Source organism: Physeter macrocephalus, chromosome 2 (assembly GCF_002837175.3).
Source record: "Physeter macrocephalus isolate SW-GA chromosome 2, ASM283717v5, whole genome shotgun sequence".
Classification (NCBI taxonomy): Eukaryota; Metazoa; Chordata; class Mammalia; order Artiodactyla; family Physeteridae; genus Physeter; species Physeter macrocephalus.
Genome location: NC_041215.1, coordinates 77,125,800 through 77,231,975, shown reverse-complemented (window position 1 = coordinate 77,231,975; position 106,176 = coordinate 77,125,800). Strand labels below are relative to the sequence as shown.

Genomic DNA, 106,176 nt, shown 5'->3' with positions numbered 1-106,176 from the left:
ACCTAAGTGTCCATCGACAGATGAATGGATAAAGAAGATGTGGCACATATATACAATGGAATATTACTCAGCCATAAAAAGAAACGAAATTGAGTTAGCTGTAGTGAGGTGGATGGACCTAGAGTCTGTCATACAGAGTGAAGTCAGAAAGAGAAAAATACCGTATGCTAACACATATACATGGAATCTAAAAAAAAAAAAAAGGTATGAAGAACCTAGGGGCAGGACAGGAATAATGACACCGATGTAGAGAATGGACTTGAGGACACAGGGAGGGGAAAGGGTAAGCTGGTACAAAGTAAGAGAGTGGCATGGACATATATACACTACCAAATGTAAAACAGATAGCTAGTGGGAAGCAGCCACATAGCACAGGGCGATCAGCTCGGTGCTTTTGTGACCACCAAGAGGGGTGAGATAGGGAGGGTGGGAGATGCAAGAGGGAGGCGATATGGGGATGTATGTATATGTATAGCTGATTCATTTTGTTATAAAGCAGAAGCTAACACACCATTGCAAAGCAAGTATATTCCAATAAAGATGTTTAAAAAAAAAAGCTGCCACAAGAGGGAGCAAGAAGAGTGCAGCAGGTATTCCTATACAAAGGCAAAGAAATCTCCAGATATAACAGCTCCAAATAACAGTATACCCCCCATCTGAAGCCAAACAGTAAAGATTTAACTAAGATGTCAGCTACTTCAAATGTGAAAGCAGCAATACCAAACTATAAGGAACATGAAAAATCAAGGAAACATGTCATCACCAAAAGAATAATTTTCCAATAACTAAGCTCAAAGGTATGGAATTTTGTGATCTAGCTGATAAAGAATTCAAAGAAATTCAATTTGAAGAAATTCAATTACAAGAAAACTCAATTCAATGAAATCAGGGAAAGAGGTACATGAACAAGATGAGATATTTACCCAAGGGATATATATTATAAAAAAGAACTAAATTCTGGAGCTGGAGGAATTCAATGAAAGAAATGAAAAATGCAACAGAGAGCATCTGCAGCAGAGTGAAGCAAATGGAAGACAGGATACGTGACCTAGAGGACAGGAATTTTGAAATAATAGAGCAGAATAAAGATAAATGAGTCAAAAGAGTAAAGAAAGCCACTGTTATCTATAGGATTCCATCAAAAGAACAAATATATGAATAATCAATGTACCAGAAGTAGAGAGGGAGAAGGGGAGAGAAAATTTATTTAAAGAAATAATATTTGAGCAGAAACCTGGGGAGAGATTTGGATATCCAAGTTCATGAAGCTCACAGGTCACCCTATGATCTCAATGGAAAAAGATCTTCTTTAGGACATTATAATGAATCTGTCAAAAAATCAGAGAATTCTAAAAGCAGCCAGGAAAAAAAGATTGTAACCTACAAAGAAACCCCCATTAGGCTGTCAGTGGAAATACAAAACAATCAGAAAACAAGGAATAAGATGGCATTAGTAAGCCTTTACATAACAACAACTCTAAATATAAATGGATTGAATTCACCAAACAAGAGATACAAAGTAGCTAGATGGATTGAAAAAGAAAAAAAGATCCCACTATATGCTGCCTACAAGAGACTCAGTTCAGCTTGAAGAACACACAGGCTCAAAGTTGCAGGATATACGGATATAAAATCAACATACAGAATCAGTTGCATTTATACATACCAGTAAGAAAACACCTGAAAAGAAATAAAATTAAACCCATTTACGATAGCATCAAATAAAACATTTAGGAATAAATTTAACAAAGGAAGTGAAAGATCTGTACAATGAAAACTACAGGACTTTGATGAAAGAAATTGAAGAAGTCACAAACAAATGGAAAGATATCCTGTGCTCACAAATTGGAAGAATTAATACTGTTAAAATGTCCATATTACCCAAAGCCATGCAATCCCTATCAAAATTCCCATGGCATTTTTCACAGAAATAGAAGAAACAATCCTAATATTCATATGGGATCAAAAAAGACCCCAAAGAGCCAAAGCAATCCTGAGAAAGAAAAAAGCCAGAGGCATTACACTTCCTGATTTCAAACTATATTACAAAGCTATAGTAATTAAAACAGTATGGTACTGGCATAAAAACAGACACATAGACCAATGGAACAGACTAGACAGCCCAGAAATAACCCCCTGCATAAACAGTCAACAAATATTTGACAAGGGAGCCAAGGACACCGAGTGGGGAAAGAACAGTCTCTTCAACAAATGGTGTTGGGAAAACTGGATAACCACATGCAGAAAAATGAAATTGGACCCCTATCTTACACCACTCACAAAAATTAACTCAAAATAGATGAAAGACTTAAAAAGAAGACCTGATCCCATAAAACTCCTAGAAAAACATACAGAAGAAGCTCCTTGATAATGATCTGTGCAATATTTTGGACATGACACCAAAAGCACAAGCAACAAAAGAAAAATCAACAAGTGGGACTGCATCAAACTAAAAAGCTTCTGCACAGCAAAATATCAAAAAAAAAAAAAAAACAACATATGGAATGGGAGACAGTGTTTACAAACCATATATCAAATAAGAGATTAATATCCAAAATATATGAAGAAATCATACAACTTAATAACAAAAACTCAAATAATCTGACTAAAAGATGGATGTAGGAACCAAATACACATTTTTTCAAAGAAGACATCCAGCTGGCCAACAGGTACATGACAAAGTGCTCAACATCACTAATCATCAGGGAAATGCAAATCAAAACCTCATACCTGTTAGAATGGATGTCATCAAGAAGACAGAAGAGGGACTTCCCTGGTGGCACAGTGATTAGGAGTCTGCCTGCCAATGCAGGGGACACGAGTTTGAGCCCTGGTCCAGGAAGATCCCACATGCCACGGAGCAACTAAGCCCATGTGCCACAACTACTGAGCCTGCACTCTAGAGCCCACAAGCCACAACTACCGAAGCCCGCATGCGACAACTACTGAAGCCCACGTGCCTAGAGCCCGTGCTCTGCAACAAGAAGCCACCGCAATGAGAAGTCCACACACTGCAACAAAGAGTAGCCCCCGCTCGCCACAACTAGAAAAAGCCTGCGTGCAGCAACAAAGACCCAATGCAGCCAAAAATAAATAAATTTATGAAAAAAAAAAAGGTAAGTATTGTGAGCATGTGAGGATAAGGGAACCCTTGTACACTGTTGGTGGGAACGTAAATTGGTACAGCTACTATAGAAAACACTACAACAATTCCTCAAAATATTAAAAATAGAACTACCATATGACCCAGCAATTCCACCTCTGGGTATATATACAGAGAAATGAAAACAGGACATTGAAGAGACATATACACTCCTATGTTTATTGCTGCATTACTCACAACAGCCAAGAGATGGAAACAACCTAAATGTCCATCAACAGATGAATGGATAACATATATATTATCTTATATAATATATATATATAGTTTTATATATATATAGCTTTATACACACACACACACATATTATTCAGCCATGAGAAAGGAGGAAATTCTGCCATTTGTGACAACATGTAGCTAATGCTACACCTCTATCATGCTACACCTATTTATGTATTGCAACATATAAACATATCAAATCAACACATTGTACACCTCAAACTTACACAATGTTATATGTTAATTATACCTCAATAAAAATAAATTTTTAAAAACCTACTCTGTTGACTTTAGGAAAAGGCCCAGCACTGCCCTTAGTTGCCTCATTTGAGAGGGCCTCTTAAATCAAGAATTCTAAGTCTAGGCCCTCCTGTAGCTGTGTCCCCATCTGCAGGGCCAATAGGATATGACCATATGGAGCCCATTTCGTTCCATTCTAGGTCATGTTCAAGGCACCCGGGACTCAAATTTCCTGCCTACACAGCTCAGCTTCCATGGCCTGCATGTGCCTCTTCAGTCAGGCCCATTTTCCCCAAAACACACCCTAATATCTAAGGGTGGCCAAGAGGTGGCTATTTGCAGGGGGATAAAACTTAAGCATGTAGGCTGAAGAATCCACAAATGTTCCTTAGTGGCTGGTAAGAGATGGAGCGGTGGAAGAGGAGACGAATGGGCTGTGGGCTGGCTCTCTCCTGGCTGCCACCTTCTGACATGGAATTCTGAGAAGTCTGAAAATTCTGAAATCCAAGCTGTCTGTGCATGTTCTTGTGAACATAATTTAATATCTTGTTAGCTTGATTTTATTACGTAAAAATATTTTCACCTATTGCCTCAGGCCCTGAAAATGTTAGGGGAGGACCTAGGAAGGAGAAAGGTAGTGATTGCTAAGTGGATTTCAGGCAGAGTCCTTGTTAATAGAGATGCCACAAGGGAGTCCTGATCAGTTGCAGGTTAAGTCACTTACAGCTACCGCCATCTTCTTTAGCCAGTGGACACTTACATTCCATATCTAATCTGTTTCTTCCTGAAGTTTGAGTCAACCAGAAGGACAACAGAAAGTTCTAGAATCACTTTGTAGGTTCCTAGAAGCCAGAAGACTAATCCTAATTCCTCTCTTTCTTACAGTTACAACACCCTATGGTCTTCTATGCCTGTGGCACTGTATGTAGGCTTATCTGAGTAAAAAACTGACTTGTTGACTAAGATCATAAAGGCAGTGTAGTATAGTGTTTAAGAACACAACTCTGTCATCAGACTGCTTAGGTGTAGTTCCTAGATTGTGAGTCAATTAATGTCCCTAAGCACAGTGACAATATGCTAGACCTGGTTTGCACCAGCTCAATGAGAGCCCATTATATATCTTCCCAACTCCATGTTCAGTGACACCACATTGGTAGTCTGCTATTGGCCATGGTGGAAGCATTTACACCACAGAAATTGGTTCAAATTAGTTTCTGGTTTTTAACTTAGTAAATCACAATAGTTCCCACGTTATAGGGGAGCTAGGATGAGAATGTTTGTGTGCAAGTGTGTGTGTATGTGTATGTATATGTGTGTGTATAATCATGGAGCAAATGCTCAATAAGTGCTACCAGTTATTAATACATGGTCAGAATGTACTAAGGCCAGAGTTTATAAGGCAGAGGAAACAAACTTTGGAAACAAGAGACATACACTTCCATTACGTATAAATTGTTGGTACAAGACCTTTGAGTAGATCTTTCCAATCCTATTCCTTTGAAACTTATTTCATACTGGTTTTGTGGTCTTTCTCAGTAGAGGAAGCAGAAGAAAAAAAAAAAAGCTAAGATAAGATTAGACTGGAATCCTAACTGGTCAAGCCTTTTGTGGTAAAGCAGAAGTGTCAGCAGAGATCTCTGAATTTGTAAAAGCTTGTTTTTAACTTCTAACAGCCAAGAGATAGAGCCTATAAACTTGTAGGAGCTACTGAAGAGCAGCAGTAAGTGAGCCTGTTGAAAGTTATCACCTCTCATTACAGCAATGCCTCGTATTTGTACAGTGCTTCATTTTCACATATATTCTGGGTTATTTCCATAACAGCCCTGTGAAGTGGTAGATGTGGAAATAAGCTTACAGAGATGAAGCCATTTGCTCAAAGGTATGGTTAACTGAGTTTCAACACAAGTTGACTCTAAGTCTAAGATGCTTTGAACTAGAACTACAACCTCAGCACCCCCATGTTTTGAAGGGGTTTATCTACAAACCAAACATTAGGATTTAGTAGTCAGTTGTTTCCTCCCAGTTGATGTAATTCCAACTAAAGCACAATATCTCGATATTCAATTAGCCTTTTAGGGCTTCTGATCTATGTGGATGTAGTATTCTAGTTATTATCACGTAACACTGATATGATAGCAGCATCCATTTTACAACAGTTGATGAAGGCCTAGAGAAATGAAGGACTTGCCTCAAATAAGGAGCAGGAAAACCCAGGGGTAATCTTCCACAAATCACACTGCACTCCTTATCTGATTTTCAGCACAAAATACAAAAGTCCTTTTTCTCACCTGATACAAATTCTCCTTAAGCTCCTGAGTTTCCAAAGGGCTAAGGCCATTTCTTTTGCCTTGGAAGATGAAGGGTCTTCCAAATCCATCTAATGACCCTCAATGTACTGACAAATTCAGGAGTGTATCAAACATTACTAGAAATGAGGCCCATTAAGAAGGGCCTCGTTGGGACTTCCCTAGTGGCGCAATGGTTAAGAATCCACCTGCTAATGCAGGGGACACGGGTTCGAGCCCTGGTCCGGGAAGATCCCACATGCCGCGGAGCAACTAAGCCTGTGCGCCACAACTACTGAGCCTGCACTCTTGATCCCGAGCCACAACTACTGAAGCCCGCACGCCTAGAACCTGTGCTCTGCAACGAGAAGTCCCCACAATGAGAAGCCCGCGCACCGCAACAGAGAGTAGCTCCTGCTCGGCACAACTAGAGAAAGCCCATGCACAGCAACGGGCCCAACACAGCCAAAAATAAATAAATAAAATATAAATAAATTTATTTTTTTTAAAAAGGGCCTAGTCATTTTACCAAGTTTCTTGCTCAATTAGTATTCATTAACAAGTCAGGTTTTGACTTATTTCTGGAAATCATATTTTGGATACAATGGGACAGCAGAGATCTGCTAATCTAGATATGAATTAGATAAAGCTATTCCTGCAGGACTAATTTTAGGGCTTCCTCTACACCTGGCAACCAAACAGAGGTCCTCAAGGACTGAAGCTCCTTTTTCTAGTGACCATCTTCCTAAAATAAGCCTGTCTTATTTCCAAGGGGACTGACCCTAGGGAAGATGGATGGGTACTTCATAAGTTGTAACAGTTGAGTAACTACTGTTCCCCAGATTTTTGTGGAAGTGACTGATTCCAGTTCTACTACTATGTAGATGGATCAAGTTTGTTTTCTCATTGATTTGAAAAAGGGGTTCCACCTCCCCTTTTCTAAGGCTCCAGATATTGCAATCCACATATGTAACTAACATTAAGAGCAAGAGCTGAGTATCAGCTGGAAACTGAGTGGGTCATTTTTTTCTACTAGCATGATTTGTAGTTCTACCATAGAGTACAGTAAGAGGAAGTACTCCTAGGAAAAGTATTATTAAGGACAATTAATATTTCTCCCTCAGTTCACTGCTACTCCTAAACATGAGAGTTCAAGTTGTGATGTGATTTCTTAAAATTAAAAAAAATTTTTTCTTGAACACCAAGCCACCTAATCCTTAGAAGATTAGCTCTTGTTACATTGCACAGATGGCTACATAAAATGGTCTCACTCCATTCTTATATTCTTAAAAAAAAAAAAAAAAAAAAAAAGAACCCCTTATTTGTGTGGTACTTCATACTATACAAGTCTTCACGTATATAAATATCTCATGTAACCTTCACAGAAAGCAAATATTTTCATCACTTGAGAGTACTGATCCTTGTCCCAGGTGATATTACTGGTAATGGGGAGTTTCAGAAATAGAACTTGGGACCTTTGAGCCCAGTATTCTTTTTTTTCATATACCAAGCCACCCTTAAGTATAAACGATTTTGATCCAAAGCATTTCTATTTGTTCAGAAAAAAAATTTTTTTTTAATCTACTACAAAAATTCACAAAACATAAAATTACTCGCCATCAAAGCCTTACTGGTGGTACACTGATTTCCGGAGTCACAGAGTCGGGTCTCAGCATGTTCAGCACGACGTGGGTGTGTTCCACACCTACACAATCACTGCCCCACAGCTTTCCAACCAAATCAAGTGCATTACAAGAGAGGCAGGATAATACATTACCACAGACCTGAATAAACGACCTCACAAGGTGAAACAGACTTTTCTGAAAGCTTACCTGAGTGCAAGCTGATTCCATCCTCTGACTGGGAACTGGTAATGGAATATTAAGAAGCCAAAACTGAGATTCCTGCTATGAAACTAACAACACAAAATACTATAATTTTAGAAAAGTTTGTAAAAGATTGCTGATTGGCTATGTTCAAACTATCAGTGGCTGGAAGCTACATACTGAAAACTTAAATACCAGAAATCCATTTGAACTTTAAGAAGTTTGGGGACTGTGAACATGGCAGGCAGAAAGAGAATCTGTACATCTAAATTCCAAGAAAAGGTCTGAGAGCACTGGCCTATTGAGAAAAGCATTCCAATGTGATGACTATTCAAAGTCTTCCAGTTGGCAGTCTGGTTAGGATTGTAAGATCTTTCTCTACAACGTGTTTCTTATATGTGAAAACGATTTAAAAATTATATTAAGTGCAAGCAAATTATTACCTTCTTAGGGCATTAAAATTGATTAGTTAAAAGAATGTTCATTGTAATCCTCTACTTCAAAAGAAATAATGAACATGGCTGTTCTTTCCTTCTTGCCTTTGGGGCAATTTTCCTATTCTTTGGTAGCACTAGAGGCCCCCAGAACCTGTAAACCAGATCTCTAAGTAAATAATTTCCTAGCATTTTTTAATGAATCAAAAATAAGATTCCCACTGGGACTTCCCTGGCCGTCCAGTGGTTAAGACTCCGTGCCTCCAATGCACAGGGCGCGTGTTCGATCCCTGGTCAGGGAACTAAGATCCCAAATGCCTCGTAACCAAAAAAAAAAAGAGAGATTCCCAGGTATTTTTCCCAAACTTGTAAGGTCTCCAGTTGCCTAGCAATCAGCAAGATAATAGCAGGAAAGCAAGAACTCGTTTCTTGCCTCTATCTTGGGGTGGGGGTGGGGGAGGGATCTCAATGGGAATCCCATCACTAAACCATCAAATGAGGCAAAGCCGATGGCTTTTTACCTAGACTTATGCCCAAGATTCAGGCATAATACCACCACCTCGGGCGCTATGTCATGTTTGAAACAACTTGGTTCTCACAGCCACTGGGCAGCTGGAGCTATAATCAGAGCTCCATTCTCTCCAATGTACTTAATTGTACACCATTTTCTAATTATAAAATATCACAATGCCAATGTTGAAATACCAGGATTGTGGGAAAGACATTTAAAAAGCATTGCCCGACAAAATGGAAAGATGAAAAATTGTACACTTCACAGTAGATTTTCATTCGCTCATTCAAGCCCCTTCCTTTCCATGTAGTTCAAGTGGTAGAGGTTACAGTCTATCAGTACTCGCACAGAACAGAATGAATCAACACTCTTACAATATTGAAAGACTAGGACCATCCCTAACACTACTTTCCTTTAGTTCCTCCTCCTAAATTTTAAGTCACCCACTCCTTCAATATGCAATGTCTCAGCATCATTGCAACAATATTTTATATCTAGAGATTTTCTAAACTTTGTAGGGAACTGGATCAATAAACCGGAAGATGGCTTCTACCAATGAATTTTTATTTTTTTGGCCTAAATGATACCAAAAAATGGTTATTTCTGAGGCTTACTGCAAGTTAATTATTGTCTGCAAAACTGAGTATTCTTCCTCTACACAAACGAGGGTAACCAATAATCTTTAACTTCTCATTCAAAAAGAAAACCACCAAACAATACGCAAAACAAGAAATTAGCCAGAAAGCTATGGCTTGTTTCCCACTCAGAAAAAAACTATAACCGGTAACAAATAAGGTACAATTTCCGTAAGTGGATATTTTTTTAAATTATAAGGTTTTCATTTCTAAAAGAGTAAAGAGCTGCAACACTTTTCTAGTCAGAAGATTTCATATCAACATTGACAGCCTCAGTACTTTCTTTTTTGCTATTACATAGTCAACTTTTAAAAGGCAATTCCTCACATTAAATTCCTGTGTTCTTAAAAATGGAGACAAAATTTAAATGGGCAAAGATAAAGGTCCACACTGCATTTTTGGGGAGGGGAGGGAAAGTTGTTTCCAAAAAGCAAAAACTCTTTGTTGAGAAGTTTTACAAACACTTACCAATTTTATTCTTTCACAATTGGATACATCAACTTGAATCCAATGAGCAGCTGGATTTGCCACATCTCCTGATTTCCAACCTTAATCATAATTATGTTTTCTCTTTTTCTAGTCATTTATATAAATGGTGGGCAAGAATGCAATAACTATTTTAGTGATTACATGAATTCTATACTAAGACAGTGTGACCCTGATAAATTGAATTTTTGACTCACAGACATTACTACCATGAGATAACTTATTTGCCTGCTGATATTAAAAAAAAATCTTTGGTATATAATAGGCAATTATGGGGTGTCAACTTATGAAAACTGAATATATAAAAATAGAGAACTGCCTGAAGTAATTACAATCAATAATTTTAGAGCTGGAAGGAAATTTAGAAATCATCTAATCCTAACTTAATTCCTAGATAATAAAAAAGTCAGATGGAAAGACTCTATTGGCTAAAATCACACTTCCCATTGAGTGCCAGAGCTAGAATTAGAGTTTGGGTCTAATATTCCAGGTCTATTATTCCTCACACTATACAATACTCATAGTTAAGAATAAATTACTTAAAAATTCATTTCCCAACAGATATTTGTTAGATTAAGAAAATCAAACCAAACAAAAATGTTCAAAATCTGGCATCTACTCTTCCTTCCTAGTTCATGTTGTTGATTAAATGACAGTTAAACTTTGGAAAGAAAAAAGGTCAGGATCAAGGAAATGGACAATTTAAAGTGGATAAATTCAGTATCTGAGCATAATCCTTTTCTCTAGTCCTGAAACAGGTTGACTGCAACACAGATTCTTAGGTATCTGCCACTTACCTTTCAGGCTTATAGATAAGGTTGTAGTAACAGATCTCAAGATGTGGAGTTGATTCAATGACAAAATTCATTTGAGCACTTTCCTTCATGGCTACTGCAACCACAAAGTCAATTTCTCTCAAAGGAGGTTTCAGTCTCAGAGGGCTCACATATAAGCTCAATCAGTGAAAATAACAGGCAGCTTTCTGTTTATTCTTTAAATTAAATATATCTTAGATGGAAAGAAAAAAGGGATTAAAACAAAAATTAACCTAGGAAAAATTTTGTCACTGACATAGATTATCTAGACATCAGCTCATAATGCACTGGGAGATCTACAGTATACTATATGGTATATTTAAGGCACAAAGCTTTATGAGGTTTGAGGTGGCTGCTTACAACAGGAGCTTAAAGAAAGAGATGAAAAAAAGATACTTTGTAAAAGTGGCAGAATTTAATAAAATTTTAATTGCAAGGAGTAAATCAAAATGAAAATTTGAAAAGTTAAAGCATATTTGTGTTTATTTATAGATTGTTATCACATGAATTATAAAGAAAAAAAGAATATCAGAATGGAACTGGATAGATGTATTCATGCTATGGCTAAGAATAAACAATGTTCCTACATATTATGGTTAGTGAGAACATTATCAGTATAACAGGGAATTGTGATTATTTAAAAATATGTAGAACTTACTTAATCTGTGCTTTAGAAATAACTGTATATAGAGTTATACGCTGAAAAGACTTCAAAAGAATACCAAACATACACCTGTGTATAAGAATTCAGAAAAGGCTGCATTCTGTAAAGTCAATCAGCTGCATTAAAAATGACACAAATCCAAAACAAGATGCATGTTATATAAAAAAGGACTTTGTAAGATTTGCTTGCTGCATTAAATCCACAGTTTAATCCACGAAATTTCCTTTTAATTATCATTTAGACAGAAGCATGCAAATAGTTCTAGGATCTACTTAAGAGTCTTCCCCAAATCCACTACGGCTACATATTCCCTTTTCAGGAGCTAAGCAGGTATTCGGGCAGCTGCTTCCTCCTCTGCATCCGCGCGGTTTGCATTAATTTCTGCAAGTGTTCGGCCGAACCGTGCCCATTCATCATTTCGGGGGACAGCAATCTGCTGTTAAAAGAAATACAATGTTTTATGTACACTGAAATAAAAGATCATCTTACCTACTATTATTCAGTGCTTTCAAATACTTTTTCCATTAAAAAGTAATAATTGACCTGAATGGCCTTTCCATAATTACAGAGACTATACCAATGATTTATAACATTTGAAAACAAAAGATAGTGTTTGGGAAGTGTGTTGTGACAGCCTCAGAAATGATTTTGCTATTATCATCATCCGTGCAAGAGAGAATGACAACGATGCTCTGTAGATATAACTCCTATGCACTATCTCATGGATTTTGCTGGTGGGCAGGAATTCCTGAAACGTTTTTACTTCTTGCACCATTCCTAGCATGAAATAATTTGTGAAGCATGGTTCATAAGATCTGGTTTCTTGTTAAGAGTTTATTTTTGTTTAGAACCTAAGATAACCTTTCCTGATATCTTAATCCATCTTCATCAATAGGTATGCTACTTCTTACCACTTTAGTGATGTACCAATAGCAAAAGGGGAAAGGAGGCTTGAGATGCTTTTGCCTCACTAAAGCAGAGTCCAATAACCAAAAATTTTTGACAGCTGTCATAATATTTGAGGAATCTGGCATGCCACATTAGGGCACAAAACATTCAGTGTGGCAAATGGACGTGCCTGCTTCTAAATCTACCGTATGACTTTAGACTAGATTGGACAGTGATACCCAATATGGTAGCTACCAGACAAATGTGACTATTTACATTTAAATTACTTTAAGTAAAATAAAAAAATTCAGTTCTTCAGTTGTTCTAGCCACATTTTAAGTGTTCAATAGCCAAATGTGGCCAGTGGCTACCATGTTGGATAGTGCAGATACAGAGTAGTTCCATCTGTGCAGACAGTTCAACTGGCTGTTCTAAATGATTCACTCTACCTCCCTCCAGATCTAATTGCTAGAGGCTGTGGGGTTTCCAGAGAGAATGGGGAATCATAAGGCATAGCAAAAGAAAGAGTGACTAAGGCGTTAGCCAGGGCTAAAACATGAGGAAATCACTCCTGAGCATCGTGTACGGTCAACCCACACAGTAAAGATGAGAGAGCTGCAAGTCATCCTGTTGGGTTCAATAATAATGGCTTTGCAACGAGGCTCAAGGAGTCAAGATTGACATTTCACATAGTCATCAGATAACTCTTAAAAGATATTACTTTTGATTTCCACTACCTGGCCCAAAGAAATCTATGAATACAGAAAAATAAAATCTTATCTCAATAACAATTCTGTAAAGCCCCAAAGTCCAACTATAACTCTGAATTTCTTCTGCCTGAAGAATTTCTAATTTCCAGCAATGCATGCTTGAAGGTTACTTCCAACATATGATACTACCCTCAAAATCTGCTGCATGGGGACACAGGACATTCAGTTTAGAAAGAAAATTAATCTCAAGAGTTGCTTCTATAGTGAAAAGTAAGTTCTATCAATTCATGAACTTCAAAGACTAGTTTTAGCCACACAGATACTGCCACTGCAATGCTGTGAAAGCTAAATAGATGTGTCAAAATTATAGGCAGTGAGCCTCATACCTCTCCCACATCATATATAACAATCTGTCCTTCAGAATCACCCACGGCAATCTCTCTTCCAGAATGGGTCCATCTTACACGATTAAGAGCAGGATTACCCTCCACAGAAATGCTGGCAGTTGGCACCTAAAGTCATTTAAAATATAGTGCAGTGTTAAAAGTTTCATCAGGATTTCTATAAACATGTAAAACTAATTCTTCTTTCTTCCAATCTGGCTACATTTTTAAAAACAAAGATGAAAATAGATAAAGAATTATCCCAACTTTCTTCCTGTTCAGTGATATATTCTGAATGACATTATAGGCAATCCTTGAAAACGGTTTGGGAAAATAACTTAAGTCCTTATATAAGAAATTTTCACATGACTGGATACATCATTTTGAAAGATCTTCTCTTTAATAAAGGATTCTTTGCTGTTTTAACTTCTTTAAGAAGTCAAGCCATTTGAAAACAGACGGCCAAAACCTCACTTAAAGAAACATCTCAAAAGCCCTCATAAACAGATTGTGGTTCAATTTTAGAGGACAGGAATACTTTTGTAGCTTGCATCTCTGTTAGCTAAAACCTGTGATTTGATCCACAGTTGCTAGAAACGGTTCATACTGAAGATGCAGTATGGGTCTTTCCAAAGCCCCTGTTCCCATGAACTGTCTGGAGCAGGGCAGGATGATGTCACCAACACAATGGCACCATCCCCTGGAATCTGACTGTACCCTCTGTTGTGCTAAGGAAAAAGAAATTATTTGCCACGCATGGAGCAAACCTTCAATGTTTGACTCAACAGTATCACAATAATTTTTAAATTTTTGAAATCTGATTAAAAATAATCCTACTACTTGACACGAGTCATCCTCAAATGATTAATTTAACCTTCTAGAGTGCCAAAATTGTTCTAAGAGAAAAATTATAACTTAGATATTTTCTCTGAGTTAGCAAATTATAGAAAAGATCCAAATTTTACTGAAACCACAAATGTCTAATACCAAAATCCAAATTAAGAAAAAAAATTGGTCTCATTCTAGGTAACTAGAAATGTATAATCAAGTCCAGTCATCTAGCCAGTCAATACCTTTCCCTAACAGTATCTGAATGTTCCTCTTCAAACTACTAAAGCACGAGTTAGCACAGTGTTAAAATTCTTACATTTCCAGTATATAATTTCCTTGTCCTGTATAACCAACTAATTTACTTCAAACTTTCCCTAGCAGTATATGAATGTTCCTCTTCAAACTACTAAAGCACGAGTTAGCACAGTGTTAAAATTCTTACATTTCCAGTATATAATTTCCTTGTCCTGTATAACCAACTAATTTACTTCAAGGGATTTTGGCCACTTGCCACTAGAAATATGAAGAGATGTGGGAAAGAGTGGGCTGTGGGGGAAGGCACCAAGAGACTTTCTCCTCAAAAACTTTTATTGGCAGAACTGCTAACATTACTTCTTACCACCACACAGCAATAGAGAACTCTAAGAACACTTCAAGCCTCTCCATATTGGTAAAAATAAACCTGGTTAAACATAAATAATAGCTGCAGTTAAATTTCATTCCTAATAACTCATTTTAGTATAGCAGTTAGGAAATTTGATGATTTCTATATTAATTTTATAGTAACAGTAACACTCTGTTTTCAGTGTTTCATGGAACAAGACATCAAAATACGTTTTGCTTCATTCAAATAAGTCAGCCTAAGACTAATATTTATGGATAATATACAATTCTATCAAGGCTAAGAGATAATTTAGAAATTCAGAATTAAGGTTAACATATGTCAACAATCTGAAACTATCTGCTGTCTAGCCTATGAATCAAAGATATCCCAGTTGCCTTATGAATGAGACTTTGTCAGGACATTAGAGACAGGATAGTGCTTTTTAGAAGTAAAAGGAAATGCCCCAGTCCTCTTGGCAACAATATTTCTCCCTTCAGTCCTGCACAGCATGGTGTTTATTATTTAGGGTACAAAGCTTATTTGGTTTCCTTGTGATGAAGCTACAATCACAGAGTCCTTTTACATTTCTTGGGATAAAAGGAATTTCACAAATTATTCAATAAATCTCCAATTTTCTATTTTTCAGTGCAGTTTTTGTTATTTTCCTGCTCACCTCTGTGTCATTATTGAGATTCCACAAATCCAGCCTACCCATGCCATCCACACAGGCAAACAGGGCTGGGTGGGTGGGTGACCACATAACATCATAAACATAGTCTGAATTATCTTCAAATGAGTACAAAGGCTTGTTATTCTGAAAGGGAAAAGTTGATTTTTAGCACAGTCAAAATATGACATACATTCAACAGGTATGATAACATTTTATGATACTTAACTCAGCCTAGAAAAAGTTCCAATAATTTGTTTCACTAAAGAATTACCTGGAGTTATGAACTAAGAATCAATGACTGGGGCTTCCCTGGTGGCGCGGTGGTTAAAAATCTGCCTGCCAATGCAAGGGACATGGGTTCGATCACTGGCCGGGAAGATCCCACATGCCGCAAAGCAGCTAAGCCTGTGTGCCACAACTACTAAGCCTGCGCTCTAGAGCCTGCGAGCCACAACTACTGAAGCCCATGCGCCTAGAGTCCGTGCTCCGTAACAAGAGAAGACCCCGCAATGAGAAGCCCACACACCGCAACGAAGAGGAGCCCCCACTCGCCACAACTAGAGAAAGCCTGCGCGCAGCGACAAAGACCCAACACAGCCAAAAATAAATAAATAAAATTAATTAATTTTTTAAAAAAATCAATGACTGGATTGCATTTTCTGTTTACTCTATAGACACCATACTGTTTAAAAAAAGGAATAGAATGTGCTTTAAAAACATTTCAATGAGAGGATTCTGGAAAGATGGGAGCAATGGCAGTGTACTTTTTGAATCTCCTCTAAATCTCCCATAAACCCAGACAAAGCAATGAGGATAGCAAAACCAAAGATTCACAGACAACATCTACAACAAAATCAGGAGACAAAAGCTCCAAATGTAAGCAGGTGGAAACAAACCTTGGACTACTATGAGATCTGCACAGTACACCTGTGTGGGAAGAAGTATGGGAAGGCACGAGGGCTTCTGACAGCTGGAGAATAGAACAGAAGAGCCTCACAGTCCACAGCGGGTGCTCTCTGGACAGTGTGGGGGTCAGTCTGAGAGCAGGAGCAGAGACTGGGAGGGAGTTCAACAGAATTCGATTTATAAATAATTGCAGGCAGACTCCAGTGTGATATAAGTAAGGTCTAATGATGCAGTCTGAGCCCAATAAACTTTCAAAATTAACAAATCAAAGCTCCCTTTTCAAGACAGTCTCACCAAAAAGAAACTGCTGGGAATGGAATCCAAGTTGTGGAATACAGCACAATAGGGACAAAGGAAAGAGAAGGTTCAGATAAAGGTGGTGGAGAGGAACGGAAAAAGGTACATTTCAGAAAGTACAAGATAGAGGGATATATACCCACTTTGCAAAAAACCCAGAAGAGCTTTAACCTAGACTACAAAACCAGAAAAGCTAACCTTGCCATTCCCTTCCTCTTAAACGTAGAGAAAAACTCATTTCGCTACTAGACAATAACCAACAAAAAAAGGATCTCACTCAAATCTTACACAAAGTTACTGTGGCAGATCTTTAATAAGTGTATCATGACAACTAATGGGAAAAGAATAGCCTTTCAACAAATGATGCTGGGACAACTGGATATGCACATGCAAAAGAACGAAGTTGGACCCCTCCTTCCTCACATCATATACAGAAATTAACTCAAATATATCTTAGATCTAAATATAAGAGGTAAAACTATAAAACTTAGGAGAAAGCATAGGAGTAAATCATTGTGACTTTGGACTTGACAATGATTTATTTCTTAGATGAGATAACAAAAGCACAAATGACAAAAAAAAAAAGAATAAATTGGGCTAAATCAAAATTAAATACCATTATGCTTCAAATAATACCCTCAAGAAAGTGAAAAGACAACCTATACAATAGGCAAAAATATTTGGAAAGAATATACCTGATAAGTGGGACTTGTATCTAGAACTCTTACAACATTTTAATAAAAAGGCAAATAACCCAATTAAAACTTGGGCAAAGTTTTAACAGACATTCCTCCAAAGAAGATCTACAAATACAAATAAGCACTTGAAAAGATGCCCAACATCATTCTCCATCAGGGGAATGCAAATCAAAACCACAATGATATATCATTTCATACTGCCAGGATGGCTCTAATAAAACCCCAAAACCACTGAATTGTACACTATAAAATGGTGAATCTTGTTGTATATGAACTGTATCTCAATAACACTGTTATTTTTAAAAAGAAAGAAGAGATAAAGTGAATTTTTTAAAAAATTGATAGACAAAGAAGATTAACAAAGATATACTTATAATGGCAGGCCCTAAAAAAACCCAAAGCAATACTATAGAATACAAAAATCTTAATTTAAGAGAACTCTCCTAAAAGAAAAGACAGCTTGAAACTTCATATTAAAGAAAATCCTGTGTATGTAGAACATTCAACCCAAAAAAAGATTTGATCATCCAGATTTTTAAAGACCAAGTCTTGAGTAAAGAAAGAAAAAAAAATCAGATTGTCATCATACTTTTTGACAATGCTTTTTGCCAGAAAACAACAGAGTAACATATTTAAGGTAATCAAAAAAAAAATGTAAACTGTGGATTTTACATACAGCCAAACTGACCTTCATAAACAGACAGACTCTTCAGAATATGGGAATAATGCACCCACGAGCACCTCCTGAGGAATCTACTGCAGAATAAGCTTCAAATGACCAAAAAGAATGAAGAGATGTCAACATAAGGACTGGGGGACACCAAGTGATTCACGAGGGTAAGCTTCTCTTTACAGAATTATAAACATCTACAACTATACACGACAATATGAACAGTACCATAAGAATGCAAAACCCAGACTGTGAGAAACTAATAGGACAACCAACCTGGTTTCTTCAACAACAGCAGTAGCAAGAAAACAAGACAGGGAAGGAAACCCTATTTTAAGAGAGCGGCTCAAAAGATATGTCAATCGCAAATAAACGCACCTCATTTGGATCCTGCTTCAAACAAGTAAACAATAAAAAAAATTTTTTAATGGAACGCTGGCTATTTGATGAAATTAAGGAATCACTATTCATTTTGGGGGGATGTGACAATGATATGGTAGTATTACAGTTTTTTTTAAAAAATGATTGTTTTAGAGATACATACTGCATATTTATAGATTAAATGATACGTCTGCATTTAAAATAATCCAGGACTGGGGAGGGAATGTAAACGGGAATAGATCAAACAAGACTGGTCACGTGTTGATAATTTTAGAAGCTAGGTAATGAGTACAATGGTTTCATTATACTCCTCTTTCTGCTTTTGAATCTACTGGGAATTTTCCATAATAAAAAGTTTAAAATTATAAATTTAAAATTTTCAGATATCACAGTAAATGTCAACTGCATGATTATCTTAATAGCCAAAAATGTCTGTTTGTAATTAAGAAAACAAAAATTTTAACAAAACTTATAAGTAAGCTAAAAGCAGAAACTAAGAGGTTTTTTTTCCTTCTTAAGATCATTATTTTCCTATAACTCTCCTTGGCAACAATGCCAAGTGAAGTCTACCTCTGAGGTAGTTTTCAACTTGGGATGAGTATCACAATCATCTGCAGTTTTTAAAAAATCCAGATGCAGGGCCCCACCTTCAATGTACTTCATCAGTCTTTTTGGTGTTGCTACACTAGAGATTCTGATGCACAACAACGATGAACAAACACTGGGCTAAGACCTGTAAATCCTCAGGCAATTGTATACTTCTTCAAGAAAATCCCAATTTTAGGCAATTTTATGGTCTCTCATCAAAGACTTAAAAGAGAAGTTGTTCACAGTCATGTGCACATGCTCGACTCTATAAGAATCTGTATTGGTCTAGAAGATTTTTTAAATTAATGCTTAATTTTTATTTTTAAAGAAGGGGTTATCAGAAAAATGGGCAGACTTAATCAGGCACTTCACGAAATGGCCAATAAACACATGGAAAGGAGCTTAAGATAACCTCTTTAGTCTCAAGGTAATACAAATGAAAACCAAACTGCAATACAACTATACCCATCAGAGTAATTAAAATGAAAAAAAGGGCAGAAAATACAAAGTGTCAGCAAGGTTGTAGAGCAAGGAAAACTTTCATATGCCACTGGTGAATTATAAACTGGTAAAACTATTTTAGAAATTTGCTTAGCAGTATCAACTAAAGCAGAATGCATGCGTACCTTATGGCCAAGTATTTCCCTCCTAAGTATATGCCCAACAGAAATGAGTGCCTGTGTCCATCAAAAGACACCTACAACTATGCTCATAGCAGCATTATCCATAACAACCCCAAATTACAATCAAGCCAAATACCATCAGCAACAGAATGGATAAATTATGGTATATTTACAAAAGGGAATAGTATATATCTGAGAGAATAAACAATCTACAACTACCTTCAACAATATGGAATGACTCTCACAAACATAATGCTGAACAAAAGAAGCCAGATACAAATAAGTACATATCATATGATTCCATTTTTTATAAAATATGAAAAATGTTATATACAAATTAGATTAAAACTTACATAAAAATTATATCTCAAGTGAAAAAGAAGATTGCTGAATATCTCAGGAAATTCTTAAATAAAATGTTTAATCTATTCAGTGGACTGTGATGCAGCCAGAGGCAAAAAGCAGGATGCATTAAAACTGGGTAAAAGATTATATTAAAAATAAAAATACAATAAATGGTAACATGTTCCCAAATTTTAGATGTAATTAGGAACCTTTGTAATTCTTTTCAAGTTTAATTTAAAAAACACAGTCATCCAAGGATTAACAATTCTTCCCCCTCAAAGAGAAAGAAAGCACACATACAACACCAAAATTGTTTCATAATATATTAATTTTATATACGATACTGCAAATTAAAATCCCAAATGGATCATTTGAAGTACTTTTTAATAGTAATACTTTTTCTTAACTTGAAGAGAACTTCTGCCTAAATGGAAGAGAGGCAGCAGGAAAGAGCTGAAGAGGGGCGTAAGATATAAACTCTTATTCTCAGGGCTACCAATAACTAGCTTTAAGGCTTTGGAAAAGTCACTTCATCATTCCAGGCCCCTATTTCCTTATTTAGAAAACAAAGGTTCTGTATCAGTGGTTCTGAAACTTGACTATACACTGTAATCCCGCTAACCCTGGAGGGATTTTCAAAATTATGCTGTTGCCTGAGTCTCTTTAGATATTATGATTTAATCAGTCTGGGGTGCCAGGTGAGCACTAGAATTTTTAAAAATTGCCAAGGTGATTCTAATGTGACCAAAACTGAGAATTACTGAACTACATGATGTCTAAAGGTCACTGCAGCTCTAAAATTCTTATAAACAAAAGGTTTGCAAACATATTTTTCAGAAGAATGAATCAAAAGAATGTATCATTCTTTGAACAATAGATAGCATTTGAATAATCAAAGGTAACTCATTCTAGTACAGTGGTGAATAAATAAATAAATAAACAAACACTGTATGGTCAAGGGACAAACCATATTTTTTTCTGAGCTCTTTACAGTAATGGGTTAAATAGTGTCCCCCCACTCCCAGCCCCCTGCCAAATTCAAGTCTATCTGGAACCTGTAAATGTGTCGATATTGGAAAAAGGGTCTTTGCAGATATAATTAAGCTGAGGTTATACTGCTTAGAGTAGGCCCTAAATCTAGCACTACTGTTGTCTTAAAAGAAGAGAAAAATTTGGACAGAGACAAGTAGGAAAAGCTCCATGCGATGACAGAGGCAGAAACTGGAGTGATGCAGCTGGAAGCCAAAAAGCACAAGATTGCTGGCAACCACCAAAAACTAGAAAAGAGGCATGGAAAGAGGAACAGATTATTCCGTACAGCCTCCAAAAGTAACCAACCTTGCTAACACCTTGATTTCAGACTTCTAGCCTCCTGTGAGAGAATAAATTTCTGTTAAGTTACCCAGTTTGTGGCAATTTGTTACGGCAGCCCCAGGAAACTAATACAGTAATTCTGTATTTTTCTGGGGGTAACTGGGGAGTTCTAGACTTATAACCAAAAGAGTCCCTATAGTAAATCCATGAACATGACAGTGAGGTGCTCTCCAGAGAAATGGGAAGTAAGTCCTCACTTGGATCAGGACAGAAATAAACAGATTCTCATTAAAAAGAAACAATTCCAAGGGCAGAAATAACTTCCTATATGACCTGATGGAAGATACTTTTTCAGAAGGAATGTGTCTCTTAAAAGCAATGGAAATATACAGAAGCAGTCTTACAAGAAAAATGAAGACAGTGCCCAATTCAAGCACTGCTCAAGAGACAGCATCTCAGTCAACGGATCCTGAGGATTACCACCCATGGCAAGGTTATCTCTATGTGAAGATGAATGAATCACGCTGTCTTTGCTTGATGCTACTAAACACTCAAATCAGACAACTTCTTTTGTTCCAATTCCTTGCTCACCAAGCAACCTTCTGATTATAATTTGGCTTCCCATGTGGGTTGTCTACAGGGAAACAATGAGCTGGTCAGGCGAGCATGAGTATTTAGGCCTTCTGGCAGTTGTTTCTCTTTGTAAATTAATAAATTGACCTTCTCCAATGCATCAGTGTCTTAGAAGCCTGTGAGTTCTAGTCAGCACTCCATAGCTAATCAAATCTAGTAGACTGACATAATTGAGTTTCTGACTATGCAAAGGACAGGCTGGACACTGGCCAACAAGTTACTATGGTATTTTCCAATAGTTAAAAAGGTTAAAGCTTTTCAAATAAGTGTTGAGCCTGGAATATACTGTGTATACATTAAAACATTTTGCCCTCCAAATAAATAATTCCTATATTTTGAGAGTAATCTGTAACAAGTATGGTTAAATGTGGTCGAAATATTAAGCTCATTTATCAGGTCTCCCCCTAATCAAGTGCTTATGGAATCCTCAGGTTACCTTCAAGAAGCTTCTACTCCTCACATATTCTTGCTACCATTTTTCAGGACTGACAAAGTGTTTCTGTTGTGAATTTTCAAATTTGGTATTTTAAAAAGTTAACAGTGTCCTTCAAATATATTAGAAGCAATGTCCTGGCTGGTTTAAATTAACCTTCACCAAAATGTGGAAAACGATCTATCTTCATCTTCTTTACTAAAAATAACCGAGTTCAAAAAAGTAAACAATTTGATGATCCAGAACTCTGTCACTACATTAAAATTCCTGACTCTGCAAAAATTAGAAGCAGACGACAGAAGTAGATTACTTGAAACTAAATTTGAGGCAGTAACAAATTGAGATTTCTAGGGATTTTTTTAGAGGACTTATAGAAAGGGAGAAAAAGAAAGAATCTTGTTTTGCTATTGGGGCAGAGACAGATCTTAAAGGATACAAAGACAGAGCAATATCTAACGATTCATTCTCCCAGTTTATGGGGGCTCAATTCCTAGAGTCAGAAAACACTTAAAAAGTAAAGGCAAAGAAAAACATTTAAAGTCTGTTAAATTCATGAATGTGAAGATACTGGTGTAAAAAGCTTAAAACGGAACTGGAACAATGTCTTTAAGAAGAGATTATTTTAAAACCTTGCTCATTATTCATTATCATTGTGTTGGAGAGCACAGAGGCTCTACCAAGTTTTCAGGGAAAAAATGAATACCAGCAACACAATTAACTATGAAGTATAAATCCAAGATCAAAACAATGACCTTGGGAGCCATAATATGGCCAAATAAAAAAAATACTCAGCAAACTGTTGCTGCTCCACCGTTCATAGAGTAGAACTATTTGTGTGAAGTCAGAATAAAAGGTAATTCTTCTGATAAAGTTCTAGAGGGTACTTGCTATTCTATAAAAACACCCTGCTCTGTGTTGTCCTATCCTTTGGCCACTAACATTGGAGAGGTATGTGTGCATGGGGGGGCGGGGAGTGGAGAGCCATGTATCACAGTTGAATGAATAAATGAGTTTTCTATATGAAGCTCACAGAAGGAAGCAATGCCTAGCCCAATTAGCAAAGAAAGAGATATGCCTGGCTGTCATTCTTATTCAGTAGGCAGTTCTATGTTGAAATACAGCAAAATACAGGAACAAAAAATATCAACCACCAATCAACCAGCTGTGTAGTACCACAAAAGCAAGCATCAATCAGTCTGCTATCATAAATATAAGTTCTGTTCTTGCTTAGGCAAGATGAAGTCTTCATTTTCCAGTCCTATTTGGTAATATATGTAAGAATGGAAGCCTCAAATTTAAAGATAAAAGAAGGATGGCAAACTGAAGCCCTGAGATATTAAAAATAATAAATCTACAAATAGATAAAAGATTCTTTTCAGTTACTGAAAAAGGAAGCTGGCCAACAATCTAAGAAAGATGTAATGTTTCCTGTGTCTCTATAAAGGACTACTAAGGTGAAAGCATAACCAGAAATCTAGCCACTTACGTGGCTGCCTACAGCCTAGAGAGAGAGAGTTGGCTTCATCTTTCCAATTCTGCATCTTGCTTTGGTTTTACTAGCTGGATTATAACGTTTCTTTGCTGGTGGTTGTGAGAATCTTCTACCTCTACCTTTTCCCACTGTATAAATCTCATTCAAAAAAAAAATTCAAGAACAATCCAGGAAAGAAAACAGATGATTGACACTATATGCATTCAGACAGAGCGTCTGATCTCCATAAAGAGGAAAAGGAGGAACTGAATGAATATTGTTAAGTGCCTATCATGCTAGACACTGTGTTAAGCGCTATTTAATATGTTTTCCTTCATTAGACTTAAATGCTATTTTTATGCCTGCTAATTAATCCCAAACCTGAAAACATTCAATTTTAAGAGACAAAGTTTTCTAACTCACTAAGAAAGCATCAAGAAAGGACAAGAGTGAATAGTGAGTTCATCCCTGATTTCTGAGGCCAGCATTTGATAAATAAATGAGTTCCACTGTAATAGTGAAGAATATCTCTTAAGACCACTAGGTTTTCTCAAAGAAATTAAGAATCAAATAAAGTTGGGATAAGGCAGACGGAAACATGAAAAAACACAGCTTAAAATTTAACTTAAATAGAATCTGATATTTCAATTATGCAGCTTTGCCAGCAGCAATGTAATACTGCAGAAAAGCCAGACAGAAAAGTCAAGGCACTTTAATTTTTAAATGGGGTCAAATGAAACTAAAAGGCCTATCACAGGAAGAAATGTTCCCTACCTGGATTTGCCTTGAGACTTTCAATGAGGCAGGGCAATGTCACATCTATCTGGAATTGCTGTAGGATCAGGAAGCACTTTATAACATAAACGGTTTTTCAAAGCTTATTAAAACCCAAACAAACTATTTATGTATTGCAGAAAACAAAAATATATATGCATCCATATATATTTACACAGAAGTATTTACACAATACTTTCTTAATGATTCCAGTTTATGATGTATAGTCTCACCGCATACGACTTACTGTACCTCAGGTTTTAACTATCTTTTCTCCGGTTTCCATCAGCTCTGTGAGCCAATGCAGTTCTGAACAGCCTCTAAAAGCTCTTCAAAGAGCAAATGCACAGCTTTTGTGTTGGGCTATAGGGCAGTTACGTGAGTGCCATGTGAGATCCTCAGGGGCTTTTCCTCCAACTCAGTTCAGGGTAAGCAGTTCTGTGCTTGAAAAGCCTGAAGTGGTGGGAAGATTGGTCTTGGTCATGTGTGGGATTACCACACTTGTCAGCATACTTTTAAGAAAACTTCAACATCTAGTTGTTCACTCATGTTCTGTGTAACTTATTAGGTTTGATCTATCAGTAAATCACTCTAAGCTATTAGGAGGCTTTTTGTCTTTCCCATGCAGTAACAGAGCACCACCTTGTGTCAGAAACCTGAGCACTTGACTAGACATCTGTTTTTAGATACCTTAGTTGTCCAAAGTTTTACTGTCCAGTCAAATGATGAAGTGACAAAAAGATGTGAGAAGTCCACTGCTCCAACAGCTGCATGACAATGAATGCCAGTAATTGGTCCTTGATGTCCCTCGAACATCTCACTGATTCCAGCTTTGCTGTTTCATAAGAGTGAAAATAGGGAAATCTCTTGTAAGTAGACCACTTATAAATATATGTTATCATGAATTTATTTATTATGCTTTGACATAATTTCAACAAACTTAACTCTGTGCTCGTAACACATAAGAATAATTATGTTGAGAGTTACCTATCCAGATTTGATAAGGCTACTAAAGTGGTTAAGTACATTTTGGAACCATAAACATCAGGCTATTGATGAGAGAAATCAAAAGTCCAATATCTGAGGTTCTGAGGTGGTGGAATAGAGACAAATGAATGCTACATGTAAGAGAGAGAATCTGGGCTACTTTTAAATCAAAAGCTTTGAAGTGAAGGTGATCTGTACTTGAGATGAAATCTGGACACTCAATTTTTTTTTTTAAAGGAAGCAATTGATAAGGTACAGCTAGACAATTTCAAAACAGGTTGAACAGCAGGAGAAATACTAGTCAATTTAAAACGTGTATGTGACATTACTGTGCGATTATCAGGAGGACTGAACTAAGGCTCAAAGTCCAAATAAATCAAGATGGAAAAACAGCTAAAAATCTTATTTACAACTTTAAAGATCAGTATGTGGCATGTGCATTTTGTATTTGTAATTGCTGAATGCTACTTCCTACCACTAACTTTTGTGACCACGTCCACATGTACAAAAATCACAACACACCACAACCCTCAAAATCCACAACACATCATGATAACAAAATAACCATTTATTTTTAAAAAGTACTTAAGTTTTAACTTTATATACCTGAATTTAAATAATTTGTCACAAATAACAAGTGGCTCTAGGACAGATTTCTACTTGAATAAGAGGCAATTTGTTTTAATACAATTATTCAAGAGAGAATTTTAAATAATTGTAAATTCCAGTTTAGATTTACCTGCCATGGCGGCATGCTGTGTACACAGAACCCTCTTCACTCCCAACAACGAAGTTGTTGACATCTCCAACAGGGAAGGACATAGATGTCACAGCGACTGCCTTTGACTGTTTATGAACCAATTCCATGCTATCCTACACAGAAAAAATTGAGTAAATTATTTTGTAAACTTATCATTTTTAATTTTTTAAAGAAAATTTTCTAGTCTTAATTAGTTTGTAAACAATTATTTTACTATACTACTTACATAAATTTAGTTTGATTAAATGAAGCAGGTTTGAAAATGAAGTATATACACCACAAATTACATTTATACATGTTTAGATTTATAAACTCTTACTATAATACTATTATAAAACATTTATGAAAAACATAAGCTAGGGTTTATATAGACTTTAAAAAATTACCAATATTTGCCTCAAAATTTCAGAGCTTTCCAAGTTTAACCTACCTGTGGATGGGAAAGCATGTCCAGACTCCATGAACAAATTTTTCCATCAGTAGAGATACTAATCAGATTGTGAGCATTCTGTGTTCCAACAACATTTACACAATATACAGGATGCTAAAGAAAGAGATATTAAAGAAAGTTTTCTGGGATTATTTTACAAAAAAAAAAAAAGAAAAGAAATAATTTTTACTGTATAATCACAGGTATTCTGTTTCATATCCAGTCTCATATCTTGATGGCATTTTTAATGTGAAGTTCGATGCTATTCCGTAGATTATCAAAACATTATCTCAGAAGAGAGATGAGTTTCTAATAAAATAGATTTCCAAAAATACAAAGGAAAAAAAAAAAGCCTTCAGTTTTGGTTGCTAAATGATGAGAAATTCACACATCAAAGGAAACACATTTTGAGACTACTCTGATGGACACTACTAAGTATTTAATGGTGAAAGAAGACAGAAATCTAATGGAAATAACCCTTTTACTTACTGTGTGTGCTGCAGCTGACAGTGGAGTTCTTTGCACTGGAGTTCTTTTATTGCTACGGTTATCCCACAGCACAATCTGGCCTGAATATGTACCACCAACAACCAGATTTGGATGAAATTTTGCAAATGTAGCAGACATAACGGCTGACTGCAAATAAGCAAGATTTTTATATTTATGGTTCAAATGGAAGAAGCATGACAAGTTATAAAAATAAATCTATATCCAAAACACTTTCCCCTTTACTGTAAAGTATCAGAGATTATAGAAACCAGTAAATAAATATACTTAAAAATTTCATTTTGCTTTAGAACCTAAGATACAGCTTTAGAATAGTTTTGCTCAAAAGTCAAATGTAATGATTGTTTACAGAAATGTTTAAGCAATTTATCGAAGAAAGCAAAAATTATTTAATTTGATTACATCATTAAATCAGAAGAAAATTGGCTCTACTTTAGCTTCTGACAGTAATCTGACAAGAGTATATGCTAGTTTTGATTCAGTTAAGTGTTTTTGCAGAATTATGATATTATTAAAAGATTATAACTTATGCATCCAGAAAGGCTTGCAAATTCTAACCTCCCACTAAATCCACTTTAAAAATCTGCATCTGTTTCCTACTTCAAACATATGTTTCTACTTAAAACTATCTAGTTCCAACTCCTCAGGCCATGTATAAGTAATTCAGTGGGCCAACCATCTAATTGTATATTCAGCAAATAAGTTCCTGAGAAACTCCCTGTAGAAAAGACATTTTATAAAAGATTCCTTTTATACAATCAATCACAATAACAGAAAATCAAACTGCAAAGGACTTTAGGTGTGATTAAACATAAGAGATGTCAGAAAAGCTAGAAAACGCAGATCATGTTGAACTGAGAAGTCTTCAATTTTTCGTTAACATCTGTTTGCAAATATGGGGTGGTTTAGTAAATGCCAATCCAATGAAATCATTATGTTGACAAGAAAAGAAGAAAGGCACTTGTCTAAATTCATTAGTGAATTCTTAAACTTGGGAAAGACTGCTAAAAGACCATCTTACCTGGCAGTGAAACACATACTCTGGAGTAGTTTTTTTGTATTTCATATTCCATACAAGGGCCACACCATCAGGCTCATGAGGAGCATCTTCGTTGTTATTATAGGAAGCCACAAGTAACTCTGGATACTGCTCACAAGAATCAAGTGGGAAAAAAACGCTATGCATAATGAGAACTGTTTTACATTCCTAGTTACTCAACTGTTATTATTAAATTATTCTGAAAATACAAATTCCTAACACTTCACCAAGAAATATATCTCTAGAGTTATGCTTGCTGGAACATTAGTAAAACTTTAAATTAGTTTAGTTATTTTAAATGTTTTAATGTTAAAATATTTTATGAAAATATGTGTTGCAATTCTATCCAAAGGATTTGGTGAGCAATTAAAATTAGTAAAACTGGGCTGTGGCATAAATAAACTCTTGATTTTTAAATATAGTGTTTCCAATCCTTTCTTCCTAAGTACATAAGACAACCATAACCTTAGAACTACCATCCATTGTAATTTTCAATAATATACATTGATTTAATTAAACAAAGTTTCCACAATTAAAACTACCTGCTTACTGGAATTCAAAAATGAGTTAATAGCAACCAGTTATGTTATAATTTACCTGAGATGACCAATCCAAACAACTAACAACCCGATGCTTTGACCAACGTTCGTCAAAAAATTGTCGATTTAATGACAGTTTAGCGCCCGCTTGAATCTCTCTACAGAAAAAGACGAAAAAAAAACCCAAAACAACTGTGTTATAACTTCCCACTCTTAATCTTAAAGTAATTTAACATTGCTGAACCCATAATTTTAGCAATTAAACATTACCCTTCTTTGTCTTCCAAATCTCTTCCACTGTAGTCAAAGAAGATGTTAATCTGCTCAGAAAGAGCTCTTTCTACAATTCTTGTAGAATGGTCAAAGAAACTTAAAAATTCCTCAGAGTGCAAGATTTGCTGCTTTTCTTCTTCAGTCAGCTCGTGCGGGGGGGCTGTGAGGCAAACATTTTTCTGAAGTCGGATTTATGCCACTCAAATCATGTCACCTCACTATCACAATTTGCATCAATGAATGCCACTCATTTTTTTCCAAGCAGATTCACCTCTTTGATTTAGAGCATTTTATTCTACTTTAATATATAAATAATAAAAGCAGTCTTAACAGGAATCAACAAAATTTAAATTCTTTTTTTTTAAACTTGAATTCTTTAAGATACCTTTACTATCACTTTCTTCATCTTTCTTTAAAGTTTTCTCTTCCTCGGGTTCAATAGGTGGTTTAGGAGTCACTACGTCATCTTCTTCCTCTTCATCTGAAAAAACAGAACAATAGCACAAAAATTATTTTCATGAAAATAACTGGTAACTCGTGAGTTAATTATTTCAGAAAGTATCACAACTCTTTAGATAAAAGCAAAAGTGAACTACTGATAAGACAGAACAAGTACAAATAATATAAATTTTATCAATACAATTTTAAAAAAAGAATTAAGTGGAACGTCTTGGTTTTTATACATACATATGTGGTAACTCAGCAATAGTCATATCAAATTCTGTAGCAACATAAACTGAAATAAGATATATAAGCAACTAGGATGAGTCCCTCATGGAAATCTCTAAAAGCTTGCAAGCATTTATCATTCCAGACAGAACAACATGCAACTCCTACATAGTTTTATGTAGCATGCTGACACATTAATGCTGTAAACTGAAGAAAATCAAATGTCTAAAATAGCCTACAGAGCTGGCTGCTTACTTGCGATCTGAAACCATCAGTGTCTAATGGGTCTTCATATGGCATAAAGACGGCTTACATTAACTCTCAGGTTGCTATTTGAGAGGCAGATTTTAAAGATAATAGCTATGAGACCACATTTTCTATTCTGTCATTTTAAATGCAAGTCTCATTATCTACCGTTACATGATGTGGCAATAAGCACTTAACATAATGTTTTCTTAACTTGAATAAAAATACATATTGAGATAATATACAATGTTTATAAGACTTTTAAAAATTATTAAATCTCCCCTTATACCCCCAAACCAGGAAATAACTTTAAATTACTTATTTTAAAATGTTCTAGAACATACAACTCTGCCTACCTTCTCTTTCACTACATACTGAGATGGATTTTTTAAGCAAATGCTTATTTTTATTGCCTAAACAGATGTGTCATTTGTCTATGAGGGAATGGCAGCAGGCGTCTGCAGCAAAGTGCATCTCAAGTAATAAGAGCCCATTTAGTAAGGGGACTTTACTTGTTAGTTATAGTCATTTCCCCGACCTATGTTCAAAATTATCTAAAACACGCATACATACGACATACACAAAAGAATGGTCAAGGATGGGAACCAGCTGCCAAGTCATAGTCCCAGCAGCCAGGCCAGCTGACTAGATAGCAACAACCAGATGGCACTGCTGGGATTGTGTCTTTCTGCTACAAGGTGGCAATGGGATGGCATAACATTCTTCCGCTTGACTGCTTCCAATCCTGTCTCTCCCCAATGGCGAGCCTGTGCAATTACCCGCACTCCAGGAGGCCTACAGATAAGCCTTTACCCTGCAAACAAAATGCAGCTTGTAGGCCACACCAGCTGCCAAACCACACACATAGTGTTAGGTTTGGAGAGCTATGAAAATCTTTCTAACTCTATAGTATAAGCAATAAAAATGTAACTGTACCTGTAGGAAAGAAAGCTTTAAATGACACTGTATACTGCACACAATGATACAACCTCCAACTTAATCAAAATGATAATGACGTATGCCAATCCTACATTACTTGAAATTGAGCGATTTTTACGTTCTGACAAGTTTACAGAACTAGGATAAATGGCACGAATGATTTCAATATATGCTCATACTTTTGAACCAAATGGTGAAGGTTAAAATTTTTCCTTTCAAGGGCCTCAATCAGCCACAAAGGAAAACAGTAATCACTGTCTTTTCAGCCAGCCCAACCGCATTTGTCAGCCCTTTCTCCGTCAATGCAGCCAGAGCAATCAACCTGCCAAACATTCAGAATGGAAAAACAATCTGAAAATACAGGGTATAATGCACCTGCCAGTGAAAATGGCCATTTCAAGAAAAGCTAGTGATCTCAGTGACCCCGCTGAGGAGGCGGTGGTGCAAAGGGGAAAGAACACGTAAAAGAATTCTTAGTGATCGCCACTCTCTTGCACACTGACACTTCCTTACAAAGCATGCCAATTACAGCTTTTGTGCTACTTAAAAAAATGAAAGCTTTTTTTTGGGCAAAATAATCACACAGAAAAACAGAAAGACAGTACTCCTTTTTAGATGAATTCTCATATACAACGGATTATTAATCTGAAAACAGTGTAACTGGTAACAATTCTATACTGTACTGCTCCAACATTACAATGAAATTCTACCATAAAGTCACCTGCCAGTGTAATGTAATAAAATAATTTAATTGTACTTAAATTGACTTTTAGAATAACAGGATATTTACTTCAATTAAAAACTATGTCTGGGGACTTCCCTGATGGTGCAGTGGTTAAGAATCCGCCTGCCAAGGCAGGGGACACGGGTTCGAGCCCTGGTCCAGGAAGATCCCACATGCCGTGGAGCAACTAAGCCTGTGCACCACAACTACTGAGCCTGTGCGCCTAGAGCCCATACTCCGCAGCAAGAGAAGCCACCGCAATGAGAAGCCCATGCACCATAACGAAGAGCAGCCCCGCTCACTGCAACTAGAGGAAGCCCGCGCGCAGTAACGAAGACCCAACGCAGCCAAAAATAAGTAAATAAATAAATTTATAAATTATCTATAAAAAAATTAAGTCTGAAAATATGTATTTTTCCATTTTCTGCTAATATTGTCAGTTGTCTTAATCAATTTTGTCGACTAGTAGGGTTCACTGTATGTAAATCCTAAAATCAAAGATAGGGAATCTGAGTCACCCTGGACAAGTCATTCTTAAGCACTGTGAATTATAAATTACAGCTTCCTATCCACATCATATTTCCCTCCCTCAACTTTGTTGCATTATACGGTTTCTAAATACCATTTCCAATGACAGGTGTCAAATTCCTGTCATAATGCATATGGTCAGTGCTAAGTGACCTCATAATCTATATATTTAACAGAAAAGATCATGCTTATAGACACTCTTTTCCTTTTAAAATTTAAAATGTAGATGAAGTATGGTAAACAGTGATCTGTATCTGCCTACTTTATGGCATTTGCCATGCTAACTTGCCCATATAGATTACTTTAGTTGTATCTGAATGATGAGTATAATCTATTTAAATACTTGTTTTCAGGATTTTATTTTAGAATGAATGTACATAGCTCTCTTTCTAGATGAATTAAAAACTGATTTAAAAACTATGATAGACACTTAAACCCAAGCTTCATAAAAATGACTAAGCTAAATAAAAATTCCAGGAACATTACAAAAATGATCTGTTCTTTAAAAGTACAAAACAGTATTTTTATTATAAAGCTGATTATCTATATATACCAAATATTTGGCAAAAAATGCCTAACATCAGTAACATCAGATTAGAGACTGTTCCTCTGAAACAAATACACTTCTCTTATTAAAAACTAAAATTAGCTACTAAAATACTATTAACATGACCAAAAATATAGTATTACAATTCTAAAGATTTTCTAGGCTACTCCCTATTACATGATTATCTGTAATATATTTAAAACTAAAAAAGACTGCAACAGAGCAGGAAGACTGAAAAATGGGACTGCCATGTCACATCAATTTATTGATGAATATTCATCGCAATATGCTAAGTGGTTAACTCCATGCTTTCTCTGACAGGGAATCTAAGGTTATAAACTGAGCAGTAAAGAATGCATAAAAGTAGCAGTTACTTTTAAAATGACAAATCTCTTGTCAATGAATGCTAAGACTAGGTTTAATGAACCACTGAATTTTTACTGAGTTAACATCAAAATTGTGATGTATTTTGGTGAGATGGAAAGAAAAGCAGTTTTGTAAATTAAGCTGCACCTAGAAATAACACCAAAGAATGAAATTCCAGTTGTTGCAATAATCTGTTACAGTGGAGTAGGTTAATCAAAGTTAAATCATCTGTGAAATGGGTGGCTTTTGTTAAGCTGAAGGAAGGAGTCTTCAGAGCAAGTTTTCTCATCTGTATGTCATGCTACATTTAAGAGACATCTAAGAATAAGCCACAAAGCACGCTTTGAATTATTTTAAAATATTACAACATATTTAACAGGTAATATGAAAGATCCTAGAAAATCCTCACTAAACACTGATACTCTTTATTCTATCACTTATCACAATTAATGCTCACTATGAGGTCAAAAATAAATCTCATCATCAGGGCATTAATGCTGTTTAGGAAATACATTTGCTGTCTATAAATTTATTAACTAGTTTCATCATACTGGTATACTGTATTTTAAGATAGTTTAATATCTTATAAAGAATTTCTAATTTACAAAGTAGTCTGATTTGTCATGACACAACGGAAGTTGCCACTGACTTCCAAAAATCAGGAAATGTGTTGCATATAAAAACATTATTTACAAAAATTCAACTCATAAATAACTTCACAAACAAAACGAGAATATTAGAGGGAAATGCTTCAATCATAAGTTGAAAAATACATGTTAGATATGAATGATTTTCCTTTAATACTTTCAAAATAATCCTTTCTTTTCTGGATCAACATCCTTTTGAATCACTTCATTTCGATCCATTTGTCCATAATTTCATCTTCTTATACCTTACTCTTTAAAATCAACATTAAGAAAACCTTATATTAGGAAAAAACTTCATGAATGTATCAATGGAATTCATTCCTTTTATTTTTTTAAACACCCAGAATCAGATGCAAGGTCATTTGGATTTCCTTAATAATTTAGATTTTCAACAAGGGAAAATTTTAATTGGGAAATATTTTGAATATAGATCTAATGCTAATTTGGAAGATAACTAAAAAGGGAGTAATACTTTAATTATACCATTTACTTTAACACAGAATTTGTCTCTCTACATTGTCTCTTTTTATGTAAAACTCAGATTTTATTTAGGCAGTATTGGCATCATTAACACAGATCCTGTTATCTGCGATCTCATAAATATTACATTTTTCTGAGGCCACAATTTCAGATATGCTGATTAAAGTCTTTCAATCAAGGTTACGAATAAATGCTTCAATTTTCAATTATTTTTGTATTCTCACAGATTCTCTGAGGATTAAAACTAATTTATTACATGTTATTTATCCCAGGATTTTTTTAAAAAATCCATTTTAGACAAGGGTACTATTAAACCAGAAGGCCCACAGATTTAGTCTACCTGGGAAGTGTGGATTCCAGATATTAAGATCATGCAATAAAAAATTAAGAGCTATTTTACATATAACATTTTTCTACACATTATAAATGCTGATCAACACGTACCTGAGGAAAAATATCTGACTACTAAATCAATACCAAAAATAATTACAAAACTCCACAAAGATAAGAAAGTGGAATGATATGAGAAACATAGCACTTCACTGGAAATCAAAAACCAGGTCCTGGTTGTAGTCTGATATTCTCTTATATTGTGACCATAGGGTCATCAATGAACTTCCTGGGGTCTCAGTTTCCTCAGGTGTAAACAAGCTGATTAAACTTTGGAATTTCTTCCTCTTTAAAAAATCTGTGTCTGGGCTTCCCTGGTGGCGCAGTGGTTGAGAGTCCGCCTGCCGATGCAGGGGACACTGGTTCGTGCCCCGGTCTGGGAGGACCCTGCATGCTGCAGAGCGGCTGGGCCCGTGAGCCGTGGCCGCTGGGCCTGCGCGTCCGGAGCCTGTGCTCCGCAACGGGAGAGGCCACAGCAGGGAGAGGCCCACGTACCGCAAAAAAAAAAAACAAAAAACAAAACTGTGTCTAAAAATTACAACAACAAAAAACTCCATACTGACGAGGTGAATAAGAAAAAAAAAACGCCATTTTCAAAAGAGTTAAAAACTTTTAAAAGAGAAGAAAGTAACTTTTCCAGGAGTGTATCTGTGAGCACCACACTCCTGCCATGAGAAGTTTTTTTACCTGCCGAGAACAAAATTGACTGAGGTCACATGTTCCTAGTCAATTTCATTCACAGTAGGTGCTTTAAGACAGCAAAGCACCTCAGTTCAGAAATGGTACTACCAACTTACAGAGTAAACGTGAAAGCAAGAAGATGACTAGAACGGGGAAAAAGGAAAAAAAGCAGAATAAAACTTGCTTTTTAAAAGAATAGATTCAGCCATTTTTAAAAAATGAAAAAAAAGAGTTAAACCTAAAACCAATTTTTATCTTCAATTTGGTAACTCACGTTACTTCTGCACTAATTACACTGCCTACCCAAGTTCAATTTACTGTTACACTCAAACTGTGATTTCAGCAATTTTGTCTCATGGTGAGTTTTGGAATTTGTTACATAATTCTTAAATGTGAGCCAACCAGGCTAAGTTTGAGAGGCACTGTATTAAACCAATGGATAAGCAGAAGTACAGTTATGCACAAAGTGTTTTCATTATAAAACCTTAAGTTCATGTTATTTTTTCTTTCCCTCTTTCTAGAACCTCTACAAATTAGGAAAAGAAACAATGTAAGAGCCCTGGACATGAAAAAAATTGTAATGATATAGAGAGGAAATGATTTCATTTTTATAAATAGTTCCAAAGGCTAAGGATGGCTCCATGGTATTGGGGTACATTTCGCATTCTCCTTCACTTACATACCTCAACTGGAAACTAAAAAAAACAAAGAAATAATCAAGTATATAGCATATACTCAATAAACTTGCAGAATCCGGGAATTCTTGTTAGGTTGCAAATGAATAAATGTGGACCTTTATAAAAATAACATCTAAGTCTAGTCCACACAGGAAAATTTTAAAGATAGTGGTGCTAATACAGACATACCCATTAGAAACTGGGTTCAGTTCACCTATCTTGCCACTTTCACCTTCTATCAGTGAAGATAAGAAAAATTCTATTTAACACCATAAAAGATCAAAGCTGTTTATTCATTACTCTTAGCCAATCACTATAAAATACTATCCTGATGCAAATTTATCAATAAATAAGTTAACTAAGCCATGTTATCTTTTAATGAAGTAATTTTCAAACTACAGGTCTCAGCTAATAAATTTAGTGTATTATGGTCAACACTGAAAAAAATGAAATATAGCAAGAGCAGAGGAGGTGTTATTTCATAAAACTTTTGTATCAGTTACAAGTTTCCCCCACTATTCAAAAGTAGAGCAATCCTACGAAACCTTTCTTTCTTAAGCTGAAGTGGTGTAAAGTGAAGAGGTAATTACTTTAGACACATCTTGTTAACGGATGCACAAAATAAATACAGCACAGATGCTCAGAGACACAGTTCAAAGCTATGGCAGCTTTCTGCCGAGATGCTGAGTGTAGTTCCCAGGGAAGGAGCTCTCTGCTCTGGTGGACACCACCTCCCAATGTGGTGTAAAGTGAACTTGTGAAATTCAAGGGACAGCTGTACACATCTGTATCTATGTTTGTACTAGATTGTAATATAAACTGAATTTCTTACCATAGGTGACTATCATAAAAGCATGAAAGTGCTGCTTCAGTGGCAGCATGAGAGAGAAAGCACACCTTGGAATCAGACAGACTTGGTTTAGAGTCTTAGCTACTAGCTATGTGACCCTTGATAAGCTATCTCTTTCAGCTTCAGCTTCTTCATATGTAAACAGAACCAATATTTAACTCTCAAGGTTTTGGTAAGAGGATTAGAGATAATGTAAAGTGCCTTACACTATACCTGATATGTAATAGGCACTCTTTGCTGTTAAAATTTTCAGTCATCAATTTGAACGTGAGGTTTGAAGAACCATTACAACAAGTAGCTAAGATAATATATTTGAAACATGCTAAAAGGTCCAATTTTGTTCATAGCATTCAGAGGGATACATAAAACATAAAATAACAGCACATGTTTATATCTACATACTATGTCATCATGGAATTCAAGAAGGCTATAAAGGAGAATGTATGTTTCATATATGGATCTAAGAGCAAATAATGATTAGAATATGATATGTTCATATTAAAACCAAGAACTGAGACTAAGTGCCTTTTCACCCAATTTCATCAATAATTATGTTGTAGCATTAACACTTGAAAATAACCTATTTTCCCAGCAGTTACTTCCAGAGTAAAGGCATGAAAAAAAAAAACAAAAACCAAGTAAGTAAATCATTCTCCTGAGTAGGTAAAAGCAATTAATTCCTTCACCAAATATTTACTGAGTTTGTACTCACTACATGCCATACACTATTCAGACCAGGCATTACAGCAATGAAGAAGAAACAATCCCTATACTCATGCGAAATTTGGCAAAGAAGCTGAAGTACGATAGCGCTAAAAGCCTTGCCCTAAATAATTTCAAAGTGAAAAAAATAGTTTATCTTGAACTTCCGGGTCATCAGCTTACTTTACAAATCACAATCTTTTAAATTTTCCAATTACTTGCAAAATAAAAATGGGAAAAAAAATTTTTTGAAAACTGCCAGGCATATACTATGTAGCTATACATTCAAATTAGTTCAAAGACATTGTTCCACATTCACACTTTAAGATTTATATGCATGTCAAAAATAAGCAATTAAAAATGCAAATTTCAAGTAGGATATAAAACCATATGTGTGTATATATGTATGTTTGTGTGTATGTATACATATATAATTTTTGAAAAAATATATCATGGAAAACAGACTAGAAACAAATGGCTATTACATAGTGATATAAAAGACACTTCCTACCCTTTCTGTCTTCTCTAAATTCTCTATGATACACTACTATAATTATTTTTAAAAAAGAAAAAAAATTTTTTAAATGGAAGTCTTCACTTAAACTAATTATAGGTATATTATAATAGGCATTAACCAAAATAGCTTCAGAATGCTTTACATTTCAAACAATCCAAAAGGCATCTCAAAGTAAAGCTAAATCTCCAAATTACTATTAGAAGGAAAAAAAGCCTAACTTATTTTTTAAATGAGACACTATACCCTCATTTTGGCTATTTTACTCACTTTCTGAGTTAACATATCTAACAATGTAGCTCCCAAAAGACAGACACTATAACACTTGAATATACTAGTTAATAAAATAATATTTTCTGGAAATTATAGAATCCTACAGTATTAGTTTTTTCCATACTAATGGTTCAACACTTTATCTTTCCTGTTTTCTTTTTTTAAAGCGGCTTATGTCTCAAACAAGTTTACCATCAGGGTTTTTTTTTTTTCTGGTAAGATGAGGAGTTTGCACCTGTGAAAGCTATCTTACCAAACGACAGAGCAGCAGGAATGAAAAAAAATGTATCCATAGAGATGAACATTCACATGGTCAAGTAAAAAAAAAAAAAAAAACTCTTGGATAAAAATGTTATCCTCGGGCTTCCCTGGCGGCACAGTGGTTGAGAATCTGCCTGCCAATGCAGGGGACACGGGTTCGAGCCCTGGTCTGGGAAGATCCCACATGCCGCGGAGCAACTGGGCCCGTGAGCCACAACTACTGAGCCTGCGTGTCTGAAGCCTGTGCTCCGCAACAAGAGAGGCCGTGACAGTGAGAAGCCTGCGCAGCACGATGAAAAGTGGCCCCCGCTCGCCGCAACTAAAGAAAGCCCTCACACAGCAAAGAAGACCCAACACAGCCAAAAATAAATGAATAAATAAATAAAATTTTTTTAAAAATGTTATCCTGATTTCCTCAAAATTTTCAAGTTTAATTGTGTGTATGATAATGTCAACTCCTTTCGGGAATAAGATGAAAGTGAAAGGAAAAGTTTAAAATATTTCTTTCATGTCCATCCTTAGTGGGCAGGGAAAGGAGAGTTGTTAAAAATGCATGTGATGATTTACCATTAAGTTAAAAAAGGTTGTAAATAGTTATAATCCTAATTTTCTTTTGAGGTATATATAAATATGAAAATTTGAAGATTTTCATTGCTAATAGCTAGAGATTTCAAGGATTTTTCCCCCTTTTGCTTACTTGTATTTTCTGGGCTTTCTGCAATGAATATTACTTTAGTTTCTCCTTAATGGAGAAATGTGGTAATTTAACTGAAATTTTAATGATAAATTAATTTATACATTTGATAAAGTGCTTAGGTTTGATATTCTATAATTAAACAGAAATAAATCTTCCTGGCTAAGGAGAAAAAAATGTTCTTTATGCACAGACTGCTAAAAGGATTATTTATTACAGGCCCACAATTCCAAAATATCATCAACTCTAAAATCCATAACTCATTTGGTGGTAAACCCTGACATGACCAGAGGTAAAGCTATCTTTAATCATTATCTCACTCAGTTTGAATATTCATATCTTTTGCTGCTGAAATATTAATGCCCAAGATGCTGCTGGAGTGTTTTCATATGGTACATATACTTTATGAAATGTGAAAAATTTTCTGAACTGTGAAAAATTCTGAATTCCTATATATATACTTTCAAAGGTTTCAGATAAGAAACTGTGTATCTGTATTAAGGATATTAAGTAAACCTCTTTTATGCCTAACATAAATTTATTAGCTTCCCTTGGAAAAGTAAGAACTATCATATTAACTTTATGCTTAAATCATTAGCTATCTGATGAGAATTTAAAAATTAGTCCCCACTGTAAAAATGGTAACTCCTTCTCGTTTAAGATTCAAAGGACTCCACATTCAATATAATGTCTATGTATACTCCCTCTGTTTCACAGAGATTAAAAACTGCTATATAATCAACACAGAGCCCTTAGATCACAAAAGAGGAAGTTTATGAATTAGGTCTAGATTTGTTCATTAATATGGATTAACAATGACAGTATATCAGAATACAGTATACTCCACAGAAAATACTGAATAATTTACATGATTTCATTCACTATGGGATATATTGATACTCTCATTTTGGGAAGAATTATGTTCATGACACAGAAATAGAACATGCTTAAGTTTTTCTGCTTCTAAAGCAGCACATAGCAACGACAATATGAAAATGGAAATATTTACATTTACATCAACAAAATTAAAAACATACATCAATAAAAATTAAAAACATACATTAAAAACATACAAAATTAAAAACTTATATTTCTATTAACTTTTAAAAGAAAAAGTTTTAAAACTCTAAAGAACAATTACATAAATACAGAAATCCAAAGCATTACTTTTATAATATTCCCCTAAGAAAATATGCCAAAAAACAAAAAAGGAAGAAGAAAAAAAAAAAGGAAAGAATCCACTTGTTTACTATGGTGGCTTAATGACAAGCATATTAAGGACAGATATTCACCTTCTTTGGGTTGAGCCATAACTGGAGTCTGAGTTTCCTTCGTATATGTGACGATTTCACGAGGAGGAAAGTCAACTTGCGTAATTTTAGCCATTCCAAGTTTAATAGGTCCTCGTCTAAATAAAGTGAACACAAATGTTTTTAAATATTACAAATGATACATTTTAACTACATCAAATGATGTTATTTTAGAAAAGTAATAATTAAACACTGTAAATCCAACAGTGTAATTTAAATCCCTGTTTTATTCAAGAAATTTAAAATGAACAATTGGCTTTATTTTAACAAAAGAATCAGAAGGTAGCAAAAACAAAAGATATTTTCCGAATCATTCAAGATGTTTATTTTTCACTTTAAAAAGGCAAATAATTTAGTTTCTTAGAACAAATGTGTGGGTAATAACAGAGTAAGAGTAGAGGAATTTGAGCAGACTGCTGAATATGGTTGGTTATGAGAACTGTTTTTAGCAGGGATACGATTCTGGACATTTTTTCAAGAGTCAAATATGTGGATCTCACTCAGACCACATTTAGTTCCCTTCACCATCAGAAGACTTCAGCTTTAAGAGTGAGAAAGAAGTTTCTGTTGAAAACCATTTTTTCTACTTATATTCTGCATAAATTGAGAATCATACAGTCAATTTAGATTTTAAAATAAAATATTTAAACTTTAAATCTCTAATCTCTGCATGGTCAACATGGTCCTTGATTCACATATGGACAAACTATTGTGCAAACATTTTAGACCTAAACTAAAGCCACATATATTCTGAATATCATGAAATTACTAAAGTCACTTCTGTTTAAATAGGGGGGAATACATTCTTTTCTGACAAACAGAAGAAGAGACTTGTGGCTATTATAGTAGATGTCTAAATTCTAAACCAAATATAGCATGCTTCCAAACTCCCGAAGTTCTCAATGATGAATCTGTCTTAAAAGAATATCTAGTAAAAACAGTGGTGGAACTTCCAGAATATAAAGGAGGATATCTGAAATATATATATATACACACACATATATATATATATCATTGGTAATATAACAACTTTTTTCTTATATAAACATCCTTTTCAAAATCCTGTACAAAAAAGTTTAATAAAATTAGTACATTTAAAGAATTTATTTTCTCTAAGGTCCCAAATGTGGGCCATAAGAAATTTTTAATGTGTTTTCTACCTTGGGAATATCTAGCCTTAAAGAAAAAAAAAAAAAGCATAATCAAAGACTTAAGTGGGAAAATTTAAGTACATTTGAAGTAATCTAGTATTCTAAGAACAAAATCTGAAATAAGAAACTTTATATTCTGATATTTAAGATGTAAACCACATGAAAAGTAAGTCACTCACATATCTGATAAAAAACAGTCAAGCCAACATTAGGAACAAGTTACTAACTTAAGTACATATAGATAGGGTTTAATAGGTAAAAATCACAATACTAGAACAAACAAAATATTCTAAGATTTAGGGATAGATTTAGGGAGGTAATACCTCAGTTATCCAAAGCCACTTTTACTGAGAACAAGCAAGCAACTGGGGGTGGGGAAGCCTCAGGGCAGCCAAGAGAGAGGCCTACCAGCTAATGTACAAGAAGCTCATGTACTTTTCTTATATGGCCTAATTCAAGGCTTATTAACTCTTAAATTTAGACATAATTCCTAAAGGTGTTGGTCACATGTTTTAGAAGCTGCAAAATATCAAGGGAAAACAGCTATCTGAGTCAGGCACAATGGCAGAAGCAAACATTTATAGTTTGCATTGGAGACTAGAATAAATAAACGAATGAATAAATGAATTAATGAGTAAATCAATAGCAATATGGAGCCACGGTGTAGAAACCAACAGCTCTGTTCCTCTCAAAACCTTAGAAATCATCAGAGAATTTTAATATAGGAAAATAAATTAATATTCATGTTGAGTAACCTAGAAAAGGTTCAATTATATATAGCGTATTTATTAGAAAAAGTATGGGAAGTTTGTAATACATTGTAGAAAAACTTCAAAAATATAGAAATAATAAAAGTAATTTGGACATTTAAATGGGTAGACTTAGGGTACCTCTAAAATCAGATACATAAAATATGTCTTTCACAAATGATAGAGGATAAATGAGGTGTCACAATAAAATATCACTCTTCAAACTATTACCTGAATATTAGAAATTTAAGCAAAATAAAATTAGGACAATTTCACAAAGAATCAAATTAATTATAAAGAGGGAAGGTAATAAATCTATTCAATACCCCAAATCGGAATCTGAGTGAAGCTGAAGAACTGATGGATCTGTATCCCAATGCAGCGTCCTAAATGGTTGTAGGACAACCATGAAGCATTAGCAAAAAAGGCCATAAGTTAGTCAAGCAAATACATTCTACGAATAGCTAAAGTACGGTTCACAGTTAAAACCCACATGTTCTGGTTAGTACAAAAAAACACCAGGTATCACTCAATGCTCTAGTGCATGCAATAAGCATAATATGGTTAAAGATGCAAACATATAACCTAGAATAGTTAAAAGACAGTATTTTCAGATTTTGGGAAACTAATATTGCATAATAATGGCTAAGAACAGCCAAAACATCCAACATCGCAAATAACACATTATTTTTGGATGATAACAAGCTAAGCTATAAAAAAAACAGTTGAAATTTTAAGTTTCCTAATGAAAAAAACATTAGTAAAAACATCTTAGTTAACATATTATAATCTTGCCCAAAGCATTAAATGTGTGCAGGAAATTGTCATATTGGTAAAGGAAATGAGTCAACACATAAGCCTTTCGGTAAGAAAACCAAAGACTATTCCACTGGGATACAAAATAGCTAAAGTTTCCAAAATGTGACCCTTATGTAATTTATGGGTTAAGCACTGCCTTGGGCTTACATGTCATCTGCTTTAGAAAGCAGCTAAAGATTTCTGTCTCTAGGAAAAAGTAGATTTTTTTCCCCCAGGAAAAATATTTTATGTTCAAAGGATTTACCTAAACTAACTAAACTTATGGAGAATATCAATCCTAAATAAATATTCGGTTGTGTTTTAGCCTTGCCTATTGGGTAAACAGCTTACATGGGATCTTTTCCAAAAGATTTAAGGAAAATTTAGTTATTACTAGAATAAAAGCTACTTTATGACATTGGTACTGTTGTAAGGTTAGCGAGATACAAGATAATTATGTTCAGTACTGTAAGATGCTCACAGTCCCTATTAAAAAGTTAAGCACAATACATTCGGGGCTACCATCTTTGTCAAATATATTTGTTTCTCACATATATAACAAATTATAATATACAACTAAAACTGCTATAATATTTAAATACAAGAAATGATTTCTATACTTGCCTCTACAATTTATCAGTAAAAGCAATCAGATGAACTGAACTAGAGAAATCCTTCATTTTAAAAATATAAAGAAAGATCTTGGGATTTAACTGGTATTGTGTGTACACAAAGAAGGAAGAGGACACAGTGAAGATTTACTTTATACTAAGCACTGAACAGAAACAAACTTAGGCTTTGTTAAACCAGAAGGGGTTTTATGAGATGCTCTCCAAGGAATGTTCTGTACATAGCCCTTACATTCTCTAAGAGCTCTAGCTGTTACCAATGACATAGAGCTCCTTGTTGAGGATGTCATTTTAGTCTAAAATCAAGTAAAACTCTACCTCAAAATAGAACCAGTACTGAAACACATGGCACAACATATGGGATTATACTTATTAAAGGCATCTGCAGACATATAAAGTAAAATTTCAATATAATCCTGAGACATATAATCAAAAGCCTAAGAGATAAACTGATCAAGAATGGAAAAAAGGAACAAGAGGCATGGATTACTCAATTGAATAACTGTCACCTAAATTTTAGTGATAACAGAAATGACTGAGAAAGTGAACTAAAATCTTAATGAAATGCAACTTCCCAATCTGCAAAGTTAGAGAAATATCATTTTTATGGCCTCATATATTTATTCATAAATTACCACCAGGCCCAACAGAAATTTTGGCATTTAGAAAGAGTGATTCAGATGTTTTGATATCATACTTGGTAATGTCTAACATGTTTTTTCCTACTCCCTAAGTGTAGTAATCTTAGACTGTCTTGGCCAGCTAATGTAAGTGTATAGGTTCATACATCTCACACATCTTCATGCATTTTCCTGTTTATTCTTTATCATCATGCCAGCTCAATGGAAGTTCATTCTGTTTGTTCTCAGACTCCACCATTCTTTTTAAAAGCCACATATTTTAAAATGCTATTGTTTCACTGCCAATAGCACCAATTAATCAACAATATTAATTATCTAGTATAGAATCTGGAGATGATTTAATGGAATTCATAGTTTTCTACTGTGTATACATATATATTAAGAAGTGAACATACTCAGCCCTCTTGAAAATTAACAATTAAAAATGGGTCTGTGCTCTCTAAAAAGATATCAAGTTACCTCATTTAAAAAGAGAATTTATTTCCTCTCCTGTTAAACTTAAAAGAAACTAATTTTCTACTCATTCTCTAATAAAAACAAATACCCTTAAAGATATTTAAATACCTGTTTTCTTGTTTTACATCTTATCATTACAAATCTACACTATAAACACAAGTTAGCACACTATTCTTAGGATTTTTCAATACAGTGAATAGCATTTAAATTAATGATGTAAATTAATGAACACTAGAATGCAAGTTTCCCGAAGGCAAGGACCAGGAACATTATTTTCTGTGGTAACCTATAGCATTTAACATTAAATTGGCAATTCAATTAATAGGTATTCTAACACAATAAATATTCTTCTTAACAGTTACTTACTTCCTATACCAATTTACAATATTCCAATGCGTCTCTCTAATAATCTCTAGGTTTTCCAATGAAACTCAGGAGGACATATTTTAATTCATACAGATGTTACATAGTATTTTTTAAAGCAAACTTGCTGATGTTGCATTAAAATAATCTTTCTACTCCTATTCAAAATCAAGAACAATGAGTTCAGAATTAACACAGTAGAGTATCTGCATTAAAGTAATATATAATATCAAATAAAGAAATTTTTATACCACCTTTTTTTTTTTAACCTTGGGAAATGTTTTTATTATGGTAATGTATAAGGGGAAACTAAAACCCTTCTCTTGAAAATGCCATCTGTTTACCAGCAAAGGAATACTAACATATTTGCATAATACAGAAGAACGAAAGTATGAAACAAATTTAGCCTTTGAAAATGAATTTAGACTAAATATAGTCTTTAATCTGTAATACATACTATTTTATGAGGTAATATTATTCTTAAACAGAAAGTTTTGACTTTTCTTAAATGATAGAGTTATGTCATTTACCTCCAACAACAGTATTGCTTAGATTTGCAATTTCAGTTCTATAAACACAACAGGTTTGGAAAGCACATCTCAAATTCAGACTGGTGAGCCCTTTGTGCCTTCTAATTATTAATGACAACCTGATTATTCAGAAAGTGATTAAAGTATTGAGTTTATGGATTAGTTAGCCCCTTTGCTTCTTTTTTTCTTGCCTTGTCTTTTAGATGCTCATTACTTGTTTGTAACTTCAATCAGAGGTGCTTGGGCACAATGAAGATAAAACTTCCTAGTTTATTTCTCATTAAAAGATGTCTTGAAGTTTTCCTGAGGAGGACATTTAACTTCCTAGACCAAAATAAGGATTCTGAATAAAGATTCTAAACTAGCTAGGTTTAATCTCACTTCAGCTGCCGTAAGAAGTCAAAATGTAAGATGCTGTTAAAGAAAGACTTGGTATTGTGTGTGTGACAAAGAGAAGTAAGTAATGATACTTTTCTCAGTATGATCTTTGGAAAGAAGCTGAAATCTTACTGAACTTTTGAAAATCAAGTCCCAACATGTGTGCAGCATCCTAACACAAACATGAAATACTGTTTTATAAGGAAGACCCAAGTTCAGGGTAACTTGGCAGTAAACTTTTTTTTTAAATTGAAGTATAACTGACATATAACATTATATTAGTTTCAGGTATATAACATAATGATTTAATATTTTTATATATGGTGAAATGATCACCACAATAAGTCTGGTTAACATCCGTCATACACAGTTACAAGATTTTTTTCTTGTGATTTTTTCTTTCTTTTTAAGACCTGCTCTCTCAGCAACTTTAAAATATACAATACAGTATTGTTAACTACTGTCTCCATATTGTACATTATATCCCCGTGATTTATTTACTTTATAACTGGAAGTTTGTACCTTTTGACCCCCTTCACCCATTTCACCCACCCCTCACCCCCTCCCTCCACCTCTGGCAACCATCAAAAATTTGAGAAATGAAAATAAAAATGAACCAATCTGTTCTCTGTATCTATGAGCTTATTTGTTTTGTTTTTTAGATTTCACAAATAAGTGAGATCATACAGTATCTGTCTTTCCCTTTCTGATTTACTTCACTTAGCATAATGCCCTCAAGCCAGTAAACACTCTTTATAAAAATTCTTTAAATGTTATTGAAGCCAGTAAACACTCTTAATGTTTCCTTAGCAGTTATTCCTTATTCTTGATATTTTATGCATTATTATTTTCTACCTTAATTAGAAATAGTGACTTAATAGAACAGAATTAGGCTGTTTAATTGAATTGTTTAGATTTTCAATTACTGAATGGAAATTAAGCATAATACAGTAGAGCAGTTCTACACTATTTGTACCCAAAACATTCACATAATAACCAATACAAAATTTGCTTAAACAGAAAAATAATTTTAATGAATTAACACTTCTATTTTTAATATAAAATAATCAGCATAAAATCAGTTAACTAGTCAGTACGCAGTTAATCAAGTGTGACAGTAAAATTTTGCTTTAAAAAAATTTCCCAATTTACAACAAACAATTTCTGCACCATTTAGATTTCAAAATGTTAGGACTAACTCAACATAACTATTCAGAGTCCCTGTACAGCACTGACAGTATCTGGGCACTAAATGCATTCTATCATTAAAATACTGAAAGAAAATTACTGTACCTAGATCCCACTGCGCCATCTCCAGAGTCTTGGCTTCCAGCTTCGCTTGGAGTGCTCACAGATTTGGAGGATGGAGACATAGGAGGAGGGACTAAATAGTGAAATAGACAGGTATCCGCTGTTACTACACGGAGAGGTTGCTCAGCTTATGACGTTTCAAAAGTAATTTAACATGAAGTAATTAACAAAAAAGAAAAAATAATGGCAAACCAAAAAACAAAAGTACATGAATGAAAATGAACAGTAGAAAGAAGAGAAAGACAAAGTTAACAATGCATGCTGACGATTCATGCAATTTCTCTGGCAAAATGCATTTGGGCTTTATATTAAAAAAAAAAAGCAAGATTATGGAAGGATGCATCTTCATCTCGGCCAACACCAAATGTGGGTACTAATTTTCAAAGGAGAGCATTCCTTCTCCCTTTTCTAATTCTTTGTTTTTAAGATCACCAGATCATTTCTAACTAGTGTCAAATCAAAACTCTGAATTTTGCTTCAGAAGTCATTTACTGTCTGGTTTTCTGAGATTTATTTTAAAATATTCATTTTTGTCAATTTTTTCTTTCAAAAAGAAACTGATGTCTTAAATGATATTTTCCCCCTCACCAAAAATAAAAAGGGCCAATTTAGAGAAATGACTATCACTAAAGGAATGTCTCCTTTAAAAGTCCATTAGTTTCCAGCAATTTGGGTGAAAAATGCAAACAGGCCATAAAACAGCATGCCTTCTAGACATGATGCATAACATAAAGTGATGCATGCAACTTAAACAAGGCAAGACTTAATGGTAACTTCCTTACCCCAGTATTCAGAAAAAACTGAAGTGTACAGACAAAGATACAGACACCCAAAATATTCTTAATCCCTTCTTATAGAAAAAATACACATTTTTCATAGTATATAAAACAAACAGCAAATGTTTTCCCCTAACTTGTCACTTTTAACATTATATACCAACAGCTGAACGTGCATATTTCATGCTATTACATTTGTAAAACTTTTTACCATTGCAGGGAGTATAGGAAGATCATCACTGCCATCTTCTGGTTAAATTTTACCATAAATGACCCCAATCCCAAGTATCTTTTTAAAGTAATTTTTCAATGTACAATATTAAGTGACCAATATATTTTATGTTGTGCTGCAAGCCCTTCTTTTAATAGTTTACTGAAAAGAAAGTAAGTTCCTAGTTATATAGAAACCAATCTAAAGAAATATGTATTTAATTAAAAGTCTGTGTTTTTGGAATAGTCACATTCACTGAACCCTTAAAATTATGTTTAAATGTTTATTCATGCTTCAGTAAAAACAGAGGGTTTGCTCATCTAACAAAATGCACAAGTATAGTATGATGAATTACACCTTAAACATAGGTACAAAACTGATCATTCTTATTTTTCAATGCCAAATTCTACTGGAAACCAATAATAAGATTAGAAGAAAAAAAAAATCATAGCTAGAATGTTTGTCTCCTGAGATACAGTGGTTAATTCTTGCTCAAATTTCAAAAGACCATAAAAACATAATAAAAGGTTTCTAATTTTGTGATTAAATCTCTCAGAAACAATGCTAAAACCAGATTGCCTTCATATAATTCACATAATGATACCACTGTGTTAGGGGCTGCATGTATAACTCGTAGCTAAACATGACTTGTATCTGAAGTAAAAGAATATTGATGTCCCCTACTTTCTCTTAGGTTACATTTTTCCTCATTTTTTTGTCCACTACTCACTGTGAGACTTCCCATAGGCGTCTAAATTCCAACTGATACAGGACAGTGGTTTGTCTACTACACTGTAAGCACAAATATGTTTACTAAATTATTTAGTATAAATTACTAAATATTTAGTAGTATAAATTTACTACTAAATATTTAGTAGTATAAATTTACTACTAAATATTTAGTAGTATAAATTTAATAAATTTATACTACTACAATAAATTTACTACTAAATATTTAGTAGTATAAATTTACTACTAAATATTTAGTAGTATAAATTTACTACTAAATATTTAGTAGTATAAATTTACTACTAAATATTTAGTAGTATAAATTTACTACTAAATATTTAGTAGTATAAATTTACTACTAAATATTTAGTAGTATAAATTTACTACTAAATATTTAGTAGTATAAATTTACTACTAAATATTTAGTAGTATAAATTTACTACTAAATATTTAGTAGTATAAATTTAATAAATTTATACTACTACAATGTTTTCATATTAAAGATTTCCAAAGAAGAAATTTTGAATTCTTTAAATTACAAAGTTAACTTCAGGCTTAGGAAAATAATTTTTCTAAGTACACATATAGGAAAGATTTGAGGAAAATAGTAATATTCCTATCAATCTAATTATTTGTGATAAATTATAAAATTCTTTTCCAGTTACTGTTTTTCCCCCTTTTGGTGACTTCAAATATCTATGATTACACTCAATACGTTCATCACCAGTATCTTAACTGGTTAAGACTACATTAAAAGAAAAATATGTTACCTCAAATCCTTTAGGAAAACAGGTTAAATAGTAATTATACATACATAAATACACTAAACTAGCCAATTCTCAAATAAAAGTTTCAGAAATAAAAAATAAATTACACGGGTGATGCAACCAAATTATCACAGTTTCTCAGCCAGAAGCAAGATAAATCACCATAACTTCAAATTTGTAATTAGGTAAAAATCTCCACCCCAGAACTGTATTCTTTCAACCAAAGATAGTTTTCAAGCCAGCTGATAAGAGACTCATTAAGGACTCAATGTTATTATCTGGCCCACCAAATTCATCTTTCAATAATAAATAATCTATACCGCAGAAGGGACAAACCGAGAAAAAGAAAATTACTATCACTGAAAAAGGAGGAATGTTAATAGGAAAAAAGGGAAAGGTAGCGTTATTTGGTGACTACCATATTTTTAACCCAATTAGTCTAGAAAAATCAAAGAAATACAGTAATTGCACAATAAGGCAATGTCACTATATTCCCAGACTCCAATAAACGACCCCCCAAAATGAATAAAAGCATGCATTCAGGGAGGTTAAAAAAAAAACTAAATAACTCATAGTCTCTCAATTCTCAGAAAGGGCTTAATTCTAGAGTTCAGTTTTAAAGATGGTTTAGGAGTACAATCAGCTTTAGAAATAACATAAGCTATTATTAATTAGCTTTTGCCAAATATCTGAGATATGATTTGCATAGTAAGAACAGTGATTCAATCAGATTACCTTTACTCCACAGTTCTGTATATAAAATAGCCTAAAACAAGGCTTTAAAAATGGTACAAAATAAAAGATTTAATATTAACATATATGAGTTAATCATGTGAATGTTTTTAAACTTCTTAGAAGTTTACAGCAAAGATACCTATTTCTTTCTTAGAAAACCAAGCAAGAAATGTAGAGTAAACTGAAAGACAGATCTACACCATGGCATTCACTGATCATGCAAGTAATACTGAAAGGCTGTGACTCTGATTCTTTACGACAAAAAGACAACCAAGAACCAAGAAGGCCTTTCCTGCTAGCTTAGATCTTGGCCTCCCAAGGATATAAAATTAACACTACTGCCATTTGGCCTGTGAAGGAACAACTAGAAATTTTAAGACCACAAAGGACCTGGGAATGCACCTAGATTTAGAAACCAGAGTTAAGTTTGAGTCAACCACTCAGAACTATACTGAAGTCTCAGAGATGAACAAGGATGGTGCACAGCTCAATTACTTTTTAAGTAGAAAAAAGTCTCTAGCAAGTAGGGGCTCTTGCCAGGAAGAAGAACCTAGAAAAGGTGGACAGCCAAAGAAAGTAAATGTAGGGAGTGGGAGTACTGGCAGAGCACATATGGGAAGAGAGAGCTTCTGAGATAACCAAAAGTTGTGCGGCCTATTGTAGCTCATCTATCTATGATACTCAGCACTCAAACACAGTCCGAGTTACACAGTAATGCCCTCTTGTGGATACAAGTGCTCCTAGGCTGGAATATTAACATTTATATATCTGTTTAAGTTTTCATACTTACTCTTTTTGTCCTGAAAGATGATGCTTTAAACCTTAATTCTCTGACACAGATGTAGAGAACAAACGTATGGACACCAGGGGGGAAAGTGGCGAGGGGGACAGATGGTGGTGGTGTGATGAATTGGGAGATTGGGATTGACATGTATACACTAATATGTATAAAATGGATAACTAGGGCTTCCCTGGTGGCGCAGTGGTTGAGAATCTGCCTACCAATACAGGGGACACAGGTTCAAGCCCTGGTCTGGGAAGATCCCACATGCCGCGGAGCAACTGGGCCCGTGAGCCACAATTACGGAGCCTGCACGTCTGGAGCCTGTGCTCCACAACAAGAGAGGCCGCGATAGTGAGAGGCCCGCGCGCCGCGATGAAGAGTGGCCCCCGCTCGCACAACTAGAGAAAGCCCTTGCACAGAAACGAAGACCCAACACAGCCATAAATAAATAAATAAATTTTTTTAAAAAATGGATAACTAATAACCTGCTGTATAAAAAAATAAATAAAATTCAATTAAAAAACACTTAAGGGCTTCCCTGGTGGCGCAGTGGTTGAGAGTCCGCCTGCCGATGCAGGGGACACGGGTTCGTGCTCCGGTCCGGGAAGATCCCACATGCCGCGGAGCGGATAGGCCCGTGAGCCATAGCCGCTGAGCCTGTGCGTCCAGAGCCTGTGCTCCGCAACGGGAGAGGCCACAACAGTGAGAGGCCCGCATACCACAAAAAAACCAAACCAAAACAAAACAAAAACCCTTAATTCTCTGAAATATTAATTTCTCCCTTTCATATGACCCCTTCTCCTGATAACTTTAAATATCCTCCCCTTACCTCCCCTAAATGTTTCCTTTATTCTCTTCAATGTAATTCAGAGCATCAGATAAATTTTTTTAAAGAAATTAATAAAAATAAAATTTTATAGCATTAAAATACTATAAGGAACTGTTCTTAAAATTAGGCTAAACTTGAAAAAATGACTTGATAACATGGAAATCATTCTATCTAAAAATCAGACTTACTAGTTAGAGAAATAAGTGCTAGGGATGTGATGTACAACATGATGACTAGAGTTAACACTGTTGTATGATATATAGGAAATTTTAAGAGAGCAGATCCTAAGAGTTCTCCTCACAAGGAGAAATTATTTTTCTTTTCTTTTTATTGTATCTATGAGATGATGGATGTTAACCAAACCTACTGTGGTAATCATTTCACTATATATATAAATTAAACCATCATGCTGTACACCTTAAGCTTACACGGTGATGTATGTCAATTATTTCTCAATAAAACTAGAAAACTCAGATTTAAAATATTCAAAAGTTACAAGGGAGGGAAATAAATGAAGCAATACTTATTTTGACTACTGAACTTCTTTTGTTTATTGCTAATTTAAAAAACTGATTATCACACTAATCGATGTACTGTGCCCTACTGATACACACTCAGGCTATAGAGTAATTGACAAAATCTGTTTTCATCTCTTTACAAGATGGTTAAAACAGTAGTTACACATACAAAAAGAGATTCACTTTATTTATTTATTTTTTGATCATAAGTGTTTACTAACTCCACATTTGATAAAACATGTCTTGAAAGTTGTGCCTAAAATTAACTTTCTGAAGACTGGCCACTTAAATTTTGTTAAAAAAAAAAAAATCAAGTCATACTTCTTTTGTGAAATATTCAAATTTCAATTTCCACTATGCATTTTCCTGAAATTTAAACAAGATTTTGTTGTTACTGCTTTTAAAGCAGATGGCTTTTATTTGGTCTTACCAGGTGGAAAGACACATGACCTAATAATAATTGAACAAACATTTAAGTGTCTAGTCTGTGCTGGACACCAGGGATAAAACTGTAATATACTGTCCCTGCTCTCAAGGATCTCTGACAAAAACAATCAAATGATCAAATAAATAAGAATCTACCAGCAAAGAGAAGCTAAGAGAGGTTTTATTAGCTGTCTCTTTTTTAAAAAACGAATTCTTTTCAGCAGAATTTTTTTTAAAAAGGGAAAAAGTCCATTTTAGGTAAAACCAGACTGATGCTTTTAATAAATCCTCTTGAATATTTTAGTGGTGTTTTTATACTAACTTCTACAATTTAAAAATATTTAATAAATACATTTGTAGTGAAAAGAAAAACAAGTATCAATCCTGGGTCATGATATAAAATGTATTTTGGGTTTCCCTGGTGGCGCAGTGGTTGCGCGTCCGCCTGCCGATGCACGGGAACCGGGTTCGCGCCCTGGTCTGGGAGGATCCCACATGCCGCGGAGCGGCTGGGCCCGTGAGCCATGGCCGCTGAGCCTGCGCGTCCGGAGGCTGCGCTCCGCAACGGGAGAGGCCACAACAGAGGGAGGCCCGCATACCACAAAAAAAAAAAAAAAAAAATGTATTTTTATTGTTACTGTCAAGAAAGTTTGATAGCCACTGCCTTCACCTGTATCCTGTATTCTCCAGGCCTAATTTTAAATAAATACTGGAAAGATCTTTAGACATCTGTGAGAAAACAGAAGGTGGAAAACTGCACAACTCATTTCATGAGACTACTATAACCATTATAATAAAACCACACAAAATACAGTAAAAGGAAAAAAACTATAGGTCTGAGTCTCTTATGAGTATAGATGAAGAACTCCTAAATAAAATATTAGCAATATAGAAGAAAAATATTCTCATTACTAAAATGGGTTTATTCCAGAATGTAAGCATGCTTTGAAAACCTACCAATATAAATTATCATATTAATACATCAAAAGGGAAAAAAAAGCATTTGATTATCTCAAAATATTAGGAGACCTATGAGTCTGTCATACATATTTTGGTGATTTTAAAGGATGTCGAAATTTTTTGTGAATGTGGGCTGGACTTAGTGACTCTCTTCCCATAGACAGAATGTGGCAGAAGCAATGTCCTCTGACTTCCAAGGGTAAGGATAAAAGGATAGCTTCCTTCCAGCTCTCTTTGTCTTTGGATTGCTCACATTGGGAGAAGCCAGCTGACATGCTGCAAGGACACTCAAGCAGTTAGTTCTATGGAATGGCCCACATGGATAGGAATTCAGGTCTCCCACTAACAACCAACACCAACCTGCTGGCCATGTGACTGAGCAAATCACATGGCCGGTAAAGCAAATCCTCAAGCCCCAATCAAGCCTTCAGATGACTACAGCTCTGACTGACATCTTGACTTCAGCCCCATGAGAGACCCTGAGCCAGAACCACTGAGCTAAGCTACTGCCAAATTCCTGACTGACAGAAACTGTGAGAGATAACAAACGTTTATTATTGTTTGAAAAAAATATCAAACCGATACAAAAAAAGAAAACTTGAATGGACTATAACCATTAGAAAAACTTGAAATGGTGAGTAACTCCTGCTCTCCACTATCCTCTGGGGAAAAAAAGCATAATCTGAGGCAGTTTTACAGTTGACTTCCACCAAGTGTTTAAGGAACAGGTAATATCTATCTTTACAACTGTTCTACAAAATAGCAAAAGAGAAAGCTATCCAATTTATTTTAAAACCATAACCATGGTGGCCACTGAACATGAACAGCACAAGAAAATTATAGGCAAATTCATTTATGAGCATATATACAAAAACCCTAAATAAAATATTACATAATCTACTCTTTATATACATGGAAAAATTCATCTGCCACACCTGCATATGACTATTAGTAACTAAAGTGAAAAAATTAAGTATGTTTTTTGCTTTTCTAACAGGAAATGCATTCAGGGTAACCAAATAGCCCTAGTTACTGAGGGAAACCTCCCCTTTACAGAAGAATTTCAGTCAATAAATGTAGAGGAATGATGGAATTATAAAAATAATTTTGCAACTCCTAATTAAATAACTGATAGAAAAGATTCATCAATAAGTGTTAAAACTACTTGGTTAAAAGTTGACAGAGAAATGAATATTTCCATGGTACCAAAGTATCACCTCCAGATATTACTTGCTAGTCCAAAGGGAAAAAAAGTAACTACAATGGAGAAGCCTGGCTGTCACAACTGTAACCCAGCGATCAATCTTGACGTCACTGATAACAACCCAGACAATATGTGCTACTGATGTGATACAATATGAAGTACACAGAATCATCTATGAGATCTTCTTGCCAAAGATGTTCAGCCTGAAGCTAATCAAGTTTTTAAAATCTAATTTCCAGTTTAGAGGAAATATAAAGGAAAGAGGAACAAAAGCTTAAATGTGAGAAAACCCTCAGAAAAACCCAAGAGGTGAGACATTCTAGAGACCAATTGGCCCACTCTCCTCAACCAGTCGACGACATGGGGCAAAAAGGAGTATGTGTGTGGAGGACCTTCTAGATTTAGAAAGACTAAAAACATACAACTAAATGCAACATATAGTGCAGGAAGGTTTTCAGGGGAAACTTAAGAAAATAATTTTTTTGGAGGGGAAGAAAAATTTTGTGAAGCTCTAGCCATTTTGAAAAAGATGAAAAAAGAAGAGGCCATTCTCTACAAAAGAAATTAGAATATACTAATATAAAGCCACAGTAATTAAAACTGTGTGTTAATAGTATAGAATCAGACAAATGGGTCAACAGTGAACATACAGAGCCCAGAAATGCCCATGAATATATGAGAACTGACTGAATGACAAAGTTGGCATCAGATTATCAGTGCAGGAAAGATGGACTATTTAACAAATGGTACTGAGAAAATTAGGGAACTATATGGAGAAAAATTAGGCTGGATCCCTACCACATATTATATTCAAAAATATAACACAAATATCTAAAGGTGAAGGCTAAAATAATAAAGAAAATGTAGGAGAATATATTTGTATCCTCAAAGTGGAAAGGACTTCTTTTCAAAGAAAACCAAAAAAGAAAAAAAAAAAACGGTTATAAGTGGTAGATCTGACCACTATCAAAATAAAGGATGTGAACATATCAAAATGAAGGATTCTGTTCAATAGAAGATACTATGATGGAAGCAACCTAAATGTCCATTGACAGAGGAATGGATAAAGAAGATGTGGTACATACATACAATGGAATATTACTTAGCCATAAAAAAGAACAAAATAATGTCATTTGCAGCAACATGGATGGACCTAGAGATTGTCATACTGAATGAAGTCAGACAAAGACAAATATCATATGATATTGCTTATATGTAGAATCTAAAAAAAAATGGTACAAATGAACTTATTTACAAAACAGAAATAGAGTCACAGAAGTAGAAAACAAACTTATGGTTACTGGGGCCAGGGGGTGGCGGGGGAGGAAAGGGGAAGGATAAATTGGGAGATTGGGATTGACACATACACACTACTGTATATAAAATAGATAACTAATACGGGCCTACTCTATAGCACAGGGAACTCTTCTCAATACTCTGTAATGACCTATACGGGAAAAGAATCTATAAAAGAGTGGATATATATATATATGCGTAACTGATTCACTTTGCTGTACAGCAGCAACTAACACAACATTTTAAATCAACTATGCTCCAACAAAAATTAACAAAAAAATACTATGAACAGTTAGTAGATGATAGACTAGGAGAAGGTATTTTTTAAAAGACTAAAACAGACAAAGAAGTCCTCCCTTAAGTATACAAGGAACTCCTACAGCAAGGTAAAGAACCCTAAAAGTAAATGGGCAAAGGATATGAACATGCAATTTGTAGAAGGGAAAATATGAATGGTAAATAGATATATGAAGAAATGTTCAATCTCACTGTAAACAGATAAATGTATATTACGACATTTTGACATACTACTTTGCACTCATCAAGTAGACAAAAATTAAAAAGTTGGATAATATCAAGTTATGTGTATATAGTGAAACAGTTACTTTCTCATACACTGGTAGCAGGAGCGTAAACTTATAGTCATTCTTGAGAGTGGTATGTAGAACCTAATAAATGTAAGTCAGCTTACACACAATAACATAGCAAGTCAATTCCTCAGCATACATTCCAGAGAAACTCTTCCACAGTCCTTTCAAGGGAAAAGAATATATTCTTTGCAGTGTTGCTTGGGATAGCAAAGCAAGGAGACAGAAGCAATCTAAGTGCCTATCACTGGGGAACAGATAAGTAAAATGTAGTATATGACAGAATATTATGTACCAGTCAGAAGTGAATAACTAGATCTATATGTAACAACATGGGTAAACCTCAAATACAATGCTGCTTGAAAAAAAGGAAAAAACAGAGTGAGACATACAGTACAATGCCATTTATGTACATAAAACATACACACTTAGATATACGAAATCTTAAAAAATGTCAACACGTTGGACAGATCAAAAGGACGTATGTTAAAAATCCAAGAATGGGTACTTAATGCAAGACTGGAAAGGACAATGGAATTGGAGATGGGAAATGAGGGAGAAACACACACACACACCACACACACCCCCCCCCACCCCCCCCCACACCCCCCCCTAAAGAACAGTCTTTCAAGAACAGGTGATGGAGGTGAGCCATAAACTGAGAAATCTGAGCAAGTGAATTTAGTGAAACTGAAGTCCTAAAAAGAATAGAAAAGGAAAAAAAAATCCTACAGGAAAAAAACAAAGCTAAAGGCTCAGAAAAAAATGATCACTTAAAGACTATATAGCTGGGCTTCCCTGGTGGCACAGTGGTTAAGAATCTGCCTGCCAATGCAGGGGACAAGGGTTCGATCCCTGGCCCAGTAAGATCCCACATGCCATGGAGCAACTAAGCCCATGTGCCACAACTACTGAGCCTGTACTCTAGAGCCTGTGAGCCACAACTACTGAGCCCGCGTGCCACAACTACTGAAGCCCGCGTGCCTAGAGCCCGTGCTCTGCAACAAGAGAAGCCACCGCAATGAGAAGCCCGTGCAGCGCAACGAAGAGTAGCGCCCACTCGCCACAACCAGAGAAAAGCCCGCGCACAGCAACGAAGACCCAACGCAGCCAAAAATAAAATAAATAAATAAATTTATTTTTTTAAAAAGGACTATATAGCTAACAAGCAACCTGGTTTAGTTACTACGGTATTTTTTTTTAACAAGATAAAAGTGTTCTAATTCATTTACTTTTAAAATTGCAATATGCCACGGAAGCTTATTAAATAAAGACATAAAAATTAAAGTACTTCAGTCTTCAAATTTTACCAATAGGAAAAGGCAAATAAGCTGAAAGAAATAACAATGAAGCCGACCATGAAAGTAACCAGCTTTTTCATCTTGAAACCTTTTAGAAATTGTAGCTCTAAGACAGTTATATTGCAGTTCACAATAGGCATACAGCAGATACTACTTCTGGTATTTGTCCCCTGGACTAGATGGAATTAGCTCACCAACTAACCCTGAAATTTTAGGTCCTTAAATGACAAAGGCCATGTCAAACTAAAATACTATGTAACAGCACCCAGCTCAGAATTATTTTAAGTAAGCATTTAATGCTTTCTTATATGTAACCAGATTGTCCTCAATACCTCTATTATTTTAGCTTTTTGGTCTAGTATTGCTTTAAAGTGAACAGCCCGGAAAAAGAACAAGAATAAGTCAAACTGCTGCCAAAATAAGCTACAAATATTATTTCCCTTATTAGCATTGAGAGCAGAAGGCTATAAGCTTCTCCTTCCACTCCTATACCTTTGAATATTGATATACTTTTAGAACTTTGATTCACTATACCTCTCTTCAACCTATAGAAAGGATTATAGAGTTAAGATCAGTAATCACAGTCATTTTTGAGCTTAACAGAGTATGGCACAGATAACTTGTTCAACAAATGTTTGTTGAAATAAATTACTGATTTAACAAGAAAAGTCAATTGGTTTATGTTAATAAATATAGTCTTGCAGCTCTTCTGAACAAACCAAATCACCATATATTAGCACATCTGAAAAAAGTCAATTCCAAATAAATTATAAGATTAATGATTTTTAAGAGGCACAAATAAGAAAAATATACAAAATACATTAAATCAACTCATCTCACGTATGTCTGGGCTGAATAAGATATATGCCTATCTCTTATAAATGGATATATTCTTATCCTTACCAATGGGGGATTCTGGAGTTAGCCCCATGCTTTGAAGCAATGCTTCAGCTTCTCTTCTTTTTTTTTCAAGATCTGATTCTTCTTGCACAGGAGCAGCTGCTTCCTTCTTCTGATCAGTCTAAATTTTTTAAGTTAAAAATTTAAGTTTACATATGGTATGAAACATTTCTGTTTGCAAAAAATATAAATTTTTTAAATAACATGCTAATACTGTATACTTCTGGAGGTGGACTTAGTTTTGAATACACATTATAGTCATTATATGAAAATCATTCTCAATAGAGTTTTAGTAAGAATCTCCAAATGATACGTATTAAATTGATCCTTTAAAAAAATCTTTTAAATTTATTTTATTTATTTATTTTGGCTGCACTGGGTCTTTGTTGCGGTGGGCGGGCTTCTCATTGCGGTGGCTTCTCTTGTTGCAGAGTACGGGCTCTAGGCACGTGGGCTTCAGTAGTTGTGGCACGTGGGCTCAGTAGTTGTGGCTCGCAGGCTCTAGAGCGCAGGCTCAGTAGTTGTGGCGCACGGGCTTAGTTGCTCCGCGGCATGTGGGATCTTCCCAGACTAGGGCTCGAACCCATGTCCCCTGCATTGGCAGGCAGATTCTTAACCACTGTGCCACCAGGGAATCCCTAAATTGATCCATTTTTATATGTAATCAAGGAGTTCTCACAAAAATGTTCTGAACAGATAAATTCAAAAAGTACAGTCAATTTCTATTTATTTACAATATGAAATTGCTATCCATGGTCAGGAATTGTGGAAATCTCATAAATACATAAATACCACAACACTATGAAGAAAAAAAAAAAAGACTGAATCATTTAAGAGATAACAAATTTTAAGCAAATGAACAATCTGAATCGTTGAAGAAGTACAAGTACCTCAAACTTCTTTTTGAAGTCTTCAGTGTATTTATTCAACTTTATGTAAAGGATGTTTGTCAAAAATTCATCTGGAGACAGGTTTTGTTTTTATTTTATAAACTATAGGTCTTATTTTTATGATGATAAACACACAGTTTGGTTTGGTAAAATTAAAATTTACTCTTGCATAGCACAAAACATTTTTTGTTATTGAAATTTTTGCCAACGTTTATTTCAGCCATTTATAGTTTTAGCAAAATCTTCCAGTTAAACTAGATAAGCCTCAGTACTCTCAGATCATCCAAAACATCTCAAGTGAAATTTAAGCCTTCAAGGAAAAAGTTTTATATATACACCTCAAAAGTCTATTTCAGCTAGACAATTATTACTCATACAATCGTCTGCAGTAAATTTTGTTAGTCATAATATTCTGATACCATTTTAACTTAAAGAAGTCATCAGAAAATTTCATCAAAACAGCCAAACTATATTATCAAGTAGACACTTTACCTGTATATAACAATATATTAGTAGACTCACTGTTTAATAGTATTATAATTGTAATGTCTCTGGTAATGTTTGATAACCTTTAAACCAGATATAAAGCATGTAATAGACATCCCTTAGGGCCACCTATGGCCATCTTTAGAAAACAAAAACCAAATTTGCCCTCAGCCCTGAAGGGTTTAAGGCTACACATAATAGTTTGGAATGGTTCTGCCAGTCTGACTCATGCTTCTATCAGTTAGCTTTTAATCAAATAGAGAACTTAAAGGTCCAACCCTCTAATAATAATGGATCACAAAAAGGTTCAGAAAACTAGAAAATTCTTCAAGTACAGGCCTTTACAGTATCATAGCAATGCTGCACATACATTGTACCTTTGGTTTTTCTTTTTCCCTAAGAGATTCCTAGAAGTCTTGGCTATTGTTTAGGCTATCACACAGAAAAACTTGGTACTGTCACACTGAGAACAATCTATCTGAACACTGGTCATTTAAAACATCTATGATAAAAGTATACAAATCTGCCTAAACAGTTTCCATAGATATAAATGTACATTTCAATACAGGAGAAAGTAAAATATCTCCAGCTCAGGGTCACTGTATATTTGCCATACATGATAAAATGGTGATGCCAAAAATCAGAAGATGTAAGTACCTAGTCCACCTTTACGATAGTATCAAACCCACGACCTGGTAAAGATACTTCAATAACTAACTCATGATAAAGGAGATACGATCAATTAAATAAACCCCTAATCAATTAATAATCTATTCTATACGAGTAAAATATTCAGATAAGTTCAAAGTCCAAACTAAGTTATGATGTATGTGCCATGTTTTATGGGCTATTACAAGGCAGATGCCCCTTACTTTATATAATAAACATATCCCTAGAAGACTAAATATGCATATTGAACTTTTCACCTAAAGTGCTATATTTGCAGTCACAACTGCTGAAATTTTAACTATTCTGAAAGTATTGCATAAAGGTATGAGTACTTAAAATCCAATTATTTATCTTTTAAAAAATCAAACATACTTCTTTTTTTTTCCTTTCTTCTTCTTTCCTCTTCTTTTCCTCTCTTATTTGAGCCAACCGCTGCTTCTTACGTTCCAACTCTGCCTTTAATTCACTTTTGTCAGACATGTTTGCGACCTTAAGAAGCATATAATCATTTACAATCATCATTACATTGGTAAAAGCAGCAATTTTTTTAAAAAATTAGTCTTTCAAGAAGAGAACTGTCTCGAGAGGCCATGTAGTTCAATGCTATCTAAAGAGAACATATAAACTCTACTTTTAAAATAACGGAAGCATATATATTACTAAGACCTGAAAAAAATTATCAATATAAACAAATGTATATAAGAAATAAATACCCAGAATTGAGCATAGTAACTAGCACCAGTAAGCTCTTTAATGTTCACATGCTCCAATTCAACACAATGTCTCTGGCTCTTAGAGGACACGGGTTGGCATTATAAGCTAAGCTATATGACACAGATCAAATCTGCTATCAGAGTTTTGCATTCATTCCTAGAAATTTGATAAAAGAGGCGGTCACACAGAAAATTCCCATAAATTCTAAAACTACCATGTAATAGTAATATTAAAAAGAAGCAAAACACAAATATTACCATCAATAACTATTAAGTATACTTAAAGTAAGTACGTTTTTAGTCAAAGCCCAACAACAAAGTCTGACCGGATAACTACATACAGCTGACAGGTCCGCTCAACCTCCTAGAGGCCGGAGCCTCCATGAATGACGCGTTCACTTTCTTAAAACTCCAAGGAAGAGAAAGTCTCAGGAATTTTGTGCTACAACCTCCGCATTCCGGTACTTTCCAACACACACCAAGTAAAGGAAAACGCTGTCAACGCAAGTAATAGCGACTTTTATTTATAAAATGGAGCAAGGCGAAAAGGAGTTACTTCTCCCCTGGGGTCACGGCCAAGAGGGAGCGGTGCAGGATAGGTCCAGGGGAGGAGGCCTCGAACTAGCCTCGAGGCTCCTCGGGGCACCTCCGGAGGGTCCAGAAGGGAAGGGAGTGGACTCGTCTCCCCTGGCCTCCCTGAGTCATCGCACCTGGCTCTCCCCGCTTCTCCTTCCCGAAGCCCGGCCCGGGCGGCGCTGCCAGCAGTAACTGCCAAGCCGCCCTTTGAGTCCCGACGTGAGACACAGCAGACAGAAGGGCCTAAAGGAAAGGACAGTCAACCCACCTGTCAGGTGGTGGGATGGGGAAGAGTCCGCCTGCCAGCAACTTCCCAGTAACGTCCCTCTCCTTTGCCCCCAAAGGCAACAGTGGCGGCCACTAGCTCCGCGGCTTCCCCAAGCACACAAAGAGGGATGGGCGGCGGCTGCTACGGCGAGAGCTGAGGGACAAATGGCTTCACCACAACGAGGTCGCTCCCAGAAAGAAAGGGAGGGGCCCTGCTGCGGGGAACTGTAGCCCCTCCGTGACTTACCTGTGTAAAGCAGAAGCCGAGAGATGAGACAAAGAATCCGCCCAGGGTCCCGAAGTGTTTCCGCTTTGCCAAAACCTGTAAGAGTAAGCCTAATAGCCTGGGGCTGGGTAAGCAAACAACCACCTCGCCTTAAGGATTGACTCGACCAGGCAGAACTACAAGTCCCAGCTACAAGGAAAACCTGCGTACGGCGAGCAATGCACTCTGGGAGTTGTGGTCAACGGTAGTCTCAAAGTATGGTGGGACATGTAGTATTCCCTAGTCTTTCGATTTCCCACTTTGAGGCCTTCCTTCAAGATTCCAAAGAGAAGCTTCCAGCAGTTCTCCTTAATGTAGTCTTGTCCGCTGGTCATTGCTCACAATATTGTTATGTGTTATATCTTAAAATCTTTGACTCAACATTGGCCGAATGTTTAAGACGTGTTATTTTCAAGTGGTGAACCTATGTATTACACTGAACATTTGGCGAACACGTTCTAGGATATTTATACCAGTATTAGAAAAAAAACGCCTTATAGAGGTTTAAGCAAAATCTAGAATAAAAAATCTAAATTTTGAAAATATAGTGTAGCCTCATCTGTCAAAAAAATGTGAGAGGGCTTCCCTGGTGGCACATTGGTTGAGAATCCGCCTGCTGATGCAGGGGACACGGGTTCGAGCCTGCGCGTCCGGAGCCTGTGCTCCGCAACAGGAGAGGCCACAGCAGTGAGAGGCCCGCGTACCACAAAAAAAAAAAAAAAAAAAAATGTGAGAAATTGTTTAATTAGAAAGAGATTTGTAAGTCTTTACTCAGTTTTCACTAGTGTTTGTGGTTGTAAACTTGCTTAGTTGGGGTGTTACAGTTATGAAAATTAGCAAGAAAACCTCTGATTCCTGTATTTCCTCCCAAATTTCTTTAAATTTAGGTTTCTTTAAATATTCCATGTACACATGGAATATTTATTTGAGCCTGCAAATAAAATGATAACTGTTGCAATCAATGAATCAATAAGAATATGTTAATCAGCATAGCAAATAATTCCTCAGTGTTTTGTTGCAGTGTGGTAGGTAGCGTTTGGGTTTTCTCTCAAAGAATTTTTTAAAAGAAAGCATTTCATACTATTGGAATCTAAACCAAACAAGAAGGTTTCTGCAGTTTTAGATTTTTTTAATATACAAAGAAAGCAAAAGTTATTGGAATATGAATATACCAGAAATGTGTGGATTGATACACATTTTTAAAAATTTTATTTAAAGAGTTTAAAGCATTGACACCAAAGCAATGTCTTTCTTATATTCTAGAAGGACATTGCCCAAGTCTCGGAGTAATCCTAGGATTCAAAATCTAAGTCCTTGGGCCTGTGTCTAGTCTTTTCCTTGTCTTGCTCTGCCGATATACAAGATAAATATCTCAGAAATAAATTTGAGAAAGGAAATCCTTCAATTCCAAGACTTTCCCCCATAACCTAAAATTTCAAAGAGCTTTATAACTATACTCCCTTTTTGTTTTCTTTCTTTTTTCCTAATATTTAGTTTTCATTTATTAATTTGAAGAATTGTTATTGATTACCTACTGTGTGCCAGGAACGGTAAGAGCTAAAATGCATATCTCTGTTCTTAAGGGGGAGGGACAGTCGGGACACTCAGTTCAACTAAGTATTATGATGGGATTAAGTAGGGAAGTGATGGAAAAACTCTGAAAAATAAAATTTTCAGGAGGAGGTGATTCCAGAGCTAAGTCTTTGATTCTGGAAGGTTAAGTAGAAGTTTGCCAAGCTAAGTAGATGCATAAGGTTGCCTTAGGAAGAGGAAGGAATATGGCCAATGTACAGAGGAGGTATGAGATCAGGGACTACTGGAGAATCTGGAAATAATTCAGAATGGCTGTAGGCTAAGACAAAAACTGGGGAAATGAAGCCATGGGCAGGGATGAAGTCACATATTCCAGTTTAGATTTAGTCCTGAAGATGATGTGAATCCACTGATAGATTTTAAGCAGGAGAATGGTATGATAAGTTTAGCATATTAGACAACTGACCTTTTGAAGTGTCTGAGGAAAGACTGGTGTGCTGGTATTTTCTATTTGGCCCTTGGACTCATTTCCTGCCCTTCTCTGCCAAGCTCATGCCTCTGGGGGTTGACCTCATCTTCTTTGAGGTTGGGTTTAATGAAAGTGAGGCTTAGGTAAGGTTATCAGAAGGCAGATGGAAAGTGAAATTGGCACCTCTTCCCCACTCCTTCTCTCCTTTGATGTTATATCTCTAGCAGTAGCTTCATCCCTCCATGACTACAACTCCTGCCAGGTGGCCCCTCCTCTATGGCTCTGCCTTTCACTGGGTTCTGGAAACTTTATCTTCTCTCATTGTCTCTTTATCTTCTCCTCTGTCTCTAAGTGTTTATCAACTCTTATTCGCTTCCTTACCTCTGCTAGCCCCTCTGCAACTGATCCTTTCATTAAAAGACCTTCATTTGAACTATTTGAGTGAACTCTGTTTCTTGCTGAGACCCTTATTGATCCTGCTTGGTTGGAAGGATGGGATATGGAGAGAACAGGCAGAGTAGAGACTAGAAGCAGGGAATGCAGTTGGAAGGCTTTTGGATGGAACCAGAAATTACATGTGTATGAGCCAATGCATTAGCAGTGGGGATTAAGCAAAATAGATTAAAGAAATATTAACATTGTGTAAGACTTTTACAGCAATAAAGCAGACTAGTACCCCAACTGACCTTCCCACTGAAAACAACTAAAAATGAGGATAAAACACCTTCCTTCTTTCTTTAATTTTTTAAAAAATTTATTTATTTCATTTATTTATTTTTGGCCGCATTGAGTTTTCGTTGCTGCGTACGGGCTTTCTCTAGTTGGGGCTACTCTTCGTTGTGCTGCGCTGGCTTCTCATTGTTGTGGCTTTTCTTGTGGAGCATGGGCTCTAGGCACGTGGGCTCAGTACTTGTGGCTCGTGGGCTCTAGAGCGCAGGCTCAGTAGTTGTGGCTCATGGGCTTAGTTGCTCTGAGGAATGTGGGATCTTCCTGGACCAGGGCTCGAACCCGTGTCCCTTGCACTGGCAGGTGGATTCTTAACCACTGCGCCACCAGGGAAGCCCAATACCTTCCTTCTTGCTTCAAGAAGCTGGCAAGACAGTAAAGAATACTTAGGATAAAAGAAGGTAGGAACCTTGAGGGCATTTACCTAACCTTGTGAATTTTCACAGCCCTGTAGGGGTCAGATCACAAAAGACAAAGCCCAAGGCCTACTCTAGACTGGGATTTTAAAAAGAAACCTCCAAACACATCCTTGATATAAGAAATCCACTCCTACTCCTGAAGGACTGCCCAACAACTTTGCCACTGAGGGGGGTGGGAATAAAGAGGCAATTCTCTGAGAATGTGTAGTCACAAATGGGCCTTCATGTGGATTTTCAGCCTGAAATGTCAGTACTTGGATGGTTCGTAAAAACACAGATGGAAAATTTTGTTTACAGATGTCCCAGACTTGTCATGTACTCAGGTGCCTAGGAGAAGGAAACATGAATCTTTTTTATAGAAATCCATGCTTATTCCAGGCTTTGGAGAATTCTACACAGACAAATTTTAAGAAATTTGAGCTCAAAAATCACAAAACACATGAAGAAAGAAGGCACCAAAAGCAAGAGCCAACCAACTAAAACAACAGATAGCAGAATAAGACCCACAAGGACTTCAGATATTGGAATTATCAGACACAGAATATAAAATAAGTAAGGTTAACATGTTGAAAAAAATTAAAGAAGGAACTTAAAATATGAGTAAAACAGAAGATTATTAAAAGAACCAACTGGAACTTCTAGAAATCAATAATGTAATAACTGAAATTTAAAACTCAATAGATGAGTTAAACATAGCTAAAGAGAGCAGTATTGCCCTTACATAGCATTGGACACTATACTTTGGAGAATGTGCAAGCCTTCATCCAAAAAATCTGCATGGCTAAGGATATGGTAAGTCACACAGGATCTATATGCCCCCTTCTGGATCATACTTCTGCCACCAGGGGCCCTGAAATTCCCAGTTCAGATGGCCCCAAGCCTGCTTCCAGTTCCTCATGCAGACCTCTTCCTTAGGTCTCTCCCCCTGAGAGTAGACTGTGCCCTCAGGGGGTGGCCAGGAAATGGCTCTCATGGGACTATGGATGGAATTAGGATTTGTAAATTGGGTGTCTAAATGTGTACATTTGATGTCCCTTGCAGTGTGGAATGGAGCTGAGGAGAGAAGACAGAGGTTTGGGGTTAACAGTTAGGAGTTAGCTCTCCCTATGCCACTATATTATAGGGCAGAGCTCTAGTTATCCAAGAATTTTAAATTCAAACTTGGTCTTTGTCAAGATCAGAGGATGGAATCTATTTTATTTAATACTTTATTAGCTTGATTGCTAACTTTTAAATATATTTATATAGTATGTTACCTTCCATTTGTACCCTTTCCCAGGGTCCTAGAAATATTAGGAACAGGTCAAGAAGAGAAAATTTGTGTATTGGAAGATAATACAAAAGAAACCATCCAGAATGCAATTTGGAGAGAAAAAAAGGTAGTATGTTAGAAAGATTTAGAATCATGGTGGATAGGAGAAGTAGGTCTAATAAGCATGTCATAAAGTTCTAGAAGGGAAGGGGAGAGAGAGTAGAGCAGAGGCAATTTCAGATGTAAAGACAATTTTCCACAACTGGTGAAAATCACCATTCCACAGATTCAAGAATTCCAATTAGTTGCAAACATGATAAATGAAAAGAAATCCAGAACTTGACACAGCTGAATATAACTGTACAAAACAAAAAACAAAACAACAAAAAAATCAATCCTGAAAATAACCCAAATATCCACCAACTGGTGAATGGATAAAATTGTAATATATTCATACTGTGGAATACTACTCAGCAACAGAGAGGAATGAACTACTCATATACACAACGGCATGAGTGAATCTTGAAAACATCATGCTAAGTAAAAGAAGTCAGACATAAATGACTATGTACTGATCGCATTTCTATGAAATTCTAAACAAGGCAGAATCCTAGACGATGACAAAAAGCAAATCAGGGGTTGCCTGGGCTGGGATGGAGAGAGTGACTAACTGCCAAGGAGGCAAAAGGAAACTTTTGGAGTCATGGAAGTGTTCCTGTGGCTTTGTAGTATGTTTTGAAATCAGGAAGTGTGAGACCTCCCACTTTGTTCTTTTTTGAGATTGTTTTGGCTATTTGGAGTCCCTTGAAATTCCATATGAATTTTAGGAAGGATATTTTTATTCCCACACAAAAAGGACATTGGGGTTTTGGTAGGGATTGTATTGAATCTGTATATCGCTTTGGGGAGTATTGCCATTTTTTTTTAAACTTTTAAACCTTTAGCCAGACTCATCAAGAAAAAGAGGGAGAGGGCTCAAATCAATAAAATTAGAAACGAAAAAGGAGAAGTTACAATGGACACCACAGAAATACAAAGACTCATAAGAGACTACTACAAGCAACTATATACCAATAAAATGGACAACCTGGAAAAAATGGACAAATTCTCAGAAAGGTACAATCTCCCAAGACTGAACCAAGAAGAAATAGAAAATATGAACAGACCAACCACAAGTACTGAAATGGAAACTGTGATTAAAAAACTTGCAACAGACAAAAGTCCAGGACCAGATGGCTTCACAGGAGAATTCTCTCAAACATTTAGAGAAGAGTTAACACCTATCCTTCTGAAACTACTCTTCCAAAAATATCACAGAGGAAGGAACACTCCCAAACTCATTCTATGAAGCCACCATCACCCTGATACCAAAATCAGACAAAGATACCACAAAAAAAGAAAATTACAGGCCAGTATCACTGATGAACATAGACACAAAAATCCTCAACAAAATACTAGCAAACCAAATCCAACAACACATTAAAAGGATCATACACCGTGATCAAGTGGAATTTATCCCAGGGATGCAAGGATTTTTCAATATACGCAAATCAATTAGTGTGATACACCATATTAACAAATTGAAGAATAAAAACCATATGATCATCTCAATAGATGCAGAAAAAGATTTTGACAAAATTAAACACCAATTTATGATAAAAATTCTCCAGAGAGTACTGCCATCTTAATACCAAGTCTTCCCATCTGTGACCACAGATTATCTTTCCATTGATTTAGTCCTTCTTTAATCTCTTTGAGTAATTTTTTTTTCTTGGTTTTCAGTGTACAGGTCTTGCCCTCCTTGGTTAAATTTTACCTAAGTATTTAATTCTTTTTTACGTTATTGTAAATATATTGGTTTTTTAATTTCCTTTTTGGATTGTTCATTGCTAGTGTATAAAAATACAACTGAGTTTTGTGTGTTCATCTTGTATACTAAAACTTTGCTGGATTCATTTATTTGCTCTAACAGCTTTTTTGTAGATTCTTTAGTATTTTCTATATATATTATAAGATTATGGGCCTCCCTGGTGGCGCAGTGGTTAAGAATCTGCCTGCCAATGTAGGGGACACAGGTTCGAACCCTGGTCCGGGAAGATCCCACATGCCATGGAGCAACTAAGCCCATGCACCACAATTACTGAGCCTGTGCTCTAGAGCCTGCGCTCTAGAGCCTGCGAGCCACAACTACTGAGCCCACATGCCACAACTACTGAAGCCCGCATGCCTAGAGCCCGTGCTCCACAACAAGAGAAGCCACTGCAATGAGAAGACCATGCACCGCAACGAAGAGTAGACCCCGCTCGCCACAACTAGAGAAAGCCCACGCGCAGCAACGAAGACCCAATGCAGCCAAAAATAAATAAATTAAATAAATAAATTTACTTTTTAAAAAAAGATTATGTCACCTGTGAATAGAGATAGTTTTACTTCTTCCTTTCCAGTTTAGATATAGTTTATTTCTTTTTCTTGCCTAATTTCTCTGGCTAGAACTTCCGATATAATGTTGAATAAAAGTGATGAAACAGAGCACCCTTGCCTTGTTCCCTAAGGGGAAAAACTTTCAGTCTTGAAACTACTGCTTTTTTACAAGGTCAGAATATCTCCTCCTTTCTTTGGAAGAGTAGCCAAGATTATTCTGTGGAGTCTGGTCTCTCTAAGACCATGGGAAACCTACTCACCCAGGGAAATATGTCAGCTCTGGGCTGGAGGAACTGAAGACTCTTGCTTTCAGGTAGGGAGCTGAAAGAGGTGTGGGAAATACCTAGATATTGTTTGGAATTTCCATCCACTTAATAGGGAATAAAAAATATGTGAAACCCTTTAACTGGTTTCTATATCTTAGTGTCCTGAAATTTCTCTCTCATTGTGGTTAAAGAATCACTGGCCAAACAGGGATGCATATCTGTTTTTCAAATTCTAAAATCTGATTAAGTAAATAAAGGTATAGCCATAGAATGCAGTACCATGAAACCTTTAAAATTAGCATGGTAGTTCTCTACATGCTGATGGCAAATGACCTCCATTATAATTTATAACTGAAAAAAGTAAGGTACAGAATAATTTGCATAGACTTATTCCATTTCTGTAAAAATCAAGAAACATATCTGTGTGTACTATTTTTGCAAGGATACACAAGAAGTGAGTGATAATGAATGTCTCTAGAGAAGAGGCTTAGAGGTCTTGGGATCTAGGATAAAACGAAGACTTTGTCCTGTGGCCCATTTGAATTAAAAAAAAAAAAGTAAATGTGTAATAACAAAAAATACCCCACACAAGTTTTTATTTCGTTTCATTTTTAACACTTTTTAAAAACTCATTATCAGCATTGATTAGAAAGACTGTAATGTCTGAGAAAAGGTCAGTTCTCCAGATATTATTTAGTTCAAACCACCATGCCATTCCTACTTCTTAAATTGGCAGGATTGAGGAGGAATCATAGTAAGCATTAGTACTGAAGGGGTTTTTTGTTTTGGGGAGAGAGAGAGGGAGCTTGCATTTTAAAACTTCTCAGATGGGACTTCCCTGGTGGTCCAGTGGTTAAGACTTTGCGTTCCAATGCAGGGGGTGCAGGTTCGATCCCTGGTCGGGGAGCTAAGATCCCACACATCTCGTGGCCAAAAAACCAAAACATAAAACGAAGCAATATTGTAACAAATTCAATAAAGACTTTGAAAATGGTCCACATCTAAATAAATAAATAAATAAATAAATAAAACTTCTCAGAATAGTTTGTAAGAGAAAGTAAAATAGATAAAAACTGCATTTGCTGAACACACTCATATCTAGAATTACACTTGAACTCAATATGCCAACCTTTAGAAAATTTTATATAAGTAACATATTGAACACACTGGAAGATTTCATTTATATGAAAGTTTAAAGCAGGAAAAACTAACCTCATGATATAAGTCAGAAGAGTAGCTATGAGGTATGGGGGTATTGATTTGAAGGAGAAATGGGGAGGTCTGTGGTGTGCTGGTCATGTTCCATATCATGGTCTGGGTGGGGGGTTACACAAATTTATATACTCTATAAAAAATTCATTGTACAGCTGTACATCGTAAAATTGTATAAATTTTATGGATTTATATAATCTGTAAAAAATTCTACCTTAAGTCGGGTCCTGTTTACTGTTTACAGGCTATATTCAATAGAGAAGTTAAGAAAAAAGTAGCATATTAAACTGTGGCACTTAAACAAACTCACAAACCGTTAGAAAGATGCAACACCCAAATCAGAAGAAGGAATTTGAAAGGGTTAGAAATGTGTCACCCAGTGATCCAGGCATCACAAACTATTCAAGGAACTCCAGTAAGTCTTTCCCAGGTAGTCGAATAGCATTTAAAACTGTTGACAACTGTTGTGATATATACCCTCATTGTACAAAGTTTATGAAATTATGTTGTAAAAAAGAAACTTATAGCTGCATTAGTGATACACAAAGATATCTGGTACTTATACTTTTAGTATTTTTCTGTAAATGTCACTTGTTTGGTTATAAACTCTGCTAAAATGAAATGTACTAAAATTTAATATATACATTCCTGTGACCTTTTTATCAGGCAAAGAGCATATTTCCTGGGATCTTTTCATAAATATTGTCTCTCTCCTATTTTTTTGACATGTTAATCAAAGGTCTTATAAGATTTTACTTTGGTTTTGTTCCTGATGTGCCCACCACCCTGCCTTTGTGCCTTGAGACTGCTCATCTTTTGCAAGTTAACAATTATTTCCACGTCACTTGTGTTTTTATACTTTCTAAATATTTCCACTTCACCTTCAGGAAATGTATTTGACCTTGTCTTTTTGAAACATTGGCACAACTATTTTATTCCAACTTTGGAAACTATCTTAACTTTCCCATTTCTTCTCATGCCTAAGGGAAGCTATTTAAGAAACTATCTTCTCTCAGGGAAGTGTTCAGGAGCTGACCAGCAAATCTCTCCTCATAATTTAACAGTATTACTTTTCTATTATCCTTATTATTGTTCTAGTCTGTATTTTTCACTTTGGAGTGTTTGCTGCGTTGTTAACTTAATATAGTTGGTGGTTTTTTTTTTCATTATTTCCTCTGCTTGTCTTGATGCACATATTTTCTCTCTTAGTGTCAAAATAAGGTGATGGTGAATTATGAGTCCCTTCTGAGCTGAGGATACTTTTGTAATCTGGTAACCTTTGGCAGGAAGTACATATCCTAGTGAATGATGGAGCACTTAAGAGTGATTCACCACCAAGCATTACAGAAAATAGGCTGAGGGTTCAAAAATTCAAGGCACGTTTCCTCTCCTCAGCATGGTGTATATACTGTGCTCTCACTTTTCTACCCCCTATGATGTGGTTAAGAGAGAGGAGATAATGACGGCTTCTTAAAGTTACCTATAATGCACTCAAAACTCTGTTAGGTGTAATGGTTTTAAAAGGTAGAATGAAAACACAGCTAGGAGATCAACACAAAAGGAATCATTTTCTGACAGAGACAGCAAGGCTTGTGTGCTTCTCGATACACACACGCAACTCCCATTAACTGTAATGGGAATTAAGAGTGCCCCTTTAAAGGAATACATACCCCCCACCCTAAGTGTGGTAGGGAGATACCTTTCTCCCCCAGAATTTCTTGTATTGATTTACTTTCTTGTGGTAGAATCAAATCTTGTATCATTTTTTAAAAGTTACTCCTGCATATTCGATATGCTACCTCCCTAATGTAAGGGTGGAAAACAACAATTACTAATTGGCAGGTGTAATATAGCTAAACAACCACAAACCCTATGTAAAGCCCAACCCAGACCCAGACTGACTGATTTTCAGGTTAGAAGCATCGATCTGTAATATTCCCCTTTGAATAAATATTTATTCAACATTTGACCTTCCTGACTTCAGGCAAATTTCAGGGTGGTTAAGACTTTCTACATTAACATGGAAATGAGCTTCCAATTATACAGAACTGTTGATTAACAACATGTACAGACTTGCATAACAGGAAAAGAACTTTGGTTTGCTCAGTGATCTTGTCAGCTATATATGAATATAGAAATCTTGGTCATTGACAGATGCTGAGCTTTATATATATCTCTCACTATCCTCCGAGCTCCCAAGCCATACATCCAACTCTCCACTGGATGTTTTCTGGAGATCCACGGCACCTGAAATTCAATGTGTCTAAAACTGACCTGTCATCTTTCCCAGCAAACCTGCTCCTCCCCTGTTCCCCATGTCACTGAACGAAACCACAATTCCGTCAGTCATTCCAGCCACAGTGCTGCAAAATGATCCTTTTCACGTTTCATATCTCCCACATCTATCACTGTTAATTCCATCCCCTAAATATTTTCTGGAGGAAACAGAAAGACATCTGTGGTGCTAAGCGGGCAGGTTGCAGCAAGTGTGACTCTAGCTAGCATCAGATCCAGGCAGATGGCCTTCATGAGGGAAGTGTGGTAGCAGGAAATGAGAATCCAGCCACAAGGACTAAAGGGGTTAAGATTCAACCAAGACAGCCCTGGGTGCAGAGAACTAATAGATTAGGGGGGAAATTAGGTAGTGGTAAGGGAAACCAGGGGTGGAGACACAAGATAGGGGTTCCCAGAGTTGGGATGGCAGGCAGGGACTTGGTCACATGTGGCCTGAAAAAATGAGTCAGTTGCTAGAAGTTACAAAGTGAGAACTTGATCAGCATTAAGGGTGACTTGAGGCAGACCCACAGAGCAGTAGATCCCGTAGTCCTTATGTTTCCCTGGCCTTGGAGCCAATTAGCCAATCAGAGGCTGGAATAGGAATGAAGGAACAGGTGGAGTTAGATCCCAACTTTTGGCTTCTAGGACTTTAGGGCCAGTCATCATCACATCAGCTGTCGCTGGGTGCTGTCTATAACTCTCTCACTAACAGCCCCCTCATTGTTTTAACTTGCTGCCTAAGAAGCTTTTCTCTGAATGATTGCACAGTTTCAAAAGAACAGTATTCTGCCATTGATTTGACTGTTTCAGGTGTATTCTAGACTATCAAGGTACCAAAGTAAAGACAGTAAATTGCAGGGGCTAGGGCTCCCCTCTTGCTTGGCGTCATGGCCTCCCTGGCCCCAAGAACAGTGTCTAGCCCATGGTGAACACTCAAGAAATAGTCATTGAATTTTGAATGAATTACAATGTAATCGTAGTGGTACTTATTACTTTGGACCTTACAGATTTACAATTCTAATAGTTCAAGACTCACAAACCATAATCTCGCCTTCACATTGTAATACAACAAACAAGGAAACTTAAAAGTGATGGCCAATAGATTGTTTCCAAGCAGCTCTGCAGCAAACCATTTGTATTAAAATCAATGAATGTACTACTTATAAATTATTTTTGACATTCAGAGAACTCACAGAAATCATAGAAAATTTACTAGAAGACTAGGAAGTAAATAGGCAAAGAAAAAGACAGTTTATAACAGAGTAACAACACATGGCTAATAGGTGTGAAAATGTCCAATTCCTAGTAGTGATGATATGCAAATTAAAAAAGGAAATATAATTTTGTAACTCAAGTTAGAAATTATTTAAAACTTCTAGGCCTCAATAGGTAGACAGACACTCTTAGATGCTTTCAGTAAATGTGCACATTGTTGCTGTCTTTAGAAAAATAATTTTCAGTGCTTGAAAAATATTTGCATCATTCAACAGTTGGTTCAATACCTGAGAGTGCATCCTAAAAAAATAATTTAAAAAAATATTTACAGGGCTTTTTGTGACTTTTAAAATAATTGTGAACAATTAGAAGCAATCTAGATGTCTACAGAGGATAACTAGCATCAATTATGGTACAGGCAATATGGTGGAAACATTTACCACTGCTAAAAATGATGTTTCTGAGGAGTGTGATGATATGAGAAAATCCTTTGCTATAATGGCAAGTGAAAAAAGAAGACTATAAGTTTGTATATAGAGTATGGTTCCAATCACTTGTAAACAATTACGTGGGGAAGAAAAACTAGAGGGAAATTCACCAAAATGTCTCACTGCCTCTAGGTAATGAGACAAGGACCCAGAACAGGAGTTGCCAAAGGCGAGTCTAATAGTCCTAGAAGAAAAAGTTTTCATCAACTGGGTGAGGATATAAAACCCCTCAGGGAGAACCAAACCTTCTCAGAAAGCATGGTATCATCTATACAAAGGACACAGGGAGCATGACATCAGAGAACGTCATTATCATTATCAGCTTTTAGACAGTTAAGGCTGAGAAAGGCCTGCCTTGTGGGAAGAACTCAATGCTGAAACAGTTTTTGTCAAACTGTGTCTCAAAGAACCCAGAATTCTATACATAATAGTATTTTAGGAAGTCCATGAGCCTCCTATTGAAATCTCTAAGACAGCAGCTATCATCCATTAACCCCATTTTCAAATGCATGTGTTTATCCAAAGTGTGCTCTTTGATTAACTTTATAAGTAAATGTTAAATGTTATAAAGCTGACTGCATAAAATAAATCTATGCTGATAAAATGCTGGTCTTATCTATCTTCTATATTGGGGGTTTAATTTTATTTCTAATAAAATTAAAATAAAGAGATGACACACTCAAATTAGGATAATTCAACGAGGGTTTATTTACCAAAGGGACCATAACTTTCCCAAGTACAAGGGGTTATGAAAGAAACACGAGTGATACTGCAGGATCCAGCATGGAGCTCATAGCTACAGAGCTGTCACCAGGCCTAAGGCTTGAAAGACGAGAGGAAGGAGAATAACAGAATCCCGAGAGGAGAGAAGATCCTAGGGAGTGAGCTGCTTTGAGAGGAGCAGTGACCTTCTACCCAGGAACCCAGGCACCTAAGTGTATCTTACAGGTAAGCAAGTAGGGGAATAAGCATCCTGATGTTACTCTCACTCTGATCTCCTGGGGCTGCCCATTAGGCAAACCAACTTGGAAGCCAGAGAGCACAGGAAGTGATCCATGCAGGTCAGCCTCTTGAGGCAAAACGCAGGAAGGAGAAGGGTAAAGCACGGTGGAGGGGCAAAGTATCAGGGGGAGAGTATCACATGGCATATTATTTCATTCAATTAATAGAATAAAGCGCCTGTTTCTGATAGATAACCTTGCATTATTAAGTTTTGGATTTCAGCTAAATGTAACTACTGGCTTCATCTCAGGGTAGATATACTACATGTCACAAAAGACTTAATAGAGATTAAAACAATGCCTGCAAGGAGTGTATGTGTGTGTTTCTTTTCTACTAGCCAAGGCAATATTTTCCAGGAATGAGAACCATGTATATTTTGTCACTTATAGAAGAAATTGAATGTGGAAACCTGAGTTAATTGGCACTATATTTCTAATTAATTCTAATTAATTAATTAGAAATTGGGCAATGTCTCAACCCTGCCCTTTATTTGGAACTGATTGGATATAGATGAGTGGAGGAGGTGAAGGACTCTAGAATTCTTTAAAGGCATTGTATTTGATGGGGGTAGATTCATAGCACTCCTTTTTCTCCACTCAAATGTGGAACCATTTAAGAGAGGGGGGGAGAAAGAGACAGAGAGACAAAGTCAGGCAGATGGAGATAAAAACATCACCTTATTATTGGTAAAGCTGTTGGATAATGTGGCATGCTAATATTCACCTCTGAACTAGGCAGCCTTACCCAGTCAGTCATTGGCAGCCCTGAACAGAACCTGGTCTCCTTGGGGAGGGGGGACCACTTCTATAAAACTCACAGCAGAGAACAGAGAGTGTACTTTCTTTAAGTACACAGATGCCAAAGGAAAGAAGAAAGAACCAAGGAAGGAGGAAGCTGAATATACTCAATTTTTTTCTCCCAAACTCGCCAAGTATATAATTCTCTCTTCCTCCTACAGGGAGGAATGAAGGAAGGGATGGAAACAGGCCAGGGGTTGTACTCTGGAAGAGATCCTGCCACAAGGAAACATAAGGTGAGGAGAAAGGAATCTCTTCTCCAATAGAAGCCGATATCTTGGCTAACTGGATACTATCAGGGAATATAGGAGAAGAGGAAAAATTGTGACTTATTTTGGGAAATGTTTGACTTGAGAAGCCAGTGGGCATCAAGATGGGGACATACAGCAGGCAGTTCCATATATGGATCTGGAGTTCAAGAGAGATGTTGGGCTGGAAATGTAGATTTGAGAGTCACTTACATATAGATAAATGAAGATGGATATGGATATGGAAGATGGGCATGTATAACAATGCCTTGGATTTAATGTACATAAAAAGAGAAGAGAGCTCTATATGGAACCCTGGAGAACACCAGCATTCAAGGAACAGGTGGAATAAAGTGATTATAAAATGGTAATGGAGAAAGATAGGTAGGAGAAAAGCCAAGAGAAGGTGATTATGTAAGCTACAGACCCAATGACTCAATTGGGATGAGAGAGAACACAGGTGAAGGTATTCAGAAGAAGAGTTTCTGAGTTCAATTCAAATCAGTGGACTTTCATTATGCACATTTATAAGGTGCAGTGATTGAAGGTGTAGCGGTGTAGGGAATGCAGAAATTAGGAAGACGTGGGAATTGGCCCAAAGTTGGGGAAGATTCCTTGATTTAATTTTTCTAGTCTCTCCTTAGGCTCTGGAACCTCTGACAGTATCTGAGTTAGGGCAGTGACAGTGGGGAGTCATTCAAGAGTGTGTCTTGGTCAGTTTTGGTAACAGTGAGATAGGGCCCCAAACTTAGGAAAGACCAAAAAGTCAATGTCTCTATACCTTATTCATAGAGATTTTTTAATTTAGGCAGGTTTAAAGCATTAATTGGCAAACCATCAGTTAACTGAAAAAGTAAATTATTATATCCGATTTCTCAACCAGACCAGTTTATTAAAATGTATTGTGTCAAATCATAAATTTTGACAGTGTTGGATTCTATTTAAAGAAAAATCAAAGAAAATACATATATAAAGAGTAAATGGATCATCACACAAATTCTTGAAGCTAAGAACTAAAAGAATAACAAGGTCCATGCCAAAATACATCTGTGTGTGTGTATTTTTTAAGATCATTCTTCAGTTGACCTATCTCTCTTATAGGGTTTTAGGGTAAAATAAGAAAAAAGAAGAAATACATGAAAAGTATTTAGAAAAATGACTATCACACAGTAAGTGTCCATGAACATTTATTATTACTATTATTATCATTACTGTTACCACTACTTCTCCTCTTTTAGGAATACAGGGAGAGAGGAAGTGTGCATGTAGGTAGAATTTTTCTCCACCTATACTTCCGACAGACAATTTGAGATTTAGAAGCCTCTGGAGCAGTAGTTCTTAAACTTTTCTAACTCAGAGAGGCTAGTGAAAATTACAACCTCTCCTTGAATAAATTCACCTACACACAAAATATTGTACATAATTTTGCGAGTGGGATAAGGACCCTTAGAAGGGATAAGCCCTTTTAGCATAAACTCTAGACTTCCCAGGGTGGTGGGACAAGGAGCCAGTTGCAGTTACTGTAGACTGTTTACAAGCACTACATTAAGTGTGGAGATAGAACACAGACACATTTAAAAGAGACTTTAAAATAGCCACTAACCTCATGTAGCCAACATTCAACGGAGTAAATTAATATGTGTCCAGTCCTCTGTTGAACATTCTGGAAAATGCAAAGATCTATAAGACTCTAGATGTCAGGGTCTCAGATTCTTGTGGTGGAGAAGTACTAGACCAGAGTCATGTTCAAAGTCCAGAGGCACAGGGCCAGGAGCCAGCTTGCTGGAAGTGGCAACTGAGTGGCTACACTCATTGCTGTAAAGCTAATGATGAATTAAGAACATATTTACTGAGCTGATGCAGTCAATAAAAGCCCCAATTAAGGCACCATTAAGGAACTTAACAGCGTAGTGGTGGGGAAGACATTCCTAAAAAGGTTTAACGATCTCAGATCCTGACATAGCCGGGAAGTCATTAGTCATTAATGCCACATCTGGATCTCAATTATGAAGTTCTCTATAAGAAAACACTTGGCATATAATAGCACACAAGATTATACCTGATTTGTTACAGAGAGCAAGATACACCTTTTCAAACGTATTTTTAAATCTCTATGTTTCCAGGTAAGAAAAGTGGCCAATTATGAGCAGAAACTCCCGAGTGAAAATCCATAGCATGATCGCATGCCAATTAGATAAGCATTACCATTCAAGTAAAAAAAAATAATGGAAATACAAAATGGAACATGGTATTATACTGATTAATAAGACTGTGACTGTGCCTATAAAGTAATTCGATTAATTCCCAGTGTAATGTGTGGAAACTCCTTCAACGTAAAGCTACATTGAATCTAGAGAAAATTAAGCAGATAGAGTCTCTGCCTTCTTAAGTATTCATGCATTTACTCGTTCATTCAACAGCTATTCATTGAGAGCATCTGTGTAAGGCTTGGCTGGGGGCACTAGGAAACAGGTGAACAAAGCAATCAAGGCACTCATGAACGGTACAGTCCAAATAAATGATGATCGACTGTGGTAAGTACAGTGAAGGAACAAACATGGTGCAGGTAACAACAGACTGAAGATCTTTTAAGATGAGGTGGTCAAGGGAAGGCCTCTGAGGAGCTGGTTCAACAAAAGACCTGAACTGTAAAGAGGCCAGTCTTGAAAAGGCAAGCAGGGGAAGAAATGAGGGGTGGAACTTTTTGGCTATTTAGCATCTGAATTCCTTTCCTGAATTCCTTCCCATGGTGTGAGTCTTGGTAAGGGGCACGCTTCTCCAAAGCCCACCTACTCACTATCCTAGCCTTCCTTGCAGTTAGAGTTTGGGAACGTGACCCAGACTTGGTCAGAGTCATCTGTCTAAGGCAGTGAATCAGGAACTACTGATACCAAAAAGCAGAGCTGAGAATTTCTTTTGGTGGCAATGAGTGTGGTAGCAACATTCAGTTTCTGGAGCAGTGATTCCAGGATATCCTTGTCTAAGGGAGCATTGCATTCAGAGGCAAAGGCAACAGAGCCCTCTTCAGGCTGGTTCTGGGTGTGATTTTGCCTGAAGTTCTGTTTGTCCAGTTTTGCTTTGTCTCTTCCTAATCTCCAAACCTCGTATTGCAGCCTTCCTGGAAATTCTGTGAGGCACCCAATACACTCCATTTCTCTTAGGCTTAAATCAGCCAGGGTTGGTTTCTGATGATTCCATCTAAAACTCCTGACAGATTGGAATACGTTGCAGGTAGATGCATGTGCAATAGCCCTAAAGTGGGAGGAGAGGGAGAGAGAGCTTGGAGGAACGGAGAAAAACCCCGAGTGGCATCATTAGTGACAAAGATAGCAAGTGAATAAGATGGGTGCAGCCGGCGAGCCAGGCAAGAGCCAGAGCAAGCAGGTGTGCGTAGCAGAAGCCGGAAATGTGCTGGGCCTAGCCTTTTCTCAGGAACACTCAACTAGCTCCCGTGTCCTGATGGGATGTGTCTCTACTGGTCTCTGAGGACTCTGAGGCAGGGCTAAAGGGTTCTGGTTGGGTGGTTGCCACTCTCTGCTGTGCCAAGGAATTCCAGACTGTTCTCTACTGAGAAGGCTAAGCCTGAACTTGCCATTTCCGGCTCTGTGAGATCGCTCTCTCTTTCTCTCCTTGAAGTACCAAGATATGTATCTCTAAAGGCATTTATAGTATTAATTCGGTTATATGTTTTTGAGTGTCATATCCATCATTAGACACTAGCTAACTCCCTGGGGTCACAGTGGGGAGGTGGGATGATTACATGCTTTGGATTAAAACAGATCTGGATTTTACCTCACACAAGTTGCTTCACCTCTCTGAACCACAGTTTTCTCATTTGAAAAATGAGGATACTAGTACCTCATTGAGGATTACATGCACTGTAAGTTACTACGCAGTGCCTACCACATAGTAGGCACTCTGTGATACTAGTCCTTTGTTCCTTAGTATTTCATGGAATTGAACAGAATCTTCTGCAGCTAGGAAAACAATATAAAATCCTTGCTTTGGTGCTTACCTTATTGTAAAGTGCTAATTTAGAATAAAGTAACTTACATTGCTTTCTTAGTTCAGAATTTGATCGTGAAAATTTCCTTTTTCTTAAAAATTCCCTAAAGAGTTATTGCCATTCACTCAGTTCACACCAGCAAAATTACTAGCCAAAAAAAAGAGACCATTTTCCCCTTCTAACATCCTTACATTAATAATGTAGAGTACAGTTAAAACATTGCATGCAAAACCAGAAGGTAGATTTTGTTATTCTTGAGAAACAAAGGAAGATATTACTCAAGTCCTGATTGTCTTAGCCAAAATATTCCCTTACGTAATATTCCTTGGGCTTGAGTCTTTTTCATTTTAAGAACTTGAAATCATAGATGTTCTATAGGTTTGTCATTGATTGACCAAATATGTAACTCAGCTCTGAATATATTAAAAACTTTAAAACATTACAAAACAAAAATCCTAGAGCCTCCCAAGCTCCTTGCTTACTGACTTAAACACCTTAATTTAATCTAATGAATTAACAGTCTTTTAGAATCCTTTTCTTTCCTCCTTGGCTCCTGATCTTTAACATACATTTTCTGATCTCCATCTTCCTCTGATTTCTTGTTTCCTTGGTTTTGGCATAGTTTCTCTTTCTGTGTCTGGGGGTGTTGAGAAAAAAAAAAGGTTTTGCTACAAATGCATGATGTATCCCTTCAAATGGCAAATGAGGCAAAGCAGCCAGGATGCAGGATTCATTTGTTTTTCTTCCTCTAACTACTTTCTGTAAACCACAAGACCTTGCAACCAGTGAGAGGCCAGTCAAGGAAGATCTTGATTTACATAAGGGGGTTGATAATGCCATTTTTTTAAAAACCTACACTCCTCTCTTTAAAAATTCCCATATTCTTGGCACTGAAGTAGCACTGAAAATTCCTACACAGCCCTGGTGATTCTGAAATGGAGCAGGTCCTTGCCCCCCATGTCCTCCGCCTGCCTTTTGTCTGTGAAAAGAACTGTAGCCAAAGAATAAGTTTAATCAGATAAGTGAGAAAAATGCAGAAGCAAAGAAAAACAGGATAAAACAATAAGAGTTTAGTCAGTAAGCAAAGTCAAGGACATAAATAGGTAATATTCTGAGCCATATCCTGTGAGCTGTCTTATAGATACTGAACCTCCACCAGGTAAAAGAAGTTAACTACATGGTGACCAGACTGTAGCCACGACACAGGCTACCACAATTCTGAGGACTGGCCTCAAGGAAATGTGAACAAACCCATCCAGAAACTGAAGATTAACTGTACTTAAAACAATCAAGATGACGCTGGTCAGACCACCCGATGACCAGTTTCAAGATGACTGTCAGGGCTGACGGTGCTGTTTTTACATACAGCCCTCTGTCTATAAAAGCTCCTGTGGGCTGATTGTCGGGGGGCGGGGGGGAGGGAGTCGGCCTTTGGACAGGCGTCCGCCCTCCCCCCACCCCCGGTTGCCAATATCCTAAATATAAGCAAACTTTCCTTTCCACCAACCTGGCCTCTTTATTGGCTTTTGAGTGGTGAGCTGCCGGACCCCACTTTCGGTTACAATTGGAGCCTCAAGTGAAAACATTATCACAGCTTCCCACAGAGGGAAGTGAAGAAGCTTTTATTGCTGCTAAGTACAAATGTGACAAATAATTAAGAACTGAAGAATATTCTTATAGGATAATCAGGCGCTTGTAGTTATTTCTTGGCATGTTTGCCTTGGAATCTAATCACTAACAACAGTTCAGATTCTCAGAGAAAAGATTATCTGCCTGTGAAAACCCCTAGGCAAGACAACTGGAAATGCTTATTGCAAAGAAAAGCAAAAGTACAGCAAGACATATTTGTAGCATGTGAGAGGAATGCATAGGTGAGCATTGGAATGTTCTTTTGGTATTGGTCCTGAGGAGTAACTGTTTTAAGAGGATTTAACCAAGTCAACTTTGAAAGCACCTTGTCTTCAGGTGAAGGGTTAATCACGCTTAATAGGAGGAATCAATGCTCAATTCTGCTCTTTGGTATAAGTTTTATGCACAAATAAGTAACTGATTTCTGGACCTCCAAAACCAAACTCTAGTTAATGAGAGAAAGTGAAACCCCTGACTCAACAGACTAATTTAGGGGACTAGCGCAATTATTGTCTTTGTTTAACTGTAGGTTTCAGGTGGCATGCATTCACCTCACTTTCTGCCTCTCACATCTACATTTAAGGACCCATGTGATTTCACTGGGCCCACTGGAATCACGTCATCATCTTCTTCTCCTTTTAAGGTTAGCTGATTAGCAACCTTAATTCCCTTTTGCCAATGTAACATAACATATTCACAAGTTTGGGGAGTTAGGACATGATTTGAGAGGTCCTTATTCTGCCTACCACACTGCTCAATCAGACTGTAAACTCCTTAGGTGTCTTATATTTTTCTCTGTATTTCTCATAGTGACAAGAATAGGTCTAACTATGTTTGTTTTGGTTGATTCTTGAACTAATAAAATAAAGGTTCTCAAAGGGTGGTCTAAGGAGCTTTGGTGGTCTTTGACTTTCAGGTATATTGCAAGTTGTATTAAAATTCAAGTCTGAAAAACATGTAGCTAAAAAAACCCCAACAAATAATTTTCATTGCCCATGCAAGTTTATATTATTTTAAGAAAAGAAAGAAAAGAAATTTTATAACACTCTTCTGGAGAAACAAAGGAGTAAGCCAAGAAAGAAGACATAGGGTCTGGGAAACAGGAGAGGCAATACAGGGCAGGGGAGAAGACTGTTCTCAACATCTAGCAGGACTGGACACAACCAAGCCAAATGGGAGCTGGAGAATGTGGGACTCCATCAGGATGTCTGTAAAATGATCAAAATGGAACAGCTAGATTACTGGGTGTGTCTCATGTACTGAAAGGAGGATATTTACACTTCTTTCAGAGAGTTTGGAGATGAATCACAGAAAGTTAAGCAAATAAAAATGTGAGGCAATTATTGTACCATAAAGAAATGTATTTCTAGAATACTATGTAGCTTAGCTGTGAATAATATTAACAAAATGAACACTGAATTAAATGAAATATTGATTAAATTGATATTGAATATTGATAAAATGAAAATTATAAGTACATAGGAGAATGAAGAGAAGATGGAGAAGTACATAGGAGAATGAGGAGAATATGTGGATAAGAATTAAATTCTCATCTTACATAGTAGGAAGTCAGATAAAATCTAAAACTGAAAAAAAAAAATCAAGAAATAGTAGCCTAAGAATATTATTTAGAAATAAGGATAAGCAGCTAAAAGAAGAGATATTACTAGTAGGGAAGTTTGGGGCAGAGTCCTTGTATTATTATTTGACTGTTTAAACTACATATGTGCATTAATTAATTAATTAAAAATTAAAATTAAGACAAACTGTATCCACATTTTGAAAAAGATAAAAGAAAAATGGAGGGATTATTTATAAAGGCAAAATTCCTTTACATGTTGCCCTCTCTCTCTTTTTCTCTGTCTCTTTCTTTCTCTCTTTCTCTTTGTCTCTTTTGCCTATGGCAAGCAGTCCACAGGAACTTTTATTCTAACCAGAGTGATGTTTATTTTATACCTCGATTCTAAAAATTGAAAGACTTCAGTATGATTTAGCCTATTAACAAACCAATGTGGCAGGCCAGGTAAGCGTTGTCAGGTGGTGCCTGCACGAAGTGATCAGGAAGAACCGTACTAGGAATAGCAGGGCATTGCAGGAAAAATGTCTAATGGAGATGAGAGGGTATTGTTAAGGAAACAATCTGGCTTATGTTTCTGTCAAACTGAACTATTCCCGGTTGCCTAAGTGTGCAATGTTTTCTTTCCAGTTGGTTCTTCATATATTTTTATAAACCAAACATAATTAGTCTCATCACTACTGATATTACATTGGATATCAGAAGATGCTGAGCTACCTATGCTTGTATTATTAACCCTTTTACCTTATTTGTGGGAGGCTGTCCATGCTTGCTTGGTCGGATTTTAAATAACTCTCAGAATGATATATCCAGAGGAGACAATTTAGTTGAATTAAGCTTTGGCAAAACCTCTTCCTTCCTTCCTGTTATCTCCCTACCTTCCAGTCTAATTATAATGAGCTTAACTATAACTGTAACATGGTTAAGCAATGATTTAAGGGGCAGTGAGACAAGATTTTAAAAGTTAGAACTGTCTCAGGAATTCCAGAAAATACGGCTATCCCAGGTTCTCAATTATGTTTTGTTTTTTTTTTAAGTAAAGTTTGTTGGGCAAGATTATCGATTTATAGGTTAGTTTTCTTCTACTTGTTTTTTTGAGTTGAGAGGCCCTAATCTTCATTATACATTTTCCCATTAAGTTGTGCAGTTAGTCGATCCTAGCAAGAGGTGTTTGGAAGCAGGAGGAAATGGAGCAACTAGCCCAAAGAAGCCAGTCAAAGAATGGCAGGCTGTGGATATAACCAGGCAATAGGGCAGTGTCTCTCCCCGAAACTGACAATATCCCATGACAAAGGCTCTGTCCTATTACAGTTCATTCGATATTTACTGAGCATCTCAGTACCTGCCACTGTTCTAGACGCTGGGGATACAGCTGTGGACGGTGTCATAATTCTGCCCGATTGTATCTTTTTCAGATGCAGCTGTGCAAATTAAGAAGAATACAGTTGAATTTTCTACACCCTAATCAAAACTTAGTCCAGGGGTCTTACCTGGCTTCATTTGACCAAAAACTTCAGAGGAAAGAGCCCTTCCCATGAAATCTGCAGTGTTCCCAGTTTCTGATCCCTCCGGGGGAACAAGGTGTATTTCTGGAGTAGTTTGCTCCAAAGTATTCTCCCACCCCACCACCTCTCAGATAAAGGACTAAATTCCATGAAAAGCCACAGCTACCCCGAAGCAGAAATCAGTCCCTAATGATATTACACTCGCACAAATTGAAGTGGGGTTAAAAGCTCAGATTGTGGATTCTTAGATCTCTTGCTAAGCTGGAAGCTTTTATGGGCTCACTTTAAATTGAGAGGCAGAGTTTAGATCCTTTTGTTACTTAAGAGACTGAGCAAATTAGCAAGCCTGAGGCAAATCTTTTTTGATTACTGAACTATTACAAATGCCTCCTGGCCAAAGAATAACCTCTCTCCAGAGGGAAATGTTCAGCGGGACCTTTTGCTTAAATTCATAAAATCTGTTAAAGCAAATCTCTCACTTTTCCATTAAGTCGGTAAATTACTTCTAGGGGAAAAGGATAAAATGCCGGCAATAAAATGGCTGGACTATATTAATCATGGGAGGTGGGGCTGCAAAGGTGGAAGAATTGATGCTACATTTACGGTGCAGAGAATTTCAGGCTTTTTCACGTGTTGAACTAAATGTAAATGATGTCACCTTTTCCTCCGCTAGTCAGAGGCAGAGTTATACGTCCGCAGAGGCTTAACCGAATGCGTTTGCGTGGCTGACATTAAAATGACTACAAGGTTCTTTCTTTCCATATCTATCCCCTTGGAAAAATTTTCAAGATTTTATTGTAGATGGGAAAAACGCATGATGCTACGAGAAACAAAGCCCTCGCTACATTCTTGCTACTGGATTATTGCCATTCTATCTCAACGCTGATTGAAATCCAAGATTTTGTATCGGTGCCTTAATGAGATGCTGGCAAATATCTTTCTGCCCCACTGGAAATGTAATCTTTCTATTGAACATTTTGTCCCAGTGAATTTCATCTGCAATAGCATTTTGCATTTGAATCAGGGAGGTCAGTGCTTGATAGCAGACCATGTGGTGCTGGCTCTGTTCACTTTTGGGTGAAATTGAACACTGAAGGTGTTGAAAGTACAGCAGTGAGTCATTATCCGTAATTATCTCATTGTTTCATCCAAATGATTAAAGTCATAATACCACTGCCCAATTTGTTGTGTTTCTAAAAATCGGAGTTTCCTATGAAAATGACTTGCCAATTCCCATGTCCCCAATGCTTCCCAAATATATGAATTAGCATATTGTCTCAATGCATCTTGTATACAGGCATTATATTTACTTAGGGAAACTCATGCATGTCATAACAGTTGTCCCTAAAAGGGTCATATTTTTTTTACATTTTTCTCAGTTTGTGTGAGTGAAGAAGTAGTCCATGCTGTGAACTTAACCCAAAATTTAAAGTTAAAATATTCTGTCCCTTGTCTAACCATCAGCATTTTCTGAGCCTTTGAAAAGAGTTAATCAGCAAGCAAAGTGCTAAATTATACTCTTTTCTAAGGTTGAGATAGCAGAAAAGAGAGTGTCTAGCTAGTGGTTTTTTATACAGCCTAGAAGCAGCAGCAAAACACATTTGCAAATATTTGGCTTGGTAGTTAAATAATTTATTCCATATCTGTAAGCAATAAAGCATACCTCTAGAATGCATCTACACACATATATGCATATTTTTAAAGTTAATGTGTGCTACCAAGATATAAGAACCTGCCTTTCATGCTGTGATAATATGGAAAGACTGAGCATTTAACTGCTATGTGGACAAGGCCTTTACAAGTAAATTTGCACATTAAAAAGGCCTAGCATATTCTAATTTAAATTCACCTAATTTAAATAGTGACAGCTTATGGTTCTTTGCAACATGATCAATTTAATCAAAAAATGTATAGAACTACTAGAGAGATTTGTCTATATTAGTAGACCAAAAAATTGGGTTACAAGCCCAGTTATTGAAATTCCAAGTGTAGAAGAGATTCAAGAAAGTAAGCAGCTGGTAACTGCTTTAACTTTTAGTAAAAATAAGACCTAGTACAATTTCCGAGTAGTATATTCATTGTCATCATAATGTAACCTTAAGTGTGGAAAAAGGAAGTGAAAATTTTGCTTGAATCTGTTAAGTATAGAAAGAGGAAGTGAAAATTTTGGTATGATGATTTACCAATAGACCAATAAAATTTCTCTAAGTAGAGAATATAATTCATAAAAATATTTAAATGTGCCTCAAATTTTTGTGATATGTATTTAAAAACTTAACATTGTACAAACACTTTGAAGTACTGATGAACCTAGTGGCAGGGCAGGAATAAAGACATAGACTTAGAGAACGGACTTGAGGACACAGGGAGGGGGAAGGGTAAGCTGGGACGAAGTGAGAGAGTGGCATGGACATATGTACACTACCAAATGTAAAATAGATAGCTAGTGGGAAGCAGCCGCATAGCACAGGGAGATCAGCTCGGTGCTTTGTGACCACCTAGAGGGGTGGGATAGGGAGGGTGGGAGGGAGATGCAAGAGGGAGGGGATATGGGGACATATGTATGCATATGGCTGATTCGCTTTGTTGTACAACAGAAACTAACACAGTATTGAGAAACAATTATACTCCAATAAAGATCTATTAAAAAAAAGAAGTTATACTAAGGAAATTAGGAGTTTAATAAGGATGCTTAAAGGAGTTTAGTTACAATTATCACAGTGCTGTTAATTATAACAAAAATAGCATTGGAAAAGTCTAAAAATCCTATATTGATGATTTGATGGTGCACATTATTTCCATTATAGAACATGTATTCTATATAATGGAATAGTATGTAGCTATTAAAATTATGTTGCAGAAATATAATTATAGAAATGTTTTTGTTGATATGGAAATATATTTGCAATGTTATGCTGTGTAAAAAAAAAAAAGTTCAGTTCATACAATAGTATATAAGTATGATCCCATGAATATATGTATAGGTGTGTGTGTTTGTTTTCAGGAAAAGTTGTTGCCAAAATATTAAGACTGGTGATCTCTGAGTGGTAGGGTATGCACACATACCCTGTTTTTGATTTGCAGAATTTAAAAATTTAAAATATAACAGGAATGGATTGCTCCACAGTGCCAGAAGTGTTATACATTATTCTAGTTAGGATTCAATCTGGCTTTGCCATTATTCTCTTAAAATTGAGGGAATCCAATCTAAGTAATTTTCCAACAACCTCTCTTCTCTTAAGATTATAAAAGAACCCCCCAGGAAATTGGAGAAGGGCCTGTGCTCTTCACTTCATTGTGGTTGGCACTCCTGATACTCCTCACCAAGGGAGCATGCTCCATCTGAAGGTGAGTGGCTCTACTGGTGGTCACGTGCTTCCTGCTCAGTGTGGCCACGGGGGCCTTCACCGGGGTTTAGGGCTCAGTTCCCAGGCACCCATTCAGCCTTTTAACTTCCTGGTGGTGCTGGTGGGGACTTGGGAGGAGCCGGTCTTTCTTTCCCTCCCTTAATTTAACAGTATTCAACAAACAGTAACAAAAATAAAAAGGAATTTTTTTAAAGTAAAATTACCCTGTTATGCTGTTTATTTTCAAAAATGTGCTTAATGCCTTTATTTTGAAAATAATGGCATTTAAATATTAATTTTAAATTTATAAGAACAACAACTACTAACTATTCTTAATATTTTCAGGCAATGAATGATACCAATGAAGACACAGTTCTTGTCCCCAAGAAACATAATTAAATTAGCCTTTTTTTTTCCTTTGGGAAAAAATAAAAAGCAGGTCTATGGACAAGAGAGACTTGTTCAGGGCAGGCAGCTACACTTCCCCCTCAGCTTCCACCTCTTCTTCCCATACCCATCTTGCTGCTGATGCAATGTTGGGTGCTCTGATAGTCAGCTAGATCATACAGCATTAGATTGAGATCCTCTTCCAAATGAATGGACAGGATTTAATGCTGCGAGATCTAGTGACTGACCATATACAGCCTCTGGTTAAAAACAGAACAATTTGCCATAGTCTATCGGGGGCTGGCTCTAAAGGATTTGGTTCTGCGAGGTTAGAAGAGGGAAGGAACCAAAAGGTGCTGGCATTGGTAGCACCTACCAGATTTGAAAAGAGCTCATCTGCAGAGATGAGACTGAAGCCCAGAGAGGTGACACAGTAAAGATCACCCCAGTGCCTGTTTGTTGAACGTGTGATGGTGACATCTGAGCCCTACCCTTGTCACACAACTGTGTTGCTTCAATAAAAGCACAGGTTAATTGGACATAAGACAAATAGTTCATAGTTTTGGTTTTAGATATTTAGTTGAGATGAACAAACAAGACTCTTAATAATAATGACCTTCCAGAATATAATGGATTGTTTCACAAGCAAGAAGTGATCAATTGTCTTCCACCTTCACTCAAGACAGGTTGAGAGCCTGAATTACAGCCTGAGAAAGTTCGACTGCCATTTCAAAGAGCCAGTCATTTAGATATCAATTATCTATGTTTCTCCTTAGTGTTACAATGTACTCTTTATTTTGCACTTACAGTGCATCAGGTTCTGTGCTAAACATTTCACATGCTTTTTTCTCCACTAAATTTGTACAGTAACTCTGTATAGTAGGTATTACATACCCCAATATACAGGTGAAAGAACTAATGTTTAAAGATTTTAATTCTTTTTCAAGTTTACATAGAACAAGTAGGAAACAGGTTTGCCTGATTTCAAAGCCTTACCCTTAACTGCTGCTTTTCAAACATTTAGGAGGCTTTTGGCTACAAGTAACAGAAAAACCGCAACTCAAGTTGCCTTAAGGAAAATGCTATAACTAACATAACCAAAAGTCCAGAGGGAATGTGTATTCAGGGCAGTGTGTCAGGGACCAGGCCCTCATCACAGAGCTTCCCTTGACTCTGCCCTCACTCCACCCCACCCCCTCCAACCCCCTATATTTTGGCTTCATTCTCAGGCTGATACCAAGAGGGCTCATCAGCTCCAGGCATCATATCCAGGCAAAACAACATCCAGAGGAAGAAAGGGACTATGCATTTCTTGTTTCTCCTTTAAGAATAAGAATGAGAAGACCTTTCCTGGAAAGCTCCCCAACCCCCAGAAGACTTTCTCCCACATCTGTTTTGCCAGAAATAGATCATATACATTCTTAATCAACTTACCGACAAGAGGAATATGATTATTGTGACTGGCTTAGATCAATCACCTGGGGTGAAACAGATTCTGATGATTTGGGAACTTGGACCACTCTACTGTTATTAATTAATTGTAATGCTCAGAGCCACATTTTAGGTTTACCACTAGCAGTGTCATGAACTTTGGATATTAACATTACCTTGAGCCTTATCTTATTTTCTACCTCAGTTTTTTCATATTCTTACTTTTCAATATATTGAAATATGTGTTTAATTGTAAGTGACCTCAAATCCTGTTTAGAATGAGGTGGAGTAAAAATAATAATGATTAAGTAGCTATTTAGACACTTAAATTTTACAATAGTGCTGATGGGCTTCCCTGGTGGCGCAGTGGTTGAGATTCCGCCTGCCGATGCAGGGGACACGGGTTCGTGCCCCGGTCCGGGAAGATCCCACACGCCGTGGAGCGGCTGGGCCCGCATCTGGGCCCGCTCAGCCATGGCCGCTGAGCCTGCACATCTGGAGCCTGTGCTCCGCAACAAGAGAGGCCACAACAGTGAGAGGCCCGCGTACCGCAAAAAAATAATAAATAAATAAATAAAATAAAATGGTGCTGGTTTTATTTCTAACCTGCTTTATTATCTGTGGACTTCTTGTGAAGGAACAGGGCTAGTATAAATTTTGTGCGTATTTATGACATTTTGGGTTATTCTGCAAGGCCAGGTTATATTTTTAAGAGGAACTCCTTGACAGTGATCATTGTTAAACCTATGATTTGAGTGATGAGAGAGATTATTGGATTTCTTCTAGAGGTCTTTGCACATAAAAAAATTAAGACTCTAATTACCTGTGTGATTGAAGCAGTTTTGCTGAATGAAGAGGGCTTGAACAGTCAATTATTTATTCAAAACCCATCTCTTATTTTTCTAGACACTGAGCAGACTGGAAAAGTATGAGATTCAGATTCTGCCCCAAAGGAGTTTACCAACTAGATGGAGAGGCAACTGCTCCTACACAAAATAATCAGATAAAAGTCACAGACACTGCATGGTTTAGGCAACTGTGGGATGAACTCTCAGTTTTCCCATCTACAGTGAAAGAAGGTTGGGCTGCCCACACAACTTCTTGGTTCTGACAGTGCTTTAACCTTCTGTAATCCTGTGATGCTTCTAATGCTATGACTCTGTCTCTACTTCCTCCTCTTTCCTTATCTCCATACTGAGATTTAATAAGGTTAAGAGATGGGCCTAAAACAACACAAAGTCTAGAATCAAGGCAAACCCTGATAGATCAGGACACTCAACTGATAGATTTTGTGGGTCCCTTTGTTAGGGGGAAACAAAATCACAGCAAAAGAATTTTATGTCTGGTTGGAATTTATTCAAAACAGAAGAGAACTTCCAAGACAAATTGTGAGGTCTTCTCCTAAGTCCTTAGTATCTACAACTAACAAATGAGGCCTCAGGATGGTCAGCATTAGGTGCTGACAGATCCTGATTTACCAAAGAAAGATTCAAATATATATGTTCATTGTGCCATATGTACTTATGAAAGAAAGCACCTGGCACATAGTAGGTGATTAATAAATATTTATTGATGTAATTAAATAAATTGAGTGAGTGAATGAACCAATGAGTGAATAAATGAATGAATAAGTTTTATCAAAGTGTTTCAAGCTGATAAAGAAGATGTGGTACATATATACAATGGAATATTACTCAGCCATAAAAAAGAACAAAATAATGTCATTTGCAGCAACATAGATAGACCTCGAGATTGTCATACTGAGTGAAGTCAGGCAGAGAAAGATAAATATCATATGATCTCACTTATATGTGGAATCTAAAAAATAGTAAAAATGAACCTATTTACAAAACATAGACTCACAGACATAGAAAACCATATTATGGTTACCAAAGGGGAAAGGGGTGGGGGAAGGATAAACTAGGAGTTTGGGATTAACAGATACAAAATACTATATATAAAATAGATAAACAACAGGAATGTACTGTATAGCACATGGAATTATATTCAATATCTTATAATAACCTATAATGGAAAAGAATCTGAAAAAGAATAGATATATATGTATAACTGAATCATTTTGCTTGTACACCGGAAACTAACAGAACATTTTTAAAAACTGAGCTCTAGTTGATTTACAAAGTGTTTCAGGCGGGGTTTCCTGTTAAGCAGAATCAAGAGACAGAGAGGGAGGCGAGGTTAGAGGAGGAGGAGAATGACCAGGCAGAGAAGGTAAGCTCTGGTGCAGCCTGAATGAAGCCTTCTTCTGACCACAGTGGAACTGGAGTGGTCTTACAGAGTCATTCCAAGTTGGGCAAAGAAGGCCTGGCCTTTATACTCACTTGATCAGTTTTGGATGTGGGCTGCCCATAGAAGGAAGCCCTGGATAAGGCAGTTCCTCAAAGAGACAATTTCCAAAGAGAGCTGATAGCGGAGACTGCCTTCTGAGACTCCTACCAGTAGTTGGGGGAATAAGTCTGCAGCAGATTGAATAGTAGCCCCGAAATGATATGTCCACATCCTAACCGCCAGAACCTGTGAATATGACCTCATTAGGAAAGAGCATCATTGCAGATGTAATCAAGTTAAAGATCTCAAGATGAGACATCCTGGATTACCTGGGTGGTCCCTAAATCCAATGACAAGTGTCTTTATAAGAGACAGAAGAGGAATTCAAAAAGAGTCATGTACCAAAATGTTCATTGCAGCTCTATTTACGATAGCCAGGACATGGAAGCAACCTAAGTGTCCATCGACAGATGAATGGATAAAGAAGATGTGGCACATATATACAATGGAATATTACTCTGCCATAAAAAGAAATGAAAATTATACTTCTTGTTATGTTCATGAGTACTTAAGATATTCTTATTTATAGAATATTGAACTTTCTTATATCTAAATTTAAAAACCTGACCCCATATATGCACTACCAAATGTAAATTAGATAGCTAGTGGGAAGCTGCCGCATAGCACAGGGAGATCACCTCTGTGTTTTGTGACCATGAGAGGGGTGGGATAGGGAGGGTGGGAGGGAGGGAGACGCAAGAGGGAAGAGATATGGGAACATATGTATATGTATAACTGATTCACTTTGTTGTAAAGGAGAAACTAACACACTATTGTAAAACAGTTATACTCCAATAAAGATGTTAAAAAAAAAAAAAGAGAGAGAGAGACAGAAGAGGAGAAGACCCAGAGAAACAGGGGAAATGTCCATAAGAAGACAGAGGCATAGATTGGAAAGCCAAGGAGTGCCTGGAACCACCAGAAGCTGGAAGAAACAAGGAGAGATTCTACCCTAGGGCCTTCAGAGGGAGTGAGGTCCTGCTGACACCTTGATTTCACACATCTAGCCCTCAGAACTGGGAGAAACTAAGTTTCTGTTGTTTTAAACGACTTAGTTTGTGGCAATTTTTCTTGCAACACCCCTAGAAACTAATACAAAGTCCTTCTTCCTGAATGGGGATCTGGGTAACTCATCACAATGTCTACCAATACTAGGATTGAGAAAGAGGGGGTTTCTGGTTAAACCCATGAAAACTCAGAAATCTGTTTTTGAATATTCCAATACAGTTAAGGTTTTTTGAGGAGGGACTGCTCACGAGAAGTGACACAAATCAGACATTAGTAATCTTAACAATCACCATACATGACCACAGAATTAATCCACATTCTGAGGTTGGTGTATGTTCTCAGTATAAAATGACATAATTAACTGGTAGGACCCCTGTAGAATTCCCACAGAGGCAGGCTATGTTGGTATTCTTTCAGAGACACCTACTTTACTTACTTTATATTCTAACCTAGAAATGACATTTTTTCTATATCTTATTTCCAAAAAAGAATTATAATATTTCTTATTCTAATGTGGTAGCTGTGCATTTATAGACTTTCTACAAAAAAATTCCAAATTATATACATTATGTGACTATAATAGCTTATAAACTGTGTGTGCTATAATTTAATTATATTTTGAATAAAAAATTTGCATTTTGTAAGAGAATTTGGTATTTAGCTACTAAGTCACTAAAAGAAAAGAGATCAAATTGATATGGAGGGTTTAAAAATATTTACATTTCAACTAAAATAAAGGGAAAAAAGTCCTGGATTTTTCTTACAGAGAATTAATCTTTATGATTCAGAAATAATGTTCCATCAAGAAAATTACATGTGTGCTATTTGAAAGGAGAGGAGAGGATATATATCTATGAAATATAAAGCACAGAACTGTAAGTTTATAGAAAAACCTGGAAAATCATCATAGCTTATTTTTGAAAAGGCTCTTGCCCCCCCATGAAATTTTGATGTGTTCTTTACATAACTGAATTGTTTCCCTTCATTGTTGAAATTCACAAGGCAGAGAGGTCTAGAATTACCATGTTATGAATGTGACTGAATTGGTTTCAAAAATATTTCAAAATAGGTATTTATCAACAGAGGATTGAAATTCTCATTTAACAATCAGTATTATTTTAAATGACTGCAAGATATTTTTCACATCTAGGCAGTACTAATTGGTCACACTGAACACAAAGAAATGTTATATTTGGAAAAGTTAAAAACATCAGTTAAAAACCATCCTGATACTTGGGCTTCAACCCAATTTCCTTGGTGCTTTTTTTTTTTTTTTTAATTTTATATTTTAGGCCACGCCATTTGGCATGTGGGATCTTAGTTCCCTGACCAGGGATCAAACCTGTGGCCCCTACAATGGAAGCACGGAGTCTTAACCACTGGACCACCAGGAAAGTCCCTCCTTGGTGCTTTTAAGTCAAAGAAGCTCTTTAAGGAATAAGAAAATGACCATAGCAGGAGGGAACAAATAAAGAGAGAGGAGGAAGACTAAGGAGATGAGATGAGAAGAATCAAATTAAAAAGCTCAAGGACAAATGGGACAAGCATTCAAGGAATAGATTTCCAGTCTTAAACTCTTCTATAGAATAGAAAAATAGAGAACACTATTTAACTCATTTTATGAAGCTAGTATACCCTTGGTACCAAAACCAGGCAAGCGCAGCATAAGAAAGAAAATTTACAGTGCAATTTTTCTCATAAACATAGATGTACAAATCATAGGTAAAATATTTGGCAGCCTAAATCCAGCAAGGTGTGAAAAAGATAATAAACCATGATGAGGTTAGGTTTATTTCAGGAAATAAGAGTTAGTGTAACATAGTTTTGTTATCATTACCATATTAACAAAACAAAGAAGAAAATCACGTGAACATTTCAATCGATGTAGAAAAAAGGTTTGATATATGGCAAGAAGAATTCATGATTTTAAACAATGCTTAGCAAACCAGGAGCAGGAAGGAACTTTCAGTCTGATGAAAGGTATCTACCAATTATATAGAGTGAACATTAAATGTGAAATGTTAAAGTCATTCTCTTTAAAGTCAAGAATAAGACAGGGATGCCCACTATTATTAGTACTTCCAGTTCAATATTGTACTGGAGGTACATTGGGGGAGGAAGGGAGAAAAAGAAATTAAATTGTCAATATTTTCAGGGGATATAATTGTCTACATAGAAAATCTAAAAGAACATACAGATAAGTTATTAAAAATCCAGATCCCACCCCAAAGTCAGTACATTTCTAGAATCCAGAGACAGAAAATGTATTTCTAAAAATGTTTATCATTTAAAACATTGTAAAAAAAAAAAAGATACCTAGAAATAAATCAAACAAAAGATATGCAGGATTTGTATAGAGAAAATTATAAAAGTTAATTGAAAGACATTAAAGATGATGTACATATATGGAGAAATACATTTTGCTTATAGATCAGAAGACTCAAATTTATAAAATGTTTACAAAGTTAGATTAATAGATTAAAGAAGAAAAACTATATTATCACATTGAGAGATGGGAAAAAAATCAATAAAATTCAGCAGCTCTTTGTAATTTAATAAACCTCTTACCAAAGTAGGAATAGAAGGAAATTTCATCAACACATAGCAAACCCTATACTCAATAGTGAAATAATAGCATTCTCTGTAAATTGAGAATAAATCAATGATTTCACCACTCTGTTCCACATTGTACTGGAGGATCTAGACAATAATAAGAAAAGGTAGTAAGTTACAGACACGTTACTGAATGAATAAGAGAGTTTACTGGGGTCATTTTATACAAGATAAATATAAAAACTGAATTTTTACTTCTATATATCAGTAGCAAAGAGCAGGAAGCTTAAGAAGAACAAAAAATGTAGATAACCCAAGAATTAACCTAACAATATAAGTGCAAGATTTTAATAGACAAAATTATGAAACTCAATAGAAAGATATTAAAGAAGACAAGTAAAAAGAACTATGATAATCATAGGAAGAGAGAATTAGTACCATAATGGTATAAATTTTCTCCAAATTGATCGAAAAATTCAATGTAATTCCAACTAAAATCCCAATAGAACTGTCAGTAGAACTTGGTGAGTTTGTTCTAAAATCATATACAGAACAGCAAAGATCAAGAATAGCTAAGACACTCTTGAAGAATAACAAAGTGAGGAGACCTGCTCTACCCAGATATCAAAACTTAATGTAAAGCCGTAGTAATTAAGCCATATGATATTGGTGTAGGGGTAAACAGGATGGAGAGCCCAGAAGCAGACCCACATATATGTGGAAACTTGCTCTAGCACAGAGCTGGTATTGCAGACCACTCAGGAAAGGAGCATTAGTCAATTGACAGTACAGGAAAATTGGATATTCATATGTAAAACAAATTGAAATTGGATTCCATACCCCACACCATACCCCAAGTCTCAATTTCAATTTGGATTAAAGATTCAAATGTAAAAAGCAAACTTGAAAAGTTTTAGAAAAAATTATGGGAGAATATTTTATTACCTCAATTTTCTTAAACAAGGTACGCAAAGTTCTAACAGAGAAGTTTGATGAATTTTATTGTATAAATATTAAGAACTCTTGATCATAAACGACCACCATCAAGAAAATAAAGACAAGTCATAATCTGAAAGAAAATGTTTGCAATACACATCATGAACAAATTATTGGCATCAAAAACATATAAAAGTTTATAAATCAATATAAAAAGAAAAAACCCAATAGAAAAATGAACAGAAATCATGAACAGGCATTTCAAAAACAGGAAATACAAATGTCCAATAAATGTATTAAAGGTTGCTTAATCTTATTAGTAATCAGGGAAACACAAAATAAGATCACAAGGAGATATCATTTTACATCCACCATATTGGCAAATATTTAAAAGTTTGAAACTACCAAACGCTGGTAAGGATATGAAGCAGTAAGAACTCTCACATACTACTGATGGGAATACAAATTAATATAGCTACTTTGGAAAACAGTGTACCATTATCTAATAAAGCTAAAGATGGGCATACTCTGTGATTCCAGCCTTTCTCTCCATATGTCCTCAACAAAAATACATTCATATATATATATATTTTTGGCCGTGCTGAGTGGCATGTGGGATCTTAGTTCCTGACCAGAGATCGAACCTGCGCCCCCTGCAGTGGAAGTGCAGAGTCTTTACCACTGAACCACCAGGGAAGTCCCTATATTCATATGTTGATCAATACATAGATATTCATAATACCCAAGAATTGGAAACAACTCAAATGTCTCCCAACAAAAGGATGGATACAAAATGATGGCATGTTCATACTACAGACTCCCATGGAACAGTGAAAATGAACTATGGCTGCTCAGACCAAGAGCTGAATCTCATAGACATGATGCTGAGAGGAAAAGCAAGCTGCAGAAGTATAAAGTATACTATAGGAAACCCAAAAACATGCACAACTAAACCACATATTGTTGGCACGGTAACCATAAGTAATAAAAAATAAAGTTAAAACAAGAGAATCATAAACACAGTTTCAGAATAGTGGTTATCTGAGAATGAAGGTGGGGCTAGGGAGAGGCAAACAATGGACAAATGTGAGTACATGAGATTTCATTTTTTAAAAAATTTACTTAGATAAAATATACATATATTTTTAGTTTATAAAATATTTCAGACAGAGGACACCAACACCACCTTAGCAATACTCCTAGAGCTAAAATAATTCTGACTTCAACAACTGGGACAACTGTGGCCCTTACCTGTGCTTGTTAATCTCAGTCTGTGATGTATTGATGTTAAACCTTAATAATCCAAGGAAAAAGGAACAAAAAATCCAGATGTAAGAGGAAGTTAGAAAGTAGACTGATGGGTAGAAAGACAGAGGGGAGGAAAGAAAATATTTCCAGGTAGGGCAAGTTTAGAAATATTATTGGTGTTTGAAAAATCTGGTCACTACCTCTTTAACTTACCACTTAGAAACACCAATTCATATTCCCTAATGCAGATAGTAAACACCTGCTTGGTGTCTTGTCTCTGGAAGGCTCCAGTTACAAAACACTGACTACCTGGGAGAGCCCTTTGTCTTCTTTCATTAGCATGTTATTTTTTTACTAAGATTTAATTTTTTTAGAGCAGTTTTAGGTTCAGGGAGGAAGGTACAGAGATTGAGAGGAAAGTACATAGTCCACCTGCCCCTACACATGCACAGCCTCCCCACTATCAACATCCTTTACCAGAGTGGTATATTTGTTACCACTGATGGACCTACATTGATACAACATTAACACCCAAAGTCCATAGTTTGCATTAGGGTTCACTCTTGGTGTCGCACATTCTACTGGTCTAGACAAATGTATAATGACATGCATCCAATATTACAGTATTATTCAGAGTATTTTCATTGCCCTAAAAATCCTCTGGGCTTCACCTAATCATCTCTCTCCAATACCTGACAACCACTGATCTTTTTATTGTATTGCATAGTTTTGCCTTTTCAAAAATGTCAAATAGTTGGAATCATTCAGTATGTAGCCTTTTCAGATTGGTTTATTTAACTTAGTAATATGCAATTAAGATTCCTCCATGTCTTTTCATGGCTTGAGTGCTCATTTCTTTTTAGTGCTGAACTAATATTCTACTGCCTGGATGAACTTCAGTTTATTTATCCATTCACCACTGAAAGATGTTTTGGTTGCTTCCAAGTTTTGGCAATTATGAATAAAGCTGCTATTAACATCCATGTTCAGGTTTCTCTGTGGACATAAGTTTTCAACTCCTTTGGGTAAATACCAAGGAGAGTGACTACTGGACCATATGGTAAGAGTGTGTTTAGTTTTGTGAGACACCACCAAACTGTCTTCCAAAGTGACTGTACCATTTTGCATTTCCACCAGCAATGAATGAGAGTTCTTGCTACTCCACATCATTGACAGAATTTGGTGTTGTCTGTGTTGGGTATTTTGGCCATTCTAATAGCTGTGTAGTGGTAGCTCGTTGTTTTAATTTTCACTTCCCTAATGACATCTAATATGAAGCATCTTTTCATATGCTTGTTTGTCACCTGTATATTTTTTTGGTGAGGGGTCTATTAGGGTCTTTGGCCCACTTTTTAATTGGGTTGTTGGGTTGTTTTCTTATTATTGAGTTACAAGAGTTCTCTGTATACTTTGGATATCAGTCCTTTGTCAGATGTGGCTTTTGCAAATATTTTCTCCCAGCCTGTGGAGAGTTTGTGAGTTTGTTTTCTCAATCTCTTGACATTGTCTTTCACAGAGCAGAAATTTTTTATTTTAATGACGTCCACTTTATCAATTATTTCTTTCATGGATTGCGTGCCTTTGATGTTATATCTAAAATGTCTTTGCTAAGCTTCCAGGTTGGTGAACACATGGAAATTCCAGGACAGTGGTGCATCCAGAGAGGGCATGGAAGCTCCTTGCCCTTTCCCACATACCCACATACCTTGCCCTATTCATCTCTTCCACCTGACTGTTTCTGAGTTATGTTTTTGCATAATAAACTGGTAATAGAGGCCTCAGGGCATGAAGGAAATATATGAGCTCTGAGACCAGTTTTGTTTTGTTTTGTTTTGTTTTTTTAATGGAGCATCTGGACTTTTTTGTTTGTTTTGTTTTGTTTTAATTGAAGAATAGTTAATGAGACCAGACAGTCTTGGGCTTTGATCATGTCTCCCCTCTTCACAGCACTGAGGCTTTGGGAAGTTCACTTATGTTGATTTTTGAATGTTGAAGCAACCTTACATACCTGGGCCACTGGCACATTTTAATACTGATTAGTTAATTACATTAGTTAGTCGAGATGTTGGACCTGGAGAAGATGAAAGTTAGGGTCAGTAAACTAGGGAAGTAGTGCAGCAGGGAAGGAAGAAAGCCCAGGAGGGTGGGTGTGGAAACTCCAGGTTGGGGAAGGAAGAGGTATGATGAGAGAGCAGAGGAGAGGGTGCCTGGAAATCTAGCCCCAGATAAAGAAGGGGTGGTTTTGTCCAAGATCAAACTCAAACCTGAAGAAAAAAAAAAAAAAAAAGGAGAAGGAAAACAGATCATCACTATGTCAACACACACTCCATTAACTCTGTGCTTCCATTATTGATGTTGTTATAAAATGGTGATAGAAACCTAATAACTACCAAAGGTTGGATCATAAGATTCCCTTATATGTGGTATGATTTTGGAAGGTTGGTGATGGTCCCAAATCTTGGCTAAAAGTATCTCCATAATCCCCATACTAGATATATGAAATTCTGTTACAGGATATCTTCATGAAGGATGTCTTTTCCCTCTGCCAAGGAAAATGGCAGAAACTCTTTTTTTTTTTTTGGAAGCTTTTTTCCTTTGAAGACAGAAAGTTTTACGGGCTGACCTGTGGAATATAGCCTGCAAAGTGAGTCCAACATAAACTTTGAGGGGACAAGTTATAATACCATCAAGCTTAGTGAGAGAAATATAGTGGCAATTTTTCAACATGCAGATCCTCTCTTCTAAGGAGAAACCAGCACAAATGGAACCAAACCCATAGGAGGAAAGCAGCTAACTCCTTGCCACCACACGACCACTGCTGTCCCTGATCCGCCTTTTGTCTCCAAGTCCCTTGGCAGAGAAAATCCACTAGACATTTAGTTTGTTGGATTAAAGATTTGTCCCATCCAGCAAAACTCTTTTTAGAGATATCTGTTGAAAGATTAACATGTTAAGAGAAAATCTACTATTGACATCTTGGTGAGCATGAGTTGATGGATTCTTTCTATCCAAGAGCAGGGCACAGAGAGAATGGGAATGTAGTTGGGGAGCACAGAAAAGAAAGGAATCAGTCTTGAGTACAGGGCAAGGTCCAAGAGGGGAGGTCTTACGTAACGCCAGGAGGCAGGGTTTTGGCATCAGGGAGGAGAATAATGACAAAGAGAGCCTGGGAGAGGGCCACCCAAAGGACTTGCTGAGAGGACCTGAAGACAAAGCCATATGTCTTGGTGCATTACTACCTTAGACCCATGGACATAAGGGCTTTTGCTCAATGATCTGTGTGGTCTCTTGAATCTTGCTAAATAATTTCATATATGCTTTTCTACATAAAGCAAAGAAGTATGGAGGAATACACACAAAGTATAAATGTTGATATATGGTTATGTCTAGGGAATTTTTAGGTTCTCCACTGTTTATTTCTTCATGGTTGAATTTCTACAGTGACTATAGTCATCACTTCTTAGGAAGTTGCTTAACTCCCCCAAATTTCTCCTTTTCTAAGAATATGTAGAGGAAAGTACCTGGAGATTTTGACTGCATCATGTAACACTGTCTCTCTTCCACTGCTAATGGATCCAGGGGTGAAAATTAAATTAAGCTCTCTTTCCTTAATTATCTGTTAGGAGTATCTGGGCTACAAATAACAAAAAAATCAAAATTCACTGCTTTAAATATGAAGGGCAATTATTATCTCATATAACAAGATATTCAGTGCTTCCCTGGTGGCGCAGTGGTTAAGAATCCACCTGCCAATGCAGGGGACACGGGTTCGAGCCCTGGTCCGGGAAGATCCTACGTGCCACAGAGCAACTAAGCCCATGCATCACAACTATTGAGCCTGCGCTCTAGAGCCCATGAGCCACAACTACTGAGCCCACATGCCACAACTACTGAAGCCCACGCACCTAGAGCCCATGCTCCACAACAAGAGAAGCCACCACAATGAGAAGTCCACGCACTGAAACGAAGAGTAGCCCCCGCTCACAACTAGAGAAAGCCTGCACAGAGCAATGAAGACCCAATGCAGCAAAAAATAAATAAATAAATTTATTTTAAAAATAAGATTTTTTTTTAAGAGGTAAGGTACTACATAATGACATCAAGGAGGTATAAACATTCCACAATGACATCAAAGACCCAGGTTCCTTCCCATCTTCAGTCTGGACATGGTTATGTTCTCTTTGGCTAGCATTCCTCAGGGCTGCAGAACAGCCACATGCAGACATGACAACATCCAGTCCAGTATAAGAAAATAAATGATTATTTCTTCTGTTTCTTCTTTCCAAAGCCACTCAGCAGACCTCCTCTCACATATCACTGGCCAGAACTGTGCTCTATGCCCACCCATAAACCAATCACTGACAACCAGCAAGGGATTATCATGACTGCTTTGGACAAATCAGGATTTACTCTTGAGTCAGGCTGGGAAGAGGGGGACAGCCAAGTAAAATTAGACTCTGCCATTATAGAAGAATTATTTTGCGGCCAGTGCTCTAAAGACAATGTCCACAAGAATTTGCTGTTGAATCCCTGGAGTATCCCTGCTACTTACATCACACAGGTTTCACTGTTAGCTATTCCTTGAAATCCAGAAACATCTTTGGAATATCTCTAAGAGATTCATTCTCTCTGTTGCTTAAGTTAATTCATGTTGACTTCTGCTCTTTGCAATCAAAAGTACCTTACCTCGTTCACTAAGCATTTTACAAATTAGGCATATAAAACAAAAAGCAATATTTTGTAAACAGACAAAACAAATACAGAAACAAAAACTTTTATTCAGTTATAGGTTAACAGATAACATAGATTTGGAAAGGACCATTTATTATTCCAATGGATAATCTATTGTCTGAACCTAAAATTGAGCCCATAATTGAAAAATCATAGATGCATTTATAAAACAGAATATTTGAAATCATGACGGACTTGGCAAATGGTTGCTGTAATTAACCAAATTGATTGTATACTTCCTAGAATGGTGCTTCTTAAAATTTAGAGTAATAAGAAGCATGGGGATTGTTTTGAAAATGTAGATTTTAGGCCCAATCTCAAGAGATTCTCATTCAATGAATATAAAAGGAAGGCCTAGGAATGTAGGAATTTTAAATCAGCACTGACCTGAAATGTCTGGGAACAATGGATGTCTGCATTACTGTTATGTAGATTCACACAAAAGGATATAGACAATTGTATATGTGATCCTAGCTTGCTGCTAAAATCTAAAATGTGCTGCAAACCAACTCCTTCTGAGCACCTTTAAATACTATACAATATGGGTCAATCCTAAAATGGTGTGGAACATTTTTCCTCCGAACCACTTCATTAAGTTACATGCAACTGACCCATTAATAAACCAATAACAGAGAAAATATTCCTATTTTATGTAGGCAAAGCATAAAAATCTTTGGGGGAAATTGGTATCTGAGTTTCCACTTGGCTGCTCTCAAAGTTAATTCACTCATACACATAACTTTAAAGACTGCACACAAAAAAAGGAAAATATTTTTCAAAGGGTTCTTTTAGAATAAATTTTAAAAGTCACTTTTGGGTGTTTTTCCAATTTTCCCAGAAACTCTGTCCCTCAAACATAAAATCTGGAAATGTAGGTAAATGATTAATATGAATAAAATAAGCCCAGCTTTAATTGTAAAGGAGAATTAGAGTCTAAAACAAGCCTTACTGGGGTGGAACCAAGATGGCGGAGTAGAAGGACATGCTCTCACTCCCTCCTGTTAGAACACCAGAATCACAACTAGCTGCTGGACAATTATTGACGGGAAGACACTGGAACTCACCAAAAAAGATACCCCACATCCAAAGACAAAGGAAAAGCCACAATGAGACGGCAGGAAGGGCGCAATCACAGTAAAATCAAATCCCATAACTGCTGGGTGGGTGACTCACAGACTGCAGAACACTTATACCACAGAAGTCCACCCACTGGAGTGAAGGTTCTGAGCCCCATGTCAGGCTTCCCAACCTGGGGGTCCGGCAACAGGAGGAGGTTAGTGCTGGAGGGTCTCCTGCAGAGGCGGGGGGGCTGTGGCTCACTGTGGGGACAAGGACACTGGCAGCAGAAGTTCTGGGAAGTACTCATTGACATGAGCCCTCCCAGAGTCTGCCATTAGCCCCACCAAAGAGCCCAGGTAGGCTCCAGTGTTGGGTTGCTTCAGGCCAAACACCAACAGGGAGGGAACCCAGCCCCACCCATTAGCAGTCAAGTGGATTAAAGTTTTACAAAGCTCTGCCTACCAGAGTAACACTCAGCTCTACCCACCACCAGTCCCTCCCATCAGGAAACTTGTACAAGCCTCTTAGATAGCCTCATCCACCAGAGGGCAGACAGCAGAAGCAAGAAGAACTACAATCCTGCAGCCTGTGGAACAAAAACCACATTCACAGAAAGACAGACAAGATGAAAAGGCAGAGGGCTATGTACCAGATGAAGGAACAA

At 36.3% G+C, this 106,176-nt stretch overlaps 1 protein-coding gene across 8 annotated transcripts; it reads right to left on the bottom strand.

Annotated features, from left to right (window-relative positions):
• Nucleotides 1–11,067: 11,067 nt before the first annotated feature.
• Nucleotides 11,068–63,561, bottom strand: DYNC1I2 (dynein cytoplasmic 1 intermediate chain 2). Of its 8 annotated transcripts, XM_028479061.2 has the most exons (17): nucleotides 63,159–63,314; nucleotides 61,974–62,090; nucleotides 59,560–59,677; nucleotides 47,516–47,606; nucleotides 40,510–40,625; nucleotides 29,415–29,510; nucleotides 29,027–29,189; nucleotides 28,815–28,914; nucleotides 28,200–28,325; nucleotides 27,161–27,307; nucleotides 26,672–26,785; nucleotides 26,221–26,354; nucleotides 25,185–25,329; nucleotides 24,495–24,552; nucleotides 16,258–16,417; nucleotides 15,633–15,697; nucleotides 15,428–15,505 (listed from the first exon to the last, which is right to left on the bottom strand). In XM_028479061.2, exons 2-16 carry the CDS (start codon nucleotides 62,079–62,081, stop codon nucleotides 15,646–15,648), a joined length of 1,728 nt encoding a protein of 575 aa, XP_028334862.1. In that variant the 5' UTR covers nucleotides 62,082–62,090; nucleotides 63,159–63,314; the 3' UTR covers nucleotides 15,428–15,505; nucleotides 15,633–15,645. The 8 variants fall into 8 exon arrangements, with proteins under 8 accessions (XP_007121905.1, XP_007121904.1, XP_028334862.1 ...); XM_007121843.4 differs by lacking the exons at nucleotides 15,633–15,697; nucleotides 16,258–16,417; nucleotides 24,495–24,552; nucleotides 63,159–63,314 and adding exons at nucleotides 11,068–11,711; nucleotides 13,260–13,385; nucleotides 63,405–63,561 and having other exon boundaries at nucleotides 15,365–15,505; XM_007121842.3 differs by lacking the exons at nucleotides 15,633–15,697; nucleotides 16,258–16,417; nucleotides 24,495–24,552 and adding exons at nucleotides 11,068–11,711; nucleotides 13,260–13,385 and having other exon boundaries at nucleotides 15,365–15,505.
• Between the last annotated feature and the right edge of the window lie 42,615 nt (nucleotides 63,562–106,176).

Excerpts from the sequence above, each read along its gene's own strand:
- DYNC1I2 (XM_007121843.4), bottom strand. The coding sequence starts at position 62,081 with ATGTCTGACAAAAGTGAATTAAAGGCAGAGTTGGAACGTAAGAAGCAG. Across the intron at positions 28,326-28,814 it reads GTTTGGATTGGTCATCTCAG|TATCCAGAGTTACTTGTGGC; the intron begins GTAAATTATAAC and ends TCTTGTGAGCAG. Across the intron at positions 15,506-25,184 it reads TAAAACTTTGGACAACTAAG|AATAACAAGCCTTTGTACTC; the intron begins GTATCTAAAAAC and ends TTTCCCTTTCAG.